The 143,764-nt window shown below is 40.2% G+C and overlaps 8 protein-coding genes and 1 long non-coding RNA gene across 14 annotated transcripts in view; 3 read left to right on the top strand and 6 right to left on the bottom strand.

Annotated features, from left to right (window-relative positions):
• Positions 1-3,707, top strand: part of LOC146553308 (protein APCDD1) — a 21,387-nt gene extending 17,680 nt beyond the window's left edge. Inside the window, exons 5-6 of the mRNA XM_085253633.1 lie at positions 1,144-1,465; positions 2,463-3,707. Of these exons, the coding sequence (XP_085109759.1) occupies positions 1,144-1,465; positions 2,463-2,926 (786 nt within the window). The 3' untranslated portion in view covers positions 2,927-3,707. The remainder of the gene's footprint in view (positions 1-1,143; positions 1,466-2,462) is intronic.
• Positions 3,708-7,592: 3,885 nt separating this feature from the next.
• LOC146553307 (vesicle-associated membrane protein-associated protein A-like) lies at positions 7,593-25,341 on the bottom strand. The gene is made up of 6 exons (XM_085253643.1): positions 25,130-25,341; positions 18,165-18,317; positions 16,341-16,444; positions 15,277-15,357; positions 9,960-10,139; positions 7,593-8,631 (listed from the first exon to the last, which is right to left on the bottom strand). Exons 1-6 carry the CDS (start codon positions 25,185-25,187, stop codon positions 8,470-8,472), a joined length of 738 nt encoding a protein of 245 aa, XP_085109769.1. The 5' UTR covers positions 25,188-25,341; the 3' UTR covers positions 7,593-8,469.
• A 2,521-nt stretch (positions 25,342-27,862) lies between these two features.
• Positions 27,863-38,683, bottom strand: rab31 (RAB31, member RAS oncogene family). Its single transcript, XM_085253646.1, has 7 exons — positions 38,485-38,683; positions 36,156-36,235; positions 34,941-35,022; positions 32,818-32,889; positions 32,397-32,503; positions 30,720-30,829; positions 27,863-29,852 (listed from the first exon to the last, which is right to left on the bottom strand). Exons 1-7 carry the CDS (start codon positions 38,518-38,520, stop codon positions 29,755-29,757), a joined length of 585 nt encoding a protein of 194 aa, XP_085109772.1. The 5' UTR covers positions 38,521-38,683; the 3' UTR covers positions 27,863-29,754.
• LOC146553305 (uncharacterized) lies at positions 38,166-43,520 on the top strand. 2 transcript variants are annotated; one of them, XR_014889415.1, is made up of 3 exons: positions 38,166-38,521; positions 42,077-42,326; positions 42,541-43,520. It is a non-coding gene; the product is annotated as an uncharacterized LOC146553305 (long non-coding RNA). The 2 variants fall into 2 exon arrangements; XR_014889414.1 differs by having other exon boundaries at positions 42,474-43,520.
• ralbp1 (ralA binding protein 1) lies at positions 40,599-51,017 on the bottom strand. 2 transcript variants are annotated; one of them, XM_085253631.1, is made up of 10 exons: positions 50,902-51,017; positions 48,662-48,964; positions 46,131-46,562; positions 45,693-46,042; positions 45,024-45,185; positions 44,134-44,265; positions 43,695-43,805; positions 43,493-43,614; positions 42,514-42,634; positions 40,599-42,341 (listed from the first exon to the last, which is right to left on the bottom strand). In XM_085253631.1, exons 2-10 carry the CDS (start codon positions 48,909-48,911, stop codon positions 42,039-42,041), a joined length of 1,983 nt encoding a protein of 660 aa, XP_085109757.1. In that variant the 5' UTR covers positions 48,912-48,964; positions 50,902-51,017; the 3' UTR covers positions 40,599-42,038. The 2 variants fall into 2 exon arrangements, with proteins under 2 accessions (XP_085109757.1, XP_085109758.1); XM_085253632.1 differs by lacking the exon at positions 50,902-51,017 and adding an exon at positions 49,567-49,670.
• Positions 51,018-53,214: 2,197 nt separating this feature from the next.
• On the bottom strand, positions 53,215-73,457 carry twsg1a (twisted gastrulation BMP signaling modulator 1a). Its single transcript, XM_085253645.1, has 5 exons — positions 73,035-73,457; positions 72,162-72,322; positions 61,061-61,160; positions 55,729-55,989; positions 53,215-53,709 (listed from the first exon to the last, which is right to left on the bottom strand). The coding sequence occupies exons 2-5, from the start codon at positions 72,285-72,287 to the stop codon at positions 53,528-53,530; spliced, it is 669 nt and encodes a 222-aa protein (XP_085109771.1). The 5' UTR covers positions 72,288-72,322; positions 73,035-73,457; the 3' UTR covers positions 53,215-53,527.
• A 2,088-nt stretch (positions 73,458-75,545) lies between these two features.
• Positions 75,546-117,348, bottom strand: ankrd12 (ankyrin repeat domain 12). Of its 3 annotated transcripts, XM_085253626.1 has the most exons (13): positions 117,151-117,348; positions 92,290-92,404; positions 89,751-89,901; positions 88,397-88,468; positions 87,842-87,982; positions 85,976-86,179; positions 85,605-85,747; positions 84,098-84,245; positions 79,573-83,981; positions 78,657-78,755; positions 78,327-78,470; positions 78,131-78,226; positions 75,546-76,868 (listed from the first exon to the last, which is right to left on the bottom strand). In XM_085253626.1, exons 2-13 carry the CDS (start codon positions 92,347-92,349, stop codon positions 76,683-76,685), a joined length of 5,853 nt encoding a protein of 1,950 aa, XP_085109752.1. In that variant the 5' UTR covers positions 92,350-92,404; positions 117,151-117,348; the 3' UTR covers positions 75,546-76,682. The 3 variants fall into 3 exon arrangements, with proteins under 3 accessions (XP_085109752.1, XP_085109754.1, XP_085109753.1); XM_085253628.1 differs by lacking the exon at positions 92,290-92,404; XM_085253627.1 differs by lacking the exon at positions 88,397-88,468 and having other exon boundaries at positions 117,151-117,347.
• Positions 117,349-119,090: 1,742 nt separating this feature from the next.
• On the bottom strand, positions 119,091-127,532 carry ndufv2 (NADH:ubiquinone oxidoreductase core subunit V2). The gene is made up of 8 exons (XM_085253644.1): positions 127,381-127,532; positions 124,479-124,532; positions 122,468-122,530; positions 121,922-122,038; positions 121,679-121,847; positions 121,146-121,255; positions 119,378-119,454; positions 119,091-119,288 (listed from the first exon to the last, which is right to left on the bottom strand). Exons 1-8 carry the CDS (start codon positions 127,420-127,422, stop codon positions 119,195-119,197), a joined length of 726 nt encoding a protein of 241 aa, XP_085109770.1. The 5' UTR covers positions 127,423-127,532; the 3' UTR covers positions 119,091-119,194.
• A 1,413-nt stretch (positions 127,533-128,945) lies between these two features.
• Positions 128,946-143,469, top strand: acss2l (acyl-CoA synthetase short chain family member 2 like). 2 transcript variants are annotated; one of them, XR_014889413.1, is made up of 18 exons: positions 128,946-129,250; positions 129,403-129,598; positions 131,140-131,231; positions 131,391-131,494; positions 133,536-133,608; positions 134,238-134,313; positions 135,216-135,300; positions 135,596-135,733; positions 136,300-136,470; positions 136,565-136,698; positions 138,158-138,290; positions 139,536-139,592; positions 139,870-139,950; positions 140,329-140,437; positions 140,590-140,658; positions 140,813-140,989; positions 141,359-142,842; positions 142,925-142,998. XR_014889413.1 is itself a non-coding variant. In XM_085253629.1 (18 exons), the coding sequence occupies exons 1-18, from the start codon at positions 129,127-129,129 to the stop codon at positions 143,050-143,052; spliced, it is 2,022 nt and encodes a 673-aa protein (XP_085109755.1). In that variant the 5' UTR covers positions 128,948-129,126; the 3' UTR covers positions 143,053-143,469. The 2 variants fall into 2 exon arrangements, 1 of the variants encoding a protein (XP_085109755.1); XM_085253629.1 differs by having other exon boundaries at positions 128,948-129,250; positions 142,768-142,842; positions 142,925-143,469.
• The last annotated feature ends 295 nt before the right edge of the window (positions 143,470-143,764 follow it).

Genomic DNA, 143,764 nt, shown 5'->3' with positions numbered 1-143,764 from the left:
AGCCAATGGTTATTTGGACTGTCATCACTTATGAGTCGCCAGAATCCATTTTGACATCCAATGGCCTCTGGAGGCCACACTGCTGTTAGTCTCTTCCTGTGTGTACATCCCTTTAATCACATGGTATATCCCGCAGAGAACAGCAAAGACTTTATTGTTAGCTATAAGATTATACTGAGTACTTGTATTTCAGGCATCTGGAGCCTTTAAATGTTATTCTTGACATTTGCAAATCAGCGTTTGTTTGTTTGCTAGCAGACCTCGCCATCTTTGGCATGTTGGCATTTTTGTTTGCACATTATTGGCACAATCTGTCAATGCAAACACAATGGATGCCCTCATGTAACGTTTTGCAGATAATCCAGGTTTTGCCAAAAATAACTACTTGAGGGGATGACAGATCTTTTGTCCAGTATGTTGGTGGATATAGTGACCAGCTGTGCAGGCTCGCTTTTATGGAGATCAGAGTTTATGTTGGACAATCGGTGTTGGCAACAATTCATGGATTGTTTTTTGGTTTTTTGCCCTTTATGCACTAATGTTATTGCAGTTTGTGGTATCTTCAGGCAGTTAAATAAATTGTGTTCTTTTGCAGTGTAGACACACATAACATAACTGACTGTTTTTTGTTTGTTTTTTTTGCACGAGTTTTTCCAAAAAAAGAATCATGATCCTCTTTGAGGGACAAGCTCTTCACGTTCCGCCTTGCCAGACATCTGATTTCTGTTGTATATCTGTCTTTGAATGCATTGTTACTCATCCAGACTAGTCCAAGAAACATCCAGCTGAGCTCTGCAGGAAACCGCTGTGATGACACACGAAGGCACGTCATCAGGCAGTGATTTAGGAAGTTTTATTTATTTATTTATTTATTTTCATTCCAAATAGCAGAGCATGTATCTTCTATATCACTCGATTATGCTCATTTAACTGTGGGAAGCCAAAACTACAATTGTGACTAAAGCTTGACTGACTGAGATTTATAGTCCTAGTTTGTATGTTTTCAGTAAATATGACTTTAGTCATGTGAAAAATCTCAATCTTTAGTGCTTTAGTGCTATGACTTTTTTTTTTGTCTAAACTTACTATTGGTAAAATGAAATCAGTTGTTATGAGTTAAATTAATTTTTTTTTTCTCTTTAGAACCACGACCACAGCTGCATCGCCTGTCGTATCATCTACCGCTCGGACGAGTTCCACCCTCCCATCCTGCCGCCGCGGGCCGACCTGACCGTCGGGTTGTACGGTCAGTGGGTGAGCCAGCGCTGCGAAGTTCGCCCGGAGGTCCTCTTCCTGACCCGCCACTTCATCTTCCACGATAACAACCACACCTGGGAGGGCCATTACTACCACTACTCTGACCCCATCTGTAAACACCCCACCTTCACCATCTACGCCCGTGGCCGCTACAGTCGAGGGCTTCACTCAACCCGCGTCGTGGGAGGAACAGATTTTGTCTTCAAAGGTAACTTAGTGTAATTGCATTTTTACCGTAATGCTGATTCTTAAAAACACTACCAAACCCTATTTTGATACAGTGTAGTTTAAACGCAGTTCCTCTACCAGTTCCTAACATTTTTGGCGTGCTCACTTTGAGCAGTGTTTGAATAAAAAGGTTAGACTGTTGCTTGTTTAATTAACTGGTAGTCGTGTTATGATCCATGTGATCCCTATTGACTTCGCAGACACAGTGTTTTCACAATCGATAGAAGGGAAGGACAGAAATAAGAACAAGGTTGTTTCAACAAGCAGAATAAACTGGTTCAATGACACGTCATTTAAAACTCAAGTCTATCTACCATTTGGAGACAGGCTGTAATGAAAGATGGATGCACCTACCCTAATATCGACCATTGGTTTGTGAAGTCTCACTTTGAGGCCTCAAGATCTTGTTGTTGTTGGTTTTTTTTGTTTAAACCTGATATGATGAGTGAGTGTGTCCCTTCTGTGTTAGCATCACTTTTTAGATAAAGAATGTAGTTCTTTGTTTCTTTCCCACATTTCTTAAAGATGGGGCACCCTCAAAGATATGGAGTTTTAGTAGACTTTCTAAAAAGCGATGCCCATCTTGTATACTGACTGTGCACAGAGCGCAACAATGTTACTCTACGGCAGGGGCGGTGTCCTGCAGTTTTTAGATGTGTCTGTGATCCAACACAGCTGATTCAAAATGGCTAAATTACCTCCTCAACATGTCTTGCAGTTCTCCAAAGGCCTGGTAATGAACTAATCATGTGATTTAGGTGTGTAGACCCAGAGTGAGATCTAAAACCTGCAGGACACCGGCCCTCGAGGCCTGGAGTTGGGGACCCCTGCTCTAGATCACAGTGAAAACAAGAAATGGCCAGCCAGGGTTTCAACAAGTAATACTTGAGAGACAAAAGTTCAGTAATAGTAATAAAAAGGCTTAAAATAAGCACAATAGATCGCTTTAAAGGTCTTCTTATGTCATCTTCTTTTAGTGAACCACATGAGAGTGACTCCCATGGACGTGGCCACCACATCCCTCCTCAATGTCTTCAGTGGTAATGAGTGTGGAGTGCAGGGGTCTTGGCAGGTCGGTGTGGAGCAGGATGTCACCCTAACCAATGGCTGCGTGGCGTTGGGCATCCGGCTGCCACACACAGAGTATGAGCTGTTCCGCATGGAGCAGGACGCTCATGGACGCTACCTGCTCTACAACGGCCAGCGCCCCAGCGACGGCTCCAGTCCGGACCGCCCGGAGAAGCGAGCCACGTCCTACCAGATGCCCCTGGTCCAGTGTTCATCCAGCAGCCAGCCATCAGATTCCAGCCAAAGGGATGACACACAGAGGCCTCCGTTGCACCCCAACGGCTGCACAGGATGGCACAGAGGCGGCCAGAAACGCGCCGCGCTGGCCATCGCCGCGTTCGTTACTGCTCAACTTCTTTTCTGGCAAAGCTAGAGAGCAGGTTGAGTATTTTATCCACAAAGACACAAAAGAGGAGTGTGGATTCATCAGAGACCCAGAGGGGGTCACAGAGACTGCATTGGTAGACTAAGTTTACATTTGTTGTTTTAATGAATAAAGGAGCATAAAGACTGGTCCCTAAACCTCTGAACTCTTTACCAAAGACTTGAGACTGCTGCACCACAGAAACTGCACTTTAGAGTGGAACCAAAGACTGACCTGTGTTTATACAAACATACAAAGATGTCTTTATATCCACACACAGACATGAGAATATGTTATATATGATCTATTTACCTGCGACTGTTTTATATGATCTATCATCGGAGGACACGCTCGTCACCGTTTACAATAAAATGTACTTAACGTGTTAGAATCTTTTTTTTTTTCCTTTTCTTTTCGACATATAGCCTTGAAGTATGGTGAAGTCGGCAGCAGGTATTGGCCTCCTATTCCAAATAATGACCAAGCTCTTGTCTTGAATGAAATAAAACGCTTTCATGTGCCAACAGTTACCCTCCATGTAATCTAGAGAGATGTTTTTGTTCCCTCGCCGCTCAGACAGCTGCTTCCTCGCTGGCAGACACTCGACCTTGAGTCCAACGAGGCGGTTTTGTAGTTACGCAATGCTCACAGTGGGAACGACACCTGGAAAAGTGACAAACTACCACATCCGAGAATGCAGGAGATCACTTCAAGTGAGAGCTACATTAGTTTGTCCAAGTCATTCTCTATACTACTAATAAAGTGGATATTTTGGTTCTTTATCAATCTATTGCAACTGTGAACGATGACTGTTTTATTTCTCTCTGACTATACGCAAAGATCTAAAGGCAGATTTAGATCTTCTGCCAGTTACTTTCTTGAGTCTATAAAACCTGTGATCAAATGGCCGTAACATTTAATAAACATTCAGAGGTCCACTTCTATTTAAAACAAATATGAAAGCAGTGAAATCCATATGAGATGGAAACTGGACATCTGGAAAAATTTTCTCTTGGAAAAACAACCTAAAACATCCCTGCAATGTATTTAATGTTAGCTCTGAAATTATACTGCCAGTAATTTTACATTTATAATTGCTATTAATGGAACTGGAAATCCATGGATTTATTGAACTACATCTTCTGGGCTAGTACTACAGAAAGGATTTTTACTACATTACTCCCTTTTCAAGCATAAATAGGAACTCATTTGTCAAGGTTAAGAGGATTATCCTTTCTTAAAATAAAATTAAACCCTTAAATTTTGGGAAATCTACTTGTGTAATAAAATGACAATTCTATGATTTGCAGTCACTAAAAACTGTTTTTCTCTTTTTAAAGGGTAATACTTCAGTATGCTAGTTTCAGTTTCACTCCATCCATTCTGGAATCTTAAGCTATTTTTCAGTGAGAAATCAACAAGCACTTGGATGTGTTTCAATTTGATCATAATTAACTGTTCATGCTTATGATACCTCATCGGTGAAGAGCGGAAACTTTACATCTCTACAACCAAAAATAACTACAGTTAGACCCAGACATTTTGGACAATTAAAATGTTTTGTTTTGCTTTTGTAAACCAACTCAGTGGATTTTTAAAATCAAACTAATGTGTGATTGAAGTGCTGACTTCAGCTCTGAGGTTTAATGAAAAGTAAAGTTGCAAAGTAATTGGACAATTTGCTGCCCAGGTGATGCTTGTTTCCCTATTATTCCATTACAAGTGCAGAACTTGCATTTGGTATTAGTTCACAAGAACTCACGGAGACACTGCACTGAAAGAGGCCATTGCTAGGCTTAAAAAGTCTTGGGTTGGTTTTGCAGTGCTGGCAGGAACGCACAACATTGTTGATCTGATCACTCCAAAAGTTTCTTTTTTTTAAGGTAAAGAAATGTGATATTTGTGAGGCTCCAACTCCGTCACCTGATCTCAACCTAACAGTGCATAATGAGGGCAGAGAAATCCAAAATAAGCAGCAGCTGAAGTTATGTTGCAGTAAAGACCTAGCAGAGCATGCCAAGAGAGGAATCAGCATTTAGCTATATATGAGTTCTAGACTTCAGGCAGCCATCGACTCCAAAAGATTTTTATCTAAGTGTTAGAAACTAACCTTATATTAAAAATTGTTTGTCTAATTTTGAGCCTCTAAAAATGGGACTGTATAAAAATGTCTCATCTCTTCAAGCTTTTTGAATTAAAGCTGAGAATTTTCCCTTTAGTCACATCTTAATTGTTTGGTTTCCACTGTGGCTGTGTGAAGAAGAAAATCTACTGTATATAATCACTTCAGTGATATTACCGAAGACTCTCGCTGCGTCTAACACAAATAAGATGTTTGTGCAATCACAAAGGATCGACTGTGATGATGCATCACTGTGTAGTCAGCTGTGTTACCCGTCAACAACGTGGAGTTGTAACTGTGGTCTTCTAGCAAAGGCCTCTGTAATATAAGAAACAAAGGGATTAGTGTTTGTTGCTTCTTTCAGGTGGTTTTTGAACCTGAGGGTGGAATAAATTCTAAATACCTTAATGGGATTAAAGTCCTCATGTGTGGCTCAGTATCAAAACTCCACTCCTCCAGTGGGATCTTTATTTCAGCCTTAATTAAGCTCATGGGGTTTCACACATCATTATCATATGTTGTCATTTCGATCTCCCTCTCGGTCATGGACAAGGATTGGAGTTTCCCAGCATGCTTCTGTCAAATTTAAGCTTGAGGTTTTGTGTGTCATCATTAATAGTGCATCGTTTTTCCTCAGTGTTCCCAGGCTAAAGAAGCTTTAACGGGCTCCAAGAAATGTCTCAATAACTGGATACATGTATGAGATTACAAAGGTTTGATACTCCTTCGTGTTCATTACTGCTCTTACAGCCAGATTTTGTATATTGTAGCTTACTGAACATTTAACAGGGAACATATTTTTGTTAATCCCTTTGTTACACTTTATGGTTCCCAGCAGGGCATTTAAAAAGCCCCAGTTTTATGGGTTTGCAAAGTGGATGTACGAGGGAGTCTTACATGGAAGTTTCCAAGGACAAACTGTCCACTGAGCAGCTTTAAAGGAGCAGATGGAGGCGAAATTTATCCTCAGACATATATGATCAGGTCTGTAACATATTCTCAGTACAAAGTTACTGTGAAGCAGCAGCATTTACTCACATTTGATAAGGTCTTCTGTTGTGCGCAATGAGTAAGGTGGAAAAAACAAAGGATTTAACCCCCCAAAAAAATATGGGGAGAAAAAAAAAAAAAAAAAATCCATTCAGGTGATGACAAAAACCTTAGCTCTATTGAATAGAAACATATACACGCAATTCGAGTGATATTACACCGTGACATATTACTTACATTAGCCACATCCTCCATCTGTGAGCCAAATATCGAGTGTTCCAACTCACCGCTCAATTTAAGCCAGTACATGTTCGTATTGTTATAGCAACAAATTAACTATGCTCAAACCTGAAAGAATAAATCATAAATATGGTTGATTGTGCTGCTGATGGGAGAAGCTACCCACAGCTTAAAATAATTGGTGGTATAATTGGTCATTACTACAGCCAATCATATAGCAGCAACGCATGGGTAAGAACACCTGCTGGACTTCAAACAGAGCACCAGATTGGAGAAGAAAGTTGATTTACAACTTTGAACATAGTTGCTGGGTTTTCCCACACAGCCATTTCTAGAGTTTACAGATAATGGTCTGAAAAGACAAAAAACGTACAGCGAGCGGCAGTTCTCTGGGTAAAAGTGGCTTGTTGGTGTCAGAGGAGAATGACCAGACTGCTTCAAGCTGATAATGAAGGCAACCTTAACCACAGTAACAATAACAACAGTGACCTTTGGGATGTGGTGGAACGAGATTCACATCATGGATGTGCAGCTGACAAATGAGCAGCAACTATGCAATACAATCATTCAATATGTCTGAGAATCTCTGAGATATATACCATAAAGAATGAAGACAAAAACAGTACTAGCAACGTCTCACTCAAAGGGGCCACTCTGTACTTCAAGCATACAATTATGCAACTTTCAGCTCGTCTCTTAACACTATAGTCACACAGCCAAAGTCTAACATGCAATTCTCCAACTCTCTAGCGCCAAACAGAGAGAGAGGGGGAGAGAGAGAGAGAAAAAAAAAAAAAGTGGTCTTTTACCAATGCTGCAGTGAATCACGTCACTTTGTGCTTTAACAGAATAATTGTAGGTTTCAACTCCGTGCAAAAAGAAAAAAGTAAAATAATCAGCATCTTGTAAAGAACGCTTTCTCATTTTACCAATCAGGCTAACAAAAAAATAGAAATAAAAAAATTTAGGAACAAGCTTACCACAGATGTTCCCCCCTCATCTGGAATACTATAATGTACCAGAAATGCATAAAATTACCTTGGCGTAACCGACAGTGACAGCGCCTAGTTTGTGGGAGCTCAAACCACAAGAAATGTACAACAATCCCTTCCTCGCTAACTCAAGTACAGCCCAAAACTTCCATCTTGATTCATCTGACCAATCTAGGTTACATCAAAATATATACATATATATCCACTGCAATACCTATGAAGCAGAAATATAAAGCAAATTTAGAAACGCAGGGTAATTCATATACTGTACTGCATTGTACAAACACAAAGTAAAACATTGGCAGCAACAACAAGCAGGAAAAGACAGCTATGAAAACCACATTTTTCATTTTTATTTTTCAATGTTGAATACCTTTGACAGGACTTTAAGAATGGAAACGTTATTTCAGTCAATAACTGCCTCAGAAGGATATACGATTTGTATAGTAGTAGCAATAATAATAATAATAATAATAATAACAATAATAATAAGTCTGTATTTGTATTGTGAGATCAAGACAAATGTACAAGAAGGAGGCACCTATATCCCCAGCTGGGCCTGAACATTCCAACACAAGTAGAAGAAATTACAAACCGAACAGATTTTACTTCAGAGGCAATCCAGCAACAGGTAGCAACGTCTTTATGATGGAAGTTCTTTCCTTTTTTGTTTAAAAGGATTTAAAACGACATTTACAAGACACCTAACATTCCATTCAATTCCTATTAAAAACAGAAGTAGAGGGGGGGGGGGGGGGAGAGAAGAGATATTATTCTTTTGAGCGCTTCTTGCCCATGGTTAACTCTAGGTGCATCTTCCATGTTGACTGATAGTATACAACTTTCATTGTCCCACCACACTGGATATCTGGATTATACAGGCAAAGAAAAAAAAAAAGAAAAAAAAAAAAGAAAAAAAAAAAAAGAAGAAGGGGGGGGGGGGGGGGGGGGGGCAATCGCTTTTTGTCGCCTTTCCTCACTCAACTCTGTGCATACTAACTGTGTGAGATTGTAAAAAGGCGCCGCCTTCAAATGATACTGTACAGATGTGTTCACTGTAGGCCACACTACCAATGATATGGCAAAAGTCAACAGAAAGACTTCTCGGTTTTTCCAGGCCTTTTTCCTTTTCTTTTTTTTTTTTTTCCTTTTTTTTTTTTTAATTCCAGAGCCGAGGCGTGGGATACGGCTGGCATGCTTCTCCCAGTCTACAAGATGAACTTCCCTATGAAAAATCCGATGAAGATGGCTGCTATGACAACGAGGAGGGATGGTAGGGAGGCGGCGCTGGCTTCCCGACCGAGCAGGCTGGTCGAGTTTGGTGTCATGTGGTCTGAGCGGGGCATCTTTCTCATTCTCAAACCTTCGTCCTGTGTAAAGAACAGAAAACAAATAAAGAAGAGGAGTGAATAAGGTAATAAGATTAGTAAAACACAAGCACGTTTACAGAAATTCTCAAACTTTGAGCCCAGACTTGCAGTTTTCTGTCCCAGTGACTACTGCACTTAAACTCATGGTTCACTCCCCATTGTTGAGAGACGGACTACGAAATAAGCAACCACAATATTCCAACATAGCAGTCGAGTTGGAGAATTTCATAGTGATACTAAGGAAGGAACAATGCTGTATATGTAAACAGAGAGAAAAAAAGGTGTCCAGCGTCCTGCTGGGCTGCTGTAAAACCATCTCCAAAGTCAAAAAAGTTAAATTTGCAACTTGGATGCGCATTTTGAGCTTGTTCAGCCTTTTAACATATGTACTCTAAGACACACTTTCCAAGGCCATTCCCCTCATCTCACACAGTGAGAGAGCAGATGCTGAAAATCTGTTCTTATATATTTGCAGAGAGGTCACTAATGACAACTGAAACTGGCAGAAAACTGAGAAATTTCTCTTTACTTTGTGACCTCACTGTGGAGAAGACAATGTGTAATTTTCCCACTTTTAAGTACAAGAGCATCAAACTAGATGCACATCCTGTCATACTCCAACATACATGCCAACAAGTCATCTAATAGTTCAAATGAGTGTCCAATATCCTGAAAACGGTCCCTCCCTTTTCCAGTTTGCCTCAGAAAATTCCTGTTGTGTCACTTATCTAGCTTATACCACAAACAGAGCAATAACATGCAAATCCATACATTTTAATCTTTTATTTCAACTGATTTTTGCATATCATCTTGCATTCTTCAAACAGAAGAGGTGCGTTCATCCTGCTGTTTTCCAGCAGAGGGACGCGTCTTTCCCTTGCTAATGCTGAGACTGACTGCTAGGCCCTCAGTGTAGCTGTCCCTTCTCACTGCCTGGTTGTTGTGAAGCGTGCATTAGAATAAAAATCTGCATTCATACAACTACACAAAATTCATGTTTCCACTCTGACTGCTCTAACAAACCTCTCTCATCCTCAGTTCAACACTCTGGAAGAGCCAGAGGTGAGAAGTACCCAGCAAAACACACCCACACAACATGCTGTGTTGCATTCAAACATGTTGCTGTCACAAGCCTCTACGGAGTTTGAAACAAACACACTCAAAACCACCAGAGAGTAGTATGATGTTGGTGTGTACTCACAGGCTCGTACAATTATATTTGACAGTAAATCCCTATTCACACTTTGTTTCAGTTTTATTCTGTGTGGAATGCATTAGCATTAAAAATCCAAGTGTTTGACTACAATTAGTTACCAATCATATCCAACCTTTAATTGCCGGTTCTCCTCACTCAGCTTGTTCATCTCAGCTTGCAGTCTCTTGCACTTCTCCACCACTTTCTTCATCTCCGCGTCGTCCGCTCCGGCAGCGATAGGCACCGCGGCTGCCGACGACTCCGCCTTCACGGAGTTCATCACGGGGGCGGCTCGGGTCGCCTCCACGTCATTCTGCCCAACAAAGAGAGGATGAGGTAAGGCCCAGTATGCCCTGGGCTAAGTATGCCCTGGGCTAAGTATGGAGGTTAGCCTCTAGACGGACGCATGAGCCAAAAGAAAGGCGGCCTTGTTCGAGGGCCCCGAGGCTCATGGTGCCAGATGAAAGAGACAAGCAAAAAGAAAAAAAACATGTCTTTCCAAAAGTCATGGTGGATGTGGCTTTGTGTAGTGGCACAGACAGCATGACAACATGAGGGGTGGAGGAAGAAGAGAAAAAAAAAAAAAAAAAAAAAAAAAAAAAAGAGTGCTGCATAGTAGCAGATGAATGTTGACAATCAGTACGAGGGCAGGATCTGGGTTTTTCCTGGCTCAAAAGCAGACCTTTAGGGAGTGACTACGCTCTTGAGGATGATTGGCCAGCACATAGTTAAGGCATTGAGTACTTAATAGAAGTTTATCCTGATCATTCTGGGCCATTTGTTAAACAAAAACATATTTCAAGCTTGAGTAAATAAAACTACATTAAAATTAAAATCACAGTCCTGGCTATCTTCCTGGAGGGTAACAAATAAAACCCTCTGGACATCATATCGCTCCCACAAGTCAGGCATTTATAATGAGGCCTACTAAGGCTCAGATAAGCAATGAAAACAAGGATGACTGATCGTACACAAACTGAATTTATTTTTTTAAGTCTTAAAAATGACCTAATGTGAGCCTGCAGAGGAGTTACTTATATATTGGGGGACCACACACACACAAAACCTAACTAACCTAGGTAACTCTGTAACAAAAACAAAAAGTCTGAACTTCTCTTTAAATTATTAGGACATACAGTGGAGGCACTAAGCTACACTAACATCTTTTTCATTAAAGCTTTCACCTTTTCTCACCTTACAAAAAAAGTTAGAGCTGCCTTTGTTATTCAGTGTTTCACATCAGCAGCGAAGACAAAGTTAGCTGTTGAAATGCAAAACGCACTGACGAGCCACGATTCCTGTGGGCCACAAGAATTTGATGCATGCTAAAAAAAAATATACATCTAGTAATTAAACATTTACATATAACATTTCTCCTATGCTCAGGAACGTCAGTATTGCTTACACATGTCCCTTTGGTCTTTATTTAAGTAGAGAGGTGTGACAGTAAAACACGTTGCTGTGTCTTTCTCTTTGTGCGACCTGCTACACCCTGATACATGGTGCACACAACTGCCGTCACTGCCAACACCTGGAGCTACCAGAAGGTACATTTACATAACAGTCGGTGGTTTCACTGATCTGGGCAACAAAATGAATTTTTCAAAGTTTGGAAAACTGGCAATAGAGCACAACACAATTAATGTATTAATTAATGTATTTTAGGAGAGACTTCAGGTTCTGATTACTTTTATGTGTTAAGCAGCACAGATTTCCCAAGTTTTCAATAAATAGTTTAGGGATATTTTCATTGACACAAGGCTGGCATGACCCACGCTAACATGTTCCTGTAAGCAGAAGATGACCTTCGGTACTCTGTGAATAGGTTCCATATTTTAAACACTCACACAGTACAATCCAGGAGGCACGTGGCCTGATCGGTCCTCAATTCATTCATAAAGAACTCCCTTCAGCTACAAAAAGAACTTGTGGAACAGAGAGTACAAGTCCTACAGATGCCAGATGCTTGTTCAGTATCATGTAGTAGTGCCTGAGAGTACACGACGAGAGAAAAATAAGACATTCAGGGCATTTAAAACTGCGAATATCATCCGAGTAAATATCACGATTAGGGCTGAACGATATATCGCATTTGCGATAATATCGCGACATGATCAAGTGCAATTTTCTAACCGCAAAGGCTGCGATTATACTCTGGACATGTCCAAATTCATGGGCTGCATCCTCCTGAGGCCGCATTTGTAGACCGATTACGTCACAGCGACGCGCCGAAGGCTGTCCAAATTACTACCATATCCCAGAATTCATAGCGCGGCCCAGCCAAACTCCAGTTTCCAGCAATGGCGGCCGCTACTAAGTTTTAAAATTACTCATACTAATCTTTCAGGGTCACAAAATAAACTTTTAACATATTTTCAGGCGAGAAAGTAGTTGTGTAAACATCAAATATCTGCTCGGTTTATCAAGATATCCCATATTTGCAAAAGTGCTTCGACGTTTTCAGAGGCGTCTGCTACCCACCAGCTCGACAGCTAGCCGGGAGCTCGAGGGTTACTGATGCGGCCGAGAACAGCACAACTCCCGGCACATCATTTTCAGATCACCGCAGAGTTTCGCTGCTCGGGTTAAACGTAATATATAAGTCACTTAGACAACCTAAAAATGTTATTGTTGGGCTTTTTTCAGTGTTTTGTTTGTTCGTGAGTAAATCGGTTTGGCTGAGATTAAAGTTATTAGATTAGATAAAATAAAACTTTATTAATCCCCCGGGTGGGTTCCTCCTTGGTTTTCACACAGCTGACTAAACGTCAAACAGAAAACTTATTAAACAGAAGTATGAGACAGTCGAGAATTTACACCAGTGTCTGGTTATATTTTAGATAGCAAGAAGCAGACGGCCGAGTTTATTAAACGCCACCGAGACAGCGGTGACGCTAATCAGAACTAGACCGTCCAATTTCACGCCTTTAAACTTTAAAGGCGTGTTTGTGTTTATACAATTGCTATTATGTTTGCACTTTATGTGTAATGTTACTGACTGCAGAGATCAGTAAGATGTGTGTGTATTTTTTATTTATTAGTTTTATTTATTTAATATTATTTTTTAATTGAATGACTGTCTAGTAGTTCACAGATGTCGAAAAACTGAGTGTGGTAAAGCCACTGATTTTGTTTATGTATATTTCTGCAATCTGCACATTGTACTGACTTTCATTTTAATGTTTACACCAGGGTTCCTTGTCAGCACTTTATGCTCAGATGTTTGTAAGCTAAAAATAAACTATTGTGTATGTTCAAATATACTGTTGTGATTGAAGAAGTTAAATAAAAATGTCAGTCATCAATTCATGCATCACCTCATGTCATCATAACAGAGGTCTGTCTTCCAGGAAAGAACAGTTTAAAATTAATGTAATATAGTATTGGCCATACTATATGATGTATTGCTTGTCTTTGTTTAATAATACAGAAGACAAAGACCTTAAAAAATAATCGCATATCGCATCGCAATCGCAATATTGGGGCAAAAAAAAAAAAAAAAAAAAAAAAAAAAAAAAAAAAAAATCGCAATTAGATTATTTTCCATAATCGTTCAGCCCTAATCACGATATAAACATAACTGCGTGCACAGAGATTTCAGCTATGGCTACTTTTACAAATAACTTCTCAGAGACAAAAAGTTAAAAGCTTTTTGTTTTTTGCTGAATAGTACAGGGAGAGATCTCACTTTTGAGCAGGGGTCTTGTAACAGGTATCCCATCATGAAGCATTACTGTCTGTGCTTTTTTAATAAAAAAAAAAAAAAAAAAATACACGCACACGCACACACACACACGAAAATTTCATCTCCATCCAGACAACAATGAGACCAAATCTAAGTTTAATGCGTAACATTTATGAAACCTGAATTTGATTAAAACAAGTGGAAAAACTGATTATTTATAGCACAATTTAGGATTTATAGTCTTTATAGCCCATTTTCCTCGATCCAAACCACATCAGACCAGGTCTAGATAAAAACAACCGCTGCAGTACATGAGACTGATCAAATTAAGGCCAGGTCTTTGATCTGGACTTTGTTTTTAAACTGCACAAAAAAAAAAAAAAAAAAAAAAAAAGGTTTTAAAAAAGGTTATGATTCAAAGTGACACATACTGATGTCCTGACATAAATAAGAGGAAAGTATCATCTAGTTTCTACTTCAGTGGTCCCCATAATAAGAGTGAATCCTACTCAGATTTGCATATCTTGGATTAGGAACTTAACCCTGATATTGTATATCGCGGGGTATGTCCTATTAAGATGAGGGAAATGTGCTCCTACTTACACACAGTTCACAGTCAGCTGCTGGAAATAGAAAAATTATCCTAAGCAACACTGGTCCTACAAAATATAACTTATTTAATCAGTCAACACTGATTAGCTGTGAAAAAGTAAAGCCTGCTATCAGTCAGATAATCAGAATCCGTTCACTCGCAGTTTTTTGGTTTTCTGGCTACGTTGCAGTATTGATCTGACCTAGGGCTGTTCGATAGATATCGGATGACGATATAAAAACGTCTATCGTTTCATTTTACGCTATCGTTTGTTTCATGGTGTCACAAATAAACTGTTTACGGCAATATTTTCTCATCGTTTTGATGGTCACTGTAGTGGCTATATTAATTTCTTAAAGTTCTCTTATAATTAATATAACCACACTACTGACGAACAAGCGCCTGTTTTTATGCATTGTCGTTAGCAACAATAAGGGTAAAACCATCGCGTGTCTGCGTGTTTATTTTCTACGTAAACCTTTCACAATAAAGCTCAAGATCCTGTTAAGACTTTTCAAAATAAACTGAACCCGTGAAAGAGTATGCAGAGTATTTACGGATGAGAAGCAAGAAAAGAGCCGTCAGGTGCTAAAAAAATAAACCTTAGACTCAAACATTAGAACAGGCTTTTCCCCGCAGCACACCGTGTAATAAATACTTGCAAAGAAAACGGCGGCCGTTACAACTTATGTCTAAAAATGCCTCGTTTCATACATTGTTAAAAACACTCGACTCCAGGTACATGACGCGCAGCTGGAAACACTTCACGCAAGTCGAGCTGCCCGAGATTCACAGAAAATTTTAAATTTTTGTGATTTATATCGTTATCGGGACGATAGATGTCTTATATCGGGATATGAGATTTTGGTCATATCGCACAGCCCTAATCTGACCCATTTAAGCTTCATCCTCTTTACCAACCTGACATAGTTTCAGAAGCATATAGAACCACTGCTCCATGGGCAGTGTCTCAGCCTGTAAATCATCACACTGCTATTCTAACTGCACCTAGTTGCTGAACATTGTTTTAGCTGCAAGATGCTGCAGAGATCTTACACTCTGCTCTCGACACAGGAATGTCATGCTAACACTATGCCAGACAATTTTTATTTTTCTAGAGTTTTTAGTAGCGCATATCCAGTTCAAGGAGGGACTCTGATCATTGCACCTTACCATTTTATCATTTTCAGATGGCAGCTCAAAGACACATCTCAGCTTGGAGTCCATGAGATCATCTGGCTTTGCATCTTTCCACTAGTGAGGATTTAAAAGCAAATGAAAGCATGTTATTCATCAACTTGAACTTCTAGCAGATTAGATTCTGTTCACACATGCACATATTAAAACTGTGCCAACTACTTCACATTGTATGTACAAGCAATTTAGCCTTAAAATCTATATAACACAGGCGCAGCTTCATTTCCTTTTATTTCTGTTTATTTGAACTATTTTCAACATATTTCAAAATGGCACCACCCAGACTCTGAATTTATAAAGAAATAAAGTAGAAAAGTATAGTACAGACGATAAAATAGAAAAGAAACAAAAGATTAAGTCACAACATGAGACTCCATTTTATACATCAGCACCAGTCAGACCTCGGTTTGTCTATACTATACTTCCTGAATTTTAAACCTCATTCAAAACAAGTCCGTTCATGAATACAATGACAAGGTATGTACAGGTTTTACTGGCTGACCGAGTCTCTGCTGTCCCCTGGTGGATAACTGGAAAATGCTTCAGAGTAAGGAAATTAACTCGGCAGATGATGATAACCCTTCAACTTAAAGTTTAACAGTAAAAGACTTTCTACTATCAAATATCATACATGAAATGTTTTCATTGAGTCAATCAAGTTAATATTTTAAAGCACAAGTCATGTGCATGTGATACTGGAATGCATAGGGCTCCTTTTACCAATAAAGACCGAACAGTAATGTTTGTTTTTACATATAAAAGGAAATGTGGAAGAAAGACAAAACATTTAAATGGGGATTTTTTTTAAGCTGATCAACTGTTTTATGTGAAAGAATTCAATAAGTATTAAAAACTATTCAGTTCAACAGATTTTAACTAGTAAGGTTTACCGTTTTGTTTGTGCAAATACTATAGTCATGCTTCCACTTTGACACATTTAAATGACTTCGGAGCTATGTAACCAAAGGTACACCTCTGTGTTATTCGCTGCAACATTAGAAGCAAAATAATGGGTTCAAAAGTAAATCCCAGTCACTTACCAATGATTCCATGTCGGTGACGTTTGGCGGGGCGAAAATAGTCTGCACCATGAATTTGTGTTTACTTTTCTCATTGGGGTCATAGTCAAAGGGCTGTAGCATGACTGTAAAACAGAAATGATCAATGAGAACTGTTTGAATAAAAGCACATCTATACACAGAAAACAGATCGCATAAACAGTCAGCATACTAAACACCAGAAATGACCTGTGAAAACGTCCGAGGCATTGTTTTTACAGCATGTTTTTTTAATTTATCAGTGATTTTTTCCTCTTTACTCAACTTTTATTAAAAATAGATTCCTTTTTTTTTTTTTTTTTTTTTAAACAAAAAGGTAAATTTACAGTTTTTCAAGGTACTTTGGAGGATGATTGTTCCAAAGCATCTTTAGACCTTCTCAGTGTTCCTTTGTACTTCATGCTGTTAAGACCAGGGGGGCACACCATCTTCTGAAGGAGTCCTTATTGTACTTTAATGTGATTGTGTGAGACCAAACGGGTACCTCCCCAATGACACTGAAGGACCAATAAGAATCTAACTTTCGTAGCTCCTAAAAACCTGATTGCCTGAATTAAATTAATACACACTTCAGCGAGTCAGACATTCACAAGAGATCCATTTTGGCATCCTCCCTCCCTTCTTAAATAGGTTCATTAAAGGATCTATTGAGTTTCAAGAGGATGTCATTCATTTTCCAACTTAATTCAATACAAGCTCGCAATGTCATTGTTCACTAAAAGCATCAAAGAAATAAAGCCCTCTGAAACTTTAATGTGTGGATATTTCTGCACACAAACATTGAAATAATGCCATTTGTCATACACTAAACTGGCAATGTTTGCAAAGAACAAACAGAAGCAGTGCATTTAACCATTATGGAATTTAAAAGCACAATAAACATTACCAGGACTATGGTGCAAAAGTGCTTTGAGACGTTTCTACAGACATTCACATGTAGTAATGCTGAGCACGCTGGAGCTCAAATAACTTTAAGTTGCTAAACCTGCTGGAGGAAAAGGGTCACCGTTTTAAAAACAAGCAACCCATTTTCCCCTTTCACTGCAGTGAGCTGAAACAGTGCTTGTAGACAATGCAGGCAACTGTCTTTAAAATGACTAATGAATCTTAATAACCAGCCAAATTGAAACTAATCTGGCCCAATAAACCCCATTTTGCCTGCAGCCAAATTTACATACCAAAAAAGATGAAATTATAACCACTAATCAGAGTAATGTATTACTTCAATTAAGATGCTGATATGGGTTGCTTTCAGATGTGTTCTGTTAATATTCCTCATTATAAGAAGTTTTGCTTTATCTCAACTCCAATATTTCTGTTAGGCCCCAGTGGCCACCCTGAATGGACAATTGTGGAGCCTAAACACAACAAACTGATGGTACCCAAGCTACCTTAATGTCATCAGCAAACATAAGATAAACCAGCATTCAAAAGATATAGTAATGTATAGCATCTTAGATAGGTCAACTTGCTTAAAGGAAAACTGCTGAGATAAGGTCTCTGGCACAACTTGATCTACTTCAAAAGGTAGACAGAGAAGACTATAAAGCCTGAAGAAATTAAAGCTAAAGGAACTCTTGTTGTACACAGAACAACTTCATTGCTTGTGGCCTTAAGGGTCATGAGAAAAACATCATACAGAAATCATTGTAAAAACAGCATAGGTCACTTGGACTTTTTTCCCCCCTAACTGAAATCTCCAACTTGTTGACCTATGACTGAACATTTCCTTTATTCGCTCACACTCAGTCCGAATCTACATGTTCAAATGGGTGGCAAAAAGACAGTTAACAAATAAAAACTTACCAGAGATGTTGACGCTTGATCCAGGATCGATAACGCCGCTGTTTGGCCGTACGCAGTACCTACGTGGCGCTGTCGTTTTCACTTTGAAACACACTCTTCTGTCAGAAGGGTTCCTCAGTTTGAGGTTGGTGGTGACTACATCTGTAAAAGGGCCTGGAAAACAACACACAAAAAAAAAAAAAAAAAAAAGCAGCGTTAGCTTTGTATTTCAGAGCACAGTCTCCAACACTGGTGTATGGTTCAAATCCAAAATTCTGAAAACTTCACAGATGACTGTAGGGCTGCTCGATTATGGCAAAAATGATAATCACGATTATTTTCACTGAAATTGAGATCACGATTATTTGACGATATTTATTTAACCCTTTAAGACCTACCATAGAACCAAGTCCACCAGAGCTTATATTATTTTTTTTACATGCTGTAGTGCCATTTGTGGGAGCATTTCAAGTTGCTATACATCAATACAACTGTTATAGCCCATATTTTAATAATATGTATGCATTAAGTGCATAGTAATTACATAAATTGCAAAAAAGTGCAATAAACTACAAAAAAAATTGAAAATCGCTTTTGTTTTATTTACATATATTTCTACTTGGAGAAATTTAAGAGGTTTATCCCTCAAAACTTTAAATACAATAAAGTTGCAAAAAATAGTTTCCCACCACAGGAAATTTATTTTGAGTGTCTTCATAGTTTTATTTTGGAAATACAGCAATTTTTATATACTGCAGGAAAAACAAAAAACAATCCTATGATGCAAATTTGCAAAGAAAACAGCATGTGCATCATTTCACTGTGGGAAGTGTTACGAACAGCTGATAGGAACGGCAAAGCGTGTTTCTGGAATATTATGTTTTTGTTCCTGCAAGCGCTTTTTATGCAATTTTTGCAAAGCTATATGTGGAACGAAACCGTGACCGAGGACAAGCTGATGGCATAAGATGTAAGTACAACTCCTCCGGTTTCATATGCAAAACAAATTATTGCGCTAGCTTACACGGTTCAGGTTCTACAGGGATTTAAAAATAGTTACGCAAAACGGAGCGTGCTGCTCTGACCGGCTTTAAAGGGTTAACAATGACTTTTAAAAAATAATATAAAATAGTGTGCAACACCACTGAAGTTTTTTTTTTTTTTTTTTTTTTAAACTCTTTTCAACCAACGGCAGTCACTCTCCTCTCCAAATAACTTCTGCTTAGCTTTCCGAGCTTCCCTCGGGTCCTCTTAATCAGTGGTCTCCAACCTTTTTTGCACCACGGACCGGTTTATGCCGGACAATATTTTCACGGACCGGCCTTTAAGGTGTCGCGGATAAATGAGGGAGGGGCTAATAATCGGCTCAGTCATTTTTAATGATCGTTGAAAGCCCAGATCGTAATCGTGATTAAAATTCGATTAATTGAGCAGCCCTAGATGACTGAAACTCCTAGAATTAAGCTTTTATTCCCCCCAGTAAGTCTGCTAGATTAAAAAAATGCCACAATACTGAAGAAGATGGCTACATGTTTACACAGCAGTTCAGAAATTCAATATTTCAGGTTACACCTCCTCCCTGGAAGACAGAGAGGCATGCTGCGTTTTGGCGCCAAGCTTCAAAAAGACATTTAAAAAGGATTAGCTGAAAAATACTGACATGTAACTCAATTACAACAACATGATTAAGAAGCCTTATTGAATAGCAGGTTTCTTGGCTTGAGGCTACACTGTAGGGTAGTTTTTGCCACAAGTACAACAACTAGAAATCCATCAGCTGTGAAACTCTGTACAGATTTTGATGCAAGTTTTTTTGTTTGTTTTTTTAAATCCCTCTTTTTGCTAGAGAATTGCACATCTTCATATAATTTTTATTACTTGAATAAACAGGTTTTTAGGCTTCCTGCTCCTTTTCACACCTAATCGATAAACTGATGGCAGTCAACAAGGATGAGTCATCTGTACATCCCTCGTTATAACATAGGCTTTATGAAGACATGAGCTTAATTTAGACTTCCGCGAGAAATCTATGTCCTATGTCCAACTAACGTTGCGGGCTGTGTCGACCCAACATGTAGTTACATTTCTCAGGAGGTGCACGTCAGGTTACATACAAGGTTACGGCAAAGAAACTTTGAGAGAAAGACACCAAGTTTCACTATTTGGGGATGTTAAAATAAGAATCTTTACTTATTTTTTGTTCTTTTTAATAACTGTATAGCCTATCCAATACAGATGGTGGGGTGGAACGACCTATGAAAGCACAGTTTCGCTTGGGATATCAAAGATTACCTCTTTTTCCTGTATGTCGCTCAAGTGATCACCTGAATCAATTACCCTTCATGTCTCCAAAACAGCTAATTTCATATAGACATCCCATGATGATGCTGACTGGTTACGTATCAGGAGATCAAAAGTTGCACAACAGCCCACCATCTTGTGACACCACTGGCTTTAAATTAGGTCCTTAACCACGGTCAGCACTATCGAGCACGGATTGAACATATCATGTTGGAAAAAACAAAAAAAACAACAACAAAAAAAACAAACAAACAAAACAACAACACACTTCTTGCCAAGTCAGAGGTACCCCAAACTCGATCAGCGCAATTAGGCTGGGAGTTTGGACAATGTCTCATGATGTTTGGTTAGCTGGGAGCACAGCATGGATGTTATAAATCATGTTTATAGAGTTTACCTGCCAGATAATTTGCAAGCTCATATGATTATTCTGATGTAACATATGTCAAAATATCCAAATTTGTGAATTTAGACACAGCTACAACTTAATATTTTTATGGGCTCTGTTAACAGGTGTACATCTTCATGCATGCAAAAAGTATAAAAGATGCGCTTTACTACAGTGATGTCACCCACCGTTTATGGAGCTTCAAGTTCAGGATTTTCAGCAGATGATTTTGGCGTTTTGAGCCTGGCCATAATGATGGAGGGTGGATCTAATGCCGCACGGTCATTGGCTAACAACTTGTGCTTTACAAGTTGCAAACTTGCATCCAGACAAGGACCAAACTGCTTGTTGTGTATTACTTTGAAGCTGACGGTGGTCTCGGGTCCAGGTTACGGTTTCCTAGGTAACAACCTAACCTAACATATTAAATGAGTCATATATTACCAATAAATAAAACCTGTTACCCAATAGCTGCCAGGCTTCAAAATTTGAAATACACCTTTTTCATCATTTAAATTACTAGTACAAAAATTTTACATAGGTATCCAAACTAGTTCCCCCATATCTGCATTTTTTTTTTAACACTTCTAAAAATATCAGAACAAACCAAGAAACAGAAATATTCTTTCTACTTCCACAAGTTCTAAAGGTTGGCTTTATTTCTGGAGTTCAAAGTCAGCATTTAGCCTTGATTCATGCTCTGAAAGATAAGAAGGAATGCGTGACCAGAGCAGAATGGCTCCACCCAGCTAATACCAGAATGTACACTTGTGTGCCTACTGCGGCTTTTTTTTGCTTTTCAAAAATCACAGGTGAGTCACAAAATGCCTTCATACAAACTTGAAAAACCTCATTGTTAATGGCGTGTACTTCGAGGATCTTTGTTCTTGCTACACAGATGAGTTATAAAGAATGACTTGCTTCCTGACAGAACAATACCAGGTTGTTCTAAACAGAGCCTACCTGTAGTAGTATGAGAACCAGAAACAATGTCTATTATAGCTTCAGCACTATGCTATACTAGCTTTTGCACTATGATGCTGGAAAGACTAGGTAAAAACCATGACTTTTTTTTAATTTTATAGACCTAAACAGAAAACTAGCACAGATGAGTAACTGCTTCTATAAGCTCGAAATTAACTGAGCCCAAAATATTTCTACCTTCCGTGCGTTTTACACAATGATCACTACTACACCAAAGCCTAAAACTGGAAAACAGTTGTGTGCATCAGATATCCCACCCACATACTGCAGCTTGCATCCACTGCCCAACACTAAGATGCCACCTTTTCTCAAGCAGCATTAGCAGCACCTCTCTCATCTTGTTGCATGTATGCTGAGTTAGGGTCCCCCCAGGCCAGTCCTGCTCTAAAAATACCAACCAAGGAAAGGAGGGCTGCCCCCTCTAGCTTGCTGGAGGAGTCCCAGCAGAGGCTCTAAAACAGTCCAGCTTTCCAATACATGCAGACCGATTTAGCTCTGTCTCTGTGAAGGTAAAGAAGCTGTGGTCATCGTCCTTCTCCTCAGATTGCTTCTTCACATGAAAAACCGAAGCCACTTAAATGTGGGCCATACAAAAATGTAAAAACAAAACAAAACACAAAAACAAGGGTGGGGGGGACAGCTCCCAAATTTAAGTGATGCATTCTTTAGGGATTTAGTACTTGGGATTAGAGGTCCCCCCCCCCCCCCAATGTAAGATTTAATATGATGCTGGTTCAATAACAGGTTAAGTGGCCAAAGGGCTTAACAGGTATAAAGACTTGAGTCTCTAAACACGACCGGTTAAAAGTATGACAAAACTCTGGTTTGTATGAAAGCAAATGGGCCACTATACTGGAATTATCATACATGTTCTAAGTTAGGGTTTAATTTACCACAGCATAAAATACACTTTTGTTTATTAGATAGTCATAAATAACAGGAAGGTTCACAGACTTTTGTTAAGTAAGACAGAGTCATAAACATGTGTAGTCCCTACAAAAGGACTATTTTGATACAACCAAAACCCTGATATACAACATACAATATGCTTCCAGGTTCTACTGCTAGGACATAAACATATTTTCATTATAATTTACATTTTATATCAAATTGTTAGAATGTGGTTTATGACCCAGAAATTGGGATTTTCTTACATGTGCAGTGGATTAAACATTTTGGCCTCTGTGCTAAAGAACAAAACGAGTCAATGAGGATCAGTAAACAATGATCAGTATGAACAGCATCATACTGATGCAATTTAGCTTTGCGTCCAATCCAGAATATAAAAAGCCAAAAATTTAATCTGATGAGGGAAAATGTAAACCGTGTGACTGATCAGTAACAGGAATAAGTCAAATTAGAGTAGAATTTCTTAATCGGGTAAAAAGTAGAGGTCCATAATCAGATTATGACGAACCATGTGTCTACCATCAGGCTAAATACCCATGAAATTTTAACGTTCAGCTGGAGAAAGTTTCATCTATTTATTCTGGTTTACCTCGTTGCTCCCAAAAAACAACCTGTCCGAGACAAATAAGACTATTGGTGGCTTTCCAACCATATGATTGAAGAATTTTATCATAATAGCACCATTAACCTGTTGTTTGATGCTGTTATTATGACATAACAAATGTGAGTTTAATCAAATGGTTACTACCTTTTCCAGATGTCTTTCAACTTAAGCCAGAGCAAGTTTTTACTGATTTACATCCATACCCCTGTCCAATTACAATGTCAGCCTGTTGGAAAAGGCTCCATTCACCATCGCACTTTCTGTTGCACCTTGCATGATAAAAACATTCCTGGATTTTAATCAATGTACACAAATTTTATAAGTTTCAGAGTTTTAACATGGGGGGGGGGGGGGGGGTTGCGCCTTTATTTCACCTGTGTCATCGTCAAATACAGGCAAAATAATAATGTCCAGGGTGAAACTAAAAATTATTAGTTTCACCCTGGACACCTCATCACCAAAACATTCTAATTATTACATCCCACCCACAGACACAGCGGGTCTGGAATGTGAGCTTGTGTCCTTCCTAATGATCCTGTCAGACTACAACCAGTATCAATTCACACCTTGTCCAAACACCAGTGTCCTCTTATAACCTCGTCCAGGACAGTGGTACATTCAACAGAAAGAGAAATAACTGTCTAGTTCGCAAAAATGCTTCCAGCAGGCACAGAGCTTGGTAACTGGGACAAATACGAGAAGTGCTGTGCGGAATTTTGGGTCAAAATGAATAATGAGGATAAATAGTCCAACTGTGGAGATTGTTGTGTCACCCATGGCCTGGGAGGGCTAGCTTCATTGAAATCAGCGCCGTTTACTGCCACTTCATCCACTTGCCCACAAGAGCAACAGTTGGACTCACAAATGACCAAAAGTTATGTTCTATCTAGGACTTTTAAAAAATGTGATATGGGTCTCTTCAGGTCTGTCAGACGCAAAACAACACGGTTATACAACTACACAGCTACACATCAACTTTGGCATTAGCTGGCTAGCCAAGCTATCATTAGCCAACGGTTAACTGACACATCACTGGACGTTATCACTACCAGGAAAAGCAATCAGTGCTGAATGCGCGAAGCACCCTGCTTTCCCATGAATGTGCCGTCCTGTTTTGCCCAGGATGCGAACACACGCTTAAAATTAGCCAATATCTAGCTAATAGGTTTAGGTCAACTGAACTAACGTTAGCCCGGTGTTGCTATTAAAAAAAAAATAAACTATCCATGTTGTTACAGTTCACGTTAGCTAACCAAGTTTGTCATTCCAACTGTCAGTCACTTTAACTGGCTTCACAAGTTCCTGCCACAGGTGCATCAAGATGAACGCTGGATTTTTCATTCTGAAATTAATTTCTTTCCAGGGAATAGCCTAAGCCACAAGAAACAACAGTTTACTCCTGCTAACACAACTAGCAACAGCATAGTAGCTGATATTAAAAGTGAAGACATACACAAACATGCTTCTTAACGTGTAGACTTTAACTTTCCTTTTTTTAAGCAGTCACTGACAGCCACATCCTTCCAGCTCTTTGCCTGGTACTGTCAGTAAGCTGGTACTGAATAGCAGGCCACCTGGGTGCACGCCTGCCCGGCTATCCACGTCACTATAGCGCCAGGCTGCAGCGGCCCGTCCGGCTCCCTGGCTAACTTAAAATGGCGGTGAATGCTAGCTAGCTTGCTAGCAACGAAATTCGCTTGAGGGAGTGTGAAATCATTGCTTCACCACCACCACTACCACTACTACTCGCTGGACATTTGACACGACAACAAGTAAATAAATAATATTTCATTCACATACCTTTAAATTTGAGGTCAGACGGAGGGTCGAGGATAAGGATCTGATCCAACTTTGACATGTTGGCTGAAGGGATGCACTTGATTTCGGTATCGTGGAGTTTACTAACAAGTGGAAATCCTGGATCCCTTCTGCCACTACTGAGTCAAACGCTGACTGAGCTCAGCGAGCATGTGGGTACAAATACTTGAACGCGCGAGTGCACAGCCCTCTGTTGCGCGCACTCGTGGTCTGGCAACTGATGCGATTATGGTACAGTAAACGAGTTATAATGTGTGGACACTGAAATAGACGTACGGGGAAGGAAAAACATGTTATAAAATAATCTTATAAAATCCAGAACCAAGTTAAATTGTGCTTTATTGATTTAATCGAGAATTTTAATCAGGGACGTATGATAATCGCATGTCTGCGGTGTATACATGCACATTAACGCAGTAAATTCACTCTGCAGTAGTCTAGTTAAACCTGTTAGAAGTATTAGTGAACGTACATGTAACGTAAATGTAAGTGTTGTTTGTGGTTTAAAGGGCATGTTGAGGTTGGTGTGTAGCACGGGTCACATGTTGCCCTGGTAACAGTACCGGAGTGGTCACCCTTTAAAGATGTTTGTTTACGACGTAATCAATGTGTGCAATCAAACTAAACCACAGATTACTTAATCAGTATACTGATAACAGTATACTGAGTATACAGATACTAAGGGACTATAGGCCCTTAGTATTATCTTATTTTCACAGAAGTGATTTTTTTCCATCAATGCAAAATTTCATTAGACTATTTTAGATTTGGAGATCTTATAAAACCATGATTTTAAGCACTACTTTTAACAACAGTTGTATCCCTCTGGGAAAAATTTGGAGACCAGTTGTAGGACTTTTGAGAGATGAATGTCGTCTGGTTCGTGTCTGATATATGACTCTAGCTGCTCAAAAATTCCAGGTCTTCTTCTTTGTTTTTACTTTTCATTTCATCATGCTTATAATGCTTTTCATTGGTGAAAAGTCTGATATACAGGCAGGCCAGGTCAGCACCTGGACTTTTCTCCTACTAAGGCAGTAATCAGATTAGCATAGTCTGAAATATGCAAAGCTTTCCCTGAAAGAGGACGTCATCTGGATGGGAGCTTTATGTTGCTCTAAAAAGTGTATATACCTTTCAGCAGTGATGATTGCTCTTCCACCTGGAAAAAGGTGTGCGAGCTCCCAGTTACACAAGCATTAATTCCCAGACACAGACAGTGATTTCTGGAAGTGTTCCTGAGCCCACGTAGTGATTTCCATGACAGAATCATGACTGTTTTTAAGGCAGTGCTGCTTGAACGCAGACTGGTGACCTACTGCCAACTAACCTAACTAGTTTGAAAATCTTCCTGCAGCTGTTTCTTTTTTAGTTAATACTGAAGTCAGTGCAGAAAAACACCAACTGGTTGAGGAGAACTCTTTCTAAAAAAGAAAAACTTTTTTTATTCGAGAGATGAAACTTAACACATTTTGGGCCATCATGTGAGCGTAGATGAAAAGGGGAATGCTAAAAAGGGGAATTTAAGATGCTATTTGCGAGGTATCCAGCGATTTTGTGCAGTGTGTGTACTCATTGTGAACTATTAATATCTGAGGCTTGCTCTCTTAGAGACCATTGACAACTGCGATCCATCGCTTTTATGGGAATTGAGGACTTCTCCTCAGTAAGCTGTACTGAATAGGACGCAGTCTACATGTGATTTGAGGTGTTTAAAGCAGTTCAGAGTGTCACGCTTGTGCATGTTCAGAAATAATGATCATTTCTTGCTGTTAAAGATAAAAGGTTGTTCTATAGTGATATCGGGTTTTTTAGGCGAAAGCCAGACATTTGTTCTTCCATAATGTACCTTCCCTACCAGTATCATGTTCAGTCATTTCCATAGGACTCCAGTATAAGGTGGTTTAAATGAGGCTGCATAGAGTGTTTTCACAATGTCAAGATGTTAATGTCATGATACAACCCTCTTTTAGTGACTGCATCTTTCTCACTCATTTACCTATTATCAAAACTTAATAGAGATCTTGAGAAAACAGGCTTGTTCGGTTCTAAAAATGAAAGGTATGGGTCATTACCAACACCTTAAGGGTGGTTAAAAGTGAAAGTACTGCGAGACCTCATTGGTGTCATAAGCCACTGTTCAATGACGATCCACATCAGTGGACAGATGGCCTGTTTTACTCCTCTTTCAAACCGTTTGTCTTCTCAGTCTAAAGTTTGAACTCTGGCATCCTTCAAAGAGTGGCCTTTATCCTTTAGATGCAGATGTGTAGCTCAGTCTTGTCCTGTCGAGGTGGCTCTTCTACGCTGTGCCATGCATTTATGGAATAGCTGTTTGTTTTCTCCAGTGAGAACACTATGATACTTAGCTTGTGTTTGGGAGTTTTGTCTTTGGCATGAACCAGCTTTTGTCAAGTGTGTCGCTGGGTCTGAAGTGTTCTGGGATGTCAAGCTTGTTGGCTAAAATTCTCCAGTTTCTTTGACAGCAAGCGGGATTCACCCCCTTTTACTTTTACAGCTGAAGAAGACTCTTGGATGATTGATAGATCAAATATCATCAGTTCAGTTGCCTCTTTGTTTTCAAGCTCTCTAGACTACTGGATGACTGAGAAACTGTACAGACATCAGCTTAGTTTGTAATCCTTTGACAGTGTTTGAGATCTTTGATGACACTTCAGTATTTCATTATTGGAAAGAGTAAAATTTGAAGAGAAATTGAATCTTTACTTCTTTATTACATTGATTAATATACAGATGTTAATCTGGTCTATAGAGTAAACAGAGAAGCATGACTGCAGCATACAGTATGAGTGTGACTGTAAAGGAATGGCAGTGTTATGTATATATTTGGTCAGACATGAGTAATTAATTCTAACAGTATGCACATTTTAGCCATGTCATACATTTTGTTTAGAAAAACATACAAAAGGCACTTGTGTCGCCATCTCAACACACAAAAGGGGGTCCAAACAATGCGCACTGAGAAATCCAGTCTACATTGTATGAAGGTTGTTTTCAATCATAACTCTTCCAGCTGATATAACTTTGTTTATGTCTGGTACTAAGAAGCTCTTAAGTTCATTTCAGTTTTCATCTTAAGCCAATTACTGAGTGGTGCATTTTAGTGGAAGATTGTAGTCCCATGCCGCACATTTGCTCCAAATTAACCTCTGAGCTAAAAAACTGCGTCATATACCTAAAGGTATGCACCGTATGTTTTTCAGATAAGCAAGGCCACACAGACTAGAAGATTTCTGAATGAAGGCTGGTATATTTTCCCATATATAGGGCGGTAAATATCATTATATTTATGGCATTACAAAGTCAACATTTGATTCTATTATCCCATCATACCTGTTGATAAAAACTGTACACGTTATAATGTAAATAAGTAACTCAAGTACAAATGTAAACTACAAATGTAAGCTATGACAATGCAAAACTAATTGGTCAGTATTGTAATTAATTTTCATGTTCCTTCAAATAATTTCTCCTGTATGCTGAAGTTAAGGAGAACTGCAATAGTTAACATTTTTACTATTAAAGCAACTCCCAGCTGATACTGTGTAAATATGCAAAGTGCTGCATGATGAACGGTTTAAACGGTTAGGGCTGCGCTCCCACAGTTCTTTTAGAGTTTGGTTAGTATATGCAATATAACAGCTGCACACATGTTTAAAGTCAAATAGATGCAGTTCTTGTCTCTTATCAACAATACAAAAGTGACCCCCTTTTACAGGTAAAATGCATGAAAAAACAAAAACACGACTGGCAGCTGTATACAGTCGTTCCCTGCAATGAAATCTCAATACACTTCAGCACGTAGAAAACATCTTTAACAAATCACTATGTAAACAGTTCTAGCATTGGTCACAGTGTTTCAGCCGGGGGTGTCATGCTGTAATTGTGATTCAAGCTGTTCCCACTGCAGCACTACAGTTAAAACCTTTCTAAAGCAAATGTGCGTGAAAAACACGTGAGGAATGTAAACCTGTCGCATTTGAGCTACAGAGATAAATGCTCGTCTGAGTTTGTTCTTAACGACCTCTTACTTAAATGTGGCACATGTGCACAAATGCTTCATGGGTGGAGGAGTTAGACTTGCTAAAAATTGATATTAAGAATTTCAATGTGTTTAAGAGCCACAGTGCTATAATAGTCTACAGAGAAGGAGAGTGATGAAAACAACTATTAAATTCCTGTCTTTAGAAAACACGTCAGCTCCGCTTGTTTTTAATTTGTGCTCAATTTTAAAGTCAGAGTATAAAATGAGTTGAAATTTAGAATGAGCTTCTGTATGTATCACACCACACAGTAGTTCAGCCAGAACACCACCTGAGGGGGACAAACTGAAGGCTTTCTGCTTCATGACTTCAGCAGATCTGAAACTGCTAGGAATAAATTAAATAAACATGCATGTTAAAACTGGTGGATTGACGCATATAATACTGCTGGCAGGTTTTTCTGTTTCATGTTGCAATCAACCACACATGCAGGCCAACTTCAGTCTGCTCACTGTGCTGTCACTAGGGTAAGACGCCGTGTGGATTGCTGTGCTGGTGGGTCCTTAGTGCGGAAGGAAGTAATCTTATCAGCCGCTGCTGGTACTAGCAGCACCTCCTGGTGGATGGAGCAGGCTGTCGTGTGAGTTTAAAGGAATCATTGCTGTCCACCTCAGAATTTTCCAGGGGTGGAATTTGTTTACCTAAAAATACAGACATTTAAAGAGATTCCACATCAGATTTAGTCATCTTAAGCATACAAAGAGTTTTATAAATTTAGCTGAGTTGTATTTGGCATTGCTTCACTACTACTAAAATTAAGGCAGAGCAGTTTTTTTGATGACCACATGAAAGAAAGGAGTTTGCTTAGCTTAGGATACACAGCGTTGAACCAAAACATCCCAGCATCAATTAGCCGGAATAAAAATAAAACTTTCACTGTGTTATATTTGATTTCAAATGTATCCCCCACATTATGGCAGAACCTTAATGCAATTAAAACAGAAAATGTGCATTACAAACTGCATGTTTCATATCATCATTTGGAGTCATGCTGTGTTGCAGGCTCCAGGGTAATGTAGAGTCCAGGTTTATTTGGAACTGAATAATTAAAGTCAGAGATTTTTTTCTGCTTCCATTCTGAGCACAAACAAAAGATACATTTAAAAAAAACTGTCTCTTGTCACATTTATCCACTTTGTTAACTGATCATCCACTTCAGGGTCTATTCTAGCTGTCATACTGCAAGTTGCCAGGTACATCCTAGACAGGACACCCTCAATCACAGGGCCTGTAGCCAATCTAGATTCGTTGACCTAACAAATCCGTTTTTGGACTATGAGAGGAAGCTGGAGTTCACTAGGGTATTAACATAGACAAGTGTTTAACATGACCAACAGTTACTTTCACTGAAATGCAGACAAGAGAGAAGATTTTAGAGCTGATCCGCTCTAAAAGTGTAGTTACTTTTCTGGGGAGGTGCAGCAGGCTGCTTAGGCCACTCTAAATCAAGCACAAGACAGGACACACTAGTACTTCTGATGGAGAAAACAAAAAGCCACAAAACCTACTGATTTTCTGAAAGAGCTCCTCAACATTGACAGCATTTCGGGCACTCGTCTCAATGAAAATAGCCGCAATTGATTCAGCAAACTCCTTAGCTTCCTTCATAGGAACTTCCCTGTAAAAAAGATGAACAGTTCAGATGGAAAATCTGCATTTTAATTAGTCACTTTCACCAGTTGAGTTTCTAACTGGATGTAGACATGTTTTTTTTTTCAGGCCTGACACTTCTTCTCACCTCTGATTGTGCAGTTTCCTCCATTTTTTTTAAGGACAAACTGCACACCGTGCCAAAATATATCGGGGTTTCAGCTTATAACACTTTGGGAATCAGTTTGTTGGGGTAGAAATGCCATTTTATGCCTGTCAAATTGTGTTATCTTTGCAATCTCTCATGAATTCAACTAAAAATGTTAACAAAAGATGTATATTTGTGACAGGCTGCCAGTAACAAAATGTCTACAGATACAACTGAAAATTGTTTATTTGCTAAGTTGTCTGTAATGTGAAGGCAACACTTAAAAAAGGACTTTTTAAACTTGACTGTTTCATAGGTCAGTGGCTCAACAAAGTCAGTCCAATGAAAATAGTCAGGTACAAGAACGTACAAAATGTACAGAAATAAAGTGGCGACTCCACACCTTTGCACAGTATTGTGTGACTTTACTGCACATATATTGTTGAAGGAAGGGATACAATAAAAGAAGACTTATAATTGGGACCAGAGTGAATAATAACACAACTTCTTCATCACTAAACATAAAGAGAAAGGTCATGTTGCTGCTTTGGAACAAATAAGACCTTTGAAGTGATGCCACAGACCTCCAATAACAGGGGGGTCAAAATTATTTTAGTTCATAGGCCACATATATATTTTAGTTTGGTCTCAAGTCTGTCAGGCAATAAAACAAAAATAGAAGTACTTTCTGAAAACGACCACAATTGACGAGCTATTCATTGACAGAACATGTGACGAAGAGCCTCAGAGATCAGTCTGCTGTCAGTACAAAGAACCCCAGTGGTTGTAAATTCAAGAAATGCACAAGTCCTTGGCTTAACCACCTTACTTCAGTGTGATATGACAGGACGTGGCTAGACGATGATTCAGATCTCTGCCCGGATTAAGTTAACAGTTGTCCTGTTTCACTCTTAAAGACTTGCAACACAATACTTTGTACTTCTTCTCTGCAGTTTGCTCACTGTGAAAATCCCTCAACTTTGGACCCCTTTTGAGGTAAATTATTTCCATTTTCACATTTGTTTGTTAACTCAGTCTAACAGTGTCTGTAGAAACTTTTTTTAAACATATTTGCAACAAAAGAGATGAAAAATTGCAGCTTCAAAGAGACAAATTCAACAAACTCTGTTCCAGATGGACCCAGTACATTAAAGAGCTGAGAAGCGATTTTATTTAAGTGACTCTCCTTACCTAGGTAAGCAACTATAAGGTGGACATCACACCAAGATTGGATCAACTGCCTCCAGTTAGAGAAATACAACTGGGAACTATTACTTACATCTTCCTACAGTTTTGAGAAATTGAAATTCTGTTGGATATGTTGACCAACAATGTATATGGCTATCTGATCTTTGTCCCCATGTATGTTGTAAAGTTCCTTCTGTACAAGATCACCAATAAAAACTACAAATACAAAAAAAAAGAGAGATGAAAAAAAGAAGCCCACCTGATGTCTCCTAAATCATTCTTATTCCCTGCTATAGCTACTACAATGTCTTCTGGACCGTGTTCCTTCAGCTCCTTCACCCATTTCTTCAGCGTCTGGAACGAATCCTGGACAACAAGAAGAAATTGGGGTCAATCCTGGGATAGATCGTTTATGAGAATATGCCCAGCAGTTTTTTTCCGTCTCCTGTCATATATTCATTGCTTTTTTTTCCCCAGACGAGTTTCCATTAACAAACCAGGAAAGAATGACATTTGTAGGTCATGAAACACAGCATCTCACAGTGATGGAAAAGTAGCAAAAATTCTTCACTTACAAATGTTCAGGACAGCTGTTACTGATGTTTTTCATTTTTTCCAGGGAGCTAACAGCCCTGACACTTTAACCAGTTTAGCAATAGTAAACTTGCTGTTACACTTACCAGTTTAGTAATGTCATAGACAATGACAGCAGCAGCCGATCCTCTGTAGTACATAGGAGCTAACGAGTGAAACTAAAAAAAGACGACACATTTATATTAGTTAGCATGATTGATTTCATTTTTTGGTATATCACACATAAATATGATCCAAAGTGCTCAGTCTATGATTAATAAGGGGGAAAAAAAGCTTATAAAAGCCTGGCAGAGTACTATGCCCATACATTCTTACATGATGAGTTTATGGAAACAGTTACTTCCTCAAGTCCCCAGGCCTTTCTAACTTTTAGCAGTTACCTTCACTTTGACTTGACAAACTGTGGTAGCTTGTAAAGAAATGCTGAATGTAAAAATCACCTCACTAAATGTTAGCCTACTGCAGATAAACGATGAGTGAACGCATCGGCTAATAATGTACCAACACGTGCCAAACTTTGAGATCATTTATAAACAGTGAATCCAAAAACGAATGTCAATTTAAGAATAAATATCACACTCAGGTTATATTCTTTTACATTTCCTATACCAATGTATGGCATCTGTATCAAAATTATTTCTATTTTGTACTGAAGTTACTGTTGGTTTCTCTTATCAGTTAAAACCGGCACCATTCCCTTAAGCTTGCGCAGCTTTTCTTCTCCTCTGCACAGACACATTGCTCAGCAACTATCATCAGTACAACTATATATCCACTGCCAATGAGAAGAGAAGATACAATTCATCTCAAAGTTGCAGCAGTTTAGTTAACTCAACAATCATAAAAAAAAAAAGTCAATCGGTAGAATGGTAAATGGCCTGTATTTGTATAGAGCACTTTACACATCCAGTCATCCACCCATTCAAACACTGGTGATTTCAAGCTACATTGTAGCCACAGCCACCCTGGGGCGCACTGACAGAGGCGAGGATGCCGGACACTGGCGCCACCGGGCCCTCTGACCACCACCAGTAGGCAACGGGTGAAGTGTCTTGCGCAAGGACACAACGACCGAGACTGTCCAAGCCGGGGCTCGAACCAGCAACCTTCCGATTACAAGGCAAACGCCCAACTCTTGAGCCACGATCGCTCGTATGTATTTTAATAAAGTAGACAATGTGTGGCCAATTAAATAAGAAATCAAATGAGTGCATCATTTCCGTTTTAAAAAATTCATTACATTTATGGCTTGCAGAAGTTTATTTTATAAAACCCTTTTCAGTTTAAAAACATTATCAGTGCCTTCAAATAACATATTCCAGTGGTTCTCAAACTGTGGTCATCAATCAGATATCCCACCTGCTGTGAATGTTTTAATGCAGTACCTTTGTTATTATTATCACTTGTCACATCCTGTTTATGACAGTTAAAATAAATAACATTCATATAAGAAATAAAATTGTCTCATGTAAACTATATGGTGTTAAATAGGCGTATACTATTGTACTTTAATGTTGGTCATAAGGGTGGTATTCTAAGAGCCATATATTTTATGAGGTGGTACTCGTTTTGAAAAGTTTGAGAAACACTGACATGTTCAATTATATTTGGTATCTAAAACCCCAAAAATGTCAGGTAAGGGAAGCGTGTGTTTAAACAAGCAGATGGTGTTTGAATGATAATAAATGTAGAAAAAAATATTATGGCATGTTTTTGAAATTATATTAATTACTCAGACGTCACAGGTTTAATCAGCAAGCTCACAGTCATGATGATAACACTACACTACAGTGACATCAATATTTCAAGAGTGTCCACAGTTGTATTGTTCACAGATGTTTACAATCAGCACCACTGATCACACAAGATCAGTCGGTCAAATGTAATAATAGAACGCTCACAGCAGAAGTCCCAGCATACTTTTTTCACACATAAGCAGGAAATGCTCGCGTTAGTTTTTTCCATGCAGTAAGCAGGTTTGGCAAGCTTCAGCTATAACCCACCTCCCCCTCTTAGCCATCAAATTAATCACCGTGATGTCTCATGACCTTTGAACTCTTGTGTCAAGCATCCTGTTTCATAACCTATAAATATCTACCTATCACGAGTACCAGCTTTCTGATGCAAAGTTTAATGGAAAATCAACATCACATGTGTTAACTTAAAGCTAACAGCGAGTCCATGCGGAGTTTCTGTTGCGTACACTTACCCGTTCCTGCCCAGCTGTATCCCAGATTAGAAATTTGTGTAGCTCATTTCCACATGGCACTGTCTTGGTCAGGAATGACGCTCTGTGGATGATTTAAAGCATTTCACAACAGCTATTTTTTAGGTCACTCTTTAAAAACAAAGGGAAAAAAATCTGTGCATGTCAGCAGGAAAGTAAGAACACTGAAAACAAGTATGTTTGGGACAGCATGTTTGTTGCTATAGAGGCATGTAAAACCTCCTTTATTTCAGTGTTTATTGCACCAAGTACTAAGAAAACTATAATTTTTAAACAATTCTACAATCTTTTTGCCTTAAAGTGTTACTCCAAAGTGAGGGTTTTTAAAAAAAAAAAAAAATCAGATGCAATGACATAGTAAAATCAAGGTTTTTTCACAGGCTTACAGAAGTTGGAAGGTGGATTTGCAATTATTCATTTGAACCCATTTTCCCATAAGTTACATTTTTTACACTGTTTTCAACCACTACTCGTACCCTATTTGTGCATTAAAGCTTGCAAACACTTAACTAAAATTTGTACTTCAAAAATGTAATTAAATCACATATTTGTAATAAAATGAAAACACCTTATGAGAATTATTGGAGTTGTGGAGCTGAAGCAGGATGACTCCCACGTGGGTTTGTCTTTATTTCAGTTGCTAAAGTTTGTTTAGAATAAGCTATGTGTTACCTGCTGAGGTTTCCCTTACAGGAAGGAGACCTTTTGGCTGAGCTGTACATGTTCTACATTGTCTCAGAGGTTATGACTATCACCAATCCGCCCAATTTTACTGTGGACTAAAGAAATATTAAATAGTAATAAAAGTCTGTTAAGTTTTAACAGTCTGACAATAGTGTCTTATGCAATTCCTTATATGTATATATAAGTATTCAGTTAAGATAAAAGACCCAAATGAAATAAGGTACATTCATTTTTATCTCTTGAGTAATCAGTTCTTCTATAATTAGGTTTAACTTCTGTAGCTTATAGACAGTTCATAGGATTATCAATCTACCCATTAGTACAAATGATGTGGATTGAGATCACTAAAAAACACAAGCTTAACTTGAGCTTGAGCATAGTTTCATTCAGCCAAATTACTGATTAACTGGCTGAATCTCCCTGTACATTTCTGTACATCTTTACTTCAGCTTTGTGTCCAAACACGATTGATTAGTTTCCTGCTGCTTAAGCCTTCTGCTGATTAACACTCACCCTATGGTTGGACTTATGTTGTGATCGAAATGATCCTGGACAAATCGGCAAACAATGCTGGATTTCCCAACTCCAGTGTCCTGCAAACATCAATCAGTCACAGGACATGCACACAAAGAGTGAGCGGTCACTATTGAACCTACTGGATTATACAACCATAGCAAATACAAGAGTATGCAACAGCAGTATTTAAGTCATTAAAATGATAACGTGAAATTATCCAGTAACACACGGTGTATGACTCTGTGTAACACGTACTTTCACTTTAGATTTCTTAAATATATTTTGATGGTAAAACTTTTGTACTATAATCACTTTTACTTATTAAGGGTTTTCACAATGAATACTTCACCTGCATTCTTACTAAGGGCCAGCAGGGGGCAACTCTTGTGGTTGCAAAAGGTTCCAGCTGTAATCAGCATCTTCCATGCTAACTCCAGGTGAGCACAACAATCTGCTAGCCACCAAAGCAATCACAAAGAGGCTTTTGTGCACAGCATCCTCTTTGCGACTGATTTCACCTACTGTAGCAACAGCCAAGCAACCTCTGGGAACTATTCACCAACCACTCTGGGAATACACATTTTCCCTTGCAAACAGTGGCTATATCATGTCCATCATCATCCGAGATAATACCGGTATACATTTTTTTACTGATATCACAGACTCACTTCCTACTTACAGACTCCATTTAGTAAGTTGACTTTTCAGAATATACTAATTGCCCAACACAATCACAAGGTGTTAGCCAAATGAGCATGTGGTTCACAGAGAGAGCCACCTCTTATTAGTGTTGTGCAATACTGCAGATTTTAAGTAAATACAAGGCCAGTATCGCTGTTACCAATACCGATACTTCTAACTTATAACATCAACTTATGTAGAGAAGAGTGGTGTGTCATGACTTATGAGATGAATCACCATCAATTTGCAAATTCTGAATACATTTTATTGACCACAGTAATTGGATAACACAATAAAACACACCTTTCAGCTTTTTGTGTATCTTGAAACTGTGTTTTTTGGAGACCTGGAACGTAATGCCCTTTTGCCCCACTAGCACCTACTGGGCTCAGCATGGCTCAACTCAATTCGGTTTTTAGGTGGTACTCAGTTGTAATTGAAAACAACTGAAAATGAGTAGAGTTGAGTCAAATTGGTACTATTGGAAAAAAGGCGCAAGTGTGCCTGTCTCAAAAAGACTTCTGTTGTTTAAATGGGTTATAGGGTAAAAATAAAATAGACATTAAAGTCTGTTTTATCCTTTCCCCAAAAAGTCATTTAATACAGTTCAATGGACTACATACTGAATTTAGATCATAGAAACTAAGTATCAATTCTATCGCACTAGTATCGATACCAAAACCAGTGCTGGTATCGTTACTACCGATATCTGGATAGACCCCCCCTCTCAATTGTTACCTCTGATTCCAAAAGACCGACATGTCAACAGTAATAATGCTCAACTCATTGTATCTACATTAATCTTTGAGTCTGTCTATAATTTAAACTCTCATGCAGTCCCACTTTTCATGTAACACATCTGATGAAGAAAATAGGACCCCCCACCCACCCACTTCTTAGTCTCCTAATGTGGCACCCCATTTTTTTAATCGTATAAACACCCCTGTACGGTTTTATGTGACTTTAAATGTGCATAAAATCTGCTCCTCCCGCTTGTTATAAGCATGCAGAGGTGTAACAAAAGATGGGTTAAGGTCAGCGTATGGTTGGGCTGACTCAAAAAAATATTTTAGTGAGGATGTCAGGGCCCTGAGGAGGTATGCGAGGGCCTAAAAACCTTATGAGGCTCTGAAAAGTTCCCAGCTCCCGACTTCAACATCATCGATAAAGCGACAGTTTGCGGTCCAAAGCGCTCTCGCCGTCCCTGTCACCGTTTATAAAGACAGACTGACGTGTTTCGCTAACGCAGCAAGAAATCTAACGGCTCGCTGGCTCCGATGATGACGTAATGGCTGATAAACTGTCAGAGCCGTTATAAAGTAAAGATTTATACTACACAGCAGAGCTTAATCTGTTAAGAACTACAAAATACATGCGAGAGGACATACTCAAAATGACTGCCGACCGATGAGGCTGGTTTTAAGCCAACTACTAGCTACTAATATTAGTTAAATTCCCAACTTATTTCACGAAGACGACAAAGAGTTCTTTTAAATAAAATACCGGAATTGACAAAGTACCGACTCTACCATTAAGTTGTAAACGAGCAGCTGTTAACATCAACATGTTGTCGGCTTTTTCAGTTTCGCAGCAGACTAAAGGAATTTGCCCCCAAAACGGATCAACAAAAACATCAACCACTTACCCCTAAAAGGCAAACCTTGAGCTCCCTTATAGCCATGGTAAGTTTTGGAAAGTTTTTAAATCATCATTTGTCAGTGTACACTCAATGTATTTCTTTCTTCATGCTTGAAACTCTATTATTTTCCCCTCTTCTTGGATAAAATAGAAACCCAGCCCCTGATACAGACAGACATCTCCACTAAGCGGCTGACAAGGCGCATAAAATAAATTTTACAACATCCGGCAGTGACTTTCAAAATAAAGGTATCTTACAGCCGTTTTGGCACAAATAATGCGAAAAGGCTCCAACAAACAACTTCGTTTGCAATTTTATCTCTGCCTGTCAGTTACATGTTTATATTTTGAAATAAGAGATGAAAGATTTTAGACCTATTTTACCCTAAAAAAACAGTGCTCTTTAGTTAAGAATAGATAAAAGTGCATACAATGGTCTTCAGTTCAATGAAAGTATAACAGGACCGGGAAATGTCGGTCTGCTCTTAACATATTTTTGCAATTAACTAATTTAACCAAAGACAATGACGACTGTGACAATGATGTTTTTGTTTCAAAAATAAAAGCCTAAAGTAGGATCATCACACAGCCGGCTGTGCCCTGGCAGCCAAAAATGACTGGGCTCCAGCCCAGTAATGGCTACCAGGCTTGGGTGGGTTTTTTGTAAGTGGGCTTGGGCCAGTTTGGACTGAGAATTGGCAGAATAAATGCACGCACACTGCATTAGGACTGAAAAACCGACCAAGGTTGGTAGTCTGACTTTTGACAAGATAAAGACTTTGTTCACTTTCAGCACCCAAACTACTACCATATATGGGCCAAGGCACTTCTTATAAATCAACTTGATTTTGGCCATTAAGGTGCCAAGCCGTTTTGTATACCTGGCCAATCTGTTAACATACTTTACAACATCACGAAACAAAGAAAGATGGGGAGGGCACCGAGGAAAACTGACAGTAACCACAGAGTCACAAGCTATGCAGGTTTCTGTGGTACATGATAGAAATGACCACAAATAAAAGAAAATACAACCATCAAGACTGAATAAGCTACTTATAAGGCAATTCTCAGTCATATGGTCTTGTGAGTTGTGATTTTATTATTTTTCATAGAAGAGTGAGGAATGACTGTGACACAGTAAATGTTGCAAGAAATCTATGGTTAAAAAAGAAAAAGAACACCAGGTAAGATGGATGCATGGATCCATCCCCCACCTTCTATCAACAATTTAAGCTGCTGCTGTTGTAATAATGAGGGGAATCTTTTCTTGGCACACGCTGGGTGAAGAGAGCATCTTTGTAACCACAACCTAACTGAGTATTGTTGCTGACATGTTCATATCCTTATAGACATCCCTTTTTTTAATCTCTTTTTTTGTTCACTGTGCTCAGATGTCTCCAAATATCTCAAAAGTCACCAGATCTCTATTTCATAGAGCACCTTTCAGATGTGGTGGAACAGGAGACTCAGCCAACCACTCAACAGTAATTGTGTGATGCTGTCATTATCTTTATGGTTAAATTTTTCCAGCACCTTGTTCAATCTGTGCCATGAAGACATAAGAATTAAGCCAAATCTAAAGGAACAAAAATGTTACAACCTTGTAATAACAAGTTGTACCTAATAAAATGCCCAGTGAAGGTATGTATAGCTCTATGGTTAATATTAATTGTATATCTATAGAGCCAACATTTCCTGAAATGCAGTAGACTATGTAAATCTACTCTTTTAAATTACAACCATTGCTTCCTTCCAAGAGAAAATGGTCATTATGTTATGTGAATTCAAGTCAAGCTTTAATTTTGAAAAGACAGTTCCTAACATCCGTTGTTCTCTTAGTTTTTTTAGTCCTACTTGACAAGCCTAGTTTCCAAATCGGAAACCAGTTAAAGCCCTGACCAAAAAAAGAAAAAAAGAAAAAAAGCTGGGTGGCTCCACTATCTCTTGAGTAATTTGTTTTCAGAGTCAAAGTCCAGCTTTCTATTCTCTCAGAGATGCTCAGGTTTGTATTTAGGCAGATACTGTGTAATGGAAAATGAGAAGTACTAAATATGGAATACATGTCCAGCCAGACATAGTCGAGTGAAAAGGTAAACTTGAGGAAAAGAGACAGTGAGATAATTATTTTAGACTGACACTTTATTCTTCACAGCATTACTGTCTGTAACAATCAGCTACAAAAGCTCAGAACAATATGAAAATAACCTCACGAGAAGCTTCTGAGCCTGTTCTAGTTTCATGGAATCGGGAGTCCAGATGAGATTGCATGGATTTGCCTGTGACCAAAGCAGGGCAGTCGCACTCGCGTAACTCCATACAGGTTATTAATGGTAAAAAAAGAAAAGAAAACAACAACAAGAAGACAAAACACGAAGAGCTGAAAATACAGTATGTTTGCAATTTTACAATAATATACAGAAAAAGTAAATCAGGACACGTCTCTGCCTTAAATATTATCGAACAATGACATTAGGTTGCAGCAGACACGGATCAGCTGTGAAATGAAAGGATTGAAGAAAACCTCCACACATGAAGAGTACAAAACAAAGTGTCTCCACCCATATAGGAAGCAAAAAATAAATCATCAGCACAGACTTGTTACATCCTTATTAAACTGGACAAATATGATCTCCCGCTCTTCCTCGTTAGTGCAGCGCAGGCAAAGGTAACTGAGAAGACGACTGCACTACGGAGCAAAGTGTGGCCTCCAGCTGTTTGTCTGCGTTTTGCAGCGATGAACACACATTTGTTATTTGGCTGTTCGTGTTTTCATCCACCGGTTAGTTGCGAGGTGCAACACTTCTCTGTATGAATCTGCCGTCCAAAAAAAGAAAACGAACCAGAGACTCTACAATATATTTATTTGTATATTTATATATTACTAAAAAGCTGCAACTTAAAATTAATGTACTTCTTGAATAGTCATCTGTGTACTTCAGAATACTACTTAAATATATAATATATAGATAGACCAATCATAAATTCTTCATCATTCAAAAAGCTTTTGTTATCAGTGGTTCTCTGGGGCATCCTCAAGTTATGGCACAGTGGTCTCTATCCAAAAGAAAAAGTCAAATTTGCATCAAGGTAAGGGATGAATCTGAGCGACAGGGACTGATGACATTTGTGGTCTAGTGATCGCTTCCTGACTTGCTCACCAGTGAGAAATAATCTACAATCTACCCTCTCTTACTCTCATTGCCTTCATTTCCCCTTCCTGCCCCTTCCTTCCTCCTTCATACAGGCTTGGCACGGCATATTTGAAAACATGGTCCCTGCTAGTCTCTTACAGTGGTAGTCAGTTGTCCGCTACACCAGCTAAACCTAGCATTTGTTTGGTTTTTTCAGGGTGGTTTTTTTGCATGAGGATGTGAAAAAGAAGGTTAGGACACCAAAGATGATATAAAAGGTTTTTCCTTGTCTGCCACTTGGTGGACACGGTCACTAATGAGCTCTGCAATGTGAAATCTCCAGCAGGATAGCGAGCAACGCTGCAGGACAACTGGCCCACGGTAGAGACGAACACCAGCACAGACGACCATCAAAAGCATCACAGAGGTCTCACATGTTGGTGTCTCTCTTGTCTTTGTTTGGTGAAGGCTTTGATGGATCCTTAGCTGCCTTTCCGTTGGTGGTGGCAGCAGCTGCATCGGCGGTAGGAGCCACGGCAGCAACGGAGCGCTTGGTTTGCTCATCGCTGCGGGCCTCCGGGCTCGGCTGTGTGGGTGGAGCCTGCTCGGCTGGCGGCTGGGCGGTCAACTCCTGCTGTAGCTTGTGGCTCTGCAGGAGGCGAAGCTGAACGCGGAGCTCCAAGATGGCCTCCTGCTCCTCGTGGATGGCCTGGTTCAGGTGAGTGTTTTTGTTCTTCAGGGCAACAAAGTACACATTCAGAGTTAGATCCTGTAAAACTCCAGCCAATACTTTCACTATTACCAGAAACAAAAGCATGCTGAGCTTCTGGAATACGAATAACCACAATTTTGTCAAACACCGCAGGACCACCGCAACAGGTAGTGGAGGCTGGATGCTTTCTCACCTCTAGTTCCTCGTTTTGCTTCTGCAGATCTTCCAGTATCATCTGCAGCTCTTCCTCATCCTCGCTCTCACTTTCGCTGTCTGATGAATACTCCTCTGTCTCGCTGCGACCCTGCTGCCGACTGCGGAGGAACACAATGCTGGCTTACTGCTAGGATCTAATGTCGTGTTTTACTTCATGGTCCCATAAACTTGTCCGACCACATACACGGTCTTAAAGCAACTTAAAGCAAGACTTAAAGTGGCTGCCGAATGTTGACTGGTTCACAGGTGAGCTGGAATAGAGCAGGGAGGGATACTGGAGTTCACTGGGAATGGGAAAAAAACTTCAAAGATCAAAATACAGAGTATTAAAAGCACAGGCAGCGGCTGCAGTGGACACTTTTCATTGCTTTTAACACTCTGTTTCACTTCAGCTCTTTGTGTGTTATCACTTTGCTCTCCTCTGTGACTGGCTGATGGACCAACAACAGCACAAGCAAGAGTGGCCCATAGACCCAAGTAGCCCATACACCTGTTGGGCCACATACTTGTATAATGCCTCTATCTGGCAACAGAGCTCACTCCAGGCAGACGGACAATCCCTGGACTTGAGTGGACAGCGAATGCACCATTTCTGCTCGACCATAAAACCAGAGGGAAAACATCATGTTTTTCTCTCAAACAGGCTCAAATGTCATCAGGGGTATTGCTGCTAATGAGGAGACATTCACAGGGGTTCACACAATGCAATGGTACCAGAGTGTTGTCCTGAAAACAGCCCAATATGGTCCTTCACGCACAAATCAAAGGACACAACAAGACATCCACTGAGGGATCTGAAATCAGCAGTCACACTGAAAATGATCTAAAGATCCGCAAGAAAATGTACCTGACTGGGACATTGACCACTTTTACATCAGGTATAGATTATAAATTTTACACTTCCAACACTGGAACTCTTTGTTCACACCTCATATTTAATCACTGTCCTCTTTTACCTCTGTATGTCTGCAATCTCTGCCCGCAGCCTCTCGATTTCCTCCTTCTCAGTAGCAATCTGTCTACGCAGCACCTGCTCAAGAGAGATCAGCTCCTCCTGCTCCGTCAGGATCTCATTCTCCTGATTATCGAGAGAACGAGAAGACGTTTAAAGGTTTTCTTGGCAAGCTGTTGATCGATGTGTTTTTATGAATTACTCACCTGTGCTAAAAGGAGGTTGATGACTTCCTCTTCATTCTCAGTCATCTCCTCCTTAGAAACGTCTTCCTTTGACAGGCTTGCTATCTCCTGGGCTATTTTACTCTCGCACTCCTAAAGCCCCACGGAGAGCAGACACATACAGCACAGTTAGAAAGTAGTTCTAGTTGAAATAACAAGACAATGCTTTAATCTTGGTCGATTCATCTGCATTTGCCTTTTTGTTGTTACTGTGTAGGGCCACATTATAGTTTATTAAGGACTCCCAGCTCAATTTAAAACAGACTAAAGAAACAATCTTACTGCTGTTTCCTACCTTAATGAAGGTTATAATTTCTATACATCTCAGAAGAGGTGGAAATTCAAACCCTCACTGGTATTACTGGGTATACGAACAGCTATTGTATCCAGAGAAACATAAATACTGACATAGACAGATTACCTGACGTTTGGCCTCCCTCAGTTTGCGTTTCAGAGCGGTCAGGATTCTCTGAACCTCCCAGAGCCGCTCCTCTTTGGACAAGTCCTTCACCCCTGCCTGCAGGTCCCGGTGCAGGCAGTTCAGGAGGAACTCCTACACACAAATACCTTCATAAATATTGGCTGAAATTTACTTGATGACAACAATCCGCTCAAGACAAGTAGAGGAGCCAAGCACATTTAAAAACGTAGTCAATATGAGAATAAAAAAGTCCAAGTATTAAGTAGCAAAATAAACCATATAATCTTTTTAAAAAGGGCAGTCTGAGATTCACGCATAACCACTTATAAATGACAAATAAAGTTAGTTGCCATGGATAATTAACATGATTTGAGCATCATAGGACAAAAAAATCTACAATAACTTTTCAGTATATTCTAAGTTAGGTGATCTAGGAGGGATTGAGATGTGTGAGCCTCCTCTGGGATGTTTTATTGTTTTGGAAATCCAGGCCACGAAGGAACATTTTTTAATGTTAAAGAAACAGCTTCAGCCGAGAGACTGGGGTTCAAATCGACAGACTAAACCATCTGAAGCTGACGTGTTTTCTGGCATTTTCTTTTATATACAGGTGAGTTCTGGCACACTGAGAAACAAACCCAAGATAAAGATGTGTACTGCTGACAAGACACTTTAATATAAATAGAAAAGGCCTTAAAGCTGCATTACTATGTTGTAACATTTTAAAACCTGCTTTAAGGGAAAATCATCATCTGCTTATATTTAAAAAAATAATTTCCTTTTGCAGCAGATATTAAGATATGAAGCAAAAGAAGAAACTTTTTTTTTTTAAACTCATTTGTTCAAACACTAAAATAGGCAGTCATTAGTTGCCACAGGACCGAACCCACCTGCCGTCTGATCTCCTCTTTGATGCTCTCCTGGGTCTCGGGCAGAGCCGGCATCGTCGCCATGTTGGACCAGCGGAGTGGCCGCACCACTGGCTTCAAGACTACATCCCCAAACAGCTCCTTCACGTGGGTGAAGAACATGTAAAGGACACGATTCCCAATCTGGAAAGGAGGCACACGGATCACCAGAGGGAAACGAGCACAAAGCTGAATTGTATCTGCACCAGTTCCTCCACAATACAAATTCCTGCATGTTTATTTAGCCTGATTAAACTGGCCCTGGACTGTGCTCATTAAGTGGGAGAAGTATTTATTTAACAGAGTTGTGGCGGCTGCTGCTGCTGGTTCAGAATAAGTGGAGCACCAACAGAGATGTCCCCTATGGGAATAAATTAGCTTCACTAAACTGGGCCAGGGTTTCAGAGATGAACTGACTCTTTGATCCAATAAAATTTCACTGGTTTGTTGCTAGGGGGAGGGTTGTTTTTTTGTTTTTTTAGCTATATCTGAGCCTGAGCCAAAGCGCCACATTATTATTTGATGTTTAGTTTGCCTGTTGCTGGAAAATTGATGTTCTCTGCCCCAGCTCATGATCTTCTTGCATATTTCTTCCCTTTCCCATGTAACGGTGCATTTGCATTTTCACTGATTGATCTCCTTCCCACTGACCTGTATGGTGGGGTTAAGGACGATGGAGATATTCTGAATATTCATCTTCGTCTCTGCCTCCCTGGCAATGACGTGGTCCATGTGTGTGACGAGCCAGGACAGAAGCAGTCGGCTCTCCAGCGGCACTTCGGTCAGCAGCCTCTGAAACTCCGTCACCTTTTCGGCCTCGACCTGCCGACCGCAAGCATCCTCGAACCACTGGGCCAAGTCTCGACCGAGTATGTTTTCGGGCAGCTCGCGGAGGTACTGCTTCAGCAGGCTGGCGACCGTGTGAGGGTCATACTCCTCCAGGCATGGGCACTCCTCTCGGTCATACGCAGCTTTCAGTTCATCTACTTTGGACTTCATACCTGAAAGAAAAAAAAGAGCCAATGTGAGTAATCAGAGACGTTGTTTAAAAAAAAAAAAGGAAGAAGGTAGAATCAAAATGTTTGATACCTGAAACCCGGTAGATGCCCTCACACTTCATCCCATAATTTTCAATGTAGTCCACACACTCTCTAAAGATGGCTGGTAGCTGGATGCCATCATACAGAGCTGTCCTCTTGATAGCTTCAGCCAGCGGGGCTCCAAAGATGGGCCTGAAGGTGGGGGTCTCCACTGGGACCGGTTCTGCCTCTGTGGCTGGTTTCTTCTTCTTCTTCTTCTCCTTCCACTGTTTCACCACATCTGCAGCTGTCAGGTCCTTTGACTTCTTATCCTTGGCTTTGTCCTCTTTGGGACCCTTCTCTTTCACCTTAAAATCCTTTTCTTTCTTCTTGGAGAAGCTCGGCTTCTTGAACACGTGGATTCCCTTGGAGCGCTTCATTTTGGACGGGCTCTCTGCTTCGTCTGCCGAGCTGTCCTCCTGGAAGGCGGCGTATCCTTCCGCTGTGAAAGTAAATAAAGAGTAGAAGAGGCAGAAATCAGGTTAGATCTGAAGGGAGTAGCACCTCTGTTTTCTAATCTCCGTCCTATAACCGAACTATGATAGCAGCGAAACAGAAAGAGGAAGAGAAACGGGTGAGAGAGAGAAGATAGCAGAGGAGGGGGAGAATGAGGACTAGGAAAAGAGGTCAGCCACTGATTTAGCATAGCTCCCACTGCACCTTACAACGCTCCTCTCCAGAACAGCTCACTCTAAGCTTTTTTTAAAGTGATAGCGAGGGGCCCCTTGTCACTTTCAACCTCCTAATTTTATCTACGCTGGGTTTCCCCAAGAATGGGCTCTGCGTATCACACCGCTGCCTGAGACACACCTTCACTGGGTTCAGTGGGTGTGTGCTGAATCTGTCCATCTCTTCCTCTCTCCCACCATATCCTGGTGTAGGAGCTAAATCCAGGCATGGAAAAATCATGACAAAAAAGTGGACGACGGTGAAAAACATCCCCAGCAGAGGAACATTTCACACCACTGCAGCCATCAGGATGGAAACGTGGGAGTAGCTCGCCTCATTAGTACTGATGTGACCTTTAGCTCCCTCGGTAGCTCCCAGTTGTTAAAATACAAGGTTTGAAATATTCTACATTTTTCTCCTTGTTGATGAATAACACAGCCATGTGCCGCCCTCTAAAACATATATTAAAAAAAATGTTGGAATGTTTTTGAAAATCTAATCTTTGGCTCAATTAAACTAGATTATAGGGTTTGTAGTGATTTCTATTATGTAAAACCTGTCCTGCTGCGCCTGTGAGAACAACATCTAACAGCTTTTTATTACCAGACTTCATTTCCTGGTTGTTTGGAAATGGTTGCAAAGCTATAAAATCGTCCTTATTTCATAAACCAGCCCAAGTCTGATTATAAATGTGTGTCCTGTTGTGTTCTACTGTTGTCAGTATTTTCCGTTTATCTCACTGTTTTAACCTCTTGGTCTCAATTCAACTTTATTTATATGTTGCCAATCATCTCAAGGCACTTTATAATGTAAGGCAGAAACCCCACAATAATATAGATAACTCAAACAACCTCCTTTAAGCAAGAACTTGGCAAAAGTGGGAAGAAAAAACTCCCTTTTAACAGGAAGAAACCTGCAGCAGAACCAGGCTCAGGGAGGGGTGGGGCCATCTGCCATTACCATTTGCAGGTGAGGAGGAGACAGAACAAAAAAAGAAAAACACTGCGGAATAGAGCAGGCGATAATAAGAACTAATCATTAAAGGGAAAGTGGTGTATAAATACAAAGTAAGTGAAAAAAAGGTATTGTGAAGTATTTTGAGAGATGGGTGTCACAGTTTAGCACCCACTATAAAAGCACCTTTTTCTTTCAACTGTACAGTGTACTCTGTTGGTTGCCATAATACTACAATGCAATTAGAATTAAGGTGCTACTACAGTTTATTGCATGATAACTCAAGCACAAGCAAACACAGCGATAGTGGTGATAACACAATCTATACTGCAGAGTTGGATATACTCAGTAAACTCTGGCCACCCTGCTTGGCTACCGTTACGTGGAAACACGAGGCCTTTTATGTAAACTCTGGACAACATCAGAGTTTATGTCTAATCAGAACTCGATACTGTCTGAAGTCGCCTTTTCCCACATAGCACACAGCAGGAGACGATAAGAGGGAAGTTCTCACTACTGGAGTTTAGATTAGAATGTCCTCAGTGTACACACTCACTCTCTTTGAAGTCAGCAAACAATTAAGTTCTTTGTTCCCAAGACTGGACTTCAGTCACACTTTGTGTTAGGGAGCTAAAGTTTAGATGTTAGATCTAACATTTGGGTTCTCATGTGCACGTTTTTTCAGGTAATGCCTGGAAAAGTAAAAGGTTTTAGAAGAACCAGATTATCATATTTCCACATCCAAGAAAACTGTTTTTTTTTCTACACAGGTATACATATTTAGATCACCTGGTGCTAAAAAACTTTTTCAAAGTGCTATTTTCAGAGTCAAAAATAAGCCTGCAATCTCAAATAGTTCACTTGTGCTATACTGTCCTTCCCTCCCTCAATCCATGTTTCCCAAAAAAAGCATCTTACTCCTTTTCTCCTTCTTCTTGAACTTGTTCTTCTTCTTGCTGTGCTCTTTGTCATCGTCGGAGACGTAGGCGTCGGGAGGCTCGTGGTGATGTCCATCGTGAGGCGGCGATGGTTCCCCGGTGCGGTACAGCCCGGGGAATTTGGTGGGGCTGATTTCCTCAGAGCTCGGGGTGCGGGCCACGCCCCCGGGGTGCTCGGCCCTGCGCTGCTCTGCGGGGCTGCTACTGGGGGGCAGGAAGCACTCGGTCATGGCTGCTTTGGCCTAATCACTCCTCTGATTCACACGTCACCCCTCCATCACACCTGCAGTGGGCAGAAGTACAGAATTCTGACTCAAACCAGTGTTTCAACTCATTGTTCAAAAATCTTTTCTACAAAAACATCAGTAATTGTGCACCTTTTCAGCCATATAATCAGACTAGAGCACTTAGCTCATTTGTTAATGTTGTAGTTTAATCTCAGGACCAGTGACTTAGATATATCCTGTGGATACCGTATGCTGTCTTTTACAACCTGTTCGGTATAACAGAGCTTAATTTTCTATGTTAGAGCACACTGCAACGATAGAAATATGCTTTCACAGCAAGGCAGATAAACTCAAAACAGAATCCAATCATTGTCAGAGAAGTATGTCTACCACCAAAAACAAAGATCAAGTTGTTAAAGCGAACAACATAGTTATAACACAATTCACCGCTTAAAGTTAAACATGTTTAACATAAGACTTTGCAGACAGATGAGAGAATGTATGTAAAATAATCACGATCTGTAACCGATCTTTAGATGTTAAGGTAGCAGAACAGTAAAACAAGCTGGAACTCTTTCCTGTGTTGTCTTCCTTTGTTTCTAAACAGTACGATGATAATCCCTAAAAAAATGCAACTGCACCAGTAATGTCCACCCACCAGATGGGGCTTCTGTCATTCAAACAATCCCGCATCCAACATATCAATCCAGACAGCTGGAGTAGGAAAAAACCAAACGATCACCTCACCAGTCAGAGACACAGTGACTTATCTGAAGCTCATCATCTCACATTACTGTAAATCATGTGATGGGCTGTATGCAGACAGCTACCTGAAACAGCCCAATGGCTGTCCGCACTGTGGACGGTAAACAGAAAAAGGAAGTGCTGAGTACTTCCACATGTTTAAGGAAGTGAGTTAAATTACGTGACTGCACCTATTGATTCTAAGGTTTTGTAGGCTGAACATCATGATTATTATAGTTAACTAAAACTAGATGTGAAAAAGAAACATGTTAGGTAACTGGGATATAAAATAAGAAATGAAACCTTAATCTTAAACCAGTCATGAGTATCTATAAAAGGAGATAAAAGAAAATAAGTGCACACAGGAAATGTCAAGGTTATTTTCCCCCCCCTAATTTAGTCAATTCTGAAGAAACATGAGGAGGCTTCAGCGCAAGTGTTTGGGTTTGTTTTTTTTAAGACTGTGATGTTTAGATGATTCATCAGTGTTGTGTTGGTCTTATCAGAGCTACTTACAAATACCCATCATATTACATATATAAAAGACTAAGACTGAAACAAATAAAAGCTACACATAGTTCAATAGTAAAGACCAAGCTGAAGCTGGCAAACCTACTCTGGAAGCTAGTCTACAACTAACCTGGTCTGACAAAATGATCGTTTGAAGACAGACAACTGATGAAAAATATACAGGTATGAAAACTATGTTTAACATCTCCTAGATGATGGACAACAATACATAACAGAAATTTATTTAGGGTGCAATGAATTCACGTTTTTCAAGAAAATAAGCAGCCACATGTTCCTTTAAAGTATCCTAAATTAACTCTGGTTGCAAACAGATTATTCAAGCCTGACTCTCTTTTAATCTTCCTTCGCTTTGGGCAAATTAAATCACCATTTTCTGCTGGGTTCCTTAAAAATGACGTTAGAACAGCTGGCTACTTATTATCTGCTCATTTGTTTAAATGGCAAGGTTCGTTTCTGTATCTTCGATGAATTTACAATCAAACTGTCACAGAGAGCTGCCCTCCTGTGAACGTAGGGCCCCATATGCTAACGACAGTTCAGCTAGCTGCCATCCTGCTAAGCTAGCTGGTTAGCCAGCCTATCAGTAGCGATAAAAACCGAAGATCCGTCCAAACAAAAACCAACATCTGATACACAGTTAGCTACAGATGGTAAACTATATTTGCTAACCGCTGCATTATGTTTAATCAGGCAAAACACAAAAGGCGAGAAACTTTACCAAGTACTATCCCGTTCCGTTTATTTCACAGTATAGCTTCCGGCTGCCTGTATACCAAATAAACCCATCTGCGCTTGCGCTCAAGCACAAGTGCGTGTCGGGAAATGGAGTTAAACGCAAAGAGAATCGTGTTTAACTCAAGTGAAAGAAATAGTGAAACATCTGTGAGGGAAAACAGGAGAAATATAACTGAGAAATATCATGGTCCTCTTCTTCTTGTTTCATGTGTTCCCTTCATGTTACCCCATCCATAGCATCCGCCTCTATCACACCAAACCTTTGTCTTCAAACTGCTCAACCTGAGCCGTCTCTCTGATATACTGATTTCTAATCTTGTCCATCCTGGTCACTGTCAGTGAAAATCTTTTTATCAAATCCACTGTCTCCAAACCATACACCATATGAGAACCCGCTAGAATCTTGTAAACTTTTGCTGCTTAAACCCATCTACCTTCACTGTTATACCTGTCTCCCTCTCATTCACGCACATTCTTCTCTCAAGAGCATATCTCAACCTCTCCAGGCTCTCTTCCACCTGCTCCCTACTCTCACTACAGATCACAATGCCATCTGCAAAAATAGTCCACAGAGACTTCTGCCTGACAATCACCCCTGCAAACACAAATGGCCACAGAGCTGATTCCTGATGTATCTGAAATGCTTGTTGCAGACCTCATTATTGTCTGGCTCCACATACATGCCCTGTATTGCCCTGACATACTCACATTATTAGCATATGTTTGCCTCTATAAGCTTACAATGGCTCATTCTTCTGTCATTAGGTAGAACTGAAACTTACATAAATGCACAAAAAAAAGATAACCACAAGTACATACACACATACATATATATGCCTTGACTAACACATATTTTCCTCAGCAAGTTTGTTGTTACTGTAACTTCCAAAGAGCAGTCACAGCCTTCGTTTCAGTCACAGGTTATTTTAAAGGATCTCTTCTTTTTCCTTAATCTTCCATCTGCCTTTGCTTTTCCTGAATGCAGCACAGAACCTATCCCAGCGGTTCACACACTGCTGTGCTACAGTTATGTCCATAGGTGTTTGGACAATGACACATCTGTTTGCATTTTTTAAACAAGGGTGCAGACATAATCTGGCCATGAAACTGCTAATTAATTACTGTTGAGTGTCAGAAAAGGATTAGAGTGCGTGCAAAAATTCCTTAATGTTTATTGCAAAACTTTTTTTTTCATTCCCCTGAATTACAGATTAAAGTAATAATTTATAAAAGAAACATTAATTTATATTCATTAAGACTGCAAACCAGTCATGGAAACCATAAACTCACCATTAAAGCATTTACTCATTTCTTGTATCAAGTCAGAAGTCACACCATTTTCATAGACTTCAATATAAGGATTAATGCAATTTTAAGGCATGTCTGCCAACATCCAGAAGCTACTTCATTTTTTATATATAGTCTGTTAGCATCACTCTGGCAAAGTAAGTGGTAAAAATACACCTAGTAGTTGGTAGAAGTGGGTGCTTCATTTATTTGGAGATCCTACCACAAACGTATTTTCTTTATAGGTTTCCTGGCTGAAAACAGTCTGGAACTAATGGCGTATGTTTAGGCTGTGGTATCGTTTTGATCTTAGCCACAAGTTCACTGCTATTCAAGCCAGTGTACAAGAGAAACTGTCAAACTGTGTTTTTAAAAAGCAACTAGAATCTAAATTTGGTGAAACCACATGCTATTCTCAATCATGTGTACTTTCCCCGAGCGCTGCGGTCGGACCCAGAAGACTGGTGGTCATCCTCACATATGAAACACATTATCCCTCTGATGATCTTTGTTGGCACCGTCGGCTCCAAACCACACAGCTGCAGTGGTGAAATGAGGTCGTGATTCAATATTTAAAAAAAAAAAAACAAGGCTTCATTGTGTCGGCCGGTGGAGGAGTCTGTGCAAACTGCTGTTGCATGCCAATTGGGAACACAATCAGTGATAGGGCACCCTGCTGCCTTTTGAAAATGTACTGGCATTACAAAGAGCATTTGTGTGTGGCGGTGAGAGATTGGCATCGGTAAATGTTCCCTTCTCCACCCACCCTCCCCACACCATTGCTTGCATGAGACTGTCGGTGAGCAGTGGAACACCTGTGGACCAGAATGGTATAATAACAACTTTGTTTCCCCAGGAAATGATGCGTTTCCTGACTTGGGCAACAGAAGAGCTGGAGACAGGCAACTAGGAAGACAAATATTTACCATTTCACTCATGCCATAAGCTTTTCACACATTTTTTTCCCCCCTCCCCAGAATATATAATGAAAGACTTTCTTAGAGACGGAAACAGTCACCAAAACGTATCTTTATTTGGCATGAGACTGGGATTTAGCGGACCATAATTGTAAAAATACATTATTCATATACAACTCTAGTAAAAAAAAAAAAAAGAAAAGAAAATGCTATAAAAAAAAAAAAAATCTAAAAATATACAGTGAAACAAAAACAGCAGAATAAAAGTTTGCAGGGGTAGGAGGAGGGCTGCAGGGGGCATTTTACAAGGTAACTGAGGAATGCTAGCACATAACAGTCATAGTTTCCTCTGTCCCCAGTCCTGCGGTATGGGGCAAGCATTTGGTACCAATATGTGCCCGCACTTCAGAAGAGACAGTTCATGCACTTCACAAGCTTGCTGCCGTAGTCCACGCACTCCGGTCCGATGCACTGGCAGCAGGCGTTGTGAAACCAGCGGTACTTGGATCCTCCCATTGACTCACAGTATAGTTTACACTGACGAATGGACACGCAGTCGTCAAAGTAGACCACAGTGCACATGCTCTCTGAAATTAAAGAACAACACGCAAAGATGATGGTGTGAGTCACAGATCCAGTAAAGAGAAAAAACTAAACCTTTAACCCTCAATTTCCTGCTTTTCCTTAAAAGCTGAGGTCAAATTGCTGCGTCAAGTATGATTGTGTGTTCTGGTGAGCTTAATGAGTTAACAGCTCAGCTCTGAGGGATTGCTTTCATTATTGCTTTATAGTAAATAAAGCAATAGAGGTTGAGAGCCAAAATGGCCTCAAATTCAAATAAAAATGGCAATGTAACACTTCCAATTCCCTTAGCTGGAGATCTTCTGGCAGCACAGTCCTGCTGTAATGATACAAAAGTCTGATCCAACCGAAACTGGTCACAGTTCAAGACTGACTCGTCAGGTCACATTTTATTACCCTCAGTGAGTGAGCCTAAATGTGAACAAAACAAGGAGACGATGGGAACAAAGGAAAAATTAAATGGCAGCAAGTCTTGTTTTGTGTGAGCCATTCAAAAACGTAAAGCAATATGAGACGGCACATTTAGGAAAAGACTGACTGCTTTTAGTGGACCATGTGGCTTCTCATCATTAGTTACAATTTCTGTGGAATACGGTGGTTTCGCTGATGTACATTTGTGGTCAGAGGTTTACATACACTCATCTCAGGCATGAATGTCATGGTAATTTTAGGCTTTTAATCATTCCTTTGAACCCTTCTCTTTCCAGGGGAGAATGATTGGACAGCATACATCTTTAACGACTTTAACAAGGATTGAAAGTACAAGGAACTCTGTGCAGATCCCGGTATCGTCAGTCCGATGAGTGCTGTGAAAACCTTTTTCTGCTGGCAAAGCGTAGTAGTAGCAGTCAACCATGATTAATAACAAGAAGTTAACAGACCTTTGCCATGTCAGGTCCAGAGCCATTCTAGAATATTCATCACCGCTTATTCAAATATTTGAATCGATTTTCTTACGCGAGCATGAATCTCTATGATCAGAAAGCTGTATATTAATATACGAACATCTGTAGGCATGACAAAAAGTTTTATTACTGGACACGCTTCGATTTCCTAGTCCAAGTTTTACTGAATGAACTGGTTCTACTGACCAATCATATTTGAGCGGGCTTTGCTTGCGTGCAGGTAAGTCATCTGTGTGCAGGGAGACGGACAGATTGCATCTGTCAAAAAGTCATTTTTTAAAGTTATCTGCTTTTGTAAACAACAATTTGCAGACAGAAGAGGAAGTCTTGGCCTGGATATCTGCCGGCCACAGAAACAAGCAAACAAAACACGCCGTTCCCCCCCCCCCCGAGGACGAGTCATCAGACTAGATTGCTGATACATCGGTGTGCATACAGCATTTAAACTTCAGATTAAAAGAACGAGCCAGTTACAAAGAACTAAAGAGCAGCTGGAAGCATTAAACTTTTAAAACCCATCTCTGAAACATAATTTATAGACATTTCTTTATCTCGTTGTTGCTACACTGTCGTTTTATTCCAATTCATTTTTTTGACTGTTTAAATCTGCTGCTTTATGTTATTCACTCACTAGGACTTACTGATTATTAGATAAAAAAATATACTTTCATGTTTTGTCTTTTTAATCTACAGTAACTGGCATAACTTTATTCCTTTTTTTGCCCTTTTTATGTTCTAAATGTACTTCTCTTTGTGTACTTTAAGTTAGTTATTTTTATTCTCTTTTATTACATTAGCAACTTATCAATCATCTGTGAAAAGCCAGTAAAAGTTTGCTTTTAAGCACGCCGAAACACATGATTAAAGCAACATAAAACATTAATAATAATAAATAACTCAAGTTTTCATTATAAAGTTGAAATTTTTAGATTTCCAACTTAAAATTTTGACATAATAATAAGCCCAAATTTTGATTGGATTGCAATAGTTCCCCCCCCAATTAATTATTATTTTTTTGGCCTCAGTGACAGAAATATGCTTTCCTTCAAACTTTATGATCACACCTCAATGTAGTAAAGTGTGAACAGGTACTTTTCCACGCTAACGCAGCGGCGTTACCTTGACTGTCGAGGCTGCCGTGGATGCTGTTGCCAGGCACGGTCACGTTCTCGTGCTGGCTGTTGAGCGTCTCCAGGAAGGAAACCAGGTTCTCGTGATGCGACAGCTCCTCTGAGACGGGGAAGGACACGACCATCATGTTGATCTGTACGTCGCCTTCCGTGAGGGCGCGGAACAGCGAGGGGATGGGATTTTGCAGCTCCTCCACGGTGCTCTTGGACGTGGCTGGAGTGTCGCTGTAGTTCTTTGGGTTACACATCCCTGATGTGAAAACAGTGAGAGCACAGTGAAGGATCAGGTCACAGGAATCATCTCAGAAAGCAGAAACTGCTGGAAGTCTTGTTTGATTGAAACTCTGACTTCACCAACACAATGCAGCTAAATAACTGACGCTCACGAGGCAATTTCCCCACTTCTCTGGATAATCCATAGACATCACTGTCAGGTTTTATTAATTCATACAAAAGTAACAGTTATTGGAGTTACTGGATTATCCAGAGTAACAATGAAACTTGGAAAATAGGGCACAAAGACCATTAATTTACATATAAAGAATTTTTCCCTCAATTTTTTACGTTGTCCAATTGTATTCATTGGATTCAGTTACATGCAGAGCCATTTGTTTTGTTTTTAACTGAAATCATTCAAATTTTAGACCTTATGCTAGTCATTTACTACACTCAGTAGCCTGGAAGGAATCAGGTTTATTAGTTTACATGATACAGTGTTTGCTGTGATCAACAATTCTCTGATGGAGGCTTTTGTATAGTTGCAAAACTCCTGAAATCTTTGAGATCATGTTTATTTCAGTGTAAATACAGTGTAAAGCAGCAGACTTTCACACAGTTTAAGAAAAAAGAAAAAGAGACCGAAGCAAAAAACTAGAACAGCAGTGAAGGAACGGGCCGGCTCACGATCCATCACAATCACAGGTTATTTTAATGTGTGAGGTTTTCTTGTCATTTTGCACAAATGAATAAGAATTCAAATCTGGTGAGAAGTTGAGGAGGCTCACAGTCAGTCCTCAGGACAAATTCATCTTGTTTTACTGAAATCTGACTGATACTCTCACAGGGGTAAGTCTCCAGGAAGTTAAACGCTTTCTGGTGACTTATCAGTCCTACACAGCAGCACGGAGGACTTAATCCTACGTACGAACAGCCAAGACTGAGGTTTCCGTGGGTTTCCCCTAAATTTCATACTTTCATTCCTATAAAACTTCTACTTTATTAAAAAAGTTGAGAATCATGACCATTCCAAAACACCTGAGAGGCAACAAAATTGTGTGTCTCTCTCTCTCTCTCACACGTTTGTCTCCTTCACTAATCCACAACGTTAATTTCCCTCATTAAGAAAAAAAAAAAGCAAATCTAAGTCTAATATTTTGATGTTTGATCTTAAGAAAAATGTTAGATCATAATTAAGAAAATTAAAAATCCTACAACTTACCCTCTTCTTTTATAATTTACAGTCTTTTAATGAACCTACTCACTGAGAACTGTGCGATTCAAGTGAAGAGTAAACATTATGGCATTTTTATTCAGATATATCACCAAGGACGTGACTGTGGGTCGCAAATCTACTTGAAAAACTGAGTGAGGTAATGTCAAAAATAGATATGCATTTTTGAGCATTAAGACATTTTTCCCCCTTTACAGTCTTGAATTATCCAGTTAAATCTTAAAAAGACTGGTTTAAAGGCTAAACGGTCGAACACACACACAGACACAGCAACTCAGAAAGGGCAGTTCTGTAAAACCACACCACTGTCAAAAACGTCTCGTCTCAATTAAGGCCTTTTTAACACTTCATTTAATTTCCAGATACAGTAGTAATCACTCGACAAAGTCCCCACATCAAGATATGATCTTCCTAAGCCTTCAAATGAGTCAAAGTGAATTATAGTTAATGACTAAATCATTTTATGGAGAACGGAGTTTGACAGAGGAATTGGATTACAAAACTGATGCTAAAAGCAGAGCCAGAACAGCTGTTTTCGATAAAATGTACACATGGGTCCTCCCTCCATGTCCTCCCTCCCTCCCTCCTCTAAAATATAAACAGTCCTCTCCCCTCCACTCGGCCGCTCTAACGGCTCTCAGACACACACTTCAAAGTAGATGGAATTTGGCACAGGGAGCGTGTTTAGAGTGAAAACTTACTTAAAGTAGACATAAGGGTAGCGGCAAGGAGGAAAAGCAAAAACATAAATGAGGAGTATAAACTTGCTCAAAGCTAAAAGCCATCCTCGGTGTATTGTAAAAGGCCTGTCCGGGAGGAAAACGGCACGTAACATCTGTGCAGCAGCAGCAGGAGCAGCAGGATGGAGTTCAGAGCTCAGTGTCAGATTCTTGTGTTCGTGTTCCACATGAAAGAGCTTTAATAAAGCTTCCTTGTCAGCACGTGAAGCAATATCTGTCTGCTGGAGCTGATCTGAGAGAAGACTGGTTTACGAGGGCGAGAGCTCAAACCTCGTGCTTGCGTTCTCGCACAAACTCCAAACAGCGTGAGGGGAATCGAGACGTGTCAACAGGTGTCCTCTCTCACACGTAGCACACAGCTTCAACATGTTAAACCAACAGTGTGCGCGCGAGTGTTATCGCTTCTGGAAATCTGTTTTATTTAGATGAGGGAGTCTCCTACGCCACGCAGACTTTGTGGGATCTGGAAGGTTATTAAGAGCGTTTCAATCTATGCAAGTGCAGCGTGTGAAAATGGCTACGGATAAAATTCTTAACAGATGCAGGCACCCTCCACAGGAAGGGATTTTGGGGGTGGGGTTAAACAACCTCCACCAAATAAATAAGTAAATAAATAAAAACCAAAAGAAGTGCAAAATAAGCTAAATCCACATGCTAAGCTACATACAGAATTACAAAACAAACAAATTTAGGGGGAGCCGCAAAACCACCAGAGACAGAAACAAAGAAATATCAAACGAGAGATGCGAAATGGAAAGCAGAACACACACAAATGCACAAATGATCAAGGACACAGAAAAGAATGTGCAAAGCAGCTTTAAAGAGGAACAGTCCAACCACAAAACAAGAGGCAAAAACATCACAAAGAAATAAAATAAGCAAGAAAGTCAGAACAGACACACAAACAACTACAAGATAAAATACAAAAAGGACACAAAACAGTGAGAGTGACACAAAAATACCTGCGAGAGTCAAACACACAAAATGAGAATAATGAGATGCACAGCTAAATTACAGCTTTAAAAAAAACAACAAAACACTCGTACAGTCTGGATGTCGTGCAGCCGTGTAGCGGAGGTGGGATAGCTTTAACAGCTCCGAGTCAGGCTCTTAAACTTTGACTCTGCTCACTGTTTCTCTTGTTTTTTACCAATCTGCCTTTAAGTCTGGTTTTCAAACCACCCCTGCTGCTTTGAAGTGAGTTACAGTTTTAACCAAAAGTCAAGAGTTCGTTTAAGCAGCTCGGCCTCGCTGTCCCTTCGGGGCCTCTTCATCCTTTGATCTTCGGGAGCACCTCGAGACTTCTGTCCATATGTGGAAGTGCTACTTTAATTTCCTGTGCTCTGATAAACAGTCGTCCTCTCCGCACGGAGGCCGAGACACGTTTGATATCTGGCTCTGCTCACCTCACACTCTGGTATCACAGCAGCAACACCCTGAGCAAACTGCAGCGGTTTAAACCTGTGTGCTTCTCAGCTGTCGAGCGCATTACAGCCGAGCTCTCAGGCTTTTACTGGGAGAAAGAGCTCAGAGATGAGACTTCAACTGCCACGTTCAGGTATGGATACAGATCAGTGTCAGAATTATTTGAACTACCTTACGAGTCAAAATATCTGGGGGGAGTTTAACACTTGCTGTGACAAGTCGTCAGGGTTTCTTACAACAAAACTGGGATTTCATTTGACAAAATGCAATCTTGGAACCACTGATGATCATCTGACAACGATTTAGCTCTTGAGATCTTTGGAATCATCTACATTCGTAACTAATGTTTGGTGCACACAAGCTAAATGATTGAGCTAATAGGCTAGCCTCTGGGTTCCCTGATGAGCTCAGCTCATCTTTATGGGGAAATTATGGTTCACCAATGGCAGTGTGGGCAGCCTGGGACTGCATGGCTACCTGCAGAGCACGCCTGTGGTCAGATTAGGTTGCTGTGGGTCCATCAGGTGCAGAGAATAGTAAACTTCTAGCACACGAAGATGATTTGGGGAAATTTGTGGAATTTTTTTGAACTTCTACCTTTTTGCTACCTTCCCTGTCCTCGCCTACTCATCAACCGATCAGCAATGAACACACTCATCCATGTCAAGCACCATGCAGCGTGGATTTTGGACGACTGTCGGGAGCATATTTACATGGTTTGAAAACCCCTCTTCGTGGACAAATCCCTCCATAAATCGAAACAATCAGGGTAGCATAAACTAAGCATGACACAGGCTCTGCTTCTATGCCACGACACTTCATCAAATTTTGCTTCCTCCTTCACATCACACTATGAATGTTTCAGAAGAAGTCTGCACAGTTCTCACCACATTTTTCTTCAAGTCAATCTGATCTATAAAGAGGACAGAGTCATTTTTCCAAACACAGAGGAACTTGTGTAATACTTCTGACTGAAACAAGCTCTGTCTTGGGCTGGCCTTAAAGCCATGTATTCTCATTGTTATGGGTACTTTTCCCTATGCAACCCTCTGAACATAGGCAGGATTCACAACAGAGTCCAGTACCAGCACTGTGTATAGCTCCCAAAGCCTCATGTTAAACCTGAATCAGTGGTGAAAGATGCACGATTAGCCATTTGTCCATGTTTTTTCTCAACATGGAGGAAAAAAAACAAAAACTCTGCTTCAGAAAAGGCAGCAAAAAAAAAAAAAAAAAAAAAAAAGAAAAAAAAAAGCAGGAGACCTTGGGCCTGATGTCTCACCCCATTTCTCTCTGACGGAGGAGGGGACGGCAGCGCTTTCATGTCACCTTTTTTGAGTGTAGAGTGAGCGATGAGGTGATTCAAGTTGAGTCATACAGTTCAGAAGGACAAAACAAAAACACTGTGATGTGACGTGGTGCTGTATGTGTGCGTGTTTGCACTTCAGTCTTGCGTCGCTGGTTACCGATGGAAATAAATCCTTGTAAACAAAACTTCACAACAAATTCAGCACTGCGGTACACACATCCATCGCTTCTGACACTAATGTCTTACGCACATGTTGAGCTCAGCAGATATCACCAACCTGCTCAGTGTGCAGAAGCCTGAACTAACAGTGAAGTTCTCCAAACCTAAAACAACACGGACCAACTTTCTGTCAGCTTTAAAATGCGTTGCTAATAAAAACGGAGTCCCCTGCACTCACCCACGCAGTCGCAGCACTCCTCCCAAAGATTCCCCAGACACAGCATGCACTCTTTACAGCAGGAGCAGTTCCCATCAGACGGACGACACTGGCACAGCTCCTGCAGGAGAAAACACAAACGTGCATCCGTAAAGCACAAACAGCTCGTGACTCGTTGCAAAAACACTGGATAGTACTGGCTGCTGTCCTGATTATTATGCTACTGGTTGTACAAGCATACTTGCTACACATCAGTAATTTTTTCCACTGAGATAAAGAGTGTGGACAGCGAGCATAGAAGCAAACCATTACAGAGACCTGTGCACAAACTGGAAATTATATTTTATGAAGGTAAAATATGGAAATGAACAAATTTAACCACGACCAACCGAAATGTTTCCTTTGCTATACACCACAAACACACTTTGTCCATGATGTAGGAATGGCAGCAATAATGCCAGCCACAGACGTGAGATGTCGACTGATACATTATAATGCAGAATGGCACGCTTATGTGGAACAGTGTCATCACGTAGTTTGTCCAGCAGAGTGACTTTGATGTCCACTGTGTCCAATACAGACATCACCGCAGACTGTACAGGCTTTGGTTAGGATGTCTAATATTAAAGTTAGTGACAATGAAAGTATGACTGAACAAATATGGCTTGTTTGGAAAGGTTGGAGGATGAAGCCTCTTCTCTCTTAAAAGAACACGGCAGCACGGCTTTTGTTTGCAAAGCGTCTTCTGAACAACAATTCTGGGACAATGTCCTTTAGACAGATGAGCCCAAAGTGGAGATGTTTGACCTGAATGCACAAACACCTCATTCAAACTCCTGTGTATATGGAAGTTTCCTACAGTCAAATATGACTCTAGTCAATGCATTCTGTATGTCTTCTTCAGTAGTCTTTCTCACTCACTATGTGTTAATAGACCTCTCTGCATTGAATCATACTTGTTATTAATCTATGTCTCTCTTCCACAGCATGTCTTTTGTCCTGTCTTCCTTCTCTCTCCCCAAAAAGTCGCAGCAGATGGCCCCGCCCCTCCCTGAGTCTGGTTCTGCCAGAGGTTTCTTCCTGTTAAAAGGGAGTTTTTCCTTCCCACTGTCGCCTAAGTGCTTGCTCATAGGGGGGTCATATGATTGTTGTGTTCTTCTCTTTATGTGTTATTGTAGGGTCTACCTTACAATATAAAGCACCTTGAGGAGACGGTTGTTGTGATTTGCTGTATAAATAAAACTGAATTGAAAGTATCTGGCAAAATTGGCTTAAACAACAGGACAATGGTTCCAAACACAGCAGCAAATCTACAACAGGCTGAAAAAGAAAAGATTCTACAGCCCAGTCTGGACCTCACCCTACATGCACTGAAGCAATGCCGTAAAGAAGAATTCCTCAACAGTGATGCAGCAGTCTGATAAAGTCATACACAATATAATTATTTAGTAGCCCTACAAGCCATTGAATCGTGGGGTGTACCTCGTTTTCACAGGACTGTATGCATTAAACACTGCTTAACAAAACCCGACTACTAAACTCATCTCAGTCCTGATGAATTTGATGCGGAGGTGTCTGACAGGTGCAGCAGAAGCTTCAAATCACAGCAAACACGCTGCTCAAACAGCAGACGTGCCATTAAAACATTACAGGGCCCACACAGGCCATTACAAGACTGCGCTCTGCGTGTGGCATTCATCGAAGAATGCGAGACGTCACCGCAGACTCGAATAACTGAAAAAAAAAAAAAAAAAAGAAGAAAAATAAACGGCATTTCCTTTCATGACCGCAGCAGGTCCGGACACGTTAATCCACACTTTCACATCACAGGTCTCGGTTTATGATCGAGTTAAATATTTGACACGTTCTTTAAAGAAAAACTGCACTTTGTTACAACTTTGGTTTACTAAACCAAGAATTCAACTGATTCACAATAAAGTAGCTAATTATGTTGATGATGTTTGTACTTGTAGTCATCAGTAGCCACATGTTAACAATTTACTTAATGTAATCAATAACAGTGGTTACCATGGTTCAGCATTTTCTAATTTGATGGGTTTGTTTTATTTTGTTTTTTTTGGATTTCTGTTCATATTTTATCATTAAAAAAAAAAAAAGTGTTGGTTTTAGCCTTTTAAAATTTTTACTGCATGGAGGACGTGTCAGCGGCAAGATTTAGGAAAATCAGTGATAAAAAAAAAAAAAACAAACAAACAAAAAACCCCACTTCACCAAAAGCAGTTGACTCACAGTTTTGTTGAGATCTCAAAGCTCAAACACACCATCAATGTCTCATCTGTAAGTGGTAAGAAATTATTTTATATTCAAACAAATACTAAAACTAAGGATATTTCCGCTTTTTATTTTTTATTTTTTCCCCCGCATACTCTTTCACGTGATTCAGTTTATTTTGAAAAGTCTCAAAAGCATCTTGAGCTTTATTGTGAAAGGTTTATATGGAACATAAACAAGCGGACACGCGATGGTTTTACCATCGTTGTTGCTAACCACAACCCATAAAAAACAGGCTTGTCCGTCAGTTGTGTGGTTATATTAACATAAGAGAAAGAGAGAACTTTAAGAAATTAATATAGCCACTACAGTGACCATCAAAACGATGAAAAAAATATTGCCGTAAACAGTTTATTTTACGACACCACGAAACAAACGAAAGCGTAAAATGAAACGATAGACGTTTTTATATCGTCATCCGATATATATCGTTATATCGAACAGCCCTAGTCAGTTATGTCTTCTTTTTGACTTTAGGGCAAAAATAACCCTTTTTCCTGCAGTAGTGCCATTATTGTTATGCAAGCTGACCAATTTTAGAGACGCCAGCTGTAGAGAGCATCATCTCCCTTCTCTTGATTATAGTGGAACTAAAAATTCCACTTCTCATGTAGTCCCTAATCCCCAAAGAAGTTTTTCTACAGAAACTACGAATCCTAATGAAATCCACAAGATCAAATCCAGCCCATCAGATGAGAGTTAACACTTAAAGGAGAATTGGATATTGAACATGCTCGCTGGTGACATCCAGGTTGGCCCACAGACTTTCTGAGGACAATTATTAAGACTCATTTTTCTGCCTGTTAGGAAGGTTTTGCCAAATTCTCACAGAGGAGGAGGAGGATTAAAGTGGTTTTCATGTTTGCTAACAAGGAAAAGATCCAGGTTAACTTCTAAGAGGAAATAAATCTTTTGCTTTAGGAAATTTTTAAAAAAAAAAAAAAAAAAAAAAAAAAACCCTGCCAAAGCAACAGGTGATGATACAGCCCAAACCATGCAGGCCAATCAGAAGCCTACAAACAATAACACACAGTGCACACTGAGTTCAACAAGATAAATAAAAGCACACACATTTGACCTTGCAAGACAAAAATCTCTGGTTTGCTTGTCTGCAGGTAAATGCCAAAAAATCTTGAAAAATTTTCAAGAAGTGCAATTTTCAGTGACTTAAAAAAACTAAACAAACAAACAAACAACAAAATGAACAACAATTATTAAAAGTTGAACGTGTGCAAAGATCTTGTGTTTTTTTTCCTGTCCCACTCATTTTCTACATATCTGTACAGTGATGAGAGAGTTTCCATGAAACAGACACAAACATTCAAAAACATTCATGTGGATGTTTTTGAATGTCCAAAACATTCAAACTGGAACAAACTATCCTTTAAAGTCTTAAGTCTTTTCCAGACCGGAGTCCTGAAAGACTTTCACAGCTCAGGTCCTCATATTGGCACATGAAGTGAAATCTAAAGCATTTATTAAAGTACACAAAAAACTATAATAAAAACAACAGCTGTGCAAATAAGAAAGAAAATATAAAAGTCTTTGTATGACATGATCTCATACAGAGGCCTCACACACACACACACACACACACACACACACACACACACACACACACACACACACAGGCTTGAGCTCAACTGCTCACGATGCTTTTTTTTTTTTCCTTCCTTTCTCTTAGATGGAAGCTACAAGTTTCTGCAAACATCCAAAAACATGAAACCACTGCTGATGCAATACCTCCTGTACAAACACAGGGAAACAGCACTCCTGTGCTGCAGTGCAGTTTGCGTTTAGAGTTAAAACGACACAAAACTAACAAAAAAAAAGCGCAGTTGGTGGGCTTAAAAAGCAAGTGAGAGTGCCAGAGGAGCTCCTCTTCCTCCCTCCTGTTCCCCCATGACACTAAACAGGGAGCACATTCCTCCATGTCAAGGTCACTGGGATGGGGGAGGAACAGAAGGAGGGAGGGAGAAGAAAACACCTGGAGAACAGGACAGGGCTGCTCCCTCCATGACTCCTTTCTTCCAGAGTCTCCTTTGCAGTTTTGCAGAAACCATGTTTTACACATAGACAGTCTCTCTTCAGTGACTCACCATCGAGGGATTGCAAGAAACACACAGAGCTCACTTAATCACTGGCCTCTCAATCCCCAAACCTCTGATCAACATCAGATCCCATGAGTAATTATGACTCTCAAGGGTGAAATTATGAAAAACTAAACAGCTGCTCCTGGGAAGAAAACATGCAGCCTTAAATCAGGCAAAACGTATAAAAATAGAAATTAATTTTTTTTTAAAAAAAGGATGGAGGAGACTCATAGACCTGCATTTAGCCTGGCTTTAAAACAGTAACGGCTAACTGCTACTTTAGCTGGATCCACTTAAAGAAATAAAAATAAATAAAAAGTACATAACAGTACATAATCACCTTTTCTTTTGAAGAAACGTTTTAGTGAATCTTATCTAAGAACCATGTCTTTATGTGACGTATGGCACTAAAGCAAGAATGCTTTTCATTAGCTTAATTTACAGTTACTAGTAAATTTGCTTATTTATTATGAAGATGTAGGCAAAACAGGAGGGAAGTGTCAAATATAAAGCTAAAGCTAAAGCTAAAATAACTGATTAGCTTACATTTCAAAACTTAAGGAAGGCCGGCTGCAAATCTACACGTCAGATTTCCAGCCGGCCTTCGCTTCAGGAGTGTTTTGTGGAAAACTTGCTCACATGTTTAGGGGTAAGAATTTAAGAAGTGATGTTAATTACCTTATATTTGTTAAGAATGAGCTCAAGCTTAGAGGGAGCTAGCTTTAAAATAAGCACCTCTCTGTTTTTACAATCTTTGCTATGTGCAAAGACTAAGTTAGAGCTCCATGTTTTTGTTTTGGGTATTTATGGGAGTAGAAACCACAATTCACTTCAAACTTTTTTTTTCCTTTTACTTTATTTAATTCCATTTAGCACCCACATGAAGATGGGACATACAGTGGGGCAAAAAAGTATTTAGTCAGCCACCGATTGTGCAAGTTCCCCCACCTAAAATGATGACAGAGGTCAGTAATTTGCACCAGAGGTACACTTCAACTGTGAGAGACAGAATGTGAAAAAAAAAAATCCATGAATTCACATGGTAGGATTTGTAAAGAATTTATTCGTAAATTAGGGTGGAAAATAAGTATTTGGTCACCTCAAACAAGGAAAATCTCTGGCTCTCACAGACCTGTAACGTCTTCTGTAAGAAGCTTTTCTGTCCCCCACTCGTTACCTGTATGAATGGCACCTGTTTGAACTCATCATCTGTATAAAAGACACCTGTCCACAGCCTCAAACAGTCAGACTCCAAACTCCGCCATGGCCAAGACCAAAGAGCTTTCGAAGGACACCAGGAAAAGTATTGTAGACCTGCACCAGACTGGGAAGAGTGAATCTACAATAGGCAAGCAGCTTGGTGTGAAAAAATCAACTGTGGGAGCAATCATCAGAAAATGGAAGACATACAAGACCACTGATAATCTCCCTCGATCTGGGGCTCCACGCAAGATCTCATCCCGTGGGGTCAAAATGATCATGAGAACGGTGAGCAAAGATCCCAGAACCACACGGGGGGACCTGGTGAATGACCTGCAGAGAGCTGGGACCAAAGTAACAAAGGTCACCATCAGTAACACACTACAACGGCAGGGAATCAAATCCCGCAGTGCCAGACGTGTTCCGCTGCTGAAGCCAGTGCATGTCCAGGCCCGTCGGAAGTTTGCCAGAGAGCACATGGATGATACAGCAGAGGATTGGGAGAATGTCATGTGGTCAGATGAAACCAAAGTAGAACTTTTTGGTATAAACTCAACTCGTCGTGTTTGGAGGAAGAAGAATACTGAGTTGCATCCCAAGAACACCATACCTACTGTGAAGCATAGGGGTGGAAACATCATGCTATGGGGCTGTTTTTCTGCCAAGGGGACAGGACGACTGATCCGTGTTAAGGACAGAATGAATGGGGCCATGTATCGTGAGATTTTGAGCCAAAACCTCCTTCCATCAGTGAGAACTTTGAAGATGAAACGAGGCTGGGTCTTCCAACATGACAATGATCCAAAACACACCGCCCGGGCAACAAAGGAGTGGCTCCGTAAGAAGCATTTGAAAGTCCTGGAGTGGCCTAGCCAGTCTCCAGACCTCAACCCCATAGAAAATCTGTGGCGGGAGTTGAAAGTCCGTGTTGCTCGGCGACAGCCCCAAAACATCACTGCTCTCGAGAAGATCTGCATGGAGGAATGGGCCAAAATACCAGCTACTGTGTGTGCAAACCTGGTAAAGACCTATAGTAAACGTTTGACCTCTGTTATTGCCAACAAAGGTTATGTTACAAAGTATTGAGTTGTATTTTTGTTATTGACCAAATACTTATTTTCCACCCTGATTTACGAATAAATTCTTTACAAATCCTACCATGTGGATTCATGGATTTTTTTTTTCACATTCTGTCTCTCACAGTTGAAGTGTACCTCTGGTGCAAATTACTGACCTCTGTCATCATTTTAGGTGGGGGAACTTGCACAATCGGTGGCTGACTAAATACTTTTTTGCCCCACTGTATTAAAAAAACCGACTTTGTCTCAACCAGCTGACTTCTAGAAGCCTGCTGAGAGGCAGCACCTAGCATCTGTGAGCACAACCTCATCATCCAGTAAGTGTGAAGGTTACGTAATGGCCCTTTATTATCATTTGTCTAAACCAACATTAAGCTAGACTCAGATTTATAGCTACAATCTTTATAAATGTATTCTCTCCCAGAGCACCAGTGGTTTGAAGGACACCAGCAACAGCACAAAGAAAAAGAAGACGACATAAAATACAGTTCGTCTTTGGAAATGGCAACTTCTTAAATCCATCTGTACATGTAAGAGCCTTAATCTGCTGCACAATATCACAGTGGACGGGATGGCTGTCTGGAGAAACAGCTCAAAGATGGCATCTGTAAGGCCTGCACTCAGACCTCATTACTGTGTGATACGACACTGGATTTATTCTTTAAATTACAGGTCATTAAAAAAGTGAAGACTGAAAAAAAATGAGCTAACATGCAAACTGATTTGGACACAGCCACTTCTGCCTTTATTCTGAGACAAGCAATTTGTCTTCTGGCGCTACCTTTATAGTTAACGCACAGACATAATTAGTCTGTTAGTGTTAAAATATAACTACGTCCAAAAGTAGAGTTTCCATTCTTTTTACTGAAGGAAAACAAAAAGGAAACAAGGTCTCGTCCCATTTATTTTCTTTTCAAGTTCTCTTTCTTGGCTGGTATCACCCTAAAGCAGATTTCATATAAATTCGAGTAAAAACACTAAAGATTTACTTGCCTAAGCCTCTTAAACTCTTCATCTCCTGTGATAGTAAATTCAACCTCTTTGCTTTTTCACCATATTGTTTGACAAAAGAAGCTTGAAGACATCGCTTTGGGCTCGAGGAACCTCCTTCACCTCTGTCTGACGCTGTTGGGAAACAGCTGGAAAACAAATGGACAGACTAATCAGAACCAGCGGTAGTTGCAACCCTACTAACAACAATTTCCCCACTGAGGTGGATGAGGTTATCTTAACGGCTTAAAGAGCTCTTATTAGGCTACCCTTGCTCTCAAGTGGAAACCGCTGCAATCAGTCAAAGCCCGGCTGCAGCGAGACAAAAGGGCTCTGGAGGGAAAGTGAGTATGCGCTCGTCCCACCGAGCGACCGCTATTGTGTTTCAGCTTTGAAATCTGCTGCCCCACCCTGCTAAACAGCCTGGTGTGCAGAGTCCTGGACAGAGCTGGATTGTGAAGTTTTGCACACATCTTAGACTCAAAACTGTAGGTTTCTCTCCACACAGACGCACACACACCTCCTCCTGACCTTAACCTCCCCTCCCTCCTCTTCGACCTCCTGCTCTCATGTTTCCCCACCCCTTGGTGGGGGTTTAGGGAATTCAAGACAAATGACTTGAGATGGCAGCAGAGCGCAAAAGTGAGCGTCGGACAGCAAATCCCACTAATCACAAGCAACATGGAGCGTCTACAGAGGGGCTGGAGAGGCAGAAAAGTTTCTCCTTCACGGCGCACACACACATAAATCGCTCTCGCCTCTGACAGCTAGCGAGTTGGTGTCGACGGGGTCGCGGAAGCTACAGAGCTGTTGTCCGGAGCAGTGATTCATCAGGCGAAACAAGCCACCTGGAAGTAAAGAACAAATAGAGGGCCACAAATGTTCTGGGGAAACTCAAGCCAGGAAGAAGGGATTTGTTTAGGAGTTTAATCCAAAAAGAAGTAAGCTTTAAAAAAAAGAAAAGAAAAAAAAGCCACGAGAGGCTGTATTTCCTCTGAAGATTTTTGGAAGAGAGCTCATTTTTCCTCAACTGTTTTTAGATCACTTAGCAATTTAAGACCTTTGCAAAACAACAAAATCCAGGAATTTCCTGGCTACAGTGATTCACGTGAGGATTTCTCAATTTTCCTGAGGCGTTTTCACACATGAACTCAGGAAGATGTTTGTAGAATCAGTTTGGGACGCCTTCTTAAGTTTCCTTTCGCCTCAGCCACATTTTCCCCAACTGAAAAGATCAGTCTCTCTGTATTCATCGCACCATCACCTGCACTACTCTCACATCAGTGCATCAGTCACACAAAGCAAACTCTGAAAGACCAAAGGACGTCTCTTCTGGCTGTATCAGATGCTTACGCACCCTCATACAAATCCTCGGCGGGTACCTCTTAGAAAAGTTGAGGGCTGTGGTGCATGTGTGAAAACAGCACAGATAAAATTCCTTGTAACAGTTTCTAAAGCTGCACACAATGTGGGAAATAAGTATTCGATCCTCTGACGAATCTGCAAGTTTGATGAAGTGATGATTTCAGTCCATTATAAGGTAGTATGTGTAACCAATAGTGTTCTTGATGACTCTGGTCCCAACTGCCTTCAGACCGTCAACGAGCTCCTCCTTTGTAGTTCTGGGCTGATCCACCACCATCATGATCATCTTCACCCCATGAGACAAGATCTTGCAGGGCGATTTATGGTCATTTTCGATATCTACAGTTTGGATTCATCTCCTGCCTCTAAGTCTTGTTTCTTTTCATACCCACTGCTCACAGCTTACATTTAACCATGTCCTACATGTCTTGTTGTACTGTTGGTAGTTGCTGCACGAAAAGTTTTCCTTGAAGCAACGTAGTGATCAAAAGGGGGAAAGGTTGGATTACCAACCAGGAAAACGGAGGAAGAGCACAGGGCTGCTTAGACCCCTCTGGGCTCTGATTCACAGCATGCCAAGCAGATTTTTTGGTAACTTAATTAATTGCAGAAACCTGAACCTTTGCATTAAAGCTGGCGCTGTAGTACTGATGTATTTTGCAATCCTGCAGCAATGCTTTTTTTTTTTTTTTTTTTTTTTGCATGGTACCCACATTAGTGGTTAAAATCAACTCGAAACTGCATACATTTAATTATTTCATTTAATTAAGCAATGAGTTTGGTCTTCATGACTAAAGCCAGACCTTCAAAATGTCTTGTTTTAGCTAAATTAAAAATAAATAAATAAATCTAAATCCAAGAAAAGACAAACTTTGGAAGCAGAATATGTTCGGGATTTTGTTGGATACGTTAATTTTTCTGCTAAACAATCTAAAAGCCAAATCTTGAACAAAGAAAAACAACAACAACAACAACAGCTTCCTCTCTTTACTTGCAAACATCGTGCTCCAAGAATAGAGTCTGGTGCAAAACAGAGCTGCAGCTCACGTTCACAAGAGGTTAAACAGGTGAAATAGCCACTGAGGTTAATGACAGTACTTTAAAGACTGTAATGGAAGAGGCAGGAAAGCTAAACACACAGCTCTGACCTACAGGACAGCAGCCAAGCAAAAATCTAGCTTGACAGCTGAAAGAAAGTCAAATCAAGAGAAGAGTTGGCCTTTCTAAAACCAACTCGAAACAAGAATTCATGAAGGAATCGGTGTTAACGCGTGGGCTGAACCCCCCATCCGAACGTGTGAGGAAAAAAGTGACATGAAGGAAGCGATGTTAAAAAGTCAACAAGCATGAATGAGTTTGATGTGAGATTTTTAAAAGCAGAGCTAAAAGAACCTGACATAAATAAATACAAACAAACGAAACAGAATGAAAGAAAGACATCCAACTCCCTATCAGCTGAAGGCTGGATAGCTTCACAGGTCCGCTCCCTTTCAGACGCCTCCAGGATTATCTAGGGAATGTATCTGCATTCTTTACAACAGATTCCATCGTTGCTCCCAGGTCCAAATCTTCATCTTATCCTGGCAGATTTTTAGACTCGATTTTGGCTGCCGTTGGATATTTACTGTTAGAAGAACTTGTATAAAACAGACCGACTGCGGAGGCATTATTTCCCCTCAGTGAATTCAGCTACCGCTCAAAGAAGCGCCGCTGTACAGTTTTGCTGCTTTTATGGAAGCAAAGCGGCAAAAAAGCGGACTCCTCGTCCACCTACTGCTGTCGCTTTAAACTCCTGACTTGTGTTTTAGCCAAGAGACACAACTGTGCCTGTTTACACAAAACAGCTGTAAACCCTGGAGGATGAAAAGCTTGAACTTGGCTGCACTTCGCCGCTTTAATCTCCAGAGAAGATCATCACATTCGTGAGTTAAGTGCACCTGAGATTATGTGTCTGCAACCACAGAGTTACCTCAAGGAGGCGAAGCCTGTTTGCAAACACTCGTTCTTTCACACACCGCCTCACCACAAACATCCAGGACTCGGCTCCACGTTTAAGGTGCAAAAACCAAAAGCAGCTCATGGGAAAACCTCAGCATCCCTTACCTGGATGAGACATTTGCTGACATCACTGGCGCAGAGGGCTTTGTTGCAACCGGAGGTCAGAGATAATATTGAAAGGAGGAAGAGGAGAACGGCGACAGCGGGGAGGATCAGCTCACCGGGCCTCATCCTGACGGCTCACCAGCAAGGCACTGGGAAAAGTCCTACATCAATGAGAGACACAGCACAGGATCTTGGATCAGGAATGGAGGATTAAGGCAAACAAACAACAACAGTTTAATTCCAAAAGAGGAAAGTGAAGCTCTGTTCGACTGGAGAGCTCTCCTCCATTTTGTGTGAGAGTTAACATCTAACTTCTACTGTTAAACACACACACACACACACACACACACACACACACACACACACAGGAATAAAGTTTCATCCTAAAGTAGATGCAAATGTGCTGTCACGTGTGCAGGAACTCACTGCTTTGCCTTTCTGTAAAGTCTTAATTTGAACTTTTCTAAAACGCTCGCGTCACATCTCATTCAAAGCCAGCACTGCTTACTTTACTGAAGAACAACAACAACAACAACACACACATACACACATCTGGCAACATCAGCTCCCTTTCTCCCCCCTTTCTTCACCCCCTTCTATTTTTGTCGCGCTTTAACACTCTCTCCCATCTCGCTCCTACACTTCAACACTTGCAGCACATTGTTGCATTTCGCATGACGGCGAGAGAAAACATGTGAGGAACATTAGCTCCCCGAGTCCTGAACGCGTTTCTTCACCTCTCTTTTTCCCCTCCCCTGCTCCGCTCAAAACTTTGTCTCACTCGCACGCAGACACAAGAGAATCGAGTGCGCAAAATGAAAAGAAAAAAAATAACAGCGAGTAAATGCAGATATTAGAGAGTCTCAAACTTACCACAACGCAGTTAACGAGCTCGAGGTTCTCCTTTTTTTTTAAGGAGGACTGGGGTTGTGCTCTCTTTGAACCTCTCCAGGATGGTGTTCTGCCGCCGCTCAAGTGTCCACTGTGTCCAGAGGGCGTCAGTCTCTCCGCAGCACAAAGCGACAGGCAGTCGGGCGCCTTAAAGGCACACACACACTCCCTTTTCTATCCGGCGTCTGTGCAGGAAAACACCGGGTCTCGGGTCTCACACAGTCACCGGGTGACGCGCATGAATCATTCAGCTCACCTTTAACGTAAATATGAGCCCGGAGCAAAGTTTGAGAGGTCGGTGCGTAAAAGTGTCGTGCGTAAAATTCGCTTCTTCCAACGCAGGTGGGTTATGTTTGCCTTTTTCTTTCGCCCCCAACAACAAAGGAAGTATTTACTTTTCACTCCACCCCCTGCCCAATTACATACCCCCTTTTGTCTCCACTCTCATTAGTGGCCTTGTGGGTTGCTCATTAGGTCACCTGAAGCCGTGAAGCTGATCAGACTTCCAGCCGCGACGCCACCCTTCGCTCATTTGTTGCCGCCGCGGAAACCCTCTGATGGGGCGTTTAACTCCACAGGTGTTTTTTGTGAAACTTCATCAAAGACCCAACTGGCCACCACTTCCATAGCTGCAGGGGAGGAAGGCGAATTACAATTTTAATCGGATTTTTTTTTTTTTTAATCTTAACAAAGGTTAATTAACTTTAAATTTGTGATAAATTATGTTTTGGACTAAAAGTCAGGTTTGAAAGTTGTCAAGATTAGTTTAATCAATTGCTTATGTTTATTTTATTTTCATTTGTTATGAGTTCTGTGGGTGTCAGAGGGAATATGAATATGTCAAAGAAAGTGTAAAAAAATCAGAGAATTATTGTGATGTATAACCAAACCAAAATATACGAAAATGTACCTATAGTAAAAATACTTTTCATCCAAAGTGTCCCTCTTAAGAATCCTACACATTATATTATTGAATCATAATTACTGATTGACGGATACGTGTAACTTTACTGTTACAGTTGCAGATGATTTTAAACCCTTACCTATAACACAGCAAGATATTAATAGATTTGTATTTTAAAAGCTGCAAAAAAAACAAAAAACAAAAAACAATTAACCAAGGCTTTAAAATTATTGATAAGGATTAAAACTATAATATTTGAATCCAAAATATTGCGGAGTAGACAATTTATATGTAGCATAGTGTTTACATATCCTAAACTGTGCTTCAAGCTTCAAGTTTGTCTTTCCAGCCGTATGTAAAATACTGTGGCATGAAACTGCATTTCTCAGGGCCAGAATATGTGAAAAAGTGGGGAACGCACAAGATGAAGACAGAGCAACACAAGGACAGGTTAAAAAATGTTTTAGGAAGGGTTGGTGCCACATCATTCCTCACTGTTATGTATAAATATACCTTAAAGACAGACTAAAGCAGTGGAAAAGCTCCACACTGATAAAACTTATGGTGTCGAAGGTAACAGTCCCGCAGTAAATCCTTCATTCATAAAATTGATGTGCAGGAATGATTGAGGTGACAAATAAAATCTGTTGAAGCCAAATAAAACCAAACTATTAAAACACATTATGTTCGTCAGTATTAATGGTCCATGTAGGACTAGTATTATCATGTTAATTATACTCCTTTAAATATCATCTTACTGGAATAATAATGCTGATGCAATCGTGTGCAAGCAGCTTGTTATGTTCCACCCAAGCTACTTGCTTCAGCAGAGCTTTACATTAAGGGACTCTCTTCACCTTCATCTGCTAAAGGAGGAAACTTAAACTCAGCTTTAAGCTGAGCTTAAAAACATGCGTGTATGAGCAGGACTGCTCTAACATTTCAAACTGTTTTGAAGCCAGTCACATGACTTTCGGGTTTTAGATGACAAACCAACACCAAGAGGAGCGTCTTTAAATGCATAACATGTCAAAGCAGATGGGTTACTTCAGCAGAACACCACACCGGGTCCCACTCCAGTTAACTAAACTGAGGCCATTACACAGACTCACCAAGAGTGGGAAAATGTTGCCTGGTCTGATGAATTCATCTGCAACATTTACGCAAACATTGTTTTAATGCCAGAGCCGGAGTATCGTTGCAGATCATGTCACCCCTTTATCACCACAATGTACCCACCTTCTGATGGCTGCCTCAGCAGGATAACACAAGCCAAGCCAACTTTATGTATATAGTGGTTTAAAAACAGCAAGTGCTGAGCAACGTGCTTAACAATAAGGGCATGATTAAAATAATAAAAAATTTAAATAATAAATAATATAAAGAAAACTGCTCTTTTATCGAGGGGCTATTTTTTATTTTACTGCATCTGTTTTTCAACAGGAAAAATAATAAAGTCACAGCTGGAGGTGCAGCGCTGCTTACAGTGACATCTACTGGCTAAACATAGTACTACTACTAAATAGTGTTCAGCTGAGGTGGCTGTACTATGAAAATAGGTTTTTACCAAGAATCACACCAACAAAAAATTTAATTTCACAACAAATAAAATTTATTCAATTATATATTACAAATATCTACAAGTCATGTAACAAGTAAATATTAAAATAGACTTTTTTAGAACTATCGTTCAAAAGGCATTATGCTGAAAAAATAGGATTTGTTGTGATCTCACAATGAAACTGTAAAAGTATGATATTTTTTTTTTTGTTGTTTTTTGTTTCCTTGGAAGCCACAACAGACTTTAATGTGCACAAGACACAATGAACAACATGAGGAGTGAGGCCACAATAAGGACATAACACAATGGCGCAAAAAAGGGGAAAAAGAAAAACAAGAAAAAAAAAAAAGTCTGAACACTTCAGTAAACCTCACAATTAAGTCCACAGTACAGCTCTTTAGGGAAAAAGTACAAACAATGCAACGCATGCACAGCATTTAATTGCCAAAGTCAAAGAACACCAGCTGTGGCGTGGATGTCCAGATGAGGAAGGAAGAAACAGCAAAAACAAAACAGAAAAAAAAAAAAAAGAAGCAACTGAAGCCAACACATGCTTAAGATTTTAAGCCAACGACAACATCACAAACAAAGAGGACACTCAATATCAAAAAAAGGGGGGAAAAAGGGGGGGGAAAAGAACTTTGGTCCATTAAAACATCAGACAGAACAAGTTTACAATCAAAATATCTATCATTTTGTTGTTGTTTTACAAGTTTAAAACAATAATTACATGGCTATTTACAAATGCACAATTTATGTATAAAATAAGTTAAAAAAAATTAAGAGCACAGTCTGTACACAATGTATGAACACTCAGTTTGAAAACAATTGAAATCTTTCACTTGTGTGACCCTGCTTGATGAGGTGTTGTTGTCCACACGGCGCCTCCTCTCGCTGCACCGCCTGGCCCTGCTTCTCGTCTCGGCTCCCCGGCTACGTCTGTTGCCTGGACGGTCTTCCTTCCCCGTCCTCGTGGGCGGGAGGCCTGTTTTGGACTCTAAGAGCTCTGGAATTAAAATGGTCTCTTTTTTTAAGTGCTCTTTCTTATCACTGCCTCATTATAAGTGCTTCACATCTTTTCCTTTCCTGTTCCCCGATTGTGCAGGCTGCCCGCTCGTGTCAGCAATTTAGCTTCCGCTGTGGCAAAGCGCGTCTGTCCTACAGCTCATATCGGGGTCAGGTCAAAGTCGTCGTTGACCTCCACGAGCGGGATGTAGAACTCGGGGATCTCAAAGATGCTGGTGGACTTGTAGGTGGCCGGGTCCAGCTCCTGCAGCTTGAGCTGCCACTCCAAGCGCTGCACTGCGTTCAGAGCTGCTGCCTCGTGCTGCTGCCTCATCAGAAGACACGTCTGTGGAGGGAAGAAAAAGAGGTCGTGACTTCATCCAACAGCTGTTCTCATTTAGACCAAGAGCGTCCGTCTCCAAGAAGGAACTGGTGGAGGAGAGGGTAGGAAGAAAAAACAAAGGCAACCAAGAAGTGAAACGTTTTTCTCCACCCTGCTGCTAAACCCAAAAACGCTCTCCGCCACGCTGAATTCAAAACAAAAAACTGGACTGTACCATCGATCGACACCAGAGAAACTTTCCCTGGGTGCTTCATCAGGTACACCTGTTTAACTACTTGTTAACCAATCACATGGCAGAAACTCAGTGCACTTATGTACGCGGACATGGTCAGATGCTGGAGTTCAAACTGAGCATCAGAATGGGGAAGAAGTGAGACGATTGACGTTATTGTGGCATGGTTGTTGATTCACAAGTATTTCAGAAACTGCCCATCTGCAGACATTTAACCACACAAACACCTTGAGGGTTGCTGATGTCAGAAGAGAATGGCCAGACCACGTCGAGCCGATAGGAAGGCAACAGTAACTCAAATGACCACGTATTTGTGCCATATTACAAACCTCAAAAATAAAATAAAATAAAATAAAAAATAAAATAAATTGACAATGAGTTCACTGTACTCTGATGACCTCCCCAGTCACCAGATCTCAATCCAGAAGAGCACCTTTGGGATATGGTGGACCGTGAGCATCATGGATGTTCAGCAACTGTGTCATGCTATCATGTCAACATGGGTTAAAATCTCAGCAATGTTTCAGGCACCTTATTAAATCTGTGCCATGAAAAATTAAAGCAGTTCTGGGGCTCCAATGCAGTGCTAGTTAGGTTTACCTAATAAAATGGTCAGGAAGTGTAGTTGGTGGTTCCTTTTAGCACATTTATTTTTCATTCCTTCCAGAGAATAGCCATATGCAATTAATTAACTTATAAACATCCCCCTTGCTTTAAACTTGGAAGTCGCTGCTCTCTGGCTACCCCTAACCCTTCTCTTAGTTTCCTGGCTGCCTCTTGGCTTCCTGAGCACGGACGCCAAGATGTCACAAGATAAATCTCAGATGCATGAAAGGCAGAGATCTGCATCTTAGATGTAAAAAGCAACAACTAGCAGGATACAATCACTGAAAGATTAAAAGCATTCACATATGAGACAATAAGACCATCTAAAACAAGCAAACAACTCTTTCTACATTTTTTGGAATAGCATAAAAATCTCCTGCAATGATATTTCTGACCATTTCCTTATAATTTCAGATTCATTGCTCACCTTTAGTTTGTCAAACTTGTCGTCGACATCTTGTAACCACGACATGAACTGCCTGGCGTTGAATCGGTCCCTTACTGATGTTTTGCCATCATCACTCTATGAGACAAACAAATGATAAACTCTCAATTCTCCCCAAAATACACTAAAAACACTGGACTGTAAAACATAAACCCATGGATGTCCTTGTGTTAATTACCTGGACATCCTGCGGCATGTTGTACACTTCCGCATCCAATAAAACGGTGCAGGCACTGAAAGGCAGAGTCTGATTGGCTAGTGTTCTTGCTGCCCGGTAATGGACTCGTAAGACCTCCTGCTCGTTTGAAACAATCAGCTTTTCCTTAAAGAAGGAAAAAAGAAATCCAGTCAGTGTCATAAATCCAACGTTTGTGTGTTAGCGTGAAACTCAAATCTTTTTAAGAAAGCACATGTAGCACAGCACCAAACACAGTCATGGTTAATATAACTGCAGGCATAACACAGACGACATTTAACAATGCGAAGCTCCAACAGCAGAACTACGTACCCTTTCAATGCTGTGCTGCAGTCGTAGTTTCATGCGGACCACCTCCTGCTGTTTGAACATCTCTTTGAGCTGCTCAGGTAATGACGGAGGAGGAGTTATCTGTCCAAACGAACCGTTTAAAAAAGGAGAAAGATTTTTACAAACTTGGTCAGGACTGCAGTTTGACATCTGAGAGATGAGAAAATATTATCATTTAAAGTTTAGTACTGGTGTGTAGCAGTGATGCAGTGCGTCTATGCAGAAAACTGAGCATCAGCTGTCCTGGTAAACATGGGGGATGAAATGCTTAAGGCTCTGAGCCTTAATAAATGAGCAGTTAACAGCAAGACATCAATAGCGTGCTCACAGTTTGGGTGAAAACATAAATGATTGTGTTGTGGACGGATGGATGGCTCGCCTTGGCATTAGCTCATCTGACTACTAGACTTCTTTTTGTCACTCTTCTGTTTCACTGATGAGATTTAATTCTCTTTTCAATATCTTTCCAACAAAGTCTCATCTCTTCAAAATGTATAACCTCCCCCTGTATAATCTATGACTGACCCCCCTGTCTTCAACACAGCTGCAGCAGTGCAACGTGCCGGATTAACACGACCGCCAAAAACGGGGATAGAGGATGTGACACAAATTTAATGTTAACGTTGACATGCAGTGAAAGGGAGAGCAAATGATTTTTCTTCCCAGAAATATATCAATTAGAGCCGCCTGATTAGTGTAAATTTATATTCAACTGCAGTTATGGATCATGTTATGAAGCCAACATAATGAGATCAAACCATCATTGTGCTCCGTTCTTTGCACTAAAGGTCAAATGGTCACTAGCTTCGTTTTGAATCATAAAAGAGTATGCACATCATCCCTGCTGCAGTTTTGTCTAAAAAATCAAATCAAATCAATAATAACAATGATGACTCACAGTTGGTATACAGAGTTTGCTGAGTGGGTTCCCGTCTAGGAGGTATGAGCCATTAAAGGTCACATATTCGTCATAATACTGCGGCGGCTGCGGGGCGACGCTGCACAGCACTTTACGCTTCTCCTCGATCTTCTTGCGGATGTGCAGGAACTCGTAGTATGGGTTAGCTCTGTCCGACTGGTAAGGTTCGATCTCCTCCAGCTTTACAGAGTCAACGATAGCCGCTAGCGACTGCTGTTCCCTCTCTTGTTGAGTGGTGGAGCACGGCTGGGAGAGCGACACCTTCGGCATCTTCCTCTTGCGTGGATGGGGCACGTGAATGTCCATTTCCTCGTCTGCTACGCGAATCTTGAGTTTCGCCCCTGAGGAGTCGGACTCCCGGTCTCCGGATTGCGGAGAGGAACTCCCTGAGGCGCTGCTGCTGACGTCTGTTGGATCCGCTGACTGGACGGCGCTTTGGCTCTGCTCTTCTAGAGCTGAGGACGACTCTGGTTTCTCCTCGGCAGGCGTGACCTCCATGGGCTCCGAGGAGGCCTCTGCTTTGGATTCAGGTGAGCAGTCTGTACTCAGGCTGCCTTCAACGGATGAACTCTCAGTTGCAGCAGAGACAGCAGCACCACCACCGCTGTTGTGCGAGCTTTGTGGTACATCTGCTGTCCCTTCAGTCTTGTGTTCAGGGCTCGAACAGGACACGCTTTCCTTTTCCGTAAGAGCATCGAGACATGGGCCTGAGATGTCGCTGGAAGGCTGTGATTTCTTGCAGTCTTGGCCACTTGCATCTGCATCCTCTTGAGAAGGCCTGCACTCATCGGATCTGCTGAAACCCGTTGAGGATTCTCTGGCAGCAGAGGTGGGAATGTGCGAGCTGGTGGACGGTATGGGACTCCCCGCCGCTTCTGTTGTCAAGTTTTCTGCATCCGTTTCCATATTTTCTGGTTCTGTTCCGTGAGCGGTCTCCACGAGTGTGTCTTTTTGGTCAGAAACCTCCGTGGTAACTAACTCGGCCTGCTGCTGATTCTCAATACCAGAAGACGGGAGTGGTTCTCTATGCTGGAAGAGCTTTGTGTTTGTGAGTGCTGACAGCTCAGCAGCTTGAGAAGCTGTAGGTACTGACGGCTGATCAGATTCTTTAGTAACACATTCTGCCTGTGAAGTCTCCATCTGACACTGGATGTCTTGGACAGCAGGAGGCTCAGATAGAGGAAGAGGTTTCGGCTCCTCCGACCCACTTTGAGAACTACTGCACTGTGAGCTGCTGGACTGTGGAAGAGTCACGCTTTTACTGGGAAGATCTTTATTTAACAGTTGCGTTGTCGAGCATCCAGCAGTGCTTCCTTCCCTCTCTGTGACTGAATCGGTAACTGAATTTGAATTTTGTTGTGTACTCAGGCTCTCTGTGGTTTCTGAGGCCTCCTTCATTCTCGGCTCCTCTCCTGGGATCGCAGTCAGGTTGGATTTTGGCAGATTTTCAACAGCTTTGCCTTCAGTTGATGAGTTGGCATCCTCATCCAGAATAGCCCTGAGGTAAGGAGATTCATGCCTGCCGGACATCACTCGATTACCTTGTGAAACATCTGGAAGACTGTTGCAGTCTTTATCGTGAACAGACGGCGACCTTGTAGCTTGAATGACGAGGGAAGACTGGAGAAATGCAGGCTGGGAGTCTGAGGCTTCCATGTTTACATCAGAATCGTATTCGGCATTTCTGGGAGTTAATGTCGTTGCCTGGCATGAATCCTCCGAGCTGGCAACAGAGACTAAAGAAACAGACCTGGAAATGATGCCACAACGGTCATTCTCAGGACGGGGTGATCTCGTCAGACAGTTTTCCACGGCTGATATGACCTTTGCGCTGATAGAGGGCAGACTCTTCCCATCAAGTGACACCGTTCTGGGGCTAGTGCCGTCCTTCAGGGATTTATCTCTGCTGTGGACATCAGATGTATCAGAGCTTTTTGAGCGTGTTAGCTCCTTACTCAAACATGGTTCTGTTTTTGTTCTGTCTTTAGGCTTGGACTTCCCCGGATCTGCCACAGGCCGCTGTTTAAGCCTTTCCCGCTCTTTCTGTTTGAGTTTTTCTAGGTGCTTCCGATGCCACAGCTCAATCTCTTGGTCCTTCATGCTGAGCATGCGCTCAAAGCTGGTCTGCATCAGGTCATCGTTCACAAGTCTCTTTTCTTTTGGTTTGGCGTCTCGTATTGCTGGCGGGGCTTTCAATTTGGCCTTGTCTGCCTCCGTCTCACTGGATTTGGCCTTGCTGATTTTGGCCTGCTGAGAGCGGTCTTTGTGTCGCTCTTTATCCTTGTGTCTATCCGAGTCTTTGTCACGGTCTCGCCTATCGCGATCCTTCTCCGGCGTTCTCACTGCTTCCTCCTTTGATTTTGTAGATAAGGACTTGCCGCTCTCAGAGAGATGGCTTTTCTTCTCCTCTAAAAGTAATTTCAGATTGGAGGTCGAGGACAGCGTTCCATCTTTTATTTTATCTCTTCTTTTCCTGTCAAAGTCCTTTTCTTTGGCGCGATCAGATTTACTGTGATCCGTGGTCTTCTCCAGAGGTTTTCCTTTCCTATCAGAGCTTGTGCGATCCTTTTCTCTGTGATCCCCGGCATTATAGTCTCTGTCCTGCCTCTCCTTATCAGACCGTTTGTCGAACTTATCTTTACTTTTCCTGCTGTCTTCATGCTTTTTTGTTGTGGTTAAAGATTTCAGCTTCTCGTTTTCTTTGTAGCTTTTCTCTCCAGGCGAAACAGAAGAGATGGATCCCGCTCGCTCCTTTTCCTTCCAACGATCCACTGAGTTCTGTGGTTCGGTTTTGTCAGAGTGCTCTGTTTTGACCTTTTTTTCCTTGTCAAGATGCCTTTTCTCCATTTTGTCTGAGTCCTTTTCCTTTCCTGGGAGCCTCTTGTCAGTTTTCTCGCGTGAGCCTTTTTCTGCAGGCTCCAGCTGTTCTTGATCAGCTGTGATCCCACTTATGGGTTTCTCCTCTGTCTCTTCTTTCATGCTGTTGCTCTGCAGCGACTCCTCAGGAATCCGCCCTGAGCCGTGGCAGTCCACCTTTTCGTCATGCTCGCTGAGCTTTGAATCCTTCACCTTCTCTTCTCTTCCTGCCGCCTCCTTCCGCTCTTTTTTCACGCTCTTGTCTTTTTCTCGCTCCTCTCTTGGCCTCTTTTCCTTGCTGCCGGAGTGCTTCTCCTTTGGGTTTCGCTCATCTTTCACAGGAGAGGAATCAGCAGTCTTCTGAAGCGAGCTGCTGTCTTCACTTTCCTTTTTTACTGGCAGAGGTTCATCTGTCTCATCACTTTTGAAAAAATTTTCTTTCCAGAACTCTCTGTCAAATTCCAAATTCCTGTGGCTGTCTTTCCTGGCCTCCTTTTGCCTTTGGCGGCTCCGCTCTGCCTCATATTCCCTGCGGTGTTTGTCTTTCTCCTTGTGTTTAAATTTATGCTTCTTCACGACTTTTCCGTCTAAATCAGTCTTCCGTAAGGCACCCTCGCTGTCTATGCTGTTTCCTATGCTGCCGTCTTTGTAGGGGCTCGAGTGGCCGTCGTCGCCGTCCACACTGGAGTCTTTCTGTTGATGTTTGCTCTTTTCCTTGTGCTTACACCCCTTCGTGCTGGAGCCTTCAGTGCAGTAGTCTGCGTCTGTGTAGTGGTTGTATTTGACACCGTCCACTGGACACGAGCTGTCAGTGATGGAAACGCACATCTTCGCATTTTCCTGTTTGAGTGGTGTCTGTTTATCTGTCAGGCTGTGGTTCAGTTTAGGAGATTTGATGGCTGACAAGTGGAAGAGGTGGACGGATGAGTCATCTTTGGGACTGAAAGACATCTTGAAAGAGTCTTCCTCCCGGCCCTTCTCTGTGCTTTCAGACACTGTTGCCAGAGAGAGGACTAGCGTTTTACTGTTTTCTTTCCCATCTTCTTGGTTTTCCTTGTTTTTATTCTGGCTCTTGCTCTTCCTCTTAACTTTACCTTTGTCCTTTTGCTCAGTATTGTCCTTTTTCGACCTCGTGTCCGGCTTGACGTTCTCTGAGCTATGAGAGCAGGTGGGGGAGCTTCTCTTCTCTGAGAGGCTCTCCGTTTCGTCGCTGGACGTATCCGAGCTGCAGTGGACACGAGACGTCTTCTGCTTCTTGGACTTTGATGAGGAATCCCCCTTGTTGCTTTGCTTTACTGCAACGTGATTCCTGTCTTTGTCCTCCTTCTCCGGCTGTCGTAGCTCCCTCCTGAGGATGTGTCTGTCATTCAGGGCTTTACCGAGATTGTCCTCCTCTTCCTCGTCCTTAAATTCGTACTCATCCATCCCTGGCATGGAAGACGATGCTTTCGTGGCAGAGTCCTTTTCAGTATCAGAGTCTTCCATGTTGTCATCGACACTGGATGGATTGACAGATGGCGGGTCTTCAGATTCTGTGGAGTACAGTAGACTTAAGCTTCATTTACAGTGGACACATTACTGGATGTCGATGACAGGGGAGTAAAAAAAACAAAACAAAACATAAATATTACACAGGAGGGACAATCACCTGAAGAGCTGTCATCATGGTCCGACACGGCTCCTTCTCCCTTTAATAGCTGTTCCAGCTCCTGAGAGTCGGCCACATCCACCGGGCGCTCGCCGCGCTTGTTGGCTTGGAAAGCGTTACCACCGTGACGAAGCAGAAGTTTCACAATCTACAGAAAACACAACAATTACACTGAGAAATCCTACACAGACAGACATGCCTTAGATTTTTTTTAAAGGTAAAATATAACATTTTACCAAGGCATTTAAAATTGTAACAAAATGCACTTTAACGCAATCTGATGCATTTTGATCATTTTTAAACTCGAACAACTTAAAAACAAATTTACTGGCTGATGACCTAAGAGTGGCCGTCTTCTTATTATTATCATAAAATACTACATTCTGCAAGTTGATGCAACAGAAATAAATATTTGACTTAACATTTAAAGACGGCCAAAAAACAAAAACAAAAAACCCCCAAACATGTATGCAATGTCCACATATAAATGTAACAGCACTCTGACTATTCCTGCATTAAGGATGGACTTGTGCAACCTTTATATTAGAGGTGCGATCAAAAAAAGAATTGGCTCATGAATACATACAAGCACACCAGATAAAAATTTGGCTGATCTCCCTTTTAAAGTCATCCTCTTGGGTCAGTTTTCAGTGCTGCTGCTATTTTTAGCTTGCTCGTTTTTAGGCTAGATTCTGATCGCTTGCATGTGTGGTCTACGATTTCACCGCAGCCCTCAAAACTTGAAGCAGCCAACTTCTATCTGTCAGACTGACTCTGCTTTCATGTGGTGGGGGGGTGGGGGGGTGGGGGTGTCTGGGTGTCCAGCTATGACAAAAGTTTTTTGCAGGTTTCAGTTACAGAGTCCACAGTTTCCTGAGCGAACAGGAGTGCGAACAGGAGCATGCTTGTCAACATTCGCAAGATTGTTATTCACTGTAAATTTATCCCCCAAGGTGACACTGACACCTCGCTCGAGTTCATCTAACATCTTGAGACGTCTAAGGAAAATATTCAGCACAAACGACCTGAACTGTGATGCGTGCCATCCTGTGCCGGCACAGAGTGCATTATGAACACGTACGTTTTTCTGGCTATGTTGACATAATCTTGGCTCACCAACCTCCCTACTTGCCAAATATGTCTCCCTGCCAAATCCACAAATTCCACAAAGTTGAAAGGTCACCGTTTTGAAAAGCTGAAGGAGATGCACCATGTATCTTAGAGGCAGTGCAGGAAGACAAAACAGGTCTTCTGCTGAGCGACCTAAAAGTAGCAGTCGCTTGGAAGCTGTCCGAGTTTGGTGATAAGCCAAATTTAAATCAATTTGTGTATTTTTGTTTTGATTCTCAGAAATGTTTAATCAAATTTTGTAAGTGCACTGAGACAATGTCCTTCTTACATTCTGTAACAATTTCACACATCAGACCTGTGCAGAGTCCTTAATCAAAAATTTTAAGTGCAATATACTTTTAAGACCTTCAGTTACAGACTAACTCAAAGCTCTTACATCTTTGTGCCCGCTGCTGGAAGCATCATGAAGTGGTGTGTCGTCATCCAGACCCTGTGTATTCACCTCTGCACCTGCTGCTATCAAGACCTTGGCCACATCATAGTAACCAAGATTACAGGCTTCATGCAGAGGCGTCCAACCTGGTGAGGACAGGAGAAGAGTCTTAAAAAATTTTTACCAGCTGTTTTCTCAATTCTACTACTCGACATACCAACAGCTGCATAAGCAGTAGTAATGCGCAGACTGATTACAGCTCATGTTGAGACATTGCCTTTGCATCAGCATCTGTTACTCAGTCTAATGTCATTATTAACAACTGCTGGGACATGATGAAAGCTGTTAAATGATCATCTCCTGGGGCGTCGTACCTGCAAAGTCTTTGACATTGACATCAGCTCCCAGGCTAATGAGCTCTTTAACTTGCTTAGCGTCTCCCCGGATTGCTGCCATGTGAAGGGGAGTCTCCCCTCGCTCGTTCCTCTTGTTGACCTTGTCTTTCTGCCGAGACGAGGCGCTGCTGGGGACTTTCTTCTGCACAGGGGTCGTTTGTGAGGGGTGACTCGGTGTAGAGTCTGGACACATGGAGAGAGAGAGAGCGAAAAAGACTTAAATGATGCTCGAAGGGAAGAGAGACAGAAAAAAAAGCACATCACACACTAAGACAACTGCTTTTCTCTCTAGACTGAACAACTACAGTGAATCCAGTTTTACTGGGAACGAGAGACTGCTTAAACCCATGTCTGAGTAAGCATACATGCATCTGGACCTTTCTAGGCATTACACATGCACGTTTGAATGCATGGTGTCAGTACAGAGTTCACTGAATTCACAACATCCTGGTCCACTCAGACAGAAAGACAGCACCTTCACCTAAAGCAAACTAGATCTACTACCGTTTGCTACAAATTCAGGCTGTAGACAAACAGCAATAGTTGAAAGAACATGTATGGGTCTATGAAACATGAAATGGGGGTTGCCATAGTAATGGAAACTGAATAGCACTCATGGGACTGGCATGGTTGTGTGTTGGTGCTAAACAGAACCTACACACAGCTGTGCAGACTGTCATCAACAAAATGTATCTGTGTGCAGTCACATTTTTTGAATACTGATGTTATTATTCATTTTTTACTTCTCTCCTTTAGCGGTGAACTCTGCAGTCCCTCCGTTTTATCTGTGCACACCATCATCTTCATCGGCTACATGATGTCGGTTACTTTGGAGGACATGCACATATGTATACCTATGCAAATTCAGACAAATGCAGTTCCGTGATTTCCGGAAGATGCACTGTAATGTTTATCAGAGCTACTTTAATAAGATATGGAAATGGACTAACTGACAAACATCAGATCATTTGAGTACTTTTTCCACCACTGAATATCCCGTTTGTTGGCAATAACAGAGCAGTCCGTTACTACAGCATTACAGATAGCATCATATAAAGCACAGTCAGACTGTGCAATGGAGAAGGTACGTGTGCACATTTCAGACCATTTTCCTAACAAATGAGGGTTATCATTCCCCTCAAACTGTCTACTGTAACAGTCACCAATTTCTCATTGACTGCTGATGAGCACCGGTGACGAAGCATGACATACATGAACAAATGAAGAAGAAAGAAAAAAAAAAAGGTCTAGTGACTAGAGACCATATTTGGGGGAAAAGAAAAATTCTCAAAACTGCCAACAACGTAATGGAAAGGAAATAAATATTATTCAACTTATCAAGAGGAAGTAACTTTTTCACATAGCACAGGGTACAGCAAAAATCTCCTGTAGTAGACAGACTACGGCAGCAGGAAGTCGCATGGTACCGCCCCCCCACAATGCAGTTTCATCCCCTTCCAGCACCACAGCTTAATTCCCAAATATCCTGACCCGATTCTCTCAAATTCATTTGGAGTCAGTTTTTTGTAGGCTTAACACTGTCAAACAGCTCCTTTAATGAGTAAAGCAAAAGACAAACAAAACCAAACTGCAATAACTACTAGAAAACATGTAAACAAAACAAAACCAAACAACACAGTAACCCTAACCCCTCTCCAAGTCAGCTATTTTCAGATCTAATCTACAGCAGCGGTACAGTATCACTAACAAACACCACAGATAAGATTTTTATCCTATTCCTAAAAAACAAAACAAAAACAAGAGACGTTCTGAAGTATGACTCATCTAGCAGCAAATACACACTGACCCTTCTTGAGGACAAGGTGAGAGGGCGAGTACACAAACCTGGACTGTTGGCTGTCATCTGCATTAGGAGAGCCATCTGTTTGCGCTCCGACAGCGGATACCCAAACAAAAAGTTGGGTGCCTGGGATTTCTTGCCCCCAGCTTCCTTTTTCACCTTCTTCTTGTCTGGTCCATCTTTATCTGTAACAAGAATGAGTTTGGAGACAAATTACAAAAAACACCAAAAAAGGTCGTCTTTTACAAGATGCAACTTCATTGTGACTGCATCGCATTTTTCCTCTTCCCCTTGTATCTGTTGAGCGCGCAGAGAAACAGATGACAAGCATGAGGTTTAAAACAAAAAAAAAACAAACAGTTAAAAAAACAAAAACAAATAGAAGATGGCATTCTCTTAAGCCAGCCAAGTGCCCATGGCACTCCTCGGGCCCCCCCAGTCTCCGGTCAGTTGTTTAAACACAGACATGCGTGAGCTGTAATAGGGGGGAGATGCAAGGCGAAAACACACACGCGTGCATGTGTGCATGTGTGTTTACAGCAGAATAGCAGCGCAAAGTGGATGGGCGCGGGGGCTGAGGATCGGGCTGCAGCGATTACCTGCGTATATCCTGCAGGGAGGCACTAATCTCTCTCCCCAGGTCTCACTCGACTGGCCTGGGTCTGAGTCATCTACAGTGCAAAGCAGAGAGGATGGGAGGGGGGGGAGAGGGGAGGAAAAGGAGAGCAAGGTGGGGGGGGGTGGAAGGGTGGGAAAGCACTGCATTAACGCTCGCTTGCTCTCTCTCACCCTCCTCGCTTCACATGAACTCAAACACAGACAGCCACAAAGGCACACTCGCACTCCACGCACAGATTATGAGTCATGGCAACACAGCAGACAGGAGAGGAGATCCGGTCCGAGGCGGTCACTGGGGTCGCTTCTTCGCCTCGTCCTACAGCTGCTCAACAAAAGGACCGGGGGAAGCTGCTGGAAGGCAAAGCCACTCTCCGCGCTAGTTTATTACGTGTGCGACATAAATTATACTTCCAAAATTGAGGGTTCTCATCTGTTAGAATGACACAGGACCACACAATGAAAACGATCATGTTGAGCTTTGCTCTACAGAGGAGATGAAGGCAAACCTGCAGGACTTCAAGCAGTCCATAAACATGCAGTTTATTTATTATAATTACAGCTGTACGATACAGTAACCTATTTTTAGGCCTTGAATCTGATAAACATATAGTTAAACTTTAACTGAAAGAGGGGGTTAGAACAGTGTTTACACAAGTGAGAGGAAGAACGACATGTCTGCACTGCTAAGATGAGTGCATTTTTATCGTCAACATAGTGACAGTTATTGGGAAATCTGTACACCATCAGTGAGGTTCAAGACAACTGCAAAGGTCTTTCTACAGCGCAGTTTATAAAAACATATAAAAATACAAATACAAATAGTGTACTTAACAAACAAATGTTAAATACAGCATTGCAGTGCATTTGTAGAGGGTTATTCTACTATTGAGGATGTAAAACAGTGAAGATTCTTGGGGGGCTTTTTACAGTTCACTTATACACTGGATATCTACGGCTACATAGTTCACTGCTGGTTTTGGTCTTTCTTTTTAAATGGGTTTTGTAGATAAAGGACATAATGTGTTGAATGTAGAAAAAAACTAAACAAAACATGGTGTTATATTAGGAGGTGGGGTAGGAGGCCCTGATTACTATTTGTAACACTAAAAAATGAATACATTCTCATAGAATGATTCTTCATCCATCTCAGAATACACACAACAGGCCACAAGTTCATCAGTGAGACCTGACTTAGGTCCCGTTTTCGAAACAATATTGACCCGTTGTTGACTATTTGAAGACCTGTTTGACAGCAGGCCACCAGGGGGCAGTGTACAGACATGGCAGTGAGCCAGCAGCATGGCTGTTTGGAGGAGGAACAGCAACACTCCTTACCCGTGTCGGAGTCTCGCTCCTCTGCCTGGGGCGGACTGGTAGTGAAGGAGAGCTTGCGCTTCATGGAAGACTTTGCTTTCCCTTCCTTCCCCAGCAATTCACTCCGGTCCAACTTTGGAGTTTTGGTGAAAGGCGACAACTTGTCTTTGCTCTGTCAAGGGTGAGGAAGAAATAAAACACACACAAAGAATTAAAATCGGGTCAAACGAGGCATAGGTGTGGCCTCAGTTGAGTGCCGAGTGTGCCTGGATATGTAAACAAAGGAGCAATGGCCTCAAATGAACCCTGGCAGTCTCGTTTTAAAAGCCATGTCAACTAGTTTGACAGCTAACAGGATCGAGCTTAGTACGCAGGTGGTAGTTCCTGCTTTACGTGACTTCTACTGCAGAGATAACACCGACTGCAATACGGTATTTGGGTGCTGCTTGCGAGGCTCACTTAAATGTTGTTCCCAAGGCGAAGTCTCAAGGGAAGAATACAAGATCTGGAGCTCCCCCCCCATCAGTTTACACACAAAAGAGAAAAAAGGGAAGAAAAATAAGTCCATTATTATGGCACTGTGCTGTGGGAGTGTGAAAATATTCACACCTGTGCAACCTGCACTGCCAGGCAAGCATTCAATACCATCAGACTTCATAGATTAACAGTTTCTTTTTAATGCACAACAGCACCTTTACTGATCATCAATTTAAATCATATCCGATTCAAAAATATATCTGCAGTCCCAGTCCTCAAATGCATTGCATTATAATCTGTATATAGCCTGCTGGTCAGACAAAAATTGTTTAGGGTCGTCCCCCACAGCTTTGGTAGATTATCTCATACTTGCATCACAACTTTCAGACATTTTATAGACAAACTGAGTGAGACACTCAGATTAACTGATGTTGCAGTGACAACTAATTCCTAACTCAAACCCTTCAAATTTAATAGCTATAATACTGAAAACACGTAAAGCAAGGTTGACCACGAAAAGCCTGAAATGGGACGATAAAGCAAGAAAATTACCTACATATACAGGGTGGCTTCCTGTTGAACACAAGTACCACCTCGTTTGGGTAATTTGCATTTCTTTGGTGACCAAAATCGGAGCCATAATTGAGCAGAAAAGACGACAACACCCACTTCAAAAGACACAAGATGTTAAATTTTATCCCTCCCACTTGCAGCTGCTGATTGCTTCTATGGTTGTAATTTTGGTTTTCAATGCCTGAATTGAATTTAGCCACTCCATGCACATATAAAACTATTTGATTCTACAGAAAATACACACGGTGGAGGTGGAGCGAAAACACTCCAGCATCAAACACAACCCACAGCAATACCACTAATCTCGCCATTATCACAGTGTCTTTCAGTTACTGGGTTATTCTGCACTCTGATCTGCAGACAAAGCTTTTTCAGAACCATTACTTTTAGTGTGCTGCACTTTGGTGCAGTAAAATACATTTCTGGCAGGAGGAAAATGTCTGCAGCATGGTGCTTCTTTGATCTCAGTGAAGCAATGTGCCAGCTGTGCAAAGCTGAAGTGTCTGGCACGGCTGAAAGTAGATGAGAGCTAAGATGTGAAGTACCTTTGCCTTGAAAATAAAGGCAGACACAAATGCTTCCTTGCATTTATGTAGAAAAGGGCAATTAAGCCCTGTTTGCATGGTAATATAGGAGATAGTACGTCAGATATTTCTCACGCACAACATTCGAGTGCATCTCTGGGTTAAAGCAGAATACTGTATCACAATAGAAAAAAGCCCCACAGAAATATATGCTGTGTTAAGAATATCCTTTTGATGAACCACAAGATTTATCTCGTTCTATCACTGGTAAACTACATACAATCAAATCACAATGTTGGCCGAACATAACCGCATTGATGTCAACATGTACATGTATGGCAGCTGAAGTGCACTGACATTTACAGAACAAGCCGATATAATGAATAATGCCGCTACAAGCTTAGATGTGCTCCCTGCTGGTGCCCAGATGTTAGTGTTCAGCAAGTGGGTGATGAGTGTTTACACATCAGAGCTCTAAAACCCAAGAAACATTCATGCAGATGTTTGAGAACTGAAACAAAAAAACAAAACAAAAAAACCCCTGTCACTCAGGAAGCAAAAAGTGACACACACACTCTAAAGAAGCATTAAAAGAAGTCAGCTGTCTTGGAGTCCAACACTCTCTGCATGCCACATGATTTAGCATCAATAACAGCTTCTCAATTTAGTTTTATTTTACCTGGTTTGCTCGATGAAAGAAAATGTGAATGAACCAGATTGTTCTACAATATCATGTGAACCAAGCAGTCAATCTTTGTTTATTCAAATGCCATTTTCATTGATCATGTGATCCTATTGACAGTTTCTGCCAAACTCTGAATTCATTTAGTTGTATTTAAAATCACCTGTGTATTATTTGGGGTCCAATTTTGTACAGTATTTCCCCAAGAAAATGTAAAGACTTTTGTAAACTTGCAGGAACTATTCCTTGTGTTTACCACAGGATGGTAATAGAAGCTTCTATTTGAAGTAAGAGAGTCACATACCTTCTTCCCCGCCTGCTTATCCACCATGGCTCCATCTCTGTCGCTCCCAGGTTTTGCCATGGTGAGGCAACCTGACTAGCTTAGACAGCTACAGCACAGTAGGTTCATCATGCACCTGGAGACAGAGACCACAACAGCAGTGAGGAGGATTTCAACCCTGCCACATCACTGCCTGTATGGAAGGCTGACCTAGTAATTCTTGCTGCAAACAGAGCACGCCTGCACGAGACAGTGGCAAGAGCAGGAGATGGTTTTAAAATGCAGGTACAATTAAATAACGTTTTTTTCAGAGACTGTTTATAGGCTTTCAGCAAATGTTTGTGTTACAGAGGAAACGAGCCAAGTAAAGAAAAGTCACTTAACCCCCACAGAGCAATGGAGGGGCAGGTATTGAAATAGTGCTGCCACAGAGCGCAACTCAGCTGTGTTTCAGGATGTAGGTTGAGTGGATCTGTAATCAGGGATTTTTATTGAAATTTCCATTGCATCTCTCGAGATTGACCTTAAAGCACCGGCAGGAAAAACTACATGAGGCAGCATGAATCACAGCTTTAGGGACTTCTTGGGTTTCTGAGAGGAAAACGTCCCCCTCTGTATGTTGTCCCTGCGGCCTACTCATCAGTGTAACCGAGCTCGTTTCTGATGTGGTTTGTGACGGTGTAGTAACACAAGCTGCAGAGTCACTGGGGTGCACTGTGGGTGCCAGCACTTTAGAGAAAGTACAACACTGAAGCTGAGCCTGCACCTGAAGCCAACATGGCATCTGTCAGTTATCTTGCCACATGAAGATTGCAGCTTTCAGTCATGAGACCCTCTATTATCTAGTACTTTGAATGAACTTTCCCTGCTTCCTTTTTTCGCTCACATATACACACCCAGTACCATGATGACTGAGCAGAAATAGCCTCCCGCTGCTTATGAAAGTCCCACTCTTACTCTATATTAAGAAACCTGAGAGCCATTGATTAGTTGTTAAGCAGCCTCCAAAATGATTGGGGCAGCCCCCATTACTCATAGGCATCAAAAATACAAGGGAACTCTAAATTTCATAGTAGACATTTAATTTTCCAAGAAGAGAACAAGCATGATAGCAGTTTTAGTATTGCACTTATTCATAAAACAACCAGGGCTTTTGTGTTAAGGGGTAAGCCATCTCAGTAAATAGCACAGCTCTGGTGTTCCCAACAATTCTGGCAAGTTCCAGGCTGAATAATTTATGATTAAATAATCAGATCAGCAATCTCTCACAGGAAAGTTCTGACAACAAAATGTGACAAAGTGTTTGGCACTGGCTAGCATGTTTTCTGGGTTTTTAAATAGGAAAGGACATTTCACAGGAAGAATCCTAGCCCATATTCACTGGGAACTATTTAATGACTCTTTAAAGATCACTTCCCACCCATAGACAATATACAGTATGGACATAGCCACCATGGTCCAATCCAGTGAATAGTAGTCTCATTATAATGCCCTGATCAGAGCATTTCTTACATCCTTGTAAAGACCCGTGATTGTTAAGTCATTAAATAATAGGATATCGTAGGGCTGGGCGATATGACCCAAAACTCATATCTCGATATCTTTTAGCTGGATGGCGATATACAATATATATCTCGATATTTTTTTAAAGCCATAAAGTAAGAACAAAAAGAGAGTTCTTAGTCAAAGCTGTGTCCCAGATGTCACACAGGCACTTGAAGAAATTACTCAAAAATAAATTATCAGCATTTATTAAATAATAATGCTCCATAAATAAAAGAAAACAATGTCGTTTTTGTGCATAACAGAGCGCGGTTAGCTCATTAGCGCGTTAGCTCGCTAACACGTTGACGCCGTCTAGCCCCATGCACTGGGCGATCTGCGGTAACTCTTTAACGGAGATTTGCTGTGTCCATCTTGTCGTTGCCTGTAGGTGAAGCTATGGGGGAGGGGGAGTTGTGTTCAGTGAAGGAGAGACGAGCCAGAGTAATGTTGTGCAGAGACAAAAGTGGACGAAAGAGAGGCAAACTTGCGACTCCACAAGTATAATTATAACGTGACATAGACTATATCGATATTGTCACATCTTATATCTCGTATGAAAATATATCAATATTTTTTTAAAAACTCGATATATCACCCAGTCCTAGGATATCCTAGATAAACTTTGTTTTTAACCACTCAAAATTTGCATAATTTACAAAAAGAACTTCGTGTTTTATTCAATATGTCCTAAAACTAGCAAATGAGCCCATAAACACAGGAAAGATTTTATACAACTGTGAGTCTGTTTTCAAAAGGAGTTTAGAATGAATGCAGGTTTGTGGCCCTTCTGCTTTGGCTTCACTTTACAAACACAGAATCTTCATCCATATTTTATACTGTCTATGATGTGGACTACTTGCGACAGGCTCTCTTTACCTGGGTTTGAACTGGACTGCATTTTCTTTTTCATTTTGAAGATGTTCCGCAGAGAACTTTCTGACAGCTGCACTTGCCTTTGCAAGTTTCTCCTGTTTACACAGTATCATCTAATCTAACCTTGACACATGTGTATCACAGGTCCAAAGCCTGGTATGTAGTACCAACTTCTACTTTCAGTGGCTGACAAATAGCTTTTACTTGCATTGCCACCATATTCAAACAGTAGTGGCATGTTACACACTAAAACCTTGATTATTCCTGCCTGGTCTACAAGTCCGATAGGGTCTAAGTGATGTAAATGTCATTATTAGGTGAGTGCGAAGGTCCATAAGAATGTACGCATGCTTGCCAATTTCTTATGACTGCACAGACGTCTGGAGACTTTACAATGCACCGACTGTGCATGAGACTTTAAGCAGATTTCAAAGAAGTATAACAGGAATGACTGCTCAGACATGATCTTTCTAGCTGCTTATGTCTTCAACAGAGTATATTGAAAACTTAAGTACTAACAAGGAAAGATATAAGACAAGAAACAGTCCTTTAAAAATGATTTTATAATTTATTTACTATTCGAGTAATTGAAAATCATAACCATCCTCAAAATTTATGGCTGTTTGCATTTTTTTTTCTAACACAGAGGTTCTACCATTCAAATGCTTTAAAAACCCACTTTATCTATCAATTACAAGCAATTGAGTCAAGTTTTTTTCTCCAGGAAAATGCATACATATTTAACATATCAATTTTACATGTTAACGTCAACTTGACGTCAACTTGTGCGTTTTTAATCATCATATTGTCATATTATAAAAGGGGGAAAAAAATTCTGATTAACTGTCAAGATTACTTGGGAACGAAACTGTTGCTTGCATAGTTTGGCCTCATTCTCTTTAACTTGTGCTCTAATGGGAGCCTGTCCTCATGTACAGGGTTAAAATTGGAAGGACAAGGGCAACCAGTATCCTTGAAAGACTGGCATTGCTTCTACACTATTAGTAGTGAAAAGTCCACTGTTAGTAGGTATACAAGTGATGGTAATATCCACTACGTTCCATGTCTACAAAACGCTAATCACAAGTTCAAGGTCAGGTGAGGTTTTTGTGAGTTTTCTAAAATTAAGTGGTCATATTTAAGAGTCTTCAACTACCAAATGTTCAGCATTTAAGGATGCTGAACAGGATGCAAATATCGCCTTTGAAATTGAAGAAAAGTGAATGCAAGTGGCTTCTTCTAATTTAAACCTTTAGCATTAAGAAGCACAGCCTGTGGGGATCAGAACATATAAAAAGCCTTCAATTAGACACCATCCAGATGCAAGCTGAGCAACAAGCATGCTCTGACAGTGACACAATGTTTCATGTAATCACCTTTACGAGGGGCCATTTTTAGGATGTATATAAAAACCACAACTGAAAGTTTAATCAGCTACTCCAAGACAAAAGGCATGCCTGTCATAAACAAAGTGACAACGCTGACGCACGTTAAGGAGGAAACTGCTGTTGCTGTAATCTGCTCTGTGGTTGACATTTTTTATGTATTCGTGTATTCGTACAACTCTCAGGTTGACATGAATTATTTGAATATGGCATTGTTGTAATGTGTAGGTACTGAATATGATGCCTTCTTAGAGTCTAACCAAACTTTGCTCAGTCTAACCATTCTTAAGAAGTTGCAACATGTTTTTTTTTTTTTTAATAAATTTTTATACAGATTTTTTGTGTTTACTTACTGACTTAATGTATAAAGGAAATAATTTGCTGTTGTGAGGCTTTAAACTTCGATTCTCATCGTGCAGTTTAATCATAATCTGACTACGTGATTCTCCATAACATCATCACTCATAATAATCTCTATTGGAAAGCAGCATACATGTTACACATGCTATTCACCTTTCCGGGGAGAAACCAGTCGTGCTGGTTTTAACATTAATAAGGCAACTAGACTTCTTTCAGTAATCCCACATTTTGCTTCTTCTGATACCTTTTATGATCTTTGCCGATCCTGTGTGATACTGTGGTTTTGACAGGTAGTTTTGTCCAAACACATGGACCAACTGCACAGCCGAGGCCAGTGAGAGGTCATTAGTCAGCAGATAGCCAGTAAGCAGCAGCATTGTCATTCACGCAGCTGAAAGGGAGAATTGAGCTGCCCACAGTCAACTTGTTGGTGTAAAGAGGCTGGTGTATTGGGGGTATTAAAGCAGTGTGGACAGGCCAGGACCAAACCAGAAAACAAACGCTGACAGGACTCCAATCTGGCACAGAGAGGAGGCGAGAAGGGTGGGACTATAATTACAGAGGTATTTGGGCACTCGCCAATTTGGCATTTGCATTTACTGCGTTTCATGTGCAGCTCAGGGCTGCATAAGCCCCTGCACGCTCTGCCATTAACCTCAGGCTGTTTCAAGTCCAGATCAAACCTCGCCTTGATGACTGCTACAGTTCACTGAGACTAAAGCGGAGATTAGATTGGCATGAGATGTCATACTGTGGCAAACAGTGTGAGCAAAAATTTTCCAAACCACTTAATATCACTAAAGCAGATTTATCAAACTACCCCCCTCAACAAAAAAAACAACAAAAAAAAACACAACCCACGAGTGGGAAAAGGTTGAGAGATGTGATTACAAAAATCATCGGCTGATTTTCTCAGTCTCAACGCCATCACTGTGGTTAACAATTCAGCAGAAAAGGACACTGATGAGCACTAACAACACATGGGCCACTTTGAAATATTTTCAATAATCATATATCTGTTGAAATACCAGCTAAAAATCTCGGTTATAATTACTTAGCAGTTTCTTCTCATAGGGCTGCTCGATTATGGCAAAAATGATAATCACGATTATTTTCACTGAAATTGAGATCTCGATTATTTGACGATATTTATTTAACCCTTTAAGACCTACCATAGAACCAAGTCCGCCAGAGCTTATATTATTTTTTTACATGTTGTAGTGCCATTTGTGGGAGCATTTCAAGTTGCTATACAACTGTTATAGCCCATATTTTAATAATATGTATGCATTAAGTCCATAGTAACTACATTAATTGCAAAAAAGTGCAATAAACTAAAAAAAAATTGAAAATCGTTTTTGTTTTGTTTTTTTTACATATATATTTCTACTTGGAGAAATTTAAGAGGTTTACCCCTCAAAACTTTAAATACAAAAAAGTTGCAAAAAATAGTTTACAACAACAGGAAACTTATTGTGAGTGTCTTCATAGTTTTATTTTGGAGATACACCAATTTTTATATACTGCAGGAAAAACAAAAAAAACCAATCCTATGATGCAAATTTGCAAAGAAAACAGCAGGTGCATCAAAATAAACTATTTCCAGCAGTGCAATTCGAGTTCTAAGCATCCCAGCAACTATTCAGAAAAGTCAAACATGACCAGTATAGGCTTTTAAGGCCTACAAGTAAAAAACTACATTTCCGCGAAAATGACGTCACTTCCGGTTTCGGCCAGGAAATGGCGGACATGCGACAGTTTGCGCTGACGTCTGTTTCACTGTGGGAAGTGTTACGAACAGCTGATCGGATCGGCAAAGCGTGTGTCTGGAATATTATGTTTTTGTTCCTGCAAGCGCTTTTTATGCAATATTTGCAAAGCTTTATGTGGAAGGAAACCGTGACCGAGGACAAGCTGATGGCATCAGATGCAAGTACAACTCCTCCGGTTTCATATGCAAAACAAATTATTGCGCTAGCTTACACGGTTCCGGTTCTACAGGGATTTAAAAATAGTTACGCAAAACGGAGCGTGCTGCTCTGACCGGCTTTAAAGGGTTAACAATGACTTTAAAAAAATAATATAAAATAGTGTGCAACACCACTGAAGTTTTTTTTTACCTCTTTTCAACCAACAGCAGTCACTCTCCTCTCCAAATAACTTCTGCTTAGCTTTCCGAGCTTCCCTGGGGTCCTCTTAATCAGCGGTCTCCAACCTTTTTTGCACCACGGACCGGTTTATGCCCAACAATATTTTCACGGACCGGCCTTTAAGGTGTCGCGGATAAATGAGGGAGGGGCTAATAATCGGCTCAGTCATTTTTAATGATCGTTGAAAGCCCAGATCGTAATCGTGATTAAAATTCGATTAATTGAGCAGCCCTATCTTCTCATAAATGAACAGCAGTCAAAAATGCCAAAGTAAAACAACTTAGAGGGAAATTCAAATATTCACACTCCCAATCATTTGCCTCAATTTAATATGTTAAACTCCGATACTGGGAGGAAGATTTTTCCTCTTATGTTTTAGAAAGCAAATGATTTTTAGGATTATTTGTGACTGATTTATCAAATTAAAATGACAGTTTTCTGTGGCCTTAATTGATATATTAAGTTTATAAAGGTTTAAAGTATAGTAGATTATAGTATATATATAGTAGAATGACCAGCACTTTATACATACATACATATTCACTAAAAATCTTATTTTGCTTCTTAATGTGTGCACTGATTGTGTATGTTGTTTTTTTATGTCTGTGTTTTAAAAGCTCAACCTAAGGATGGGCATTGAAAAATAGCTTAGGCCATAAATGCTGTGGTGTGTGGCATGGTTCATGTATTGTAGTCATTCCCATAAAAATAAACTGCAACTAAACATCAAGGTTGGAGGTCAACATATCATCCTTTACTAACCATCCTTCTTTACCTATAACATTGCAAAATTTGTGATTTCAAAAGAAGTAAATTCTAAATCTGAATGAATGAAGACAGCGAAATCCCAAGCCAAGTGTGCTGCTGCACTGCTGGTCTCTGTCTCCATTTATTTATAACCTAGCGTTCCTGCATTTTTAACTCCACTGGTTCCTGACTAACAACAATAACAACCATTTCCCTGTAGTGTTCGGGTGCGCCGGCCCTGACAGCAGAGCGGCTGCTAGTGCGTGTCCTTGCATGAGTGCAGCAGTCTGACAGGGGAATTGTGGTAAAAGACTCTGGGAGTGTTGGGGTATGTTCACTGGGGGAGGATGGAGGAGAGTGTATGGTGGAGATGTAGCCAGGAAGGATGACGAGCACACAGAGTATGGTAACCTGATCCACTGACTGCAGGATGGGACAGGGAGGGAAAGGGGGCTAAGAATAGCACCGAGCCTGACACACAGCTTGCAGAGCAGAGTACGCTGCCGCCACCAGCAGCAGAAACATTACTCCACTCCAGCTGCGAGAGTACTGCCTGCTGTGAGCTCTCGCACACACCATGTGGAACATACATGTGATTTTCCCCTGCTCTCCCATGTGGCTGTACTTTCGACTGCAGGCACACACACACACACACACACACACACACACACACACACCCCCACATAAGCACACGCACAACAAAAAACCCCTGATGAAAAGTGAGCTCTGACTAAACCACTGGGTTACACTGCAGTAGAAATAAAAACTGCTTAATTATTATCACGAATATTACAAATCCAGAGAAGATGTATTCAGCTTTTCCTACAATAGGATGTAGGGAAGACTGTGACATGCTCAAGGAGACGCTCGACGCCTGCTGCAACGGTAAACAGCCCGTCACGTGGTTGTGGTCCTACGCGCCATCGGGCTAAATGGTGGGGGAGGTCTCTCTCAGCTGTACATTCACTCGCTCCCTCCATCCTCCTCCTCCAACAACGACTCCCTAATGAGTAGCAGGACAAAGCCAACCGCAAAGGCCCGATACTGGAGGGGTAGGGGAGGTAACAATATCCAGCAAAGTGCCATCTCTCACATATAAATATCTGGACTGAAGCTGAATTAGATGTTCTTAAATACCTTACACAAAATCTATGAGGTATAAAGGCTCTTCTATTTTCTGCCCCTTCAAAAGACAAAAGAAAGAAAAAAAATCAAACAAAAAACAAAGAAGAAACAGCAGTATATCAGGAAGAGTCTATCATTTGTATCTGTAATGAATGCCTGGCCATATATTCAAATTAAGGGTTTGTGGTGTCTGGTCAAAGTAAGCAAGCAATTTAAAAAGCATAAAGAGCTGTTAGCTTACTATTCTACCCAGTATAATTGATATTTTTAAAATGGTGCTCAAAATTTATACTGGGGGGGGGGGAACCCGGGAATAAGCAGATGTAAATTATAATTGTCAGCTGTGCCTGGAGCAGCAACAATCAGTTACTTAATTTATTATACTAGCAATTAATTACAGGTATAATCAACACCTTAAACAGCTTCTTTTAGAAAACAGTTTTTAAAAAATATTGTGCCGTATTGCAAAAACAACAAATTTGGGTTCTGGACACATTATCCTGACGAGAGGTATTTTGGACTTTTTAACTCATAAAAAGAAATAATATTACCTGCAGCCACAGACTTTAAAATGCAATCACAACCTGTCTATTTTTTAAATGCAGAGTCACAAAAAGAGGTTGTATAAGCCCTTCATATCTTTGGGCTCTTAAAGTCACTCTCTTGTCATTCTCCTGACTCAACTATGCACCAAATTCAAAGCAGCATAACATTTCCAGCACAATGTAAGTGCAGCTTTCTTCCTCCCATCACTGGGTCATCTTAACTGAAGGCGCATTTCGACAAACAGCAAAAGAGACACTGGATGCCTCGAGGAGGCCGTTCACCTCTCACTACCCTAACCCCAGACAGGCGAAACACGCTGCCTCCCACCAGAGCGTCTGGCCTTCGTTCCAGTAGTTTTTGGCTTTCATAAATAAGACGGGCACACTGCTGGAAAGAGGCGGAGAGCACTGGTTAAACTCTCTGGCATGGGAAAAACATGGGTGGATATTAATATTAAGTAACTGTTCAAACCTGTACCAGTCAGCTGCTGCCAAATCTACAATGAAGCTAATAGCTTTTTGGTAGTACGACAGCAACTTTTATAGGTATATTTAGTCACTTACAACAACAACAACAAAAAAAAGTTGTGTCGTACAACTAAGTACACTTCATGTTTCATCTCCATTAGATACAGCATTTACTTTGCTAATGTCAAATACTATTATAACACCAGATTCTTTTGCCAAATCAATACTATGAAAGACATAATAAATTCATTTAAAGACCAGAAATTGTTTTTTGAGCTTTATTATGCAAGACAGAGTGCTGAACAATTTCAGTCTTATCCTTCACTTAAATCACTTAAAAAAAAAAAAAAAAAAAAAAAAACTCATCTAAATCTACAAGGGCGAGGCTCGGGACATGGCTTGCACACAAATAAAAGCCTCGTCAAATAACATGTTTGTACATGAGAGGATGTAAATAGGGTTAACTTCACTGGCACGAGAATAAGGCTCTAACCCGGACTGATGAAAAATGCCCACTAAACTGGTTCGAGAGAGTCTGACAGCCTTAAGAAGCCTACCGCCACTGCTCCGAATGTAGGTTAATGATCAGATACCCAAGCAGAGGACAAGAACAATGAAGCCTTTACTGCTGATTACGGGTTAAAAGGAGGGGGAGGGAATGTGGGAGGGATTAGACCAAAGGTTAGGACCCAGGCATAGGTCTTGTTCTCATTTCCACCACATGGCCAAGCTCACTTGACTCAATCAAACACTGGAGAGCTGTTGCTGCTCGAGGAAATATTGATATCCACAGTATGGATGGAGAATTGGGGAATTTTTAATAAAAAAAAAAAATCTGACTTTGAATTAGCAATTATCAGACTTGGCATTAATAACAGTGAGCTATATGCAACAGAAATGCATCTCATGTTGGTAATAGGGCTGCCACGATTTGTCGACTAGTCACGATTACGTCGACTATCAAAATCGTCGACGACTGATTTAATAGTCGACGTGTCGTTTGAAGCTTTGTAAGATCGCAAAAGACGCAGGAATAATAGCAGGATTTAAGAGTGTAATAACGGACTGAAACAGAAGATGGCAGCACAGCATGTACAAGGATGCCAGCTGCCGTTAAACCCCGAAGAAGAAGAAGCAGCTGTGTCCCAGAATTCATAGCGCGGCCCAGCTTAGTTTCCAACAATGGCGGTAGCTAGTTAGTTTTAATATTACTCTTATTATTCTTTCTGGGTCACAAAATAAACGTTTAACATATTTTCAGGCGAGAATGTAGCTGTGTAAACCTCAAATATCGGCTCAGTTTATCAGGACACCACATATTTTCAAAAGCGCTCCGACGTTTTCGGAGACGTCTGTTACCCACTAGCTCGATAGCTAGCCGGGGGCTAGGTCACTAGCGCCGTGAGAACACCGGACTCCCGGCAAATTGTTTTCAAACCCACCGCCGTCTTTCGCGACTCAGGTTAAATATATATGAGTCACTTAGATAAATTAAAAATGTTGTTGTTTGGCTTTTTTTTTTTTTTTTTTTTTGTATTTTATTTGTTCCTGAGTAAATCAGTTTGTCTGAGATTAAAGTTATAGTTTTTACACAGCTGAATAAACGTCAAGCAGACAGCTGATTATCAGAAGTGTGAGATGCTGGAGAATATACTCCGGTGTCCTGTTATATTTTAGATAGCAAGGAGTTTATTAAACTTCACTGAAACAATCTGCAAATTTCATTAAAATTGAATAAACTATCATCTTGTCTTTATTTTTAGTTAGCACCTTAAAAGCTTAAAGCTGTAAGCTAATGATAGTTATATAAGAGCAGATGCTGCTGGTGCAATAAGCTGTAGTTTTACGTCCAGTGGATGATGATCTGATTAGTCGACTAATCGCATAAATAATCGGTGACTAGTCGACTATCAAAATAATCGTTTGTGGCAGCCCTAGTTGGTAACAAAAACTATTAACTGAAAAATATCCTGTTTAATACATGTTAAAAAAATGAATTAAAAAAAGCCTCATCACTGTTGCAACATGTTTGCTAAAACAAAACGCCCTCCTTTTCCTTTCAGAGAATTTGTAGGCAATGATTTAAAGCCCCTGGTGGCAAAGACATTACCTACATGACTATGAAACAAAACACATCTGCAGCTAACAAGGTGTCACAGCCACAAGGAATCCTATCCACTCGGTTCCATATGAGCAACTAGCTGGCCACAGTCTGAAAAATAAACTGTGAGGCAAATATTGTGTCAGTTTTCATTATGACATTCAAGATACGACTCCATCTACACCTGTCAAATCCTATTAAACTCGATGAGCTGCCGATCCGATCACAAGCCCGACACATGGCTGCCTGCGCAGTGCCAAAACCACAGCTCTGCAGTGCCAGACTAAGCTTAGATGAGACCAGTGTGTGCGGAGAGGTTGAAAAAGCAACTTCAGCTTCATGCTGCGAGGAGTCTACAGATTACATAGCACACCAACCTTTTACCTTTGATTTAAACCTCTTAAGTCAACAATGAAATACCAAAATTGCTCTTGAATAGCTGGAAGTTAATCAGTTAATTGTCTGAAGGCCTGGTTGAGTAAAATATTTAAACCTCTCCTTATTTCAACACTATAGTCTTAATGCTTAAGAAGACACAAGATGCCTTGAATCAACAACGCAGAGACAGCAACCATTTTCAGAGCTGGTATATTTTTTTACAGTCAGCCCCACAAGACATGCAGCATATTAATGTTTTTTTTTTTTTTTTATACCAATTTGTATTCTAAAGTGTTTCATTTAAAGAGTGAGGCTGTGTGGAGCTAAAGGACAAACTCAGAAACATTAGATATTCATTGAAAGGAGTTAACCATTTACCTTCCCTCGGTCATTTTACACTGAAAGTGGATGACCTTGGTACTAAAATACATCAATTAGCTTAACAATTACATGAGGTTTTACAGCGTTTAGGACACTTGGTTAGATTTGTCCATTACAATGCACTCAGTGCTCCTGCGTGATTTCATATTACTGTGCTTTAGTGTTTTGATGAAGTGGTCAATACTGGAGCACTACATAAATCCATGGACCATAATACACCACAGCCACACCATTAAAACCATAAAGAGGTGAGGTAAATAACATTGGTTCAATGTAATGTTCTGCATTGAAACCTTAGGTCTGGGGATTCACGTGTGTGTTATGGGGAATTTAAGGTACTGTATCGTCCTTTTACATCTCTGTTGCTATAAAATCAACCAACACAAAGCCTATGTTAACGCACCTTTGTGCAGGCCTCCAAAAAGGTGACAGTGTATAGCTTGATGGCAATGATGCTTTGCTATGGGCTGTAAAGTTAGCGTTAGATAGAAGAGATGCTACTTCGACTGTTTTTAACACTCGGTTTCACTTCAATGTGAAGAAGTTCTGTTTATTATTACTTCCGCCTTCTGTACAGCACAGGCTAATCTGTAGCTGTAGTACATGAACAGCATGAACAGAAAAAACAAAAACAAAAAACAAACAAACTGCATAGCCCACGTTGCATGTTGTTCCACATATTTATGAACCATCACCAATGCAGTGCCATACTGAGCGTCTGATGTTAACATGTTCCACCATTTTAATGCTGTTTTAGACAGCTGGGAGCAGTACCAAAAGGCCTCCCTGTCTGGACAACGTGCCCCACCAAACTGCAAAACCAGCTGAGCGAAACTCAAGGTGGGAGTACGATCCAAGTCTAACTGAACCACCCCAGAATGTGTAAGAACTTATTTTAACAGATATCTTCAACATGCAGAACCTGCAGACAAGGTAAAAGGTTTTTTGCACTGCAAGATTTCTGGTTTCTGTTTGCAGTCTGGGCTAGGGCTGCACGATTAATCGTTAGAAAATCGCGATCTCGATTCATACTTATGTGCGATCTCATTTCCAAATGACAACGATTTTATAAAAAATTAAAAAATAAATAAAAACACGACGACGATTGTACCGCATTTTGATCCGGGACGTAGTCTGCACGAAAACAAGCGCTCACTCTTCCGGCTCAACAAATGACAAGGGCGGAGCCTTATACCACGTGATACAGAAGCTGTGCCGTGTGATGCTAAAATTAGCAGAGAAAAAACAACTGAGAGCACGTCAGGGATGACGAGAAAGTGACAGGAGAAAATCCGTCCCAGTCAACCACCCAAACATCAATAACGGGAACCTTATACAGCGCTTCCCTATACCCGTCGAACTCCCGCAGGCACAAAGAAATTACGGAGGCTATCACTTATCACCTGACCAAAGATATGGCTCCCATCAACACTGTGCAAAACGAGGGATTTAGGAAAATGATCAACACTCTAGACAAACGCTACACAGTGCCATCCCGCAACTATTTTTCTATTGTTGCACTACTTGCTCTATACACGCAGTGTCAACCAACGGTGGAGACGGAATTTCAAGCAGTACAACATTTTGCGGCAACAACAAAATGTGAGACATTTATTGTTTTTATGTTCAGTCTCAACTGTTACGAAGTTGATGTGCAGTTAATAAGTGCAATAAATATTTGTACTGGAAAAGAAAATCGTGAGAGAATCGTGATCTCAATTCTAAGCCAAAAAAATCGTGATTCTCATTTTACGCAAAATCGTGCAGCCCTAGTCTGGGCTGTATTACACAATCTTGTTGGAGCAGTTGGTGGCTGCATGCAGATCAAAAGAAAGAAATCTTTGGGAGTGTCCTTCAGAATCTGCCAAAGTTCCCATGTCTGTTTGGGTGGCACAAAAGGAGCCTACATTTTTCATTTTGTGGTTTATTAGTGTATATAAGTCAGCCCCTTCCAAGTTTGTTTAATCTTTACTGTAATCATATGCAGAAACATGAAGAATTTCAACAACTGTGCCCAATTTCAGCAGGTTAATTCTAAACATATCTGAACTGCTCTAAACTGTTTTGTGCATGAAAAGGGCCACAGTTGATTATACTTCAAACAAGCATGTTGAACACATGCTTTGCTTTCATGTTATTTAATCAATAATGTTTGTTTTCAATTGTGTCTATAAAAACAAAATGAAACTGATTAATGTATAGGTTCTGCCACATAAAAATGTCTTTCCTTATTACTACATGTGCAATTAACTTTAATAACAAAAAAACCCTTTAAATTTAATGGGCTGGCTGTAGCTCAGGAGGTAGAGCTGTCATCTACTTGTTGGAAGGTTTGTGGTTCGATCCTTGGCTGCTCCAGTCTGCATGCCAAATATTCTTGCGCAATATAATAAACCCAAGTTGCTCTCCAGTGCATCCACTGGAGTATAAATGTGTGTGAATGTTAGACAGAAAGCACTTATGTAGAAAAAGCATAGACAATAGCGCTTTTATGAATGGGCGAATGAGGCAAGTTGTATAAAGTGCTTTGAGTGCTCAGGTAGAGTAGAAACAGTGCCAACATTGCTATGTTGCCGTTGTTTCAAATATTTTAAACAGTTAGTAAGACATAAAACCCATCATCAGAGGCAACCCTAACTCTTATGTAAACATACAGTGGAGAATATGATAGGTGTATAGGTTACTTCCTGTATAATAACCCTAAGCGATCTCAATTGTAGCCTGTTTTCACCTTAGCTTTAAACCCATTTAAAATGAAAACTAGCACAGTCATGGATAGCATAAAGCAGCATGCAGAGTACTGCCAATGATTAGCACAATCTGATCACATTTCTCCACTCAAAAAGAGCTCAGTGACGCGATTTATTCTACAACCAAAAGGAATCCACTGAAATTGTCCAGTGAATGAAAATCTCATTAACCTATTTTACAGCAGGAGGGTCCTCAGCCTTCCGAAAGCATGGTCACAAAACCGAGCCAGAGTAAACAGGATATGACTGCTTTCTTTGGCATCAGTGAAGTGAAAGCAGTCCATGAAGAATGCAAAGAACACACCCACTGTCAAATTGTCTTTTTTCACAATAAACTAGCAACAGACAGATATATCTCTCACTGCTCATTCATAAAATAAAACTTTAAGAGCTCTTTAATAATTTAAAAACCTACAGCATTGTAATATTGCAACCCAGTCTGTTCCTTCCTTCCTGTGCGCATGAGGTGCATTCACAGTCACGCAGGAAGGTCACAGGCTCTCGAACTGTCGGCCTTTAAAAGCATACAATAGATTATCAAGCCGTTACACACAAAGATAATGCACTCAACGTACCAAACAAAAACAACACTTTGCACACATTCAGCTGCTGGCAAAGGCCAGCACATGTTGTGAAATCAGGAGGCTCCACCCTCTTCACAGACACATGCACAAGCGCACGCTTGCTAGGCCTCTTGAAGACGCAGATACTCGGCTGATGGAGCCAACTGCAGGTTCTGGTCTAGCTTGAGGCACATCACATCATGACCACTGCTTGCTTTCATGCTCCCTTTTGAACTGCAACCCAATAAGTGTAGTCGACAAGATGAAGTGAAAGTGATACAGAACAGAATTTTAAGCTGCCTCAAATAGAGGAAACAGATAATTTCTTTGGCTTATTGTGCTTGGAGTTTTTCCCATCACATTTGTTGTAACCTTTTTAAATTTCACTCCATCTTCTAAGATGACCAATCTTCACCATCACAAAGCTTAAACGGCACAGCCACAGTAGCCTCAATAACCAATAATGGCAATTTATCAATACTCAGTGGGCAGTGGTGTTCACTTTGCTGAAGAGTGAAGAGTAAAAAACAAAAAAAAAATGACTGTTTGGGGGGGATTTCCCTGAAGATATGGCCCTGCTGTGAGCACTCAAAACAAAAAAGAGGAACCCCAATCAGAATGTTAGTAAAGTAAAACAGCTTTATTACAACCATAAGTCATTCTTGCTCTTTGTTGCTGTGAAATGCTGCAATATGGCAAAGATCAGACCAAGCAGACAACATATAGGCCCAAAATACCAAAGATAGCCAAGCTAAAACTCTCAATGTGAAGGACTCGAGTACAAAAGGCACAAGTTTAGGTCTTAAACAGACTGCTTATGTTTCACATGAAATGAACCAATACATTTAGTAAGCTTAAGCTCATATGAAATCATTACTTTCCTTCACTCAGTGATGTCCAAGTCATCACTTTGTGTCTAGGCTTAACCCTAAACCCGTGAAGGGTTAATACCTTTCTCTCTTGTTCTCTAAGAGAATGTCTTCTAAATAGCTTAAGACATTTTCCATTGCACCGATCTGCATTTAGAACCCTCCACCTCCATGTGAATGTTACTCCTTTAATCTGCCGCCTCTTATTTTTCCCCTTTCTTAAATTACTTCTCACCCAAAAAATGCATAACGCACAAAACATTTGATATGGCAAGTTAGGCATTGTGTTATGGACTAAAACAAATTACAAAAACAAAATATTGTATAATACTGGAGACAAAAACAATAAAAACTGGAAATAAGTATTATGTACTTTCCACTGTATGAAAAATAATCCAAATGAACAACTGTAATGCAAACAAATTTTCTCAAGAAGTGCACTGTAAAGAGGAAATAACGTATGCCCTTACATAATTGCTCAGGCATTACAGCACCTTAGTCAATACCCTATTCTCTAAGAAGCTTATAGTCTGTCTGGAGAGGCTTTATACTATAGATGTCATGCTAACGTTTTCCAGTTATTTTTAGAGCAAGCCCTCTTTGTGCTTGCATTATTAAGCAAGAAAATATTGGAAGGAGTCTAATAACAATCTAAGAAATCTGAAAATTTGACGTAGCTGGACTTTCAGTTCAGTATTAACTGTGTACTTGGGCTGCATTTCTTTACAAGCGTCTGCATGGCTCTCAGCACGTTTCTGTCTATGCCTCTTATGACGATCTGCCTCGACGGCATGTGTAAAACTGATGTGACTGCAGATTCTTTCCCACCATCTGATTTCCATGATCTGGCAGAAATAAGAGGAAAATTAGATTTTTGAGAATCCAGACCTGTCACTATGCATGCGAGTGTGATCAGAAGATAAATGCTGGCATTAAATATTGCCAAGACAGCCAGAGAAAATATTTCAAACTGACCAAAACTGCTCTGTAATTAATGTCTCAACCACAGCGCGACCGCAAGAAGCAATTATTCAGATGATCACTTTATTACTATATGACATAAAGCTACAATGTTAAATACAAAAACAAAATGCTCCGTCTAAACATAAGTAGTTTTAACTTGCTTAATGACATTACTTTTAAATAACAGTTTTTCTGCAGATCAAACACTTCATCGTTACAGGAAGTCATATCACATTGACATATGGATTGATACGCAGTTGTGACAGTTGAGTCACAATTGAATTGCTGTTTAACATGCCCCTCCTTTATGGCAAAGTCTCACCTGCAATTGACTACGCCATGAGACAAACTCTGTAAGGGATTTGTAGACGAGCAATAAAAGCTAATTTAGTGTCTGAAGGAAAGAAGGATGAGTGAAAATGAAAGCAAAAGCTTTGGAAGAGCAACACAAACAAGATCCAATCAATGAGAAAGAGGAAATTAACATATCATATGCCAGTTCTAACAAAAATACTCTCAGAGAACAACAGGTCATATTCTCTTGCGGAAACTGGTTGAATTTTAAATAAAAAAAGAAAAACAAAAAAAGATTTGCCAGCTGGTTTGTGAAACTGATCGTCATCAAGCTACATGTCAACCGATATCTGCCCACTGGCTCTTCACCCCATACATGTGCTAGACATTTTTGATGAAGGTGTCAGCCAGCTTATTATCAAAAGCAGATTTTTAAAAGTAAAGTTAGTCATATGCCTGTGAGTAAATACACTATAATAGAACTGTCAATGCAATGATAGGATGGGCAGACTGGCAACTGCAGACAAAGTGCATTAACCTCCTAGGACCTGCCGTCCACATATGTGGACATCACATTTTGGGTTATTTAGACCAAAATACTCAATTTTGCTCAACCGGGGCCTGATATCCATTTACGAGGACATTATACTGCTACTGTTCTATCAAAATTTTAAATGAATATCCTCATATGTGGCTCTGATTCATAAAAAGACAAATCGGGTAAAAAAAAAAAAAAAAAAAAATCTGGTAATTCTTTGTTTTTACATTCATTGGGCCCCAATATGCCCAAATATCAAAGAGAAATTAAAAATGCATGCCGTGGAAGAGTTCGGGTCTTAGGAGGTTAATGTCATTATAATTTCAACGGCTTCTGGAATAATGGGCAATGCCTGCTAGAGCAGGGCGATATGGCCAAAAATATTTATCACGATATATATTTGAAAATTTGCGATAACGATATAACCGACGATATAATTGATGCGAGACAAAATACAACTCCACAACATTACTAGCGCAAAAAGACAACCTTCCATTTATTTTCACTTAAACAAGAAGCTGGTTTTTATGTACATTAAAGCTTTATAAAAATGTAACAGTGCAAATGCAAATTCCTTGCTGAAAGTTTAACCAAAAGGCATTTCCAGTAGAAATGGGCTGACATATCCTGAGCATAACCATGTATAATATCCACTGAAGTTAAAAAGAGGTGCTTTGCAACATTAAACTGCAGTGTGCAGTATGTATTTTTCGGACCATAAGGTGCACGGGATTATAAGGCACATTAAGCGAAACAAAGCAGTCAGATAAATCAAACTTTATTAAACTCATTCTTCTTGCTTCCTCCACTTCTGTACCATTGATTCATTAATGTTGAATTCTCTGGCAGCTGCTCTATTCCCATGTTGTTGCAGTCTATTAATGACTAACCTCATATTGTGGATGGATTATCTCAGTTGTTCTCCTGACTGAAGTTTGGTCCGTTTACAACATCCTGCCATGCGATTGCATTTGTCTCTAACCATGAAGAACCTTCACGTTAACTTTTATAAGTGGAAAAGTGTTAGTGTTCGTCCTCCAGCTTCACTGTTTATGTTATGCTAACATAGCTGTGTCGCTAGCGATCACGTAGCACATCATTATATACCAGCTAGCCCAACTTCAGTAACCCTACAAACGTCACTGCTGTTTAGTTTCCTGTCTTCATTTATGTTGGAAGTGATAGCAGAACTGTACGTTTGATTTTTTTCAGAAATCTCTCAGTCAGAACATGCTATATCATGCTTAGGTAACTAGCGAAACTAGCGAGCTAACTTCCGCTAGCTTCCTGCTAACGTCTAACTCCGTTAAATGTAATAACTTTAGTTTTCATGGATGCCTGGAAGTTAAACTTCATAGTTACACCTGGTAAAGCAGCAATGCTGATCGTTTTATTAAAGATGAAAGAATTTAGACAGTTTTTAACTCTAAGTGATGCTGCAGTGTTGTTTGACCTGAAGATACGGAGTTTAGGACCCAGATTACTCCCAGATTTAAGAGCATCTTAGTCCGACAAATATGACAATAACAACGGCCGCTTGCATGTTCTGCAAAAAAAATGTGCTTTGTCGTGTATCTGACGGACAAACACCAAACCAGTTCCACATCACGGAAGTTGCACCATTTTTACAAACCAATTCTGGTTCATCTGTTTCACTCAACAATCGGCCATGTGCGTATGAAAACAAAGGCACTGCGCATGCGCGTTTTACTCCCATTCTATCGCGATATTTCATTTTCCTATCGTTGCCTAACATTATACCGGTATTACCGTGAACGGTATAATATGGCCCAGCCCTAATGCCTGCTATCTAATGGCAGAAAGGTGCCCATTTACCTTGCAGTTTGACAACAATGTAAATTCAGCTTGTTGGGAATTTGGGGAAGAATTGCTCTAGTCCTTCCCTAAAAACTCTAACTTACTGTTTAGTGGACCATGAACCAAAATGGCCAAAATGGAGCCTTTGGTAGAAAGATCTATCTCAGGAAAGTAAAACCCGCTAGATTTCTGAAGATCAACCTGTGGAAGGATCAATGATTGCCTTTGTCTCCAGATCGCCCGGTCCACTTTTGGCAAACTGTAACATTTGACCATTTGCTCTGAGATTCTGCTGTTCACCCCATAGCCAACTTGCAGGCCTCTCAAGACATGCGAGTCCTCATGAGCCTGGGGCTCTTTTCACCCCCACATGCAACCACAGACTTTATGCAATTAGACTGAAGAGGAACTTTACTATCAAAAAACACCCACTGGTCAGGACATGCAACCATTCATGTTTTTAATGTACTAAGCCTACCTTTCCCTACCTCCCTCACATTTTCTAGGTGTTTGTTTTTCATTTTAAATTATATCTAAAGGTCAATAAAACTCACAAAAAAAGACTAAGTTGAAAAATGTTGAGCTGTCTTACCGCACCAATAACAAAGGTAGCCAGGCAGAAACAGAAGAAAGTGAACTGGTGCATCAGCAATGCAGACATAACAACAAAACAAACACGACATTGGAGTATGTCTTGATGAGTTTGACATGCTGAAACTTTGAAGGGGATAGTAGTATTTACACAGCTTTTCTCTTGTCCTTTTGTGTTGTTTGTGTGTCATCCGGCACATGTGCAAGTCTTTTATTACTCCTAAGTACTTGTTTGGGCAGCTATTTCGAAAAATTTAATTATTTTAAAACCCCAACATCAAAACCACTAACAGGTCAACAATGAAATGTTTTCTGGAAACATTTATATAAATGTATTTATTAAAAAAATAAATTAAAAAAAATATCATACTGACACCACCACCCACCCAACCATTGTTACACTATGCACAGAGGTTAACAGTAGAACATACCAAACCCTAACCCTAATGCTATCTTTAATTTCACTTGGGACTGATTCATTTAAAATCTTGAGGTGAAAAGTCAAACAAGCAAGCAACTTATTGTTTTTGAAATTGCTGATTAGTAACACAACACCTCCAATAGCAGCCACCATGGCTGTTGGTAGCAGCTAACAGCAGGACAATGTATCCCAGTATTCTCTGGAAGAACATGAAAAGTAAGACAAACAAACAAACAAACAAAAAAACAACAAAAAACAAAGAGTTCAAAGTATTGACTTGACCTACAAACTCTCTGGATCCCCATGCAATCTATCCTCTATCTGATGCAGCACAACAAGTCCAGTCCATGGAGCCCATACCCCAAGTCTGCTCAATTATGGCAATTCACATTGAGATCACAGACAAAAGCATCAAGCACAGATTGCCAGTACAAAAGCCGGGAATGGCATTTGATGCTCCTTTCCAGTGGCTCCACAGTAGTGCTTTACACATTCACCTAAGAAGCCTGAGATCCCCGGTTCAGTGCTGTGAAGAAACACAAATCCCTGTGGGGTTGTGTCATGAAGGGCAACCAGTACAAAAAGAAATTCATCCAAATTCAACATCTGGAGTTACCCACTGTAGCGATTCCTCGTGAATAAGGGAGCAGATGAAAGCAGCTTTTTTCAAATTTAATTCTCCTTTCTCTACTTGTTAAAACCAAAGTGTTTTCAGACAATTAAAATTGTTTTAATATTAGTGCTGACCAAAAGATGATCTAAATCTGGTACAGCATGTCAAGGAGTACGTCTGGCGGTTAATAGAAGGACAGAACACTGACTTTATGCTTCTGCTGGGAATTTATGTAGAGCTTAGGATGTAGCATATGCCGGTGCTTGTGCTGACTGTGTCAATGGCGATGTGCACATTAGGTTGTGTCTTAACTTTAACAGAGGAGCATGAATCTGATACACACGCAGCAAAGGAAAAGGTGCCATGGATTTATAACACAGGGCAAATGAGTGCACAGATGTGATAAAAGAAGGAACTGCCTTAATTGTTTAATCTAATTTTAAATCATTAGATTGAATGTCAATTTTGATTAACTGGAGAGCCCTAATATACCCTTAAACCTATACGCCCCAAAGAACCTAATCTTTTGTAGAGAATCACACCGTTACACTGAGGTTATGCATTTTTAAAATCACCAATTAAGTAATACAACTAAATAAATGTTGTTTGCAATGAACAAAACGATAAACAAAAGCCAGGGCAGTGCCTTTTTGTTACTTAAAACTGACATTTATTATTGGACACCATCATTTAATTTGCTTCATCAGTGTCAGCTACTAAACTACCAGAAGACTGAAGTGAACAAAGAAAACCCTTTCAAACAAAAAGAAGCATCTTCTCTTCAATGGCACCACAAAAAAGGCACCCATGACGCACTGCAAGAAAGAGCTTGGTAATATACTGCAGTGTCAATTATGTGTCCTACTCGTATTGTCATAACCTTTAGTGCCGTGGGAGGTCTCATTCATCCTCAGGCAAATCATCATCACATGATACTCAGTTGCCAGTGAGAGAGATGTTAGTACAAACTCATTACAGAAAGTAAAAGAGTATTTTAAAAAACAAAAGTTCGAGGTGACACAAGCACACTAATGAAAAGCCTACTAATCCCACCACGTACAATTGAGTCCAAAACAGCAGTGACCAATCAATCAATCAAGGGAGAAGACAGCACTTTAATGCCTGAAGAATCATGTTCCCTAATATGAGAGTGATATGTTCTATTGATAAAAATCAGCTACTGCCAATTTAAGTCTATGAATAACATTTTTATTTACTGTTCTGTCTATATAAAATGTATCTAAAGGAATAGCAGATTAACAGTGGACTACATTTAACAAAACATTAATATGAAAAAGTATCATGTATTACTACATCCTAACTTGCTCCTTAGTACATTGTTAATAAGCAAATAATTGCAGCATGGTCCTGGTGATTTATCTAAATTGCAGCTGAGGTTAAGGTTAAGTTTTAAAAAATGATTTAACAAGATTTATTCTAAAGGAATTGTAATTACAATTGCGCAAGAATTTACTCATCATTGAGGACTCACCATTTAAGGTATTTAAGTGCTGTTCCTTAGTAGTAAGGTCAATTATGATGTGTCATGGCGAACTGGAAGTATGCTTGCTGTTATACAACCTTCTATAATCTTAACAAATTCAGTTTAATTAATCAGTTCCTGGTTTAAGGTCAGCTAAAGAGTGAAATTACTAAATATAACTTTAACTGAAATGACAAACAGATCACCCTGTTTTAAGAGTATTTTTCATGCATTCCTGTAAGATTTGGTTATTTAAAAGGCCACAGACGCAAGCTGATGCTACAATCAATTGTCAGCACAACAGTTGAATTGTAACAACTAATGCTTTATTTTAGTAACTCTCAAATTGTAAATGGAGGTTTCTAGAACACTAGCAGTATTCAAGTCAATATTCATGTCTCCAAAATTAAAATAAGCCCCCCAAAAGAGACAATAAGAGTATGCGTTTCTGACAGTTGGTTTCTTATGGTTTTATTTTTGATGTAACCTTTAAGCAGCTGCTCGATTAGTTAATCTCTGAATATGACACGTTTTCATGTTTGAATTGTGGTGCTAAATAGCATTCTTCTTCATGATCCCAAAATGAACATTTCTTGTAATATTGAAAATGAAACAATTATTTTAAAATGGCCAGTTAACTGTATTTACATGTGCTGTTCCTTAACAAAGACATAAAAAATATATTTTACATTTAATACTGTTGTTTTTTTTAACTGTATGAAAAAACAGATTAATTAAACACCATTACAATATGACCATTACACTGTCTACATACTGCATTCAATATAATAGTATAAGACGAATACACAGTATTTTGTATGAGACAGATGTCACTTAAAAATACTGCCACTAGGACCAATTTCGGACTGATTCTAAAAAAAATTAAAGCTTAATTTAACAGTGTAGACGTGCTGCAATCCAATAAAACTCTTTAACTTAACGTATGTTCAATTTCAGGTTGACGTTTCGGTTGATTCAGACGGGTTGCTGCACAGATAGCCATGTAAAGACAAGCAGCTTTTGTATCAGGCAACACACCCCCAAGATGTCACAGTCACTGCCTGGGAGGCGCAAGCTCCGGATTTCTAATAGCTATGCTAGTTCCTTGAGAGAATTTACAAATCATAACTACATTTTACAGCATATTGACTGCTACTGTCCCGCCAAACTACGCTGGTTGTAAATAAACGAAGTGGCGTTGGCTCGATCATTGCAGAAACCACCACCCACCAACGTTAATGCCGCTCGTGCTTCCAATAATCAAAAAGTAATGTTGTTGAGCGCTAAAATTCGCAACTTGGACATAGATAATAAACACGAGCTGTGGTGTTAGTTGATTAATCTGGCGGTGAAATTCGTCTTGCGAGTAAATATGTTGTCTAATGCTAGTGCTTGGCCAGGACAAGGCAAATTCAAGTTCACGTTTCGCGATTAAACAGCAACAGTCAACACAGGGAGCACAGCACAGCCCGAGACAAAAGCCCACTGCAGCTCCTTTACTGCCCTCACAACGATCCCCCTCCCCAGCGCTTAATCTAAGCTAGCTAGCGAGCTTGTTCCCAGACCTACACAGCCCCGTTGGCTGTCTGGCTGTCTGAAGCTAACCCAGCTCGCTCTGCTTCGCCCCGACATTTTCCTATCAGCGCTCTGTATCCTCGCTTTGAAAGCACCGAGCAACTAAAGGCAGTTACTGGGGTGGAAATTTCAGTTAGCGTAGAATAAGTCCTCAATGTGTGTAACGCACGTGGCGCACAACTATACCAAGCCCACGCAAACACATAACATTCCCATTTTCGCACGCAGTTTACGTCAAGTTAGCTTAACGTTAGCCAGCTTGCAGTACAACTTAGCCAGATTGCTAGGATTTTTTTACCCATCCTGATCCGAGGCAGTCAAACAAGAAACCTCGTTTTGCGCTTACCTTTAAAAGGGGTTACACGTTCCCACCGACTCATTCAGGTTCCGCTATATGTGACTATTGCGCAATATTAACAGTTAATTTCCTAAATACTGGACGTTAACCGTAGCCTACGGCTGTGTGACGTTCATCGCTGGTTTTGAAAACATCCAAGCCGTTCGTCGCTCGTCCTCTCGGAGAAAAACCTAGCAAAACATGCAAGCGTCATTTTCATTGGTAGGGAGAAATCATGTGACCACCAGAGCACCACCGAGCTTATAAGGTCTGCGTCTGCTGGATAGACTGTAGATGGGTATGTGTCAAACGGTTTAACTTTCATTTAACCGAAGCCGTGAGTAAATTCGCATCTTTAATTTTAAGAATACGCTTTTTGCTGAGACATGTTGTACGTTAGCGGTGTGTGTAGCACCTCAAAGTGGCTTTTGAGCGTGTGTATTTGAACCGAAAGGAGGGAGAGAGAGGGAGAGAGAGAACAGGAATGGGCACTTGACGTCATCTTTTCCGCTGCTGTGCTGCGGTCAGTGGGAACTTTCTCGAAGATCACGGCTGAGGTTAACAGAGGAATGGCGTTTTCCTTCTTTGTCGTGAGCATGGCTGCGGACTTCAGGCCGCAGTTTCAGTAATTAGCCGATCTGGTTAAGTCGACCTATTAGCCCGCCAATTCAGTGTATGAGCCAGCTTAGAATTGGTTGCGCAGTGACATTTGCATCATGTTGCATGCATTGCGCATGCGTCACCGTGCATAATGTTATATGTTGCAGAGAAGAGCTGGGTTGAAAGCGTATTGGTACGAGGAAAGTGGGGGAGGGGTACCGGCTAGACATGAAAACGGCCTCGGGATGGGATGAAAATGAAACGACAGGACCAGTTGTAGGAAGTGGGGTGCTGTTCAAGGCTAAGGGGGCTGTGTTTATCATGTAATGTCTTGAATGAATCAACTTTAAAGGTGTTTAAGCAGGCGGAATCTTAAGGTCAATACGTGGTTCTTTTGTTAATAAAGTCAGTCACAATGATACTACCCACAGTCTAGTTTGGAGTATATTAATTGGACATGTACTAGATGAAATAATTTTTATATTATTCCTGTCAGAACCATCAGGTAGTCTCTACTAATGTCTTAAATGTATGTCCAGAACCAAATATAATGAAACAATGTCAATAAACCACATTTGAAATGAACTAAATAGAGGTAACATGTAGTAAAATAACTTTACAATTTAATCATAATTTGTTACACCATGCGTAGCAGCATATCTGGTGGTATTTACCGTTTACCAAAGGTTTTCTTTATGAATAAACAATTTAAATGTCACTGATCCACAGTAATTGAAAGACATCTAAAATTGGTCCACTAAAATATATTTACATCCAGTAAAATTCAGAACAAAATATTAAGGACCAAAAATGACTTTGGTAGAGCTAGTGTTAATTAAAAAGGCTTTATACTTTTTGTTTTAGCATGTGTAGTACTTCAATAAACATCTAATAGCTTTAGCTTGTACTGTGAGCTTTTAATTACATGATTTTTCCATAGGGGCATACATGGTAGGAATATGCATCTTATTGTGCATGTGCTATGCTGTAATTTTGAGATGTCATATTTGAATGAATTTGAGTGTACAAAGGATGTGATTCATACTTAAGTAAAAACCCTTCATAAGGTTTCCATAGGTGGCCATCACTGAAGTGGCAATGACAGTGGAAACTGTCACATAACTTACTGAGGTAGAAATACATACTATTTATGTAGTATCACAATATGCACAAAAATATTTAGCTTTAGGCTTACATTGACGTATTAAGAAGCTTTACTATTCCAGTCCTTTAGCCAGCTTTGCTTAGAAGTATCTAGAAATATAACAACTGCTACAAATCCTGCATTTCATGTTTCCAGTTTTGTTTTCCTTGTTGGAATCCATGTAAGTGAGACACTGACACCTTGAGAACATGTACAGGAACAATTTATTTACACAATATATCTGACTTAACCATAACAGTTTCACTGACAGCTTGCCTTTGTAGCAAGCAGAGAGTGGCCCAGAAATGTCTACAGGTCCGATCTTACACCGAATCCTGGTCCTTTAGGAGGCTCTGTCAGGGAAGTCAGTCCGCCTGCAGGCTCACAGGAGAATCGGCCACTCCTATAGAAAAAGAACAAACTTCTTCATCTACAATCAGTTCAATGACTTTAAAATTATATAAGAATCTATTATGCAAATTGTGCACGTACCTGGGTCCTGGTGGAGGGACTCTGCCTGCCTTAAGCTCATCAATAATATCCTCGATATCCTTTGGTGTAAGGTCCTCCTAGAATAAGGGATGAGAGCAGCTTAGCTTTTGGTCATCTGATGGTCCATGTTTTGATTTTCACATCCTCCAATCTGTAAGAAGATCTATTATATTCTAAAGACAGGGGAATACTTTAAATACTATCTTTGTAATTCAAAGGAAATTATGATGATTTATTCTAAATTGAATAAATGGATAAATACTACATCAATGTCAGATTGACCATGTCAGTCAGTGACTGTATTTCACCCAACAGCAACTTTTCCCAACTTTCAAAATATCTTATTGTTGATCTTTAGGACATGCAGGGCAGCACCAATTTATCAATAGTAAGATCTATGAGCCTACCAATATGAGCCAATATCAGCCTTGTTCACTAAAACAAGAATACTGACATCTGCAGTGATATTTATAGGCATCAGTGGCTGATATGCATCTCTTGTATCATATCAGTTTTCCCTGACTATAAAGTATACAGCATAACAGACAGCTAATCGACTTTAAAACAGGAAAGGATTTTTGTAATGAAGATTTTTTTTTGGTTTGGCTGCAAGAGGAAACCAAGAAGAGGAAGTAAACAACAACAGAAAAACGATAAAAAGGAAAAAAAAAAAGTACATATACCGTCTTCAGCTTATTTTAAACATCAGTATCGGGCCAGAGTTTCATGATCAGCGCATCCCCAGTTTTCCAATCAATTATTTTTTATGGCCACTAATAACTATAGCCAATAATAACTCTGACTTTAACTGTCAGTAAAGTTCAAACCAGCTCTGACAGATTTAGCTTTTTTTCCAAGTCGTGCTAAAGAGGATACAAGTGTCAAATAGTGCTTTTTTTAATTAATTATTTTATTTTATTTACAGTACAGCTACTTTATGATATTGCAGAGCTGAACCATAGTGTTAAAAATGAATGATATAGACTTGCCCAAAACCATTATGGCATTTTTTTCAAATCTCACAATGTTCTTAAGTACAAAGACTGAATCGGGTGGTCTGCTTAATTAATACTGCCTGTGTGCTGCTCCAAAGCTGCTTCTACCTTCATATTTAGAAGCCCCTGAACAACCCGACACAAGTTCAAGCTCTTATTTGCAAACTGTGTCATCCTGAGTAAAACTAAATGTGTAATTGATGACTGAATTAATCTAATCTCCAAAGGCTGTGTGTATGGCTTGAGTGTTAATTATTCACATAAGAAAATGCCAACCTCAGCACAAGGTACTCTTGGTATTCACACATTGTGCCTTTTCTCGCTAATGATGATACCTCAGCAAGCTGAGGTGTTGCGGAGAATTCCTCCTTCACAGTCATCTTTAATTGGGTAATTCACTTCAGCTCGGCTTGCAATAACTAAATGTCCCATGGTAGAATTATTTTCACATGGTTAACCACAAAAGAATCTAAAAAGAAAAATTTTGACATCACACTTGGTTCAAGAAGTTGATATTTTTCCAAACTAATATAATGAATAAGAAAACACTCGTGTTATAGCTGATTATTTCTCTATTTTTTTCTCCCTGCTCTTAATTTCCTTTAGAGTCTTCCATGTTGCAGGCTGTGTCACACCTGCACTGTTTTCCACATGAGAGGAGAACTCCAGAAACGGTGCTCTGTACACATTCTTTGTGAAACTCGTTTGAGCTTTAATCTAATTTGGTTAATTTAGTTAAAACGTTCATCTGCACAGACGACTCGAGCACTCACATAATAGTTGTCGTTGATCTGAACCATTGGAGCATTCACACAGGCACCCAGGCATTCCACTTCTATTACAGTGAACATCTTGTCTGGAGTAGTCTCCCCAACTTTGATACCTGTGGAGAACCAAATGGAGAGACGCTTCATATTCAGCTAGTCTCATCTGACACTCTACAGATTGTCTTACTAAAACAACAAATATTTTTAACTCGAGCACTAAAGCCTGACGTGCCACAGCTGTTAGCCACATATACGAGTTAAAAGGAAGAGTAAAACTTCACTATGGTTGACTTAAAGAACAAACCTTGTCCTCTATTAAATGTAACGTAGGCTCAAGTGTGTTGACAGTTTCCTTGCTTGATTTCAATCTTGTTTGATGCTACAGCTTGATATTGTTTGAATACCAATGGCAACTGTATATTTATACATTTGTTCTCAGTCTCTGTTTATCTCAAACATACACAATAAAAAAAAGTTTGTTTTCATCTGTTTTCATCTCTTCATTGGTTTCTCAGCATAAAATGGAAAAGCACTCTTACCAAGTTTGTTTTGGATGGCCTCCACGATGCTGTCTGAGTTACAGAGCATGCAGGGTGTTGTCGTGCAGATTTGAATGAAGTATTTTCCCACAGGCTTACGTAGGAACATCGTATAGAACGTTGCTACTTCATATACTCTCATTGGAGGGATTTCCAGCACCTCTGCAACCTGAAATACAAAATTTATATAAAATGTGTTGACGAGCATCACTCTGCTGGAAAACACTAAAAATATGACTGTGCCTTGTTCATGGCAGAAATAGGGAGCCATCCATGTTGCCTTTGGGCCAAATCCAACACGGGGATGGTGGCTGCTTGCTTGTGTCCTTCTGGGTACATTGAAGTGATCGCCTCAATCCTCTACAGTGAACAGAAAAAGATATTTTTCCATAACTGTATTTCCCATTTTTATTTTAACAATAAGGCCAATTTATACAGTGAAATAGTCCTAATATAATTCATGTACATGAATTAAATGATACTATAATTGTAGAGTACAGTACAGTAGTAGGTAGGCCATCTATCGTTGAGCTTTTTTTCTACAAAAATACCAGGAAAATACATTGTGTCTGGTGTATTAAGGTGGAAAGGCAATTAAATAACTACTAAATTAGTTACAAAATAAAGCTAGAGACATCTTAAGCCAATCAACTTGGGTATTTCTGAAAAGAAATTCCAGCTTTTGTACAATAACACAAAATCAATACCTGCAATTATCTGCTATTACTGGTAATGAAAACCACATCAGTGCATTAAAAAAATACTGTTCAACACAGATGCGAGGCTCACCTTCTTGTTCTCCTCAGTGAACTCAAAAGGTGTGTCAGGGTTGTTGTCAGGAGTATCTCTGTGCTAAAAAAGAATAAGGATAACATTAAAGTAGATTAAACTTTATTTATAACAGACACACACATAACCGTCTTCGGTATATAATTATCTGTGTATATATTAAATCTTGTGAAGCTTCTACTGAGGCTGAATTTTTCCTTAACAGCTACCACTTTCATGCGTGAGTAACAGATCTGTGAGCTGCAAACAGTATCTGATAAAATATTAACAGTTCATCATGTAAGCCCAGAGGGAAACAGGTGCTACTACCCAACGAGAGAACAGACTCAACACAGACAACTATTATTTCTGCTTCTGCACACACTGCCCCCTTGTGAGCAGCAAAGCTCCTTTGTGCAATAGAAAAATTGAGGAGGGAAGAAATTTAATGTTTTTTGTTTTTTAATTTAAAGCAGCCAACCAATGCATTAATTAAAAAAAGAGTGTCATAAGAATTTTTTTTTAAATCAAGCACAGGTTAAAAACAATGTTACTACCGGGGGACTATGGAACCAAGGAGAGTTTCCAATGCATGAAATTATCACAAGATGTTTTCGTGTGGCTGTAATGGCTCCTCCCTGGATAAATTAAGGTCTTTTGGAAAACAGATACCACTGGGATCAATCCTGCACAAACATACTGCAGAGCTGTGTCTTCAATTAATGGCTGAGCCTTTTTTTTTTGTGCAAAATTTTCAAGTTAGTGACGCATGGACAAAAACACACTCCAAACCCACCCAAACAGATCAGGATAACAAAAATACAGCATAAGGACAATACTTGACACTGGTGACAGTAGGTTTATAAGTTCTAAAAACCTTTGCATTTGATCCTATCAGTCCAATAAAGGAGTTGGTATAGTGTTAACAAAGGTTTTATAGTCGTTTCTGAGCGTGTAGGTGATGTTTTCAAGTGGGACACATCTACATATCTCTGAGATCCATCTAAAAATAGGTAGTTGGAAGTCGGACTTCCACATAATGGTTATGCACTTTCTAACAATGCATAGAGACAGTTCCAGGAACTTCTGTTGGCTTTTTTCGTAATTGGGTACCAACCTTTAAAATCCCCTAATAAACATATTTGAGGATCTAATGGAAAGAGTAGCTCTAAAACCTTTGACATAATGTTGGAAAATTCATGCCAGAATGCCTTTACCTTTGTGCAAAAACACAAACGCTCCTCAATGCTCTATAAACTCTGGTTTATATTTATTTAATTTTTGTGGCGTGATGTAAGTTTGATGGAGATTGTTGTAATGTCTGTCTGTATCTGATATTAATGGTTACATTTAAACATTTCTGACATTATTCCGACCATCGTTCTGCCTCAATTGTTACATGCAAATTGGACTCCCACTTCTCCCGTGACCTGTGTAACCCTGGTTTTGGAGCAGCACTCACTAAGACAGAATACACTTTTGAAATAAGACAAGGTGAGGATAAATACAGTTTCTAAAAGTTTTGTGATTAAAGTCTATGCTTGTGAAAATTTGTTTATGCATACACCAAGTAAAGAAAGCTGATATGGTGTTGCTGTTTAATCCTGTTTTATGAAGTCCATCAGCAAATCTTTTTCTTAACCCTTCTAAAATGTATTAACATGAATAATTCATTTTCCAATAATAGACAAAAATTGCAGAAGTAAGTGAACTTCTGCCCCAGTGTAACTAAAAAAACAATGTTAGTGTGACATAGTAACAGCTAGACTGACTGCGTTGAACAATGAGCAGTAACAATTAAACTTAGTAGTAATATAGATATAGATAATATTAGAAATGACTACAAATTGTTGCTGTAATTTACAAAATTTTCCATGAGCTGCTGATCTATAGTAACCCACCATGATGAGCTCACACAATGTATAAAAAAAAGCCCGTACAGCATCAGCGTGTACAGCATCCGCATGTACTCTGTTTTTGTCTGTCACCTTCTACACATTTTGTGCACTGAGGAACGGAAAGTGCTACTCACCACAAAAATGCCACCAGCTCCAGCACGTACAGCAGACTGATGCAGACTCCTGGCCTACAAAACAGAAGAAAACAGGTAAAATACCTAGTGATGTCATGGAGCTAAATTCAAACTGATCTCAAATGCCAACATTTCTTACAGTAAACATGCTACTTACATGCAATACTTTTGAGTGCATAACATATGTTAAAAATAATGAATCCAATTCATGACTTGCAGGAGTTCATTCTCTAAGACCCAAGTTTAAGTTGTGTTAGTTCAGCGATAACTAAAACCCCAAAATATCAGGTGGTGCAACCAAAAACATGAGGTTTTTATGTAAAACTAGGATAATGTTGAAGTAAACGTTAACTTAATTTCTATTTAATTTAAATTTCATTTTAAAATTATATGTGTGCCCTTGGGAAGTTAATACAGGTGTTCGAGTAAAAAAGTTTGAAGTGTTTAAAGTTTAAAATGAACCAGGAACTGGGAGGAGTTAAACTGCAGATGTCAAATTAACATTGTGATTTAAGATCATCTGTTAGTTTTCTAAACCTCTTATTTATTTTATTTAAATGTTAGTCTGTAGATTAAACTCCTTCAAGTCATATTTTAAACAGAACTGATGCACTTAGACATAATAAAATATGAATCTCACATCAATGACCCAAAGATTGCAAGACTAAAGACTGTAGGTAATTGTTGACTGACTGGCTCAATGTAAAAGGTCAAATTTATAGTGACTGCTGCGCCTGCCTTGATTTGTACACAACTATACTATTAATAAAACTTTAAAATACATACAGCAATAAAATGGAAGGTTTGCGCTAGGGCTGGGCGATACGACCCAAAATTCAAATTTCAATATTTTTTAGCTGGATGGCGATATGAGATATATATCTCGATATTTTTTTATTCCATAAAGTAAGAACAGAAAGAGAGTTCTTAGTTAAAGCTGTTTCCCAGATGTCACACAGGCACTTTTATTAACATACAGCATAGGTGTACATGAAAAAATTACTCAAAAATATATTATGAGCATTTGTTAATTAATAATGCTCCATAAATAAACTAAAACAATGCATAACAAAAAGCTCACAATTGTGCAGTCAAAATGTAAACTAAAGGACGCTGAGCATAATAACAACGACAGATTTCACAGCTGCTCTATTCCCAAGTTCTACTGCGTGACTGATAGCCTGGAGTTTGAAATGTAACCATGACTCTGAACAGGTGTCATTTATGGTCCTTATACACACAAAGTACGGTAATATTACGTTGAAGCACAGTACGTATTACTCCACAGCTCCGTAGTTTACCAAAGTCGTACTCAAACATTTTTGACAGATTGCTGAGCGCTGTGTTCCACATAAAATCGGTTCGCGGTCATCAAGCACAACCAGAATTCATACATCAGGCGCGCTGTCAACTTTTGAGAAAATGCAAGGATTGTAGGCTGTGCAGCCCCTCTGGGCTGCATGGCGTTAGCGTGGTTAGGTCGTTAACACGTTGACGCCGTCCAGCTCCACGCACGGGGCGATGCGCAGTAACTCGTTAACGGAGATTTGCCGTGTCCATCTTGTCGCTGCCTGTAGGTGAAGCTATGGGGGAGGAGGAGTTGTGTTCAGTGAAGGAGAGGCGAGCCAGAGTAACGTTGCGTAGAGACAAAAGTGGACGAAAGAGAGGCAAACTTGCTCCACAAGTATAATTAAAACGTAACATATACTATATCGATATAAACGATATTTTCACATCTTATATCTCGTATAAAAATATATCAATTTTTTTTTTTTTTAAAAACTCGATATATCGCCCAGCCCTAGTTTGCGCCTAAAGTCAAGATTTTTGTTTTCTAGTATGAGAAAAAATTATTTTGAGAAATCTTCCTCTAAAGCGATGAAGTGGAATTAAACTAAAATGTTTGTTACTGGAAAATCTTATTTACATAAAGTATGACACAATAGTGTAAAGGTGAGTAAAGTTGTGTAAAATAAACCTCTTCGTGTATATTTTAACGTTTCCCACTAGTCCGAAAGAAGATATGAAAACTTAATAACCCCAAATCTATAGATTTCTATTTCTAGTCCACTATATTTAGAAATTAATTGTACTACGTTTATACTACTGAATTTTCTTGAAATCTGAAGCTGCGAACAGTTCTACATCACCATAATATTAAATATACATCTTGTAACACATTATGCCTTATTATTAAAGTTTAAGCTGCACAGCTGTATATAAAACAATTAAAATGAGTCCCAGTTGCAATGTTGGAGTGATTATACTTATATAATCAAAATTTATGATCTGATAGTACGATGTGTATGACTGTGAAATGTGACATTCTGCATAGTGAATACCTTAGATAGCTTAAGTACATGTACAGTAACAAATGTGTAGAATTACTACTTTACTAGTAGAAACTTTGCAGTATAATTGATATTTAACAGATCTAAAGCTTTTGCAAGCTGTTATTATACACAAAACTTCTTGTGCTGAGCCACTTTTACGTAAATCATTGCTTTATGTAAATTGTAAACAGTGTTATCTGATCCAAGTTTCCAGCTAGATTAATATTAAGTGATTAATATTGCTGTGTTTTCCCATACTGTGAATTTACAGTAGCCATGCAAGCAGTTATATAGGGTGAAGTTAAAGCCAACTGCATGTACACGAGCCAGCTAAAAACCCATTCTAGCGGCTATGTTTTCCTTTCGCTGCACATTTTTCCAGCGATCGCCTTTTAAAAGTTTGACAGCAGAAAGCTAATTTAGCTAGCATGCTAGTGTTACCCAACGTCATTTTGCTGAGCGGCCTCCACTGCATGCCCTTGTGAAGAGTCATAGCATTTTTTTTTCTCCAAGTTATCGAAAATTGCACCCAAACCTTTCCCCAGATCCATAAAAAATCACAACCGTACCGCCTGCGACACTGCAGAGCGAACAGCAGCAGACAGAAACATCTTGTCGCTTGAAGTTTGGTCCCGGTGCGTTAGGAAATGAACGGGACAGCGGTAGCCACCATCAACACAAGCGCGCTCAGGTTCGATGCATACTGTCTGACGCACGACGTGACGTCTGTACGTCTCTGCGCTTAATCGATCCCAGATTCAAGTTGGAGCTCAAAGTCAGTCAACGTTGAGTGTTTGCGAAAATTTCTTCTACATTCAAAAAACAAAATTATGCAAATATATAATGAACATTGTTTTTCTGTTATCATATTTTAAATTAAAGAGTACAAGAAATAAAGACGCAGTAAAAACGGTCAAACAAAATTATACAAAATGCTTCACAACAAACTTTTAAGTAATATCTAATATTACTTTAATAAACGTGCTCATTAAAAAGACAACATACTGCAGTAAAAAATACTGATATACATTTAGTGGGATTACGTCTGGGATCTCTCTGAGCCTCTTTTTGTTTGCTGTGGTGATGAACAGGTTGACAGACAGAGGTCAGGAGTCTTCGTATATTCTGATGTAGTGAGAGTTGGTAGCAGGTGGGAAAAGCCTGGAGAAGTGGAGGTATGCACTCCAGGGAAAATGAATTATAGTCAGAATAGAACACATGTGCACGAATGAAAAAGACTGTGGTGAGACCTGCAGTATTTGAAGACGGTGTTTGTAACAAAAAGACAGGAGGTAGCTGGAGGTGTCAGAGTTGAGGATGCTCGTTGGGAGTGACCAGGATTAACAAGACTGGAAATCACTGCATCAGCAGAGCGATTCGTGGATGCAGTGAAGCAGGACAGGGAGAATGTTGACGTGACATAGGCGGGATAGGGTGAGAGGAAGATAAAACGCTGTGGCGACCCCTAAAGGGAGCAGCTGAAAGTAGAAGCGGACATTATATAATTGCGAATAATAATTTGTCTCAGGTTAAATTGTTATGACTTATTTTCTACCGAGTATAAAATATTTTTATTATTTCTGTATTTGTTTTTGGTTCTTTTAAGTTTTTCACATGTGTTTTGTTAGTGGAATATTGTTTTCTTTTCTCTAAGGATATTTTTTTTAACTGTGCTATGTTTGCAATGTCAGAGGATTAAAGCAAAGCAGGGTGGAAGCAGGGGTTTTACAGTGAGCTTTCCCATAAGCAATTTATGTTTTTCAAAGACTAAGTTTTATTAAATGTTAGTGTTAAAAGGATTCAGGAGCTGTCTCTCACAGCAGACATGCATTGGGGATTGGGCAGGGTTTGTTTACTCTGAAAGTGAATAATTGTTGCATACCTCTCTATTATTATTATTTTCTTCTTTTCACCAACATCACCCATCAGCCTCCTCCCTTCAAAAAAATGTTTGCCTGAATCCGCAGCATTTATCCTGCTGGGGGTAGACGCCTCCTTGTCCTCCTCCACCACCCACTTGCTTAGAAACATAATGTGATCAGCAGGCCAGGGATGGCTCATCCAATGAAAAAGTGGGAGTGCTGCACTCCATGAGCTGATTGGCTGCCCTGACTCTAAGCAGACTGAGCCAGAGCCTGCAGATCAGGGATTAGGGGTGGGTCTTTCTGCATGCTGAATTGTGTTGGTTCAGTACAGGCCTTGTAGTGTTCTTACCTCACCCAGGAGGATTCAGACAGACCAGCAGGGACTCAGATTATACCATTTTCTGACTCACTCTCCAATGATATAGGCCTGTCTGCATCTGTACTTCCAAAATGGTTGTTCCTGAGTCTCAGGACAAAATGTACTACCCTCTTAATGACCTGCAGAAGGATGCTCATGTGCCTGACTTTAACTCATATCTGGCATTGTACCAAAAGTCTCTGGAGAATCCAGAAGGTAGGTCAAACTTGTCTGTATTTTTAGTGCAGCGCTTGCAGCGCTTCCTTGCCATTCATATCTCTTTGAGCCTGTCTGCATACAGTATCTCTTTGTGCTAATCTGCCTTATCTGCATCCCATAACACTGATAAAAGGTATCGTCTGTTTTAGCTTTCTGGAAAGAGGTTGCTGATGAGTTCTTCTGGAAGAAGCCTGCAACAGCACCGATGCTGCAATACAACTTCGATGTGACGAAAGGGAGCGTTTATGTGAAATACATGGAGGGAGCCAAAACCAACATGTGCTATAATGTCTTGGACAGACATGTGAGGGAGGGGAGCCTTGGTGAAAAGGTTGCCTATTACTGGTAAGCACCAGCATGCCCCCAGAGGAAATAATAGCTATGATGGGAAATGCTGCCTGGAGTTATGCTAAGTATTCCAGTCAAAAACAACTGCTGTGTCCCCTGTGCTGACCCCAGAACACCAAAACAAACCACAGGCAGCGCACATCACTACAGCAGTGCTTCTTCTTCCTGTCAGAAGCAGAAGATAAAAATTTACAGATTTTATACACTATCTGTCCAACAATTTCTTATTGTTTTATAATGCAAAAATCTATTTCTATTTGATTAATCAACTACAAAAAGTCTAACTAGAGCAACTAACTTCACTTGATAGACGAATGTACACACATTACATTTTTTAACTTATTCTAGCTTTAAATTTTAAGTCATTTAAATGATTTGAACCTGCAGTTGCGTGCTGATGACCCCACGTCCTTGTCATATTACAATAAAGCCTCTACTTTATGATGTTTTACTATTATATTATGACAGTTATTATTTGCTCTGTCAGCTGTTTAAGCTTAGCAAACAGGAAGGTTGTTCTGCACGCTCAGCAATGTAAGGGTTCAGTGGAACTTGGCATACTGGAAATCACCTGTAGGAGAGCATTAATGCTATTTACACTCAAACAAAGCACTTGTATGATATACCTGCTCACGTGTTTGCCGTGACTATTTTAGTACACTCTGTAAGGAAACTATAACTATCAGCTGTGGTGACAAGTTATCAATTTCCACATGGTTTGTTTTGAGCAACAGTTGATCACTCATGTGACTTTAGCTCACGCTTTGTCCAAGTATAATTTGAACAACTGTCTAAACTGGTAGAAGAATGCAAAAATTTATTTATTTTTTTTTTAAATAGAACAGCAAAAATGCTGCAAAGAGTGCCATTTCAACAAAAATCTGGGGCTGTGAAAGAAGTTTAAGTGACAAATCAAAAATAAACACATATGAAAAGTAATCTGCTTCTATAGTATTTGTATAGATTGGTATAGATTAAATATGGGAAATTTTGATTATCTCATATTTTGGCAAGTGGAGTCATATAAATGTTGGAATTAAAGAGGTCTCATGATCGACCCCTGCGGAACGCCATGTCTGAATTTGGTTTGCTCTGCTGTACATTTTCCCCAAAATAAATAAAGACTTTGACAATATATATGCAGGCTATTTCACATAGAGCTGAGTTACAACATTTGCTATCACATCTTGAAGTCATTTCTCAGTTGCAGAATTTCATCTGTGCAGTCATTTATTTCATCATTCCCATTTGGCTTGGTACCATGCTTTCTGCTGCCCCTTCAAGTGTGCCAAATTGTTTTCCAAATAACTATCCTGACAAACATCCAAGCCTAATATAGACTTAGCAAAAACAGGAACAGGTTATCTCTACTGTGAACTCAAAGAACTCACCGGACAACACTGTTGGGGAAAGTGGGAAAGTACTTTTGTGTGCAATTGTTTACCAAAACAGACGAAGAGACCTCTGTAGAATCACAGACAGGTTTTGTAATACATTTATACATTTGAAAGTTTCTCTCTTGTGTGCTGTCTTATCAGGGAGGGAAACTCACCTGATCATCAAATGGCCATCACCTACAGCCAGCTGCTGAGCCATGTCTGCCGCTGTGCTAACGTGCTGAAGCAAATGGGTGAGAACCTGAGCTTATGGTCATGTCCACGATTAGTCCATAATTATTTAGTCCATGATTATAATACATAAGTATAGCTTTACAGATTTTGCTGACAAACTTAGTTTCAGAGATAGAGTGGCAGTAACTTGTTTTATATGTATATATATTTTTATTAAGGTGTGAAAAAGGGAGACAGAGTGTCTATCTACCTACCGATGATCCCAGAGCTTGTGTACACAATGCTGGCCTGTGCCAGGATAGGTGCTGTTCACTCTATTGTGGTAAGTACTATTATGACTATGCACCATATGCAACAATTTTACAAAACTGAAAAGTCTTTTTTTCCTGTCCAGCATTCTCTAATATCATATGTGCCATCTGCATGGTGCATTTTTGCAGACTGTCAGAAAGTAGGCTGCTGGTTCTTGCTGCTCTGATTTCCACAAGAAAACATTGTCTGAACCCGAGCTGTTGCTTCTGTTAGTGCAGACTGCCCTGCTCCAGTAGTTTATCAGCTGTCTTCTACATGAACACAGCACCAGCAGCACCTGCACTTAGTATATAGGTCAGACAGTTGCTGGCTGTTTCCAGTTTGAGAAGGCACTAGAGTCACTGCAATTCTGCAAGCAAGCCAACACTCTTTTAGATATTTAACCTTGCTCTTCCATGCAAAGGTTAGTAGCTCTGCTTAAAATAACTCTAGAATGTGAGTCCAAAGTGGGCGCTTTTTATAACTCGCAAAGGCTGGCAGAGTTAGATATAAGTGACCTTGTCTTTGCTTAGTCATTGTTGTATATCGTCCAACTCTCAGTTTTGATCTGATTAATTTACTTTCGACAGGAACAACACTTGGCATGGCAACATAACAATCTTTGGGACAGCGCCAGCCTTTTAGATTATCCCGTGACTGCTAATATTAATCATGAATGAGCAAAAAGGATTGGTCCATGGAAACTTGCAGGAGAGCCAATGCCAATCATGCAGTGACATTTTGCTGAGTCCAGAATCCTTAGTGACCTGATTCATAATGCTTCATCAACACTGAAACTTTATGCTCTGTGAACCATTAACCTTGTCCAGATATCCAGACCTCCTGTCTGGATTCTATGTGAATGACAGTCATAGAAAAGAGCAGTTAATGTCTGTCTGCTTTGTTATGTAAAATTCAACAAGGTTTCTAAAGCTGTAAATGATGATGAGAAGGAGCAGCATGCTCCATCACGGTGTAATATCAGAGACATAACAGCTTAGTTTAGGATTTTAGAAGGCTCCACACTTCTTACAACTTCCAGCCTTTAAAAAAAAAAGGACTATGTTGGCTCAGTACTCAGCAACATCTGCTAGTCTGGCTCAAGGGTTCTGACTCAGTTTTAAATTTGTAAATGATGTTTCCTAATAATTATGATCTATTTCTCATGTTAGTTAAAATAACTTACACACACTAAATAAAAAGCATTTAAAGCTGCTATATTGAAACAAGTTGCAAAAAAAACTCTCTCAGCAGCCATCCTTTGCTACCTAGTCAGTCCCAAACAGGCAACATACACAGTTATTGAGTAGCTGATAGGCATCAAAGTGGAGAATTTGGCAGATCAAGAGCCAGTTATTTCCCTCAAGATCTGGTACAGCTGAAACACGACGCTACAGTCAGTGTGAACGAATTGCTACAAACACAGCTCCAAATATACATTAAATGTTGCTCTATGTTGGTTGGATGATTTTGTGTAAAAACCTTATTTACACCTGCCGCAAGTGCCTTAAAATGTAGTTATTTAGCCAGTTCTTCATTAAGATTATCAAAACAACTTTATTTGGAGGTAAAACCAGGAATTCTTCTTCGTTTGGTCTCCATTTAGGGGTTGCCAAAGTGGATCATCTGCCTCCATGTTTTCTCTCACTACACCCATGGCCCTCTTCTTTGATCTTCCTCTTTTCTTAATGCCTGGTAGCTTCATCTTCAGCATCCTTTTTATCCAATATATCCTCTATCCCTCATGTGTTTTTGTCAATGCTGCCATCTTCTTTTACTCTGTAACAACTCATCCCGTCTCCATCCTGCCTGCACTCTTTTCTTCACCTCCATCGTGCTTCGGATGATCCGATTCAAAGCAGCCCAGGTATATAAACTCATCCAGCTTTACTGCATCTACTCCTGGCTTCTTCACCTCCTCCTCTCCAGTTGCTCTTTCACCTGGTCCCTATTCTCACTAGAGAAAAAAAACAAGAATTCAAAAGTGCTTTCTTTAAAAAAATCGTGCAAATGCTCCTGAAATGATTGTTTCTGTTATCTAACGTCCTCTGTTTTTCTCTTTGCTTGTTCAGTTTGCAGGTTTTTCCTGTGAGTCTCTGTGTGAAAGGATTGTGGATGCCCAGAGTAGTGTACTGGTGACAGCAGGTAGGTCTTCAGGCAGCCAAGTGTTTGTCCTGTCCCTGCGTTTCCCAAGGTGTGGCAGAAGGATAAACTGTACATTTTATCCATTTGCACACATCAGATTACGATGTAGCTGACTAGTAAGCACTGTTACCACTCTGCAAGACAATCTTAAGTTTACGTCTTTGCAGGGCCTTTCTGTTTGAGTTTTCTCTGTGAGCTCTGATGTGTCAAACAGAACATGTTAGGTTAATGCTACCCAAGTTAATCCAAGATATTCCTGCAAAAGAAGCTCTTGATGTTAAGAGTTTCACTATCTGGTTATATGAAGATATACAAAGGAACAAACATAGCTTTGTTTTTCGTTTTAAAAGTAGGACTCAGCACAAAATTAAAAATGATCAAAAACAAAAACCACCAATCTCTATTCTAAACACTGATTAACTGTGCTTGATGTGTACATTGTTCTTTTGTGGTCCTCACTCATTCAGTAGCTCCTAATGTGTCTGTTTAAAACATGTGTGCCAAATGGCAGCACCACAATGAGATGTTTTGTTTTGCCAGAAGCTGCAAAGATGATTCCCTGCTGTTTACTTTTACTTCTTCATCATAGCTCTCTGCCTCTACCTGTTCCTCCCTCTGTCTCCTGTCAGATGGTGTTTACAGAGGAGAGAAACTGATCAACCTGAAGCAGATTGCAACCGAGGCTCTGGAGAAGTGCCGGGAAAGGTAGCTCCTGCTTACAAAGCCTACACTTTCCCAGATTTCAGTAACCACCCTTATTTACACTGGCTGCAGCTGGTAATGGAAGTCAGCCCCTGGAATATGAGTCATTGCACACACAGACGCACACACACAGAGCAGTCAGCTGATATCAGAGATGTTAAAGAATAATACAGCAAGACTTTTACATTAACGAGGTTGCCGGGCAACATGGAGCACCTTTATCAGGGAAGCCCAAGCTGCTCATCTGCTATAGCAACATGACTACGAGGAATGTTAGCTGAGAAGCAAAGCATGCTGGGAAGGATTATGGGAGTATCTGGGGTACAGATGTGGTTAGAGGTAACTTTGAGGCCATATGTGAAAAAAATCATTTTATGTCAAATTTTCATACCAACCCTAACCCCTGTTATAATTACCATCAAATCACAGTATTTACTTTATTTACTTAAATTACTGTTATGGTGATACTAATACAGAGTTGAGAAACATGAGAAAAAAACATAAAGCTCAGGAACGTTTACGTGTATGTGGGTCCCCCATCTATGGATCCCCTGAAATTATATAATGTATGCTTTTTAATCTTGTGCACAAAGTATACATACAAGATTTGTGCTGTTCACAGTGACCTAATATAGGAAAGAACTGTGTTAAGTCTACAAGGAGCAAACAGCAGTAATCACTTCCAAAAAGAAACTTTTTTTTGGATAAATAACTTGTGGACACATGACAAAATATTTCATCTCATGGGACTTCAGGCGCTCGACCTACAAGAACCAAGATGTGACCCCAATCCAGTATTTGCAAATCCTTGGAAAGCAGAGCAGCATGCATGCACTCAGTATCCATTAGGCAAAGACTTTATGCTTTTACTACCTTTCACTGCTTTTCTTTTTTTTCTCTTTTAGAGGGTCAGCTAGTGTCACCAAATGCCTCGTCATCAAGCACCATGCACTGAAGACAAAAAGTGGAGGTGCATGCAACAAACTACAGGTTCGTCAGCTCGAAAAATGAACACACAGTGACAAACACATATTTGTCACATTGTAAAACGATTCTATATACATATTTATGTCTTTATTTGAATAACTACAAGGGGAAAAATATATTTCAGAACCAAAAAAATGGTTCTGTCATATTTTTCCAAATATTTAGCCTTTAGCTCTTCTGGGCATTCTAAATTAGAGTTGAAATTGGCATGTTGCACTCCTGCTGGTGTGCTTGGCAAGCAGCTGTAATGATCCGGTTTATGAGTTTGGTTTGTTCCCTCCTGTTGTGGTGCATTCAGACCCCCTGGGACTCACAGTGTGATGTTTGGTGGGATGAGGCCATGAGGGACTCCTCTGAGGAGTGTGAGCCCGAGTGGCTGGATGCAGAGGACCCGCTCTTTATCCTCTACACCAGCGGCTCCACCGGCAAACCCAAGGTGAGGCAGACGTTCACATGCAGGCGAGTTTTTTTCCACAAACACAGCAAGAGGCATGAGGGAAATCTTATCATTTACACAAATCGCAGCATCTATTTATTACAATGATAAGCCTATAATGACTTTAACCGGGCCAGCGTTTACATAATCTGCCATGAAATAGTGAGAATTAATGGTTTTCTGTTGCTGAGAGGCACAAATGTAATCCTTGAAAGTTATCTGCAAGCTCCACTGTTGTATTTGTGTATTCTATTTGTGTGTGTGTGTGCGTGTGTGCGTTGTTATAGAAAACACAGAATTTATGGATTTTTCTTTTACACAGACATGTTTCTTTCACTCAAGACATAAACTTTAACTTTAAAATGTTATGGTTTACCTTATGGGCACTTGTTTTTTATTCCAAACAGGAATTCGCTTTCCCACTATGAGAGCGTGTAAACAGAACTTGACTAATATGCACACAGAAACACACCTCCATACACATCTCCTCTGCCAGCATTAACAGATCCCTTATTTTTGCTGTCTTCTGTCTCCTTGTTGACCTATTTTTTGCTCACTTGAAACAGGGTGTTCTCCACACTGTTGCTGGATATCTGCTCTACACGTCGATGACCTTCAAGTACGTTTTTGATCATCACCACGATGATGTGTACTGGTGTACAGCCGACATTGGCTGGATCACCGGACACTCCTACATCACCTATGGTCCACTTGCAAACGGTGCTACGAGCGTCCTAGTGAGTCAAATCAGCAAGGTGTCACATGTATAGAACATTAAACAAAAAATGGAAAACCAAACCTCCGTGTGCATGTGTCTGCATGTTTTTGCAGTTTGAAGGTATCCCTGTTCACCCCCATGTTGGCCGGTTCTGGGAAGTAATTGAGAAGTACAAAGTGACCAAGTTTTATACAGCTCCTACAGCCATCCGCCTGCTGATGAAGTATGGACGAGAGCCACTACAGAAGTATGTGGACACATCATCTGCTGCAATAAATAAATAATTACAAACAGCATTAGCGCCAAGATATTTTGGCTTTAAGGTCGCAGTTTTACTGGGGAAGTGGTGCAGTTGATGTGGTGCCTCTCTTGATTTGGAAAGACCTCCGTCAACTTGTTCACTTCTTATATAACAATTTGGTTAGTGTGTTTTCAGATTTAGAGCTATGACCCAATATGGGAACAATTGAAACCTCTTCTTATAAACTACAGGATAAAAACAGAAGACACTGAGTGTTTAAATAGATTTTTCTTTCTCTGAACAAAGAGACAAACAACAAACAAATGGTTTATTTTAACGAAATATTTTAACTAAGCAAATCTAACTTGAGTAGTATGACAAAAACTTTAAGGGCTTTAATCTGACTATTGATAGACTGTCATATTTGTACTAAGTTAAAGCTAAGTTTAACATCTTAGCCAAGTACTTATTGTAAGCATTGGCAACAAAAGACCTCTTTCAGATTATTAATTTATCATATTATTAATATTAACTATGTGATACTTTCAGCTGCTGCCTTGTCACAAAGAGTTCCCACAATAGGTACCACCACATTTAATTTGGCAATTTTATTCCTGATGCCCACAAGTGGAATCCCACTAGCGACCTTTTGCTTGCTAAGCTAATGCCTTAACTACTACTCTATTAGCCAAGCATTAGTATGAGCACATTTTTAATATTTACTAAGTAGTGATAAAATAAAGGCTTAATTTATTTTGTTTAGTGAGAGTTAACATATGTACTAATATTTGAAATCGTGTTTGTTAATATACTATGTTTACATTAATAAGGATTAATGTCTATGCTAGCTTTGCAGCCAGTTAGCATAGCTTAGGAGTTGCTTTCAGTCTTTGTGTGAAGCTAAGCTAACCTTCTAGTTACTGGAGCTGCATATTTGAGTATAGAAGGGAGGGTCAATCCTCTCATCTAGCTCTCAGCACTAATAAGAATATTTTTCAAAATTAATAATTAATCGGAACACAGTGTTGGCACAGTAGCGACAAAAAGAAATATTCCAAATCACTAATTACAAGTTTGGTAGAACTGTAGATAGAAAATATTTAGCATAATCAAATAATAGTCTATTTGTCAAGAGAATTTAAAATAATCTTACTTAGACAAACATTCTCAACAATACATGCAAAAAATGAGTCATTATAGACAATTATGAAAAATTAAAATTATCAGCTATGAAAGCTTAAAAATGCAAAGTCTCACCGAAGTCAGATTTTAATTCACTATTTAAACAGAGCACAGTATCAACATTATGGTAAGGCTAAAACAACATAGAGCACTGAAGTTGTAGTTTGAAGGTGAGATTGTTTCCTTCTTTGTTGTCAGTAAGGAAGTTTAGACTTTGAACTACAAAGAGCATGATAAATACCACTCAATGACGTGATCTAAGGGAAATCTTTTGATTTGTCAGGTATGACCTCTCCAGCCTTAGAATTCTGGGTACTGTGGGTGAACCCATCAACCCAGAGGCGTGGCAGTGGTACTATGAAGTGGTTGGTCAAAGCAGATGTCCCATCGTTGATACCTTCTGGCAAACAGAAACGGTAAGAAACAAGAAACTGACTACAGAGGTGTTATTAGGAAGTCGTACTCAGGCGTATCGCTTCAGAAGAACTGCAGGGTCTGAAACAACTTTTGTATGATGAGCTGGGATAGCTCTTCTCAGGATGTGTAGGTGTTTAGATTCTAAGATGATGCTAGGTATGCGTCAATAGGGATAAAACGATAAAAATATATAGTACCTCAATGCGGGATTTTCCCAAACCAGTCACATATTCTTCCTGTTAAATGGGATTTTTTCCTTTCCACTGTCGCCAAGTGCTTACTTGTAGCAGATCATTTGAATGTTGGGGTTTTCCTTTATATCACAGTAAGGTCTTTACGTTACAATATAAAGCACCTTGAGGTGACTGCTGTTGTGGTTTGCTGCTATATAAATAAAATTGAATAAAATATTTGGAAACGAACATGGAAGTAACATAAGAGAAAAACACTGCTCCCACAATATTGAAATACAACAGTTAAACTACACTATATAAAGTCTTGTAGTAGTAGAAGAATTAAAGGTATTAATAATTTTAATTGAATTGTAGTGAGCATATGCTAAAACCTTTAAAATGCCCAATAGGAAAGTAGTCCTTTTGATAATCAATGACATTTTAAAAAAAGCCATGACTGGGATTGTTTTTTTTTTTGCTTGCTTTCTTTTTCATAGGTGGGCAACAGGCATCCCAGCCCACCCATAGATACACCACTGATTGATTATATTCTTGATTGATTGATTGATTGATTGATTGATTGGTAATTTATTTCAACATGTTGTTAACCATTCCTCGCCGTCAGTCCCCTGACCGTGGTCGGGAGACACGAGGGGAGATGCTTCCTCCAGGGCCGAAGTTTGTCCTCCTTCGGGGTTAACTCCCTTCACTTTTGTGGAGTAGTGAGGCAGACAGAAATCAGCCGAGGCACCGGAGAGTACTGAAGAGATGAGGCTTTAATAACAGTACTGCACACTTTGGAAACACACTGCATAGCCTGTAGCCCGTTAGAACGCTGCTCCCGGTCGCCCTCTACCCATGACACACTCTCTCACTCTCTTTTTCCTCTTTCGCTCCCCGCGTTTCCTTCACGCGCATGCTCACACACACATTACATACACTCCTTACTGCACCCAGTCACACACAAGACAGCAATTCCTGCAACAATGTGAACAATATACAAGGCATATCAAATGTTTTGCTTTATTACCTCTTTGTTGCTGTGATATTTTATGTTTGTTTTCTCCTTAGGGAGGTCATGTCTTGACTCCTCTACCTGCTGCTACACCGCTGAAACCAGGCTCTGCTGTAAGTGATAACAGTTCTTCCACGCTGACATTTCTAAATCTAAAACATACCTGCATGTGAGGACTGTCATTAGTTCAAGTCGTGCTGGTATGCAAGGGTTTTTCCCTGTGCGCATGAAAATGGCGAGCATGATTTAACAAAAGCAGGGCAGGAAATGCAGCCTGGTTCTCCTTATTATGATCCAGATAATGATCTGGAAGAAACGCTGCAGCTGCAGGGGAGTTATTAAATGAAACAAAACAGTTATCTCACATTAAATCCAAAACTCATATTTCAGACTTTCCCTTTCTTTGGGGTGGAGCCGACCATCCTTAACGAGCACGGAGAGGAGCTGGAAGGTGAAGCTGAGGGTTATCTGGTAAGTTTCAATTCAACACAGCCTCATTTCTCTCTGTCACAGTGATCGTATCGAGCAACAACGAATACATGTGTGGTAAAGAGGAGAGGAAGACGAAAACGATGTTTCACTGTTAATGTTGGCCAATGAACCAGCAGCATGTTTATTATCTGAATGTAATCAAATACTTTTAGATTTTTTACATTTTCATTTACATTCTTCACCTTCTTATGCTTTCTGGAAGTATTTTTCCTGGATGTGACGTTTATTTTATTTAAAAATAGTTTAAATAATTATATAAAAAATTAGAAGAAGTGTATTTTTTTGTCGTTGAACTCTTCAGTGTATGGATGCAAATAAAATTTCAAAATAGCAATGGCAGTAACACCTCTCTTTCAGGTATTTAGGAGGCCGTGGCCTGGAATAATGCGCACTGTGTTCAAGAACCATGAGCGCTTCGAAAATACCTACTTCAAGAAATTCCCAGGCTTTTATGTGACTGGAGATGGTGAGATCCAAGAATCAGCCCTAGCTGGCTATCACTCCCATGCTGAAGATTACTCAGGATAGAGTTTTAGTTCTCAACATGAACAATTTCTCACTAAAGCACCAAAGTGAACCACGAGACCCCATATAAAGTTTTGTTTTGTCCTCTCTCAGGCTGCAGGCGAGATAAGGACGGCTATTACTGGATCACAGGGAGAATAGACGACATGCTGAATGTGTCAGGTACGGTGCTGTCCCTCAGAACTTATTTTAAGGCTGTTATCTAATTGACATAAATAACTTTAAATATTCTCAGCACATTTTTATTTATTAGCCTCTCCAGGAAATTGTGCTATTCATCTCTGCAATGGCCTTGCATATCTTTTCCCCGCCTCAGGCCACCTGATGAGCACAGCGGAGGTTGAGGCGGCCTTGACGGAGCACGCGGCTGTGGCGGAGGCTGCGGTGGTGAGTCGACCTCACAAGGTGAAGGGAGAGTCCCTCTACTGCTTTGTCACCCTCAAAGACAGCAGGGAGTTCAGTCACACGCTGGTGGATGAGCTCAAGAGACTGGGTGAGACCTTTGATTAGGGTTAAAGTCCACTAAAATTCATGCGTCTTTGTGTATCAGTGGTCTCTTGTTTTGCATTTGATCTAAAATAAAATGTTAAATTAAATACAAATACAACTTCTGCTGGATTCAGTCCTGTGAAAAACTAAGCAGTAACTGTGCAGTAACTTGGCATAATTGTTTTTTGTAAGACTTTATCAATCTCTCGTACCTTTGGGAAGAACCCTGGCCCACTCTTCTTTACAGCGTTGTGTCAGTTCATTGAGGTTTGGATAGGTTTGTTGCCCTCTTATGGTCCCGCCACAGCCTTTCAATCAGGTTTAAGTCTGGACTTTGACCCGATATTTGCACCTTGATTCTTCTCTTTTTCAGCCACTCTGTTGTGGATTTGCTGATGTGCTTGGACAATTTTAGCCAAGTGTTCAGCTTTTGGACAGATGGCCTGATATACAAAAAGAGTTCTTGGTGGATAAAGAAACTGCAAGGTGCCCAGGTCCTGTGACTGCAAAACCAGCCCAGATCATCTCCACTTGACAGTTCGTGCGAAGTGTTCGTGCTGTGTTTTTTCTCCACTTTGGTTTCATTTGTCCAAAGAACATTTGTTAAGATGCAACTTTCCTAACATAAGCTGTTCTTTCATGTTCTTTTTGATAGAAGAGGCTTTCTCCCGCTATTCCTCTTAACCAAAGGTATACCTATTCAGTCTTTTTCTAACTGTACAGTCAGAACATTCAACATTTGACATATTAATCGAGGCCTGGACTCTCTGACATGCAGCTCTTTGGTTTTTTTTGCTAGCCTTGGGGTGAATTTGTTTTATTGAGGTGGTCAATCAGATGGTAATTAAATGCTACTTACCCACTTAATTGCTATGGAAGCAGTAAGGATGTACTCAGTTTTTTGCAGGACTGAAAATTAATACAGCTTAAGAAAACTTGCCCAGTTGTGGGAAAAAAGACATTGTCTGGTCTAATTCTTCTTCTTATTTTTACTTCTTTATCAAGAAAGACCAACAGTAAGGGATACACTTTTGTCAAAAGGTTAAAGTGTCTTTATTATAGTATCTAAATCACTCAGGACATCGAAGTCAACTACATGCTGTAAAATTTCATATTTTTCAAGCATGTTCCATATGTTCTTGAAAAATTAATAACAGTTAAAACAAACTGAAAAACTAAAAAAATACCCTTTGAGGGTATAATACATGGGTTTTCAAATAAGTTTCCCCAACTTTTTTATGCTTCCTGTTTCTGCACCAACAGAACATCGTACTTTAATACTTTTATTATTTGGCTTTGGAATAGCCAAATATGAAAGTTCATTTACAGCCAACTGTTTATGTTACAGGGTAAGTTATTTTATTATATGGTAAATGGCCTGTATTTTTATAGTGCTTTACTTAGTCCTATGGACCCCAAAGCACTTTACACTACATTCAGTCATCCACCCACTGATGGCAAGCTACATTGTAGCCACAGCTGCCCTGGGGCGCACTGACAGAGGCGAGGCTGCCGGACACTGGCGCCACCGGGCCCTCTGACCACCACCAGTAGGCCATGGGTGAGGTGTCTTGCCCAAGGACACAACGACCGAGACTGTCGGAGCCGGGGCTCGAATCGGCTACCTTCCGATTACAAGACGAACTGCCAACTCTTGAGCCACGATCGCCCCACTTGCATGCAATTGAGAAAAAAGCTAAGGAAATGCTCCAAAATAAAAACAGCCTTTTGTTTCTTTTTTTGATTGATTTTTTTTTCCTATTTTCTACATTCTCTTCTCAGTGAGAGAAAAAATTGGCCCAATCGCTACACCAGACTTCATCCAGAATGCCCCAGCGCTCCCAAAAACTCGCTCAGGTAACAGTCCAACACCTTTATAAATCGACATCATCTTCCTCTACTTGCCTCCTGTGTAACATCGTGTCCTCATCCACTTCAGGAAAGATCATGAGGCGAATCCTCAGACAGATTGCTCGCAACGACAAGGACCTCGGGGACCTCTCCACCCTGGCTGACCCCAAGGTGGTGGAGGTTCTGTTTAGCCAGAGATATGAAGCTGCAGCCTGAAGAAGAAGAAGAAGAAGAAGAAGAAGAAGAAGAAGAAGACAACAAACTCTCTGGCTTCAAACTATGCTATTGTACAGATGAAGACAATCACAAACTGCTGCTTTTTGGGTGTGAATGATGGGAATGGGATCACAAAGCACAGCACAAAAATACAGCAGACATTAAAATGTTCTGATTTTTTTATGTATGAGAGAAAACAAAACATAATTGAAAATGTCAAATTGAATCCCAGATGTGCTTTTTAAACAGATGTATGAATGCGGTTGTGTTGATGGTTTGTGTTTGGGCCAAAATGTCACACGTACTAGTTCCTGTGAAGATGTTGAAGGATGACCTTAATCCTTATTTACGCCTTCTTTTCGACTGATGTATATTTCCAACCTGTGGTACATTTCTATGAATAAAGTGTTTAATCCAGCTGTTGTTTTTGTTCTTTGCCTTTGAGCACAGCAGCTGATCGACGCCCTCAAGTGGCAGGAATCATCCTCTGCATCGGCTGCACTGTGGGTTACTACAACATCCTTTTAACTGCCATGCGGAGGTTTTCTACCTTTTGTCGTCTAACGATGCAAGGAGTGCACACACACGCAGCTTTGATGATGTGATCTGTACGGCGGGGAGCAGCGATTATGGGAGACCAAAGGGAGGAGAGGGCTGTTTTATCTTAAGAGCAGTGGATTCTTTTGAAACTACAAGCATCTGTTGTTCTGAA

Source organism: Mchenga conophoros, linkage group LG18 (genome assembly GCF_057382185.1).
Source record: "Mchenga conophoros isolate Kocher_MC1m ecotype Shallow Benthic linkage group LG18, M_conophoros_male_GT1.1, whole genome shotgun sequence".
In the NCBI taxonomy this organism is placed as follows: Eukaryota; Metazoa; Chordata; class Actinopteri; order Cichliformes; family Cichlidae; genus Mchenga; species Mchenga conophoros.
This window is presented reverse-complemented; position numbering and strand designations above follow the sequence as displayed.

Coding starts and splice junctions, on each gene's coding strand:
- acss2l (XM_085253629.1), top strand. CDS start 129,127: ATGGTTGTTCCTGAGTCTCAGGACAAAATGTACTACCCTCTTAATGAC. Junction 129,251..129,402: donor GTCTCTGGAGAATCCAGAAG/GTAGGTCAAACT, acceptor CGTCTGTTTTAG/CTTTCTGGAAAGAGGTTGCT. Junction 136,699..138,157: donor GGACGAGAGCCACTACAGAA/GTATGTGGACAC, acceptor TTGATTTGTCAG/GTATGACCTCTCCAGCCTTA.
- rab31 (XM_085253646.1), bottom strand. CDS start 38,520: ATGGCTATAAGGGAGCTCAAGGTTTGCCTTTTAGGG. Junction 36,236..38,484: donor TCAAGGTTTGCCTTTTAGGG/GTAAGTGGTTGA, acceptor TGATGTTTGCAG/GACACTGGAGTTGGGAAATC. Junction 29,853..30,719: donor GGAGCTCTTTCAGAAAATCA/GTAGGTTTTGTG, acceptor CTGTATTTTTAG/GTAAACAAATTCCACCCCTG.
- ralbp1 (XM_085253631.1), bottom strand. CDS start 48,911: ATGACCGAGTGCTTCCTGCCCCCCAGTAGCAGCCCCGCAGAGCAGCGC. Junction 46,043..46,130: donor GGGCATCTACCGGGTTTCAG/GTATCAAACATT, acceptor TTTTTCTTTCAG/GTATGAAGTCCAAAGTAGAT. Junction 45,186..45,692: donor TCCTTAACCCCACCATACAG/GTCAGTGGGAAG, acceptor CCTCCTTTCCAG/ATTGGGAATCGTGTCCTTTA.
- ankrd12 (XM_085253626.1), bottom strand. CDS start 92,349: ATGGCAAAACCTGGGAGCGACAGAGATGGAGCCATGGTGGATAAGCAG. Junction 87,983..88,396: donor TCCCTGCAGGATATACGCAG/GTAATCGCTGCA, acceptor TTCTTGTTACAG/ATAAAGATGGACCAGACAAG. Junction 78,756..79,572: donor GCAAACTCTGTATACCAACT/GTGAGTCATCAT, acceptor TCGTTTGGACAG/ATAACTCCTCCTCCGTCATT.
- ndufv2 (XM_085253644.1), bottom strand. CDS start 127,422: ATGTTTCTGTCTGCTGCTGTTCGCTCTGCAGTGTCGCAGGCG. Junction 121,848..121,921: donor CTATTTCTGCCATGAACAAG/GCACAGTCATAT, acceptor TTTGTATTTCAG/GTTGCAGAGGTGCTGGAAAT. Junction 119,455..121,145: donor AGATCAACGACAACTATTAT/GTGAGTGCTCGA, acceptor CCCTTATTCTAG/GAGGACCTTACACCAAAGGA.
- twsg1a (XM_085253645.1), bottom strand. CDS start 72,287: ATGAGGCCCGGTGAGCTGATCCTCCCCGCTGTCGCCGTTCTCCTCTTC. Junction 55,990..61,060: donor GGAGTGCTGCGACTGCGTGG/GTGAGTGCAGGG, acceptor TTTTCACATCAG/GGATGTGTAACCCAAAGAAC. Junction 53,710..55,728: donor CGGCAGCCTCGACAGTCAAG/GTAACGCCGCTG, acceptor CTTTAATTTCAG/AGAGCATGTGCACTGTGGTC.
- LOC146553307 (XM_085253643.1), bottom strand. CDS start 25,187: ATGTCAAAGTTGGATCAGATCCTTATCCTCGACCCTCCGTCTGACCTC. Junction 16,445..18,164: donor ATCAAGCGTCAACATCTCTG/GTAAGTTTTTAT, acceptor TCTGTTTTACAG/TCATGCTACAGCCCTTTGAC. Junction 15,358..16,340: donor TCACCGACATGGAATCATTG/GTAAGTGACTGG, acceptor AATCCTCACTAG/TGGAAAGATGCAAAGCCAGA.